Source organism: Bubalus bubalis, chromosome 4 (genome assembly GCF_019923935.1).
Source record: "Bubalus bubalis isolate 160015118507 breed Murrah chromosome 4, NDDB_SH_1, whole genome shotgun sequence".
NCBI lineage: Eukaryota > Metazoa > Chordata > Mammalia > Artiodactyla > Bovidae > Bubalus > Bubalus bubalis.
In genome coordinates, this window is record NC_059160.1 from 92903536 (window position 1) to 93037073 (window position 133538).

Sequence of the window (133538 nt, forward strand, 5' to 3'; positions counted from 1 at the left end):
CTCTTGTCTTGTGAAGACTTTTGAGTGTCTTAAGCAGGCGTTGGCCCACATTCTGTGAAGTACTCAGGGGAAAGACTGTGCAATATATGATCCTATCAGGTGATCACTCATTGGGTGGAAGAGCAATTACACTGTAGCATACTGAGACCACACACTTAAAGGAAAATAGTGTAAGAGAACCCTACAAAATGTCACTCAGTCATGTCCGACTCTTTGCAACCCCATGGACTGTAGCCTACCAGGCTCCTCTGTCCATGGGATTTTCCAGGCAATAGTCCTGGAGTGGATTGCCATTTCCTTCTCCAGGGGATCTTCCCAACCCAGGGATCGAATCCGGGTCTCCCACATTGTAGACAGACACTTTACCATCTGAGCCACCAGGGAAGTCTTAAATAGTGTACGAGAACCCTACAAAATGCTTTGCTGCTGCTGCTGCTGCCTATGCCTCTGTTGCCAAGAAAATCCTCTTCTTGTATTTGTATTTCCCCATATACAAAATTGTATTTTCCCAAGGAAAATACATTGGGCACGCTGGTGGCACAAGTAAGGGGTTAAACCAACTGTGGGAAAAGTCTCAAACCCTGATGATACTGATTTGAGGCCTTCTGAAGGAAGAAATGTATAGATATGAGCAGGGTAGCAAGAATTCCTCTCATAAGTAAATCTAGTAACCCTAGAAAAGAGAGGGGGCATGGCAAGGGAGGGAAGAGGGAAGCGGGAAGAGAGAGGGAGGAAGGAAAGAAGGAAGGAAGAGAATCAGAGTGAGGAAGCAAGGAAAGAAAGAAACCTGAAAACGGGGAGGAAACAAACAGACACACACACACACACACACACACAATTTGATCAATTGGAAATCTGAAATTTACAAAAATAATTTATACATCAAAAAGATCAAAAGGGATGTGTACTGGCTCTGCACTTCTACCACATAGGTTCTAAACTGACTTTAATGTCTGCGGAAATACACCAGTTGGCCAGTCTTCATGGCCTTAATCCATACTGGAGCTCAAATTATACTGGTAATCTCACTAAATTTAAACAAGGTTCCCCTGTAATCTTGAAGAAGTCATTGAACACCAAAGAGAGAGCAAACAAGTATGCCTCACCTTAATTATTAGAACTACTGACTTGCCTCAATTTCACATGATCTTACCACTCATTGCTCCCCACACCCAATATATCTCACAGTAGTTATGGACACTCTGATCCAATGAGCAACACACTAAAATTAAATTAAGTCCTGACACTTGAAAATTGGCTTGTAACAATAGGACTTCATGGACTTTTGGTTATAGTTAATGTGCTCTAGTGTAAATGAAAACAGGGCCTTCAAAATTGAAACCCATTATAGGGAATATATTTAGAGAAGGGGTGATTATGCTCACTGTTTCTCCATTCAACAACTCAGTTTGGCCTATTTTTAAACCTGGAAAGAATAAAGATGCCTCACAGTGGGTTACCAAAATCCTAATGCCATTGTCATACCTGTTAAGGTCCCTACCCAATATTTCTGAAATTGTTGGCTGTGTTCAAACAGCAAGTGGTAAATATTTCACTTTTGAGGATTTGGCTGATAAATGTTGTGTTCAGTGCCCATTGCAACAGCCTCTTTGTCACAGTGCTTTCATCTCTGAAGGGGCACAATCCATCTCCCTCCACATGCTGATGGCGTACCTCAGCCACCCTGCCATCACACACAGTCTTTGCAGGCAAGATCTTAAATGCATACCAGAAGCGCAGGCATGACATTGCACTGATGAATTCCTATTTGAAGAGATTCATTAAACACCCTCATTCAGGATCAGTAAAGACAAGCTAATGGAAAGAGGATGGCCTGTGAACCCACACATAGTGCAAATTCTGGCCACCTCCATTAAATTCCTGAAATTATTTGCTAATCCAAGGGCCCCTACATCCCTGACACTATTAAGGAACTATAAGCTACTGACCCTGTAAGCACCCACATTATTAGAACAGGACCAACATCTATAAAAGGACCTCTATGTGTTTTGGAGGCTTCAAGACAACAAATTCCTTATTTACAAATTTGACTTAGGCCAATTTGCAAAATCAGCCCATTTTGAATGGGCCCCCCTCCAACAAACAGCTGTACAATCTATACAAGCTACAAGTCAAGGAAGCTTCCCCTTCACGCCCTCCAGAGACTCCTTCATCGTAGAGGCTTTAGCATCCACCCCTCGTGCCTCCTGGAGTCTCTGCACCACCCACAATGGTCACTTTCTTTTCAAGGCCATTCTGTCCCCCTGTGAATCAAAGGAACCAACCGCATCTGGACAGATGGACCCTCAGTGAATCTCTAGGTTGGGTGTAGATCTTGAAAAAACAGTTCTTCCCAACAGCTTATATTATGAAAGCATTTTATTGAACACATTCTGGAGATAGACCAGATGGGATTGGGGTGAGGACTCTGTTTTGATGGTTTAGATACTGGAAAACATTGGATTCTTCTGTCACTGAGGACCAGGCTATAGAGACTCAAAGGCTGCTTGGGAGCAGAGCATAGAATCAGGACACACCAGGCTAGAGACTGGGGGTTGGGCCTTCCAGGAACCAAAGAATGTGGGTCTGCGATAGGCTTCATTGACTAGACTCCAGAAGAGGAGAAAACTTGGCTTGAGACACCACCTAGAAGAGGTGGATGCCACAGGTGGATGCCACAGCCGGCTGCTGGGCTTGGGAGGCAGTGACTTGCTGCAGGCTCTTAGCTCTTGAAGCTCTTCCGAGAGGAGGAGGTGGTGGAGACAAATTTGACGCTGGAGCTGCTGCCCCCACCACTGCCAAAGCCCAAGCTTCGGCCACTGCTTGCACTGAAGCCAGAGCCCCCGACACTGAGCCCACCGCCTAGGCCAACACCCCCACTGCTGCTGGAGTAGAAGCTGCTGCTGCCGCCTCCGCCAAGACCACCGCCCAGACCTCCGCCCAGGCCGCCGCCGAGGCCGCCGCCCAGGCCACCGCCCAGGCCACCGCCCAGGCCACCGCCCAAGCCACTGCCACCACCGTAGCCCGAGGAAACGGTGTTTGTGACGACAGCTGCAGAGAAAGGAGGGAAAATCTTGGTGAGACCAGTCTGGCAGATTGGTCCTATGCATCTAATTTATTTGATCCTGCTGCGTTAGCACTGTACGTGGCCCCTTTTAGACAGCTGCAGAGGAAGCCCAGAAGAACTAAGTCATTTAGTGAAGCTCCCTAATAGAAAGCCAGTGAACACAGTAGGCAAGGGATGGTGCTAAGTCCCCCAAGGGAATGGGGGTCAGGGAAATGGGGGACAGAGTCCAAGATGGGTAAGATACAGAGCTCACCCTTTAGGAGATAAGACATGAGCCCTGTTGCTTCCTGTCTCAACCTGTGTTTTTATCCCTGTACCACCTGCTTCTCACTAAGTATATTAAACAACCATTTGGGAGATGGGCATGTCTGGTAGCTAGAAACAGTGGGACTCTGAGTCACACCAAATACCCTGTATTGTCATCATTGTTAATGTCTGTTCAAAGTTACTTACAGATGTTGACTGGTCCAACTCCTTCTCCACTCAGTCTGAAAGGGAAAAATTGAAATGAGTTAAAATCCCCCCAAAAGACAGCAGTAATCTATGTGGATAACTCCAATAGTCATGTTTAGAGCTTGTTCTCTGAGCTAGGAGACTGCATGCCTGAAAAACTGCTTAAATTAGAGTAAGAGATAGCTCTCTGGAGAGACTTCCTAAAGGAATAGATCTCAACCTAGAAACAGGTTATCAAAGGAAGATTATAATTAACACTCTCCTCTACTCATTACATGGAAAATGTGAAGGAGAGGCTGTGGGAACTATACACATGTATGAAGCAGTTGTTGCCTTACAGGAGCTACATCCTGTGAGAAGACTTGGCTTAGACAGAAATACGTCAAGGAGGAAGTAGGCAATGGGCAGTGTCAGAAGACTGAAGAAAATGCAGTAGTTTGAGAATCCAAAGGCAGATGAGTTTAACTCAACTGGAGTAATCATGAAAGGCTTCCTGAAGGAAGAAGCACTTGAAGAATGAGAAAGACATGTGTGAGGTTGCTTAGTTGTTTGAAGGAGAGGCAGCATCAAAGAATACTGGTGGTGGGTCAGAAAAGTGAGTTGAGGTCTCATTGTATAGGTCAGCTGTATGTCTGAGGGGGGAAAAATTTGGTGAGACCAGTCTGGCAGATTGGTCCTATGCATCTAATTTATTTGATCCTGCTGCTGTTAGCACTGTACGTGACCCCTTTTAGACAGCTGCAGATGAAGCCCAGAAGAACTAAGTCATTTAGTGAAGCTCCCTAATAGAAGCGTGTCAGATTGGGCTGGATCGGATCATTGGATTCATGATGGATAATCATCAGGTACAAGGTAGTGGCCACCTATGTGTGTGTGTTTTGACACCCAGTAATGGAGTAGAAGCTCTACTTTATCAAACGTGAGGCCACTGTGATTCGTGATGTCAGCTGTGTCACCCACCTGCACTCCTCGCCCTCCAGCAGCTTCCTGTAGGTGGCGATCTCCACGTCCAGGGCCAGCTTGGTGTTCATCAGCTCCTGGTACTCCCTCAGCAGACGTGCCATGTCCTGCTTGGCCTTCTGCAGGGCGTCCTCCAGCTCCGCCAGCTTGCTCCTGGCATCCTTGAGGGCCAGCTCCCCACGCTGCTCAGCGTCAGCAATGGCATTCTGCAGATTGGCACACTAGAGGGGAAGGAAGGAAGGGTGGGGACACTTTAGAGGCTCACCTGGGCCTGAGGTGTCTCTTTCTGAGATTGCAGAGAGAAGCCAGCACATTTGCCCTGGTCATTGTGGATGGTGGAACACTGAAGTGCTGGTGCCTGCTCCAGCTCTGGGTGTATATGTTAAGAAAGCAAAACAAAGTCGGTTCTCCTTTAAGGACTCAAGCTCCTTCCCTGCATTCTTTCCCTACCTGTTTTTTAACGTTGTCGATCTCGGATCTCAGCCTCTGGATCATCCTATTCATCTCAGAGATCTCGTGCTTGGTGTTACGGAGATCGTCGCCATGGCGACCTGCAGTCTGCTGCAGCTCCTCATACTGATGCCAATGGAAAAGAAGAAAGAGTCCATTACACGAGCGTGGAAACACTCCCCCAAGTTCATAGGTAGGAGCTACCTCAAGGTGGTAAGTGGCATAGTTTTGGGGAGCCTGGAGCTGGTCTTAATTTCCTCTTTAGCCCCTTTGCTTTTCTGTAGACACTCATGTGAAACAGTGAGATTCTCTTTAAGATTCTTCAATTTATGTGGCAGATGTATGCATGTCTCATAACTCCTCCCAATAGGCCTCAGCAGGTCTCAGGAGCCCCATCCTTAGCCTTTGGTTAAGGCCTGGAATACTTGATGTGTGTCCTTCCCTCATTCAGGACACTTCGCCACAGCACCCACCTTGGTCTGGTACCAGGACTCAGCTTCTGTGCGGCTGCGGTTGGCAATGTCCTCGTACTGGGCCTTGACCTCAGCAATGATGCTGTCCAAGTCCAGGCTGCGGTTGTTGTCCATGGACAGGACCACGGATGTGTCTGAGACGTGCGTCTGCATCTGGGACAGCTCCTGCAGGGAGATTTGAAGTCAATCATGTGAGCCCATTTTATTTCATATCATTCCATTCAAATCTTCTATTCATTGTTCTATGTCAACTTGAGGAAAAAAATAATAACCTCCTACCTGTTAATGAAAAACTTATGTCAGTTAATAAATAATTCAAATCACTACTAAATCTATATTTTAAATTTAATAACTCTGAACATCAAGAAACCCCTACCATGTAACCTCTCAGACTTGACTCTTCTTAGGTCAAAATTGATCTGAAAAGAACCTGACGGTGTGGTTTGCCATGCTAAGAGTTAGCAGAGACAGGATGGTATTCCACAAAGGGGAGATGGCCAGGAAAAGTATACCTGGGCTTCTAATAGCTCACTGTAAATCTCACTCTGCAGACTGATTATTGTAGAGGTCTTTTGCTTTAAATTTGACTTAAAAAAGAGAGAGAGAATTAGCTTTATTCAGTAATAAAGTGTGAATAGTGCTGAAAGAGTAGAAAAGACAAATATGTGTCCATGCCATAGGAACCACTGAAAGTCACTTAATCCCAGAGACCCTAATCCCTGGTGATGTCTCGGTGACCATCTCTCTGGCTCCTGAACAGGGGACATTTCTTACCGCATCAAAGAACATCTTCATGAAGTTGATCTCGTCCATCAGTGCATCGACCCTGGCCTCTAGTTCCACTTTGTTCATGTAGGCAGCGTCCACATCCTAGAGAAACATGGTTGGTTGGCACTGTACCCCATTCCCACCCTGACTTAAATGAACAACACCTTAAATGAGCATAACCACAGGCGACAGTTTCTCTGCTACCCACATACCTTCTTCAGCATCACAAACTCATTCTCGGCAGTGGTACGCTTGTTGATTTCATCTTCATACCTGGTGGTAAAAAGGAATGGGAAGTGCTTATCAGAGGATGAGACCCAGGGCCTGTACTGCACATAGTCAACTGTGAGCCTACCTTCCCCCTGGAAGAGGCCTCTCATATCATATGGACAGAGAGGGAGGGACACCGGGAGCAAGAACCTCTGGGCAAGCTCCCTACCCATTAGGATACTGTTTTCTCTGTAATTGCCTAGCAGATAGCTATTCTATTAATGCTATAATTCGGTCGCTTCAGGAACATTCCTGTAGAAAAACTATACAGCTTCATTAAAATTCCACATCTAGTACATTTCTCTAGTGCTTTATTTTTCAGCTTTCATGGCCTTTGAAAAAAACAAAAAATTAGCAGCCCAGCTGCTGGTTCATAAGGACTAAAGAAATTGTTTAGTACTTAGACCAACCTAGGTTACATCATCAGTTCCTGCTTTGAGGGGAATCCATCAAAAAGTCCATGTTGTGTACTTTGAGTGTATTGGGGAGGAAGGTCCCCCAAAGCAAGGATTACATGACTACTTTTTTCACCAGGTCATGCCAAGGGCACTGAGCTTGTTACTGAAGGCTGAAGGCTAAGTATCTTGCAGAGGGACTGAGCTTGCAGCTAGAACTTTCTAAACATGGACCTGATGTTTTCCCAGCACTTTAGATGTCCATGAAAAATGTATCTGTTTTCAGTCCTTGGGCAAGGTATAATCAGTGGTCTGGTTATAAAGTATATCTGGTACAGAGACTCGCCCTGTCTCCATTCTACCCCAGCTCACTTGTTCTTGAAGTCCTCCACCAAGTCCTGCATGTTCCTGAGCTCCGAATCCAGGCGGCCTCTCTCCCCAACAATACCATCCAGCTGTCTCCTGAGGTTGTTGATGTACTGCTCTAACAAAGGCTCCAGGTTCTGCCTCACGGTCTTGGTGCCCTGCTCCTGCAGCAGGGCCCACTTGGTGTCCAGGACCTTGTTCTGCTGCTCCAGGAACCGCACCTGGAGGGGGCAGAGTTTGAAGATGGAGACATCTGAATCTTATGTTTCACTGATCAAATTTCCAGTTTTCCTCCCTTCTCATGCTGTCCCCCTAAATCTTCCCATGGGCAGTGCTTGGACCTGGGCCGAAGAGGACAGGTCCAGAGTGAAGCATCTAAACTCACTCTTCTAGGGGAGACAGGACACTTATTCAGGGCACAGAGAGCCTGGGCGGAGACTGGCCCAGGGCAGGGGTGGCTGTGAAGGCACTCAGGCTACTGTCCAGTGAACAGATCCACCTTTCTATGCAATCAGCCCCGTTACATGGAGCACAGAATGCATCTCTCTTCCCAACAGTCAGTAAAGAGCCTTCAGGGGGTCAACTCTGAAGGGGATGAATTAAGACCCTCTCTTCCAAGCTGCCAGTCTAATTAAGAAAGTGGGCCATGAATCCAGGACACGGAAACAAAGAGAAAAACATAGGAAGATATTTGTACAAGGTCAGGAAATCTCCCCTCTTCCCACTTCTTTAGCACATATCCCACACTCATGGTGGTTTTCCACCAAGAATCAGTTCTCACCTTGTCGATGAAGGAGGCAAACTTGTTGTTGAGGGTCTTGATCTGCTCCCGCTCCTCAGTCCTCACCCGCTGGATGGTGGGGTCGATTTGCAGGTTGAGGGGAGTCAGAAGACTCTGGTTGACAGTGACCTCTTGGATGCCTCCAGGGGGACAGACTGGAAAGCCAGGGCCACCGAAGCCACCTCCAAAGCCAGCTCCACCACCGAGCCCAAAGCCACCACCGCCAGCTCCACCGCCAAAACCAAATCCGCTCCCGGCTCCACCTCCAAAGCCATAGCCGCCTCCAGCACCAGCACCAAATCGGTTCCTGAAGCCACCGCTGCTGGCGCTAATGGAAATCCTCTTGGAGCCCCCCAGGTTGTAGAGGCTCCGGCTGCCAAAGCCACCGGCACCGTAAGCACCCCCGAGGCTGACCCTGCCGAAGCCGCCACCGCCGCCACCCCCGGACCGGGACACGGAGGTGAAACTGGTGCGGGAGACGGACGGGGTGATGGCAGAGGCAGTGCTGAAGCTGCGGCTGCCCCCGCTCCGGAAGGACACGGTTGACTGGCGAGACATGATGGCTGGTTCCTAGTGGAGTAAGAGTAGCGGGAACTAGCGGTTGCGAGGTGCTGGAGAGAAAGCAGCGCGGGACAGGACGCGGAAGGCGGCTCTGTTACCTGGGAGCCGCAAGCCCCGCTTTTATCCTCTAGACCTGGTTTGGGCGGGAGAGTTGTCGAGCTGTGAATGATTAAGTGGGCTGGGCATGCCTGGGGGGCAGCTGTGAGCTCACCGACACACCTGCGCAGCGGTGTGGGGTGCAAACACTGTCTTCCTGGCAGGCTCTGCTCAGCTAGGGATAAACTTGCCTTGCAGCCCTGATGTCTTGGCAGCGAATAGGCCATGCTGCCAGCAAATCTTTCTTTACAGCCGGGGCCTAGGGCTGTGAGTAGCCCAAAGAAGGGTGCTGGGAAGCAAGGGGGCATTTGGCCAAGGTCCTGAAAGATCCTTCCAGGACCAGGAATGTCATCAAACATCGCAGCACATTGCACACTATCCACGAACAGGGGGCAGAGCGAGTCCCCACTGGCAGCGGTCTGCTCTGCTTACTCCTTTAGGGAGAGCTTGCTTCAGGGACTTCAGCCCTTGGAAAGCCAGCTGTGGCCTGATCTCTCAACTCTGTGCCAGAGGAGAAAATAGATTTCCATCACATACTGCCAAACTCCGTTTCTTAGAGGAGGCACAGTTACACCAGAGCCTGCTGGGCAGATTCTCCTGCAAGATTTGGGCCAGAAAGTCTCCCCAAGAACCAAGTTCCAGAAACAGAGACTGTGGGACACCCTCAGCCCCCGGTCTATCCCACTTTGCTCTCTGGAGGGACAGACCCATCCCACCACAACGCCTCCTAATTTAGCCTTTTCTGCTGCATTGAATTTTTTCCTTGCCCTTTGGCCCAGGCAGGCCCCAGAGGGGGCTTAGCAAACCCAGGGCCCCCTTGCCATCAGTCCCTCCCCCAGAATCCTGTGACTCCACCTGGCAGTCACGTCTCTCTTCAGGGGGAGCTGCTCTGCCCGCTCCCCGGCCCCCCAGGTGTGTTCCAGCAAGCCCTTGGTGATTCCACTAAGGAAGAAATGAGTCATCATATCTGTTGATACAGGCTGAAGGCCGCCACAAACACATACCTGCAGGAGTTCCTAATCTCGTCAGGAACATGTCGAGAGCCGGCCAGCCTGTTATAACGGCAAACCACCCCGTTCCAACCAGCGGGAATTGCTGGGCTTTCTCTCAGCTTCAGCCTGAACCCTCCTTCAGGGCTGGGGGGATGGAAAAGCAGTTCTAAATCTATGGATCATCCCTCCAGAGAGACTAGAAGGGGCAGGTTTGGGTAACCAGGCAGCTGGCCTGACTATCTGCCAGTTGTTTTAGGAAGCACCCTCAGCCCAGCTCCCAGTTAGTCCTCTTGGCAAAGCTTGTCCGGGTGGGCTATGGTATTAGATGGAGGAAAAGGGGCCTGGCTGGGTTTTACAAATTTCTGTCTTAAATCACACCCCCTCTTTTTGGCTGCAGACCTGAGTGGGGCCTTGTATCTGCCTCATCAGAACAGAAATAGGAATCTCAGGCAGTGCTTGGGTCATTAAGAGTTGTTGGGGTAGGGGAGATCCCTAGGCTAGGGCTGGAGGCAGGGGTAGGGTGGGGATGGGTTTGAAGCCCCAGGACTGAGCGGTTATGTTCTCGAGAGTAAAGGAATAAGGACCCAGCCATGGCTTAGGAACCTCTAGTCAGGGCCTGCAGTCAGCCACAAGGCAGCCACGGCTGTGGGAAAATGACTCGGAGCCGCTGGGGATCAGCCAAGAGGTGATTGTTCACCTGAGGCTGTGATGAGAAAGCAGCAGTGGCCAGGTAAGTCCAGACAGACAGACAGACAGATCAATGGCCAGAGCTGGCCTTATAAGTCTTGGGCAATGAATGAGGTTTTGCTGCCTCCCTCCCTAGAGAATTCCTGAGGCACTCAAAGGTGACTTTTACAGAGCTTGCCAATTTCGCACTTGCCTCTCACAGAACAGATGACTATCTTGGGGTCCCTGAGACATAGGGGTGGACCCTCATTCCCCTACAGAACAGAAGCAGCTATCTGGGAACTCCTAGCATGAATCTTCTCTCTCCCCTGGAAGTCACCATCAGGGCATGGTCCCTCCTACCCACCCCCCACCACCTGACCTGAGTCTAATCTCCACTGCCCTTGGGGAAGCCCCACCCTCCTAAGACACTGGGATATTCTTTTCTCTCCACTCCTCCTTGTCCAGGAAGGAGAAGGACTCAGAGGAACAGGAATGCATTCTGGCCACTCTGAGAAGGGCTGCAGTGTGCCAAGCTCAGATTCAGATGCCAGGGACCAAAGGGGTGTAGGTGGCAAATCAATGTGGTCGGGCGTGTTTGGGTGCCTCACTGGGGGAAAAGCACCTCTCTCTGTGGGAATTCTCCCCTAAACAGATAGGGCCGCCCCCGCGCCACCCCTTCCCCTCCACCCCCACAATGCCACAGTGGAAATGCTCCCCCGGGGAACCAGGGACCAGCATCACTGCAATGCGGGAGAGTCCCACCCCAGCTTGGAATTTCAGCCTGGCAGGAAGAGAGAGATTACACAGAGCTCCCTGAGCCTCTCTGCAGGCACCTACAGAGAGAGTTATCAAGGCTTGGCAGGACATGGTAATTAGCTTCTCCAGGCATCATTTTCCAGCAAGAGACGAGTGCAGGACTGAGGGAACTGCAGTGGCTGGTCCTGCTTGTCTCCGTGTCAGAGGGGGACAGGGGTGACTGCCCTGTCCATCCTCACGAGGTATGAGAACACAGAATATGCGCAGCATTTCATCCACAGGGACACATCTGACACACCAGGCAGGGAGTAGGATTGGTCCAGGTGACAATGGAACAAGGACCAGGCAAATCCCATGATCCCAACCCAGGGCTCCCTCCAAGGGGCCCCCACCACTCTTTGGGTGCCTTTCATAGAAGACCATGCGATGGATAAATTCAATGAGAAATGGTTTTGCATATGACCAGCAGGTCTTCCCAGACAATAGACTCCCCCAGGTTTACGGAGCACGTCTGGCTTGCCTTGGCATTGCCACACACTCAGCCCAGCTGGGCACACCAGTACTGCTCAGCAAACAGTTTTGAATTGAATTGACAGATGTAAGGTCATCTCCCTTCCCTAGGTCATTGTGGAAGGCCTTCCCCTGCTCCATCCTGAGTCCCAGGGTCCTCTCCACCCACTTCTGTCCCTGGCTTCCCATCCAGAGAGTAGATCTCTTATCCCCTTTAGCCTGAGCATCCTCTGAGGACAGAGTTCATGACTCTCCATTCCTTGAACTTCCCTTCATTCCCCACCTCCCACCCTCAGCCCCAGCTCCCACATCCCCCTCCAGGAGGGAAAGAAAGAGGCAGTGTCCCCACTTTTGAGGACCTTCTATCCCATGTGTGTTCAGCACAAAGAGTGGGAAACAATGGTTGAGGCATGAGTCATCTATTCATTGGATGACGGTTGGCAGCCTCATCCGAGAGTGCATGGAGCCAGATCCAGCAAGATGGGGAAGGGCGGACAGAGCCCAGAGCCAGCCCGCGCAACTCCTTACAAAGCCCTAGCCTCAGGGAGGAACTGAGGGAAGAATTCTCCTGCCTCCACCCAAAGTCGGAGGGAACTCTGGGTCCCAGCTTTGATCTCAGATTCAGAATTTTCAGAACTGCAGGGGCAGAAAGGAGACGGCCCCTCTGTGGACAGTGGGATGAGGAGGATCTTCCATCCCTCCCCACGTGACCACCTCTGGTGGCGGCTGCCTTGTGATGCTGCGGGTGCCACCCTGCCTCTCTAGGACTCTCCAGAGCCCACGTCTGAGAAGAGGCCCGAGTAGAAATGCAAAAGTCTACTAGAAAAGGAACTGATCTCTCTTCACAGCTGTGGAGGCGTACTCTGTTGCCATTATTTGGGTCATGGTGACAAGGGGGACCTTTGGACGTGACACAAATTGTGGGTCTCAGCGTAGGTGCAAAAGCCCATGGCCTCACCCTGTGCTGTGCCTTGGGCTCAATCCAACCTTTGAATTGCTGGAACCCCGGACAGGAAACTCAACATCTCACCTCGGCTTCCCTCACTGGTGTTGGGAGAAGCAGCAGGAAAAGGGTCTTCGCTCACGGGAGGAGGAATGGTAATTTGAAGCTGGCCGGGATTGGCAGGAAGGGTGGGGCCCTCATGCAGGGGATTGTGGGGAGCAGCCTCAGCCCCCACCTCTCAGACTGATTGAGAGATTGGCTCTTGTGAGGTGAGAGCCACACAAGAGAACTCTCAGCCTCCCTCCGACAGGTCCCTGCAGGTCTGTGGAATGTTCTTCCCTCATTGGATGGGTGTTTTGCCAATGGCATACCAAAGTCTTTGAAAATCCCCCTTGGTTGATTGAAACTATGGGCTGGAAATCAACAAATGCTTTAATTAGTCAGAGGGACTAAAAAAGGGATAAGCAGGAAAAACCTCGGTTTTGCTTTCTCATGGAGGGAGGTTTTATTTTTCTTTTAATAAACACTGATAAAAATTACTGTACACCAGACACTGTCCTATGAACTCTGCATCAATGAATATAAAATTGCAAAGAAGGGCTTTTACCATTTTCTTGGCCTTTGCTTTGTTCCTTACACGTGGGTGTGGGTGTACTCAGTCCTCTGGGTGTCTATAGACTTTCTCTACAATGGAGAGATGGGGACATGATTCATTCACACCAGGCTTCTATCCTTATGGGGTCAGAGGCATGCCGGGAAACTTTTTCTCACCCTTAACCTCCCCCATGGCTTTTTTTCCCCCCCCTGCTTCTTTCCACCCCCAGCATACTGGCAAATTCACACCCAGGGATGGAAAGATGGAGGTGGAGATGAGAGCTGCTTGGTGGATGGCTTCCTCATCCTAAGGACGGAGGCCCAGGTGCAGGGACCGAGTCTTGTTTCCATCTCCAAGGTGTTGAGCTCCCATCACTGGGGCATGAGTGCAGGTGGCGATGATATGATGGGGAAGGAAAAAAAAAGGAAACAGTGCAGAGGCTGGAGATGTTACCCCTCCCAGGGCTGGTTTCAGAAACACGCCTGGAGACTGGACAGTCCCGGGGGCAAATGGACACCTTCCCAGCCCAGCTGCACTCTCTGCACGCATTCTCAGCTCCTTCACATCCCCTATGCACACAAACTGCTGGCCTTGCTCGCTGTCCACAGGACCAACAGCCCTGTTTTCAGGGCTCATGAAAACAGGTTAGTTTTCCCAAGAGAGACACCGTGTCAAGATACTTGAGGAAAGAAAGAGCGCAGGAACATGTGCACCAGTCATTTGATCATTTCTTCATCCAGCACATGTGTTTTGAGCAATTGTGGGGGCGCCGTGCACTTGGCTACAGAAGGGGGTACAGCCATGAACAGGACAGGCCCATGGAGGACACACAGGCTCTAAGGACAAGCCTGAGTCCTGCCAGGCCCAGGAAGGTTAACCCACACCACTTGCCTGATGACAGGAGTGCCCATGCCAAGGCAGGGTTAGGGAATCCTGCCTGACTTGGCTTCAGGAAAACTCAGTTCCCACAAGCCGTTGCAGGGAACCCTTGGCCAGACTTGCCTTCAGGCATCTTGTGACTGATTCCTACCCCAATCCCCCCCTGCCCAGCCATGCCCAGATGTCTACCAGTGATCCATTCCTAGATGAGAAAGCTGAGTGCAGAGCAGGGGGATCCTAATCCAGAACCTATCATCCTGCTATCGTCAGAGCCAGGGCCAAGCCAGGACATGCTCCACTGCCCTGCACTGCCTCGCCAGCACCCCAGAAAAAGCCCACACACGCCGCACTCAAAGCTGCATGTCTTGACCCCCTTCAAAGAGCCACTTCCTCCGGCCCGTGTGGAAGGAGGTGTGTGTGTGTATCAGGGGGTGCTGACCAAGGACTGCTTATGGTAATGCAGTTTACTGCTTTCCACCTCAGTCTCATCCAGAGCCCTGACAGCTTCTGACATCAACCCGCCTTTCCAGGGCGAGACCAGCCTCAGCCGAAGTCAGAACCAGAGCCCTTCCCCAGGGCCCTTGCCTGTGCCAGGCTGCCAGGTCCCACAGGCTGTGGTTGTGACCACAGATGAGAATAGGAGGAGTGGTTGATGGGAAGCCTTTTCTCTCCTGTCCCCTACTTCTGCCGAGTGAGAATTCACACGTCACTCCTGTGTGCCAGCATTCAGAGCCCCACCGTGCTCTCCGCTGCCTCTAGACAAATCGTATCCTCTGAAGCATATTCAAGGGCTCCCCACTCCAATCACCCACCCCTAGTCTCCCATGGCTGTTCAGTTTCAACTCTGTTCCCCAGCCAGGGGGATCCATCCCCACCCTCACTCCTGAGCTACCCACTCCCCTGCTTTCATGCTAAGAGGGGCAGCTATGCTGAGTGCTGGCTCTGTCTCTCTCTCTCTCTGTCCTGACTTCCCACAAAACATGAGGCAAAGACCCAGATGCTTTCTCAGACAGTCTCTTCCAAATGGGAGAGACATATCTGGTGATTGCTAGAGGGGCTGTCTCTCTGAAACTCTGAACTCTCCATGATCCTAAAGCAGCTCAATATATAGGTTGGATCAGTGCCCAGGATGTACTTTGTAGCATGATAAAAGACAGTAGCAACAGCCACACCTATAGAGCACTAACAGTGTGCCAGGCATGGTTCTGGAGATATCCATTTACTTAATCCTCATTCACCCCAGGAGATGGGACTATTATTCATTAACCCTATTTTTCAGATAAGGAAACCAAGGCTCACAGAAGTTAAGTAAATGGTAAGCAACAGAGCCTAGATAGGAACCTAGACAAGTGTGTGTCCCTACCATTGTGGACACTCAGGTTGGTGGCCATGACCCTGACTTGACCCTGAAGAGGAGGCCTTTCACTGAGGCTCTGGTCCCCAGCCAGCCTGTGAGGACAGCAATCACAGAGGGCCTTAGATGGTTGCTCGATGACTTGGCAGTCAGTTTTCTCAGCACCTTCCAGCAACCCTGAGGGAGAAGCTCTAGCCTTGAGTGGTGATAGGGGTGATAGGGTAGTGAATCCTTGGGGAGACCCTTGCCCTCTCTGAACTGTCAGAACCTGGGGTGAAGCAGCTGGGCCCCTGGGGCAAGGTTCCAGTGAATTGGGCTCACTCTACACAATGCTTCTAGGGATGACGCTTGGCACGCTGCCACACTTCTCACCTACTGCTGCTCCTCTGCCTGCTTCCCTGGCACCAGACACTAGACAAAGCCTCACAAGCCTCTAGCAGAGTTTCTTCCAGAGGGCCCAGACATGTCTGACAACCTCATGTGTGGACGGGTATCTTGATTCAACCTTCAGCTTTTCCTTTCCTTTCTCATCTTTCTCATCTCTCCCAGCCCTGAAGCTCCATAGCCAAGACTCCCAGACAGGGCCCCCCAGAAAAAAACATACCACCTAAATAAAAAACCATGTGCTCCCAGGCAAACCAGCCCCAAGACGGGTCTGCCATACCATTGCCTCTCTCTAACTAGATCATAGCTTCTAAACTTCAAGCCCTACCCATGAGAAAATTCTGGAGGAACCATTAGAGCCATCAACACCACAATGCCCCAGCGAGATGGAACTTCTCAACTGTCTGCATCTATAGGCCTCCGTGTTCTCCACTGATCTATCACCTCCCCAGGCATGGTATGTGCCAAGGAATAAACAAAAGCTCCTTTCACAATGACCCTCTCCCTGCCTCCATCATACCCTGCTTCCCTCCTCAGCAGCCCAGGAGTCCCAGCTGGTTCCTGAGACTGCCCTAAAGACTTGTCCTACCTGTTGGCCTCCTCACCCTCCAGGCCTGCCCAGTAGGAGCAGCCTCACCATTCAGAGCAGAGAAGACACTCAGCAGCTCTCCATGCCTCGCAGCTGGAATGTCATGATCTATCCAGCCTCTTGGGAAGCCTCCAGCTGCCAGCTGACCTGGGCATCCCCGAGGGCTGGGCCCCCTCACTCTGGCGCCAGCCATGGCATCCTTCAGGTTGGCACGCTGCCATAAGCAGAGAACAATAACACATTATGGTCTGCAAGCCATCAGCCGGAACATGACTCCATTGTTGTGAGTCTGAAAAATGATCTCAGCATAACCCTTTGACCAGAGGTTAGCCCTAGTCCCTTGCTGAAGAATGGCCTTCTTTTGCTTAAGAACATAAAGTAGCTTCCTGTTGGCCTTAAACTCACCTCCACATTCCTCTGGGTCTGCTTTCCTCATCATCCCTCCTACCATCTATGGTGGGCAGAACAACGGCACCCAGAGCTGTCCATGCCCTAATCCCCAGAACCTGTGAATATGGTGATCTACATGGAAAAGGTAAATTAAGGTGCAGAAGGAATTAAGGTTGTTGATCAGCTGACCCTAAAATTGGTGCCAAAGAATTGATGCTTTCGAGTTGTGGTGCTGGAGAAGACTCTTGAGAGTCTCTTGGAGAGCAAGGAGATCAAACCAGTCAATCCTAAAGGAAATCAACCCTGAATATTCACTGGAAGGACTGATGCTGAAGCTGAAGCTCCAATATTTGGCCACTTGATGTGAAGAGCTGACTCACTGGAAAAGACTCTGATGCTGGAAAGATTGAGGGCAGGAGGAGAAGGGGGTGACGGAGGATGAGATAGTCGGATGGCATCACTGACTCAATGGACATGTGTTTGAACAAACTGCAGAAGATAGTGAAGGACAGGGAAGCCTGGTGTTCTGGAGTTCGTGGTGTCATAAAGAGTTGGATACGACTTAGTGACTAAACAATGACAATACTAACTATCCTAAATTATCTAGGTGGGTCCAATGTAATCCCAAAGGCCCTGAAATGTGAAGAAAGGAGTCAGGAGAGGGAAGAGGTCACAGTGATGTCAAGTGAGAACTTGACTATTATTGCCAACTCTGAAGAAGGGAGTGGGGGCCATGAGCCAAGGACTGTGGCTGCCTTTGCAAAAAAGAAACAGAGTCTCTCCTCAAACCTCCAGGAGACATGCAGCCCTGCCAATACCCTGATTTTAGCCCAAGATAGACAGGTCATAGTGGAGACTTCTGACAAAACGTGGTCCCCTGGAGAAGGGAATGGCAAACCACTTCAGCATTCTTGCTTTGAGAACCTCATAAACAGTATGAAAATGGAAAAAGATATGACACTGAACGATGAATTCCCCAGGTCAGTAGGTGCCCAATATGCTACTGGAGAAGAGCAGAGAAATAGCTCCAGGAGGAATGAAGAGGCTGAGCCAAAGTGGAAACAACTCCCAGTTGTGGATGTGTCTCGTGGTGAAAGTAAAGTCCGATGCTGTAAAGAACAATATTGTATAGGAACCTGGAATGTTAGGTCCATGAATCAAGGTAAACTGGAAGTGGTCAAACAGAAAATGGCAAGACTGAACACTGACATTTTAGGAATCAGTGAACTAAAATGAACTGGAATGGGTGAATTTAACTCAGATTTTGGCCTGGTGATACTCATTTCAGATACCTTGATCTCTAGAACCGTGAAATAAAAAATCTGTGGTTTTGGCAATTTGTTACAGTTGCAACAGGAAACAGATATCCCATTGCTATCCAAATTCTGCTTTGACCAAGGGACTCTACCCTGTATCCTCCACATCCAGGTTACCCTCCCCCAACTTTAAGACCTCTTCCCTGCCTCCTCCACCCAGCCCTGCCTGCCCCTCCCTCTTCCTGAATTCTGCTCCTCACGGCTCCCCACCAAAATCTGCCCACTGCCCAGGCTCACTGGTCACCTCAGTTACTTGTCCATCCCACTAGTTGTGTTAATACACAACTGGCCCTGGACTAGGTTACATTCCCCACCTACAGACAGTCCTCTGCGGGTGCATTTTTCTGCCCCACGGTCTGTACACATTTCATCCACTGCTCTCAGCTTGGAGTTTAGTAGGGATTAGGTCCCTAAGTCCACCTTCCTCCAGACTGATCTTCCCTTCAACCTCTCCTTATCCCATTGCCCAGGGCTCAGCAGGGACCATGCCTGGTGTGGACTGACAGGTGCAGGAATCCACCCACTGGCTGAGGGCAGAGAAAACCAGGGCTGGAACAGGCCCAGTCTCGGCTTCCTATTTGATGCGAGTGAGCCATCAAGCCATGCCTGCTCCACCCTGGGGCCTGGCTTCTTGGTGTGGGCACAGGCTGCTTGGTGAAGATCACCCCTTCTTGCCAGGCTGTCTTCCTGTCTTTTTGAGAGGATTGGCTCCTCAGTAGCTCAGTTAACTTGGCCCGTTGTTCCCTTTGTCCACCTTGGGATCTCCCCTTATCACCTGCCAGCTCCAGGTCTTCATGCTGGTGAGGCCAAGAAAAGGAAGATGATGGTTGTTAGGGAAGAGGCTCTGCCAGCTGGTAAGAAATGTGTCTTCCCTAGTAGATGGGCTTGATCACTGCCTCCCTGAGGATGCTGACCTGGTGGACAGATGCTGACATTTCCCAGGGTTCAGCTGCTTGAGAAGGAGGCAGTCACTAGCTCCTTGAGAGGACACCAGCCTCATCCTTTCACCAGACAGTCCCCAGAGGGCTTTTCTCAAATAGCACGGGCTCCGTCCATCTGCCCAAAGCCCCATAGCCTTCCTGGTTGGTGAGAACAGAGAACACCTTTGTCACCTTTGTGTTAGAATTTGGACACAGGTCTAGTCCTGGAGGAGAACCGGGGCGTGACCAATAGGTCGATCTCATAATGACCTCAGCTGGGAGTGCAAGCTAACACAGCTCTGGGTGCTCCGGAGTCATGCCCTTCCCTTGACCTGCACCCTGGTGAGTATTCCCACGGCCTGTGTCCTCTACTCATCCCTACAGATAACTGAGCAGCTGGGCCATGGTTTCTCTGTGGATGGGGGCAGCCCTGAGAGCAGTGGACAGGAGAGTAGGTGTTGTCTTGGGTTTGCTCCCTGAAGAAGCCAACGCAGTATGCATATCCTAACTCCCATACATCGGGTTCATGGTACCATTGGGCCCCACCTGGTGAGTCAGCTCCATCAATTACCTGCCTTGCTCTGATACCCGATTCCAGCAGGGCCTCAGGCTGGCAGCAGGTTGGCCACGTGCTTCAAGTTGACACACTCAGATCCAGGCTGCGGTTGTTTTCCATGAACAGAAATCCTGATGAGTCTGATGCAGGATCTGCATCCAAAAATCTCCTGAGGGCTTGGGCAGGGGGGTTGGGGGAGAATGAATACATGTATATGTATGGCTGAGTCCCCTTGCTGTTCACCTGAAACTATCACCATGTGGTTAACCAGCTATACCCCAGTAGAAAATTAAAAGTAAAAAAAAATCTCCTGAGGGCTGAGGCAGAGAGCATCTTCTATTAGGCTGCAGAGTTTCTATCTTCCTGTCCTCCTTCATCTACTCCCAGCTACCAGAACTCGCCTTCAATCGGCCTGCCAAGCATCTCCCCTTGGGCACCAGGGAAGGGTGGCCAAGGAGCCACCCTGCCCACCGGGTCTTCAGCCTGCTTCTGAGAACCTTGGTGATCTTCCACCTCCCTTGTTGGAGGGTGGTCTTGAACTTGCTGGGAGGGACCAGAGAGGGCACCCTTCCCCAGCCCCACTGGAGGTCAGGGAGGGTGATATCCTCTCCCCAGATCCACCAGCCCATTTCTGACAGGTCTCACTAGAAGAGAGTTCTTGCTCACTGTGAGCTGAAATCAGTCTCCCTCCAACATCCTGTTCTGTTCTGTTCTATGGAGCTACACTGAAGATCAATTCTTCTCTCCCTTTGGCGAAATATTTTTGTATTAGAGGTCATTTCTCAGTCACCCTCTCTGTGACTCAGAGGACACCAACTCCCAGGAAGAATTACCTGGTTGCCTCCCAAGCTACCTGCACTGCGGCAGCCTGTGCAAGACTGCACTTCTTACCGCCTCAGGAGCTGGCCTCGGCGCCCTTGGCCAAGCCAGCCCTGGGCTGAGACTTCTGGCCTTTCTGCCTGTGCCTCTTTGCTCCTCTCTAATAAAGGAAATGGTAACCCACTCCAGTATTCTTGTCTGGAAAATTCCATGGACAGAGGAGTCTGGTGAGCTACAGTTCATGGGGTCAGATACACCTGAGTGCCTGAGCACAGTATGGATACAATTTCTTAAGAATTTCCCAAACTACAGTCATTCAAGTGCCACCTTCAGGATTTTGCCCACGTTTCCAAACTGCTTGTACTGTTATGTTCTTTAATATTTTTTTAATTAGCTTGCTTAATATATTTATATTATAAGGCAACTTTGTTGACTAATGAGTGACATCTTTTTTAATACACGTTAAAACAGCACCAGAACCACAAAAGGGCCTGAAATGACTCTGCCAGCAGCGCCAGCTGCCAGCCATCTCTGCTTTGGAACAGGAAGAGACCCCCGCCCCCTGTTTCCTGGCTGCCTACATCCATTCTCCAGCCATATAGCCAGGCCTTGCTCTCTGCTCCTGAGGCTCAACTCTTACCAAGTGAGGAGCTCCCTGGGGGGCAGTTAGGAGAAACAGGGCCAGAGCCATAACTGAGCTGCTTTACCTTCTCAGAACATCCAGCTGTGAACACTGGCCAACAGGTACACCTGACCCAGAGTCAATGAGGTGGAGAGTCCATTTCTGTAATTACACCACTGCGTGTCTGGAAACCACAAATGAGGGCTTAGAAAGCCAAATTACAGCCCTTAGAGGGTGAGTGTAGCGAGTGGCAGCTTCTGACCAGGCAGTCAAAACAACGGGCTGTGGGCAGGTCAGCCCAGGTGTTTTTCAGAGAAGATGGAAGTAGCTGAGGCTCCAAAGCCCATCCCCACCTGAGACAGGTAGCACCTATCTAGAGATGCTGAGAAGATGAGAAGATGCTGAGAAGCACTCTGCCTGGCCTCAGAAGAAATTCCTAAAAAGCTACTCATCTTAAGGCATCTGCCACCTCCCCAGGGCACCAGGCTCACAACCATGACCATGCTGGCCAGCCCTCAGGGCGGCCCTAATCACATGGGCATTATAAGCCTTGCATGACCTTGATTGTGTCTGGAGGCCCTGCCCAGTCCACAGGGCTGGCTGCCACCTCACCCTTTGCCCTCCCAGCCCTGTATCATTGGTCCCATATGGGGTCCTCCACTGCTCTGAAATGCCTCTCCAGTGCCACGGTCTCAGACCTGGCTCCTGAAGACAGACTCAGGCCCTGCAGCAGACTCAAGATGGGGACAGTGAATTTCTTGTCCCCACTTGAGCACTCTGTACCTCATCAGGGTACAAGAGAGTGTGGGGGTTGCTTCTAGCTGGTGGCCAAAAGCCATCTCTCCAGCCCTATGTTTCTTTATTTATATACAGTGGGGGTGATAATGGTGCTGCTGTTGAGGACTGAATAAGGAAACGTCCTTAAAAGATCCTAGCCATCATCTGGCACACAAGAAGCCCTCAATAGACAATAGTTCTTATTGTTGTGTGCTATGTGCTAAGTTGCCTCAGTCATATCCAACTGTTTGCAACCCTATGGACCGTAGCCCACCAGGCTGTTCTGTCCATGGGATTCTCCAGGCAAGAATACTGAAGTGGGTTGCCATGCCCTCCTCCAGGAGCTCTTGTCATTATTCCTACCTTCAATGTTCTCTCTGTACTTATTTCCCATCTCCTTGATGGGCTCAGCATCACCCCCTGGTCTGCTCCAGTCTCCTGGCCTTCAACATCCAGAGCTTGGCCCAGGTTCCTAGTTCTGCTCCAGTCAGTGTCACAAATGTGAGTCCTGTGTCCAGCACCTTACACTTGGACATGAAGGGCTCCTGCTCTAGACTCACTTTGGTGGGCCCTGCTCTGGCCCCTTCCAGCCACCCTGTCTGCACAGAGCAAGGAGTCTGCATGCCCACAGGGACAAGTTCATCTGAAGTCACACTCCCCTTCTAGATCAGCTTAAGTAACCAAGACCTTGGAATTCCCTGCCCCATAACCCCAGCCTGTGTGGGCCTCTTCCCAGCACCATCCTCAGAGCACAGACTGCCTTGCTGGTGGGCACTCCTCCAGGTTGCTTGCAGCTCCAACTGGAGCTTGGGAGTGTAGGCTGGGATTTACAGTAAGGATAGAGCCAGAGGTAGGAAGGGAAAGAGGCAGACTATAGACAGGAGCTGGAGTGCTGTCTGCAGCCTCATTCTGACCTGGGACTCTGAGGGGTCCAAGAATACTCCATTTGAGCCTGGCCTGCCATTTGTTGCAGACCAAAGCCTGGATATCTTTGCAGGAGCAAGGTGGTCTCTGCCAGCTCCTCGGTCACCAGCCTGGAGACGTTTTGGAAACCTAGTCTTTGGCTCAGTGATTGGTGCTACCTGGGTGCCTGGGGAGGCTGCCTGGAGCTCTCAAGAAATCTCCAGATGGTGGAACTTGTTGACTGTATTTGGCTTGATCCTTCAGGGTCTCTGGGCTATGGGCTAGGATATGAAGAGAAGTTTCTGGGATCTCCCTACCATGACAGTAGATGCAAAACTGATGTGTGCAAACACCTGGGCCCTCTCTCAGAGGCTAATGCAAGCTAGTAATTCTGTCAGGTGTTTTCACTGTTTCTTCATAAGCGTTTTATAGTATTATCTCCATTTTCCATGGCCTTTATTGAAGATGCCTTTTTGAGAATTCTGCACCCAAGCAATTTTGTACAAAGAGAAAGATTTTAGGTTTGTTTTCGTCAATGATTATCCTACACTCAAGCATCTGGAAATAAGTGCTAAGTGGGATAATTATACAAATGGGTGAGTATAGACATGAATGCATTAATTACATATATCCTTATCTATATCCTTTCACATGGATCTGATTTTCCCATCTGCTAGCTGTATGACCTCAGGCAAGTTATTTACCCACTCTAAGCCTTAGGTTCCTCATCTAGTAGCTCTCTGGATAAACCCTAAGAACCCTTCCACCCCAACACCCTGGTACTTACCCTCTTTGGTCTTCCTTCCTCAGTGTGCCGTCACACCAGGGCACTTGCTTCCTTCCAAAGGATTCTTCCTGTTCCTGCCCCTCTACTTTTGCCTTCACTGTTCCTGATACCTAGGATTTCCTTATTCCACATCTCTATGCACTGAGAAAGGCATTTTTCAAGGTAACACTTCATCCAGGGAGCCACCACTCCCACTCACCATGCAAGAAGACTCATTCTGGAAGCTGGAATGGAACCATTCACTCAGCCCAATCCTCTGATTTAACAGACAAGGCCAATGAGGGCAAAATGAGGCAGCGACCTAGAGAAAGAAGCAAATGTCCTTTTAACTCTCCACCTCTGGAGTCCACAACCCTTGGAGCCACCATTATAGCTTGACTTTTTATTGTTTCTGTAGGTCTCTGCGCAACCCTTAGATCACAAGACTTCTGAGGGCCAGAGTCCTATTGTGTTCATTCTATTCCTCACCACCATTCCCACCCTGAACCAGCTATCTGTATATGTGAATAGCATTAGCTCACATGAATACAGAGACTGACAAGTCCCAAAATCTGCAGTTGCCAAGCTGGAGATTGAGGAGAGCCAGTGGTATAGTTCCAGGTTCTGTTTGAAAGTCTAAGATCTAGCAAAACTCATGGCGTAAATTCCAGTCCTAGAAAGAAGATCAATGTTCCAGCTGATATAATCAAGTTTTTTCTTACTCAGCATTTTTTTTCTATTTGGGTCTTCAGCTGATTGGATGAGGCCCACCCACATTGGGCAGAACATCTGCTTTACTCTGTCTACCAAAGATTCATAGGTAAATCTCATCTAGAAACGCCCTCACAACAACCCAGCATTAATGTTTGACGAAATGTCTGGGGACTTTGTGACCCAGTCAGGGTGATTCATAAAAATAATCAATAAATGTCTGTTTTGTTTAACAAAGAAAAATCTCATTTTGATCCCTGCTAAAAACTCACATGTCCCATTTGAAAGCTCCCTTTGTTCTGATCTTTGACTAGTGTTATCTGGACCAAGTTCTACTGGCTCATAACAGCCAGCTGATAAATTTTCAAGAGCTTCGTGAGTTGGTTTTCAAACACAGCTGTAATTCAGATTAAATTACATATACTTAAAATTAAATAAATTAAATCAAAAGGAAAAGGAAAAAAGGCTTAAAACTGATAACTTCCTAACTATTTTACTACTCTCTAAGCTCTTGAGGTTATTTACATCTGTGGACTCTGTAGAGTGGAAATACTGGGTTAGCCAAAAATTTTGTTCGAATTTTTCCATAAAACGGCTCTAAGTAACACTTAATTGTCCTTAACTTCTTTCAAAATACTTGTGTTAGATTGGTTTGTGACAGCTGTCATATCAGGGTGCACTTAAAAGGATTATCAAACTTGGTGAATTTTTTTGTATAGCCATTTTAATTTTGAAGATGGAAGACCAAAGCAACATTTTTGGTGTATTATGCCTTATTATTTCAAGAAAGGTAAAAATGTAACCGAAACACAAAAAAACCCCACATTTGTACAGTGTATGAAGAAGGTGCTGTGACTGGGCATTTCAAAAGTATTTTGGGAAGTTTCATGCTGGAGATTTCTCACAGGATGATGCTCCACTGTCGAGTAGACCAGCTGAAGTTGACAGCAATCAAATCAAGACATTAACTGAGATCAATCAACATTATATCACTCGGGAGATAGCTGATATACTCAAAATATCCAAATCAAGTGTTGAAAATCATTTGCACCAGCTAAAGGCTACGGTTTTTCCTGGGTCATGTATGGATGTGAGTGTTGGACTGTGAATAAGGCTGAGTGCCGAAGAATTGATGCTTTTGAACTGTGGTATTGGAGAAGACTCTTGAGAGTCCCTTGGACTGCAAGGAGATCCAACCAGTCCATTCTGAAGGAGATCAGCCCTGGGATTTCTTTGGAAGGAATAATGCTAAAGCTGAAACTCCAGTACTTTGGCCACCTCATGCGAAGAGTTGACTCATTGGAAAAGACTATGATGCTGGGAGGGATTGGAGGCAAGAGGAGAAGGGGACGACAGAGGATGAGATGGCTGGATGGCATCCCTGACTCGATGCACGTGAGTCTGAGTGAACTCCGGGAGTTGGTGATAGACAGGGAGGCCTGGCGTGCTGCGATTCATGGGGTCGCAAAGAGTCAGACACGACTGAGCGACTGAACTGAACTGAAACTGAATGTTAATCTCTTTGATGTTTGGGTTCCACATACATAAGGTAAAAAAAAAAAAAAAAAAAACAACTTCTTGACCATATTTTCGCATGCAGTTATCTATTGAACCACCACCAACCACACCAACGGCCGGTCTTCATCCAATGAAGGTGATGTTGTGTATATGGTGTGATTGGAAGGGAATCCTCTATTATGAGCTCCTTCTGGAAAACCAAATGATTAATTCCAACAAGTACTGTTCCCAGTTAGACCAATTGAAGGCAGCACTCTACAGAAAACGTCAGAAATTAGCCAACAGAAAATGCATTATCTTCCATCAGGATAATGCAAGGCTGTATGTTTCTTTGATGGCCAGACATAAACTGTTACAGGTTGGCTGAGAAGTCCTGATTCATTCACTGTATTCACCAGACATCGCACCTTCAGATTTTCATTTATTTTTGTCTTTATGAAATTCTCTTAATGTAAAAAATTTTCAATTCCTTGGAAGATTGTAAAAGGCACAGAACCATTCTTCGCTCAAAAAGATAAAAAGTTTTGGGGAAATGGAATTATGAAGTTGACTGAAAAATGGTGGAAGGTAGTGGAACAAAATGATGAATATGTTGTTCAATAAAGTTCTTGGTGAAAATGAAAGATGTGTCCTTTATTTTTACTTAAAAACCAAAGGAATTTTTTGGCCAATCCTATACTGTACAATGATGAGCTGTTGCACATTTCTGCAGCTCTGAGATCACTGACATCATGTTGGCAGCTTGAAACCAACACTGTGGGAGGAGTCACACCAGAGGAATCATCAAACACTGCAAATCAGAGCTTAGTTTACTGTTTTTCATTTTTTATTTTTTGTATTTTAAGTTGAAATATATGTGACATATAACATTATATTTGTTTTAGGTGTACAAAAAATGATTATATATCTATATATACACACTACATATATGTGTGCATATATGCACATACCTATATGTATCAATACATGTGTGTACAAAATTGATTGTTTTGTTAATTGTCTAGAACTATACTGTCGGAGAAGGCAATGGCACCCCACTCCAGTACTCTTGCCTGGAGAATCCCATGGACGGAGGAGCCTGGTAGGCTGCAGTCCATGCGGTCGCTAAGAGTCGGACATGACTGAGCGACTTCACTTTCACTTTTCACTTTCATGCATTGGAGAAGGAAATGGCAACCCACTCCAGTGTTCTTGCCTGGAGAATCCCAGAGACAGAGGAGCCTGGTAGGAGGCCGTCTATGGGGTCGCACAGAGTCGGACACAACTGAAGCGACTTAGCAGCATACTGTCTACCACAGTTGCCTCTAGCCCCATGTGACTACTGAGCACTTGAAATGTGGGTGGTTCACAGTTCAAAATGTTGTATATGTAAAATGCACATTGGATTTTGAAGACTTAGTATGAAAAAAAGAATATCAAATATTCCATGAATCATTCTTATATTGGTTACATGTTGAAACAATAATATTTTTGCATATATTGGGTTAAGTAAATACATTATTAAAAAGAATTTCAGCTATTTTTCTAGTGTGGCTACCAGAAAGTTTTACAGTATGTACCTGGCTTGCATTGCACTTCTATTGGATGGCTCTGGTCTAGGTTTAATGAAGTGATGGTAAAAATGTCATGCAGATGAAACGTAAAACTGTGTCATGTTCATAACCATTACACTATGGATAGCAAAAAAACGACCAAATAATCTTCCAGTATTCAAAACCTTTTCCCTGATTCAGCCATTCACATCACTGGGTAGCAAGGAAAGCTCTAAAGCCATGTTCCTTGCTCCACTTCAATCTTAATCATTAGCATGAAAATATGAACCGACTAATATTCCTGTCGGAACTGTACTTGTTGGTAAGTTGTGGTTAACAGGCTGGCGGTTAGGCAAGAGCTTAGGCAAAATCAATTGAAGGTATTTCATGAGATTCAGGAGGTTTTATAGTTTATAATGAAGAGTATTGAATATTTTATTATTTATAAATTGCATGTTATACACCTCGTTGCTGTTGTTCAGTTGCTAAGTGGTGTCCGACTCTTTTGTGATCCCATGACCTGTAGGCTGTCAGTCTCCTCTGTCCAAGGGATTTTCCAGGCAAGGATACTGGAATGGGTTGCCATATCCTTCTCCAAGCAATCTTCCTGATCCATAGACGAGCATCTCCTGCACTGGCAGGCGGATTCTTTACCACTGAGCCACCCAGGAAGCCCCTTAAAAACACTTTATGTATCACTAAAACATAAAATTGTTTATGTACATGTATGTGTTATACATATGTACATATTTGCATTTGTGTGTATATATTCGTGTGTGTGTATTTACGTATACACACTTTTTCTCGAAGAGCTGATTAAGCTTTAACCAGCACACCACTGTCTCTGACCCTCCTGCACCCAGATCCTGCCCATTGTCCCTCCCTATCCTTCACTTTCCAAATCTGCAGACTTCAGCAATGTGACTGGTGGACCCTCCCCCTCCCATCTCCAAACACTCCTCCCTCTCTCCCACCAGGCTTTGTTCCTCTGAGGATGTCTTTTTTCAGCCTATTCTCCTCTTACCCATCCTGGCTCATAGCCCAGTTTCCAGACACCGGCCCTGAATAGTCAATCACGATGTCATGGAGTTTCCATTCCCAGGCTTGGTTCTTAGCCCAAGCCCTGCCTGCCTGCTCTTGCCCTGAGACCCTCGCCACTGGAAGTCAGCTTTGGCAGTGACTTCTGGCACACCTGGCCCTCAGGGATGAAAGGTGGCCATTCCCAGTCCAGTCAAAGACAGGTCTTCAGTGAGGCAGAGAGGTGGGCTGAGCTGCAGCAAGGTGTGTGGTGCGGGGGAGCAGCCTTCAGAGTTCTGCGGGCACGACTCTGCGGGTGTCTTCTTCCCACCATCATCAAAAACAGCAAGTTCACCTGAAGACAGTTCTGTCCTGATCACTGCACAGGGAGACATGGACCTCCCAGGCTCTGCCCACCAGGGACCCTGGAGAAGATATCTCCAGCACTGAGACTACTAATAAATAACCAGGAGGCCCTGGGGGAAATGTAGCAATCCTGTTTCAAGTAAGCCACAAACTTAGCAACATCTACATGATAGGAGAAAGACAAAGTTTTAGGAGGAAACTCCAGGGGTTTGGTTCAGGAAAAAGTCCAGGGGCAAAAGCTCCATTCTGGTGGGGTGAGACTGAGAAAGAAGCCATGGGCTCTGTAGACCTGGATTAGTTCCCTGGAGGAGGCAGTTTCAGAAACAGGCTCAAACATATCAGTCTGACGTGTGCATGGCTAAGTTGCTTCAGTTGTGTCCAACTCTTTGAGACCCTATGGACTGTAGCCCACCAGGCTCCTCAGTCTGTGGGATTCTCTAGGCAAGCATGCTGTGGGTTGCCATGCCCTCCTCCAGGGGATCTTCCTGACCCAGGGATCAAACCCGCATCTCTTACGTCTCCTGCATTGGCAAGTGGGTTCTTTACCACTAGCGTCACACCAATCTTGGGGAAATGCCAAAGAAGGGACTTGCTGCTGCGAAATCAAATTAGGATTGGGGTCCCAGTGAACCTCTAAAAGTTATCGGTGGTTTCCTAGCTATCATTGTTCCTAATAACAATAACAGTAATAGCTGACATTTATTATGGGCCTGGCATTTTTATGTCTCAGCCACTACAAAAACAGGAGGTGGTTATTATTTTCATTTTTGCAGAAGAGGAAGCAGGCATAGGGAACAAGGTTCTTGGTGTGGGCGCAGCCCTGCGGGGTGGACCAGCAGCCCACTCCTCCCTTTCCCTCTTGCCACATTCCTTGTGCAGGATCATCATTGTCATCACTCCTTTCATCCTGCAGCTCATGCTCTTTTTCTACAGACTTCCCCTTTATTATTGTTCCTTTTGATGATTTTCTCAATGTCGTGTCATTGACAGAGTGCTTTTACGTTCATCATTTGGATGAGGGGCTGAGATAGGAAGAGGTTGTACAATAAATGCTGAAGCAGTTTTCACTGGTCTGGAGCTAAGGGAGAAAGATAAGTATGGTGCAATAAGTTTCTTGTGTGGCTGACTTTGTTTAAACTCAAGGGCTGATCTTGTTCTGAGAGTGTGTGTCTCCTACTGTTAAATGGTCCTTTTCTTTTTTGAAATAATAAAGGCAGTCAATGGTCATTGATCCCATTTTGGCCCAATTAGAAGCTGGCAGCCTTAGCATCTTATTTGAAATCCTGCTGGATCGTGGACTCTGGACCGTTCACACTCTCATCACTTACCTCTTTCAAGCAGGGGACAATTAATCAAGTGCTCTTAGGGCCTCTGAGAAACTGCAAAGGATCCTCAAAGGGTGGTACCCAACCCCCATCACCTCTGACTGTGGAGGAAAGGGTGTCAGAGGGAACGCTGGGCCTGGGCTGACCTGCCAGCTGATGACGTGCAGAAAGAACACCCCAATCTTTCTGGCTCCAGAGGGTGCAGTGTCCCCACCAACCCTCCTTTGCAAACCTGCCTCAGCCTGCACGGGGCCCCTTGCCCTGAAGCTCTATTTGCTGACTTGAAATGTGGGGACTGGGGGTGAGGGGTGGGTGGGGAGTCAGAGAGGAATCTTCCCACAGTCTACCCTGTCCCATCCATCCTTTGGGTAGTCAAAGCCATGATTCATCCACCTCTTATTTGCTTCAAGGATTTTCTATGACAACCTGGAGGCCCCTCTTTCCTGATTTGGCTGGATTCCAAGGCTATCTATGAGCTATTCAAACAAACAAAAGAGTCAGGACCAAGTGAGAGGAGCTAGTTCATAGAGCATACATTTATTTTCTATTTCTCCTAAAGGAAAGACTCCTTGGCTCCTCTGTGCTTCTCAGTTACCTGCTCTGTGGCCTATTCTTCATTTTTGGATGGCTCTTTCTCCCTCTTCCACCAACACTGGCCGTACACAGTGATTGTATTCAGTCTAGAATGGTGGGACAGAAATAGCTGAGGCAGAGAGACTCTCAGACTTGAAAATGTCCCGTCTTCTCAAGTGGTGTTGATTAGCCCTCAGTTGATAAGATTTGGGCCAGTGGGGTTAGGCCATGGGCCCCAAAGATCTCCAGCCCTGAGAGGCAGCAGGTGAGTAAGCCAGAGGAGAAACAGTCTTCAGTGATGGGCAAGATAACACACACATGATAGGGAGCCAGGGTCCTGAATGGCGGGAGGGGCGGTGGTCAGAAAGGAAGCAGAACTTTTCCAAGGTCAAGTGGTGAGACATGAGGTCTCCCGAGTCTCCTCAGAAGACGCTCAGGAAAACTAAAGATACCCCTGTCATGGTGGTGGCAGAGGTGGCAGCCATCCTCAGCTGGCTGGACTGGCCACCATACCAATGTCTAGGCAAACGACAGGGACCAGAAGCACCAATTTGCATGGCCGGGCTGTCTCCTTCTCGTATCTCCAGATTCTTCTTGCTGATCTAGGATTTCATTTTGATGCTTTTGCTCCCAGAGCCCAGACAGCTTCTCAAGATAAACTGCCCACTCCAGTCTGCTTCAGCTCCATTCCTTCCAAAACCTCTTCCACCCCCATCCACTTAGCCCACCTCCACCACCTCCTCAGGGCTTCCCTGGTGGCTCAGATGGTAAAGAATCTAACTGCAATGCAGGAGACACAGATTTGATCCCCGGGTCAGGAAGATCCTCTGGAGAAGGAAATGGCTACCCATTTTCGTACTCTTGCCTGGAGAATTCCATGGACAGAGGAGCCTGTCAGGCTACGGTCCATGGGGTTGCACAGAGTCAGACAGGACTGAGCGACTAAGCACTCACCACCTCTTCATCATCCCCACCTGCTCCTGATCCAGGGCCGCCACCACCCCTGGCTGCCTCTAGCATGGGAGACCAGGATCAAGAGGAGCTTGATCAAGATACTGCCTTAAAGACCCCCAACATTGAGGGGATGGGCTACTGTGACTGACCAGTGACTGTGGGGCCACAGCTTCTGCAGGAAGCCAGCAATATGTAAAACTGAGGTGGCTTAATGGCAATCAGGAGGTGAAAAGGGAACCCAGCCCAGTGCCAAGGACTCAGAGATATCAGGCTTCCGATGACAGAACACTATGGAAGTTCCAACAGAGAATGGGCAGGGAGCCCGTGGGATGTCAGGGTAGGGTGAGAACATGCACAGCAGCTGGGTGGGCAGAGGCAGGCCGTTCCCACGCCAGGCAGGGTGGCGATGTGGAAAAAGTGTGGGCTCTGGGAGACAGAGCTCATGGAATCCTGGCTCCAGGTACTGCTCAGTGGCCTTGGATTTAGCATGTCAGTCTTAGGAACAGCACCACCTGCCTCAGAGAGGTGCCCAGCCCAGGGCTAGGGCTCCATAAACATCAGTTTCCAAATCCTGTCCTAGGACCCCTACCTGCTACTCCGGGCCTGAAGTATAGGAAAGGGGCTAAGGGCTGAGGCTCCACAGATGAAGAGAGGGAGCAGGGCAGAGGTCAGAGTCAAGAGGCTGCAGCCCCTTGGAAGGACCCCTGGATGCCATCTGGAACCCTCTTTGCTCTCCTTGCCCTCCAGAGATGTCCCAAGGGTGCCAATGTCCACATCTACAGCCAGCCTGACTCACACAGCCCCCAACAGTCCCCCAGCTGGGCCACTGATATGTCTGGCCTTCCTGCTGCAGGGCCTTCAGTGGGTTATACCAAGGACCAGCTCCTGTCAGGACCCACCATGGCAGCCTGGAGTCAGAGTGTGCTGGGGGTTGGGGGGCACTTAGTTCACCCACTTGTGCTGAGCGCAAACGGCGTGCCAGGCACAGGAGTACACAGGTGAAGACGATTCAGTCCCTGTCATTGGTCTGGGAGGAGGAAATGAGTTAGGTGGGTAGGGGAGCAGAGACAGGGTCTCAGAAAGCAAGGGGCACTTGCCAAGTATCAAAGGCCTTCACTATCTGCATCTGAGGAAAGGAATACATGATGGCTCCTCTCTCTCCTCTTCTCCCATTGATATGGCCAACCATAGCCTCTATACCCTCGGGATCCATCCAAGCCCGGCCCTTGCCCCTCAGCTCCACTCCAGGCTCCCTCTGACACAAGCCATCCTGTGCAGTGGAGCTGGCCAGTAGTCTCTAAGCTGTCTCTAAACCAGTCTCCAGCCAATGAGCTGCCCCAACGTCTCCATAACCCCCCAGTGATTAACCTCCTATCATTCCAGTTCCTGCCTGCAGCCTCAGAGACTGGCTGAGAGGTGTTAGGCAGGCCCCCTAGTCATCCCTTTCCCACTTTGGGTGCCCATTTAAAGTGTCCTGGGCCCTGGACCTGGCCCTTTAGTCAGGGGACCCAGCTAGAGAGCACTACAGGGCTCCTGGTCTTCCAGGACTTGGGCCTTCACTCCCTCCCCACAACCTAGTTGATAAAACAGCAGCATCTAGAGAAACAGTCTCTATCCCCACATTTGAGAATCTAGCATTTCTTCTAAACCTCTCAACCGGAAAGTTCTTTCTGCTGTCTCACCTCAGTCCTTACTGCTGCAAAGGGAGGAGAGTGGCAGAGATAGCAGGTGTGTGTGACTCCTTTACTGAGGAAATGGCAATGTCTCTACCCAGTTCTGGAAGCACACATACACACCAGCCTCACCTTGTCAACCAGGGAAGCAAAACTTGCTTGAGTCTTGATCTGCTTGCCCCTCCTCTACCCACACCTGCTGAAAGGTGGCATTGACTTCCTGGTTGAGGGCAGCCTGGAAGCCCTGGCCAATGGTCACTTCCTGGGTGGTAGGGGGTTCAAGCCTGGCCTTGTGGCCTTGCTCTAAGCCCTAGCCACTACTCTCAAGTTCTATCTGCCAACCTAGCCCATCCATCCTATTATCCAATCCCTCCTCCTCCATCTTTGGAAGCCCTTGTGAACTCCAGGGAATTCCTGGCTGAGGTTTGCCAGCTCTCTACGGTTGCTGTGGAATCCATCCATCTGCCTCCTTACAGTCCTTCCCACCACAGGGCAGGAATGGCCTCCACCAACCGCACAGTCACTAAATCTCACAGTCTGCCCCACGCCCAACTGACTCCGCCCTAGCCTGGGCTCAGGCTCTGAAAACCTGTTCGCTATCTTAGATTTTCTAAGAGGGGCCAGGGGGTTGGGTCCCTACCACCTCCACCCTCCTTGGGAGATCCACCGCCCTGCCCAGAGGCCAGGACTGTGAGTGAGGCACAGGTTGAACAAATGCAGATAACTGCCCGCCAAGCTCCCACCATCTAGGAAACTAAGCAGTTCTCAGAAAGAGACCAGAGTCTCTGCCAAGAGCAGGACCATTTCTGCCAGTGGACACAGGCAACACTTTTGTTGAAAGCTGCAAACCAGGCCACACACACACCCTGGCTATGCTTTCCCTTTCTTTCCCCCACGCCCTCTCCCTCTCTCTTCCCAACTTTTGTCCACACTTCATGTCCCTACAGCCCAACATGTGCTCCCAGCCCCTCTGCCATATGGGCTCAGAGAGCATCTTCTTTTCTGCTCTACAGAGAAGATTAACCTGGAAATACGGGCTGCCCAGGTGATATGCCATGGTGTAATGTGTGTGTCCGTGTGCCTGTGGGGCATCTGCTCACATGAGCATCTGAACGGAGGTCCGTGCGCGCACCTTGACCACTCAGAGACCAAGCCATCAGATCGTGCTGTTTATTGAGGATGCAGTGGGAGGGTCTTTAAGGAGAAAGGAGAAATGAAGGGGCCTCCTCTTCCCTGCTTGTGGGTGCAGGATAGAATGAGGAAGAGTCCCTGAGCTGTACTCGGTCCACTCAGAATGAGTCGTGAGCCAGACAGGGTGGGGTGGGGATGGTCTCGCTTGGTCGTCTGTTTTTCAGCCCTCCTTTTCCTGAACACAGAGCCCTCTCCTACCACAAGCAGGAGCTGGGACAAAGGCCCCAGTGTGAGAAGAGGGCCTGGGTCTGAGACCCACGGAGCCAGACAGAGTAATCAGCAACTGAGTCAAAGGCTGTGCAGAGGACGAAAGGCTGGGAGCCCATGGCATGGTTCAGGGACCACAGCCAAGGAGGCAAACTCCAGCATGTGCAAAGAGGAATTTCACCAAGCTTAGTTGTCCACACCTGTCCAGGTTCAGGAAGACACAGTCTGGAGAAGTGAGCGGCCAAGGCCAGCACCGGAGGTACAAGAGCAGGCTGGGAGGGGTGGGGATGGGGCTGACAATGGGCTGCGGAGAGCGCAAGTGTGCGAGCCAGAGCGGGGACGCAGGGATGGCGGGAGGGCAGCGGACTCTACCGACTGGCTTTCTTGGAGGGGGCACTCAGGCTGGAGCCCTTCCCCAAGGCATCCTTGTAGTCGGTGGTGCTGCTCCGGCTCCGGCTCTCCCCGCCACGGACACTGCACACTCCAGAGATGCAGCTGCCGCTATTGGCCACGTAGCCTCCGCTGACCGAGCTGGGCCGGAACCCATAGCCGCCGCTGCCGCTGGTGCTGCTGATGATGGCTGCGCGGGGAGAGCAGAGGGGAGAGCTGGGTCAGCAACCCGCAGGCACAGCTAGGGCCTGGGCCAGAGGAGGCCGCCTTTCCCCAGGACAGGTGCAGCTCTTCTTGGAACAGCAGGTTGGCTGGGGGACCCAGTCACAGTCAACTCCCTCCCCACTGGGGACAATATTGCAGAGACTGCTCCCCCCATGCCCTACCCTTGGTTTGCCCAGCTTATACTCAATCCAGCTGATTCTTAACTCTCAGAGGTCCACCTCTTTGGTCCAGGTACCCATTGACTCTCGTGTCATTCTGAACACCTCCTGCCTCTTCTGTTAGCCTTTTCTCTAAACTTCTCAATCTCCAGCCTCTTCCTCCTGCCTCCTTCCAGCTGTCCTCCAGGGGCATCTTTGGGAAGCTACGATTTAACTCTTAACCCTGGTGAGAAATCTAGAGATCTAACAACTATCAGCTTGACCTCCGAGGTCCATCAGTCCCCCAGCCCGGGTCTGATCATAACCTCACAACCTGGCTCTCCGGGCCTCTCACCCATACTCTGTCTTGCACCATGTCCTTTGTTTCCCCATTCCCATGGTGAGAGCCTTCCTAGCTGCCGTCCCCTGGGAACAGGGAGAAAGTGATAAGTGGGAAGGAGCCCTGAGCTGGGAGTCAGGAGGCCTGATTGCTTGGCCATGCCCCGCTATCTGGATGTGTGATTTCAGCCAAAGGTTTTCCCTCTCTGGTCCTTAGATTGCTCATCTCCACACGTGGGGTATAACTAAGGCCCTTTCAAGTCCACAGAGTGTACAGTTTTAGGTCCAAGCATACAGGTACTTACAGATGCTGACAGGGGAGGGAAATTCTCCTGACATCCTGTTAACAAGGGGAGAAATAAGAGCAAGCAGTCATTCAACCTGCAATCTATTAACCTCAAAGCTAGTGCCCCCACCAGACTAACGTGGGTTTCTGAACTCGGTATTACCGACACCTATGGAAATTCCAGGGCTCCTCTGGCACAGAGCCTGAGAAGTTATGGGGGACATCCTTGAATCTTTGGGGTAACCAGGCAACCATCCAAGTTAAACCTAATGAGGTTTAATATCTGAGAGACAGCATGACACCTCCCAAAGGTCAGACCCAGGCATTGATCTTTTCCTTCTCCCAAGAGCACTGGGGATGCTGGAGTGGCTGCCCATCTCTCACAAGCTCATCTTGGACCTGGGCAGTTAAGGAAGATGGAACAAGTAATGTGTTTTTCTTTTTCTTTTTGGCGGGAATGGGAGTGTGCCCAGGTACACACAGGGAAGTTGTGAGGATTGAATGAGCCAATTCACGTAGCACAGTGCCTGGTATGAAGTAAGCACTCATGTCTGGGTGGGTATTATCAATTCTATTATTTTCCCTAGTATCACCATCTCTTCACTCCCCAAGAAATCATCTTTTCTGGATTAGGATTTGTTGGGCTTTCTTCTTGGGTCCTTCCTGAACCTCTGGGGCCTTCCTGCCAGAGCGTCCCCTGTTACCTGCACTCCTCACTCTCCAGCAGCTTGCGGTAGGTGGCGATCTCCATGTCCAGGGCCAGCTTCAGGCTCATGAGTTCCTGGTACTCCCGCATCATCCTGGCCAGCTCCTCCTTGGACTGGTGCAGGGCGGCCTCCAGCTCGTCCAGCTTGGCCCTGGCATCCTTCAGGGCATTGTCACCCCTCTGTTCGGCATCAGCGATGGCAGTCTCCAAGTGGGAAGCCTAAACAGGGAATTGGAGAGTTGGAAACCAGAAGGGCTCCCCGGAATCATCCACATCCAAGTCCCACTCATTCTCTGAGATTCTGAAGCAGACACGCCCACCTCCACCTGTCAGACCTCCCTGTTCCTCTTCTAGTTGGAGCCCTTTCTGGCATTGGCAAGTCCTTCCTTAGCTTTAGCTTCACTGCCTTGTGTTTAGACATTGGTGGATGAAAAATAGTGCATTCTGCAGCCCTGATAGATTCAGCACCACTCAGTTCCTTGCAAAGTCATTTATTTGGCCAGCCTATGCTGAGAATACAAAGTGAGTGAGAGTAAAGCTCAGCCTTCTGCTCTTGACTTTAAAGTCTGGGAGAAGAGACCACTGGAACACTGTATTGAAGGTACAATGTCAGTGGCTGCCCAGGTGTGTGGGGTCAGAGATAAGAGCATGAGGAAGGAGATGCTCTCGGACCAACTATTATTTCCCAAGTGCTTACCATACCCCCAGCACTTGAGCCGCAATTGAGACACCCCAGGGATGCCTGCTCTAAGAGGTTGATGAGGTGACCTCTTTGGCCCCTTTCCCTTCCTGGGCAGAGATTTGGGAGGCTGACACCCTCAGCCCATTCATCACCTCCGCCCCCACCCCCCACCAATTGTGGCCATCTGCCCCAGGCAAAGGCAACCAGCCATCTCACCTGCTTCTTCACATTCTCAATCTCTGAGCGGATTCTCTGGATGAGTCGGGTGAGCTCCGAGATCTCATTCTTGGTGTTTTTGAGGTCGTCCCCATGCCGGCCGGCTGCCAGCTGCAACTCCTGGAACTGGGGACCCAAAGAATAGAGCCATGGTTAGGGGTGATGAGTGTGTTGTGGGAGTGCATGGTGGCTTGGGTTGGTGATGTCATGGGGACAGGCCATGCGGACACTTAACTGGATATTGTCTCCACTCTGAGAATGATCTGGCCTAGCCCTCCTGTCTAAGGGGGTCACCCTCCCCGGCCTAGCCTCAGCCCAGCTCACCTTGGTCTGGTACAGTGCCTCAGCCTCAGCCTTGCTCTTCAGGGCAATGTCCTCATACTGGGCACGGACCTCGTCAATAATACTGTCCAGGTTCAGGTCACGGTTGTTGTCCATGGACAGGATGACAGACATGTCACTGATGTGGGACTGGATCTGAGAAATCTCCTGCGGGGGAATCAGGGATGGTCTCAAGACGTGACTGATGGAGGTCGACAACCTCCCTCATAAGGTGAACAAATCCCAGTGATGCCATTTAGAGGCTCCAAACCAAGACTGCTGCTCACGGTGCATAGCGAGTTCCCTCCAGGTCCCAGACGGAGTCCCGCTGCCATGGAGGTAAGGCCAGAACCATTTCCCTCCCACCCAGAGAGTGGAGATGAGGAGCCTCTCAGGGCTGAAATGGAGATGAATAGATGAGACCAGGGGCCTGGGTGTCCCTCCTGGGTGTCTCAGAATAGAGTCTTACCCTAATGGTAGCATTCAGAGGGGTGGAATGGAGAGATAGACTTACAGCTTCATAGAGACACTTGAAGAACTTGATCTCCTGGTCCATGGAGTCCACCTTGGCCTGCAGCTCCACCTTATTGGCATAAGCGGCATCCACATCCTGAAAGATAGCCCAGCCATCCCCAGGTCACCACCACTGCAGCCAAGAGGGCAACGCACACCGCAGGCTGCTCCCTTGCACAGGGAACTAGCCACCTCTCTTCTTTGGGAGGCTCATGAGAAAGGGGAGGAAGGAGCAGAGGGCCCAGCCCTGCCCCATCCTGCTAGTGGGCTCTCTCGGCAGTAGGGATGGGGTGCCCCGCTAAGAAAAGGAGCCCCAGCCAGGCTGCTGTCAGTCATCCTGTGGCATCCAAGCCAGGCCTGCAGCTGCAGGGGACTTCTGTGTGCTGTCCTCTGCTGTTCTTCACTGTGGGAGAATTCTGCCCCCATTAAGCACTCAAGAATGCCCCCATCCTCTCTGTCTTTTTTTGCCTTCTCTGGATAGTCTTGCATCGTGGTTTTTCCCTCACCATTTCGGAATAAGCTCACTTTCTTTGAAAGCAGAGCACACTGGCAGGCTCAGCTCCACCAGATCCCAGGCCAGCCCCAGACCCCAGACCAGCCTACCACCTCACCTTCTTGAGCAGCACAAACTCATTCTCTGCCGCTGTCCGCCTGTTGATTTCTTCTTCATACCTGTGGGAATGCCAGGGCTTTTTTGGTTAATATGTCTCACCGAGAACCCTCGCTTGCCCAGGGAAGATCCTGAGCTGGGGGCAGTGTGCTTGACAGAGGGCACAGATGCTGGAGGGCCTGCAGAGTCCAGGGCCTGTGGGGCCAGCCAGGCAAGAAGGCTTCCTGGAGGAGGGGATGTGATCACCAATTTTGGAAGAAGGAGATTGTTGGAGATTCAGCTTCAAAAATGAGGAAGAGCATGTGGCATGAACATCCTGAAGGAAGCCACCCATCTGCCCCAAGTGCCAGGCCAGAGGAGCAGGGAACAAGTCCCAGAGCTTTCTTGGGGTGATTCTGCTTGGTATGACAAGGAACACTGCCCCCTGCCTCCAAAAACTTCAAGCTGGGTTAGCTGCCCACTCCTGCTCAAAAGGGACAGGGACAGTCATGTAGCTACAGGGAGTCCCCTCCCCACTCACCTCTTCTTGTAGTCCTCCACCACGTCCCGTACGCTCCTCAGCTCTGAGTCCAGCCTCACCCGGTCCCCGGAGAGTGTCTCCAGCTGCTTGCGCAGGTTGCTGATGTAGCCCTCGAGGATGGGCTCCAGGTTGTTCTTACAGTTGTTCAGGTCCAGCTGCTGCAGCAGCTCCCACTTGGTCTCCAGCACCTGGTTCTGCTGCTCCAGGAACCTCACCTGAAACCCGATGCCCAGAAATGTTGAGCTTCCATGGAAACCACCACACCCGTCACTTCTAGGGCACTGGGCAAAGCGGTCCCCCTGCATTTTCTCCTCTACTGTCAGAACAGCTATTTGAGTTGCATGCATCTTTAACCTTATTTTGTGGAAAGGAAACTGAGAAGTTGACCTCTCCCAAGGTCCAGTGGTTTAATAAATATCAGAGCCCAGAACTGAACCCAGATATATGTTCCAATAACCCGTGCATCTGATCACTCTGAACCCAGTATGGCCAAACCAGTCCAGGGCAGGGGTGAGCCTGAATTTACTGCAACAGAGTCAGGCTGAATCCATCTTTGGAAAGGCTGACCACTCAAAAGACAGGAATCTGCTCTTCATTTTCTAGTATTTCATGATCAAGAGGCTCAATAGACCAAGAACTCCTGGGTGTTCTAAGGAGTCCAACATCCAACATGCTCTAAGGAGTTGGACATCAGAGTCCAACTCCATCTTTCTCAAGGCCTCTTCCTACTCCCCTAGTCCTGCTCCTCAGAACCATCTTCCCTAGAGCAAACTTGGCTCATGGAGCAGATGGACAGACAGAACTCCCATGCCATTGTAGCCTCACTGGGCCAGGAAACTGACCAGAGCTGGTGGATCTGCAGCCACCGCTCTTGTTTGGTTTGGGTTGACTTATGGTTTTTCTGTTTTGAATGTGACTTCTCTTAATCATATGTGAGCGCAGCTACTTTAAACAAGGTTGTGTTCCTTAAAGTCAGAAACACAGGACATCAGAAAACTGTCTGGGCTTCAGTGTTGAGGTGGGATTGGTCAAACAGCTTGCTTCCAGCAGATCCTCCAGCATTTGGTCTGGTTTAAGCAATCCTGACTCTTTCAAGCCTATCCATAAGACTGAGTATTCACCACAGGGAAAACCCTACACCCAGGACACCACAATGCACATCTGGACTCCACATCTGGATGGCTGATAGCATGTACCCATTGTCCCTGGATTCCTGGGCTTATGGGATTGTACTCTTCTAGGGACTAAAATTATTTAGGAAACCTCCAGGCTTTTGAGCCCAGAGGCACCCCAGGCAGACCACCTTTTTCACAGAGGTGACTGTCTTCATGCTTGTCTTTCTTTCCGTGTCTCCAGACTTTCACTCCTTAATGAGGTTTGACCAACTCAACCCAAGGTCAGTCCACTCCCATCTCCGCAGACCCCAAACCTCAGAATACTTTGCTCTTCTAGATGTGAAAAGGCTTAGAGGGTAAGAAGCCACAGAGACAGTGCAGCCCCTGAAGTGAGCAGAGGCAGCAGGAACTGCTCCAAACTGGAGTCCAGAGCTGTGGTTTTGATGGCCGTTGACTGTCACAACATAGGCTTGTCCTGGGCTGACCCATCCTTGGTGCCTGACTGTCATGTAGCCAGCAGAGTCCTCCAGTGTCCAGTACTGGGTCTGGAGTCAGGAGGCTGAGCCTCCAACTGCACCTTCCCTTGCCCGGAGATGACCCTGGGAATGGTATTGCCCCATGCCTTTGCTGACTTGCAAAATGGGAGCAATCATTTCTTATCTACAAAAAGGCAGGACCTATCTGGACTGGATGATCCCTTGAGGCTTCTTCCAGACCTTTGATTTTTCTCCTTCTCAACACCCCTCCTTCAGCTTTCAGAGATAAAAGTGATAATAACAGTAACCGCCATCTGGGGAGTACTTAGCATGCATCAGGCATCATGCCAAGATCTTCACATGCATTTTCTTTCACAAATCTGATAGTGACCCCAAGAGGTAGGTTATTATCTCCATGGTGGAGATGAGGAAACAGAGGCATAAACAGGGTGGATGACTCTCCACCCGTCCACACAGCTGGCTACGTGACTGGCTTAGCCACACAAAGTCACACAGCTGGTCAGTGATAAGGCAAAGGTGGAAGTTACACAGCTGGTCAGTGTTGGGGCCAAGGTGGAAACCAGGTCTGACTTTAGAGCACGGTGGAGACCTCATCCCCACTGTGCTCTTCTGCCTCTCAAGAGAGTCCTCACCCACCTAAACTAATGCCCATGGCCAAGCCATCCATGAAGGACCATTCGCTGATGCTCCCAGTCCTTCTGTCAAAGGACTAGAGGATGAGATCAGCTTGCAATGATAGAGGAGGACAGCTTCCCTGGCCCCTTCCTGCATATAGCCTGCTTGGGCCCAGGCTTAGCAGTAGCCCCAAGCTGGCTCTCAAGAAGCAAGGGTCTGTCTTCTCTTTGGAGCTCCTTTCAGTAACCCTGACAAGCCTCTGCCAGTAGAGATTGACCTACCTGTCTTTTCTCAGGGAAAACTATACGGGAAACCTTAATTCGGTCACCCTGAATTCCGCGCCTTCTCATTTCTAACCTCAATCCCTCTTGCTGTAACAAAAGCACATGTTCCAAGAAGAAAAGACAAGAGCTGTTTGCAGGTCCCCAGGTCCTAGCAGACCCACCTTGTCGATGAAGGAGGCGAACTTGTTATTCAGAGCCTTGATCTGCTCCCGCTCCTGGGCACGCACTTTCTGGATCTCGGGGTCCAGCTCCACGTTGAGTGGGGCCAGGAGGCTCTCATTGACAGTGACCTGGTGGATGCCTCCAGGTGGGCACACAGTCGGGCACATGGGCCCCAGGGCCACGCTGCCAAACATGCTGCCGGCGAAACCACTGGCCCGGCCCCGGCCAAATCCATAACCTCCACTCTTCCCACTGCCGCTGGCCACGTTGAAGGAGATGCTCCGGATGCCACCCAGGTTGTAAAGGCTCCGACTTCCGAAGCCCCCGCTGAGCCCTTTGCCTCCTGCCCGGTAGGAGGACGTGCTGCCTCCGGAGAGCACAGCTGAGCAGCCGCTGAAGCCTCCCTTGGCAGCAGCTCCCGACTTGCAGGTGAATTGGCGGCTCATGCTTCTGGTGGAGATGGAGCTTGGATGCTGGAGGAACGAAGGCAAATTCCCACACGGTTCTGCAGGTTGCAGTGAGGACTGGCAGGTGCCCTCCTTTATATGCGCTTGGCACTGGGGCTCGTGGCTGGCCAGTCAAGAGCTTAATTCGTGGGTTTGGCTTGCCTGCGAGCAAGAAGTCATTTTCTCTGTGCTGAGCTAGAGATCAAGCCTCCCCACCTCTGAAACAACATGAAACCATCAAATTGCTGGGCTTGCAAGCCTTGCTCATGTAATTTGGGTCTTATCTAATTAACCCGCTGTTATAGGGTAATTTGCCCCAGGCCCCAGCCTCTCCAGGGGGGTGTCATTGGCTCTTCATCATCTCTATCCTGATGAATCTTCTCTTGGCTGTGGGCTTCCTGTTGGGGATCAGGGGGAGCAGATAGACTTCCCTGGACAGGGAAGGTTGCTGGGTAGAATATCTGGGAGCTCTAAGCATAGCTGCGTCCTCTTCTTTCATGGAAAGGGGCCATTCATTGAGCTGTTCACCCTTCCCCAGGCCCCCTGAGACACACCCCACCCATGGCCTCATCTCCTAACCCACAGAGGACAGTAGCTCTCTCTGGGGAGTATCAGGGGTGGAGTGACCCTCTCCCTGGCAAGTGACATGAACAGCCCAGGCCAGAGTCAACCCTGGACACAGCGGGTCCTTGAGCTTCTGTAAGTTCTCCAAGAAATGGGATTGCCACACTTCACCTCTCTCAAACTCTCAAAATAAGACAGGTTAGAGGCTGTGCAAGGGATGTCTAGGGCTTCCGAGGTGGCTCAGTGGTAAAGAATCCACCTGCCAATGCAGGAGCAGCAGGAGACACGAGTTCAATCCTTGGGTCCAGAAGATCTCTGGAGGAGAAAATGGCAACATGCTCCAGTATTCTTGCCAGGAAAATCCCATGGACAAAGGAGCTTGTCCGGCTATAGTCCATGGAGTCGCAAAGAGTCAGGCCTGACTGAGTGACTGAGCATGCCTGCACACAGGGATGTCTAGCCTTTCAAGCACCTGGGCAGAATGGAGAAGATGAGGAGGATGGTGTCAGGCAGGTGGGAGAGAAACTCCCAGAGTCCATTGGGAAGAGATATGGACACAGTGGACAGAGGCTCGTCCAGGGCCTGGAGGTTTCAGGGGAAGCCTCCTGAACATCCATTTTGTCATGTATGTCTCTCCTCCAATGTGTATTTGCTAATAAGATGTGGAGCAACTTGGTCAGGAACCATCTGTTAAAAATCGAAATGAAGAAGTTACTGTCAAGATGAGACTGGACTTCCGTCACATCCCTCAACACTCAGGCAAGCCAAGGATGAAGGTCTGGCCCAGAGCGGGGCCCAGGGAGCACTGTGCATCCTGCTTCAGACACTCCTGTGGTCCCTGCCCCAGACTCTGCCTGTTGTCCCCTCCCTCCTGCGTTCCGCAGTTTCTCTCCCACCTGGCTCCCGCAGTGGACCCCAGTGCTCCCCCATGATTGCCTCTGCAACTGCAGCCCCAGCTGTGCCCATGGCTGGCTCTGCCTCTGGAGATTGCCATTTCCCAAAGATACCTGCTGGGGCCCCATGGGTGGGCTGTAACTCTCAGCTGGGTGTGGACACAGAAGAGAAGAGAATCTGGGGTCAGGCTGGTCTGGGGCTCTCTGTCACTTTGTTTAGGGGGTTGACCTGAAATCCCTTACCCCACCAGCCATGCGCTCCTTCCCAGCCTCCCCCTGCCATTTTGTCTGAGTGGTTCACCAGGATTTCTCTTTCCCTCCTTCTCTCCTCCCATCTCCTGTCTCCGTCCTGCTTTATCCCTCCTCTCCATTTTCCATCCCTCCTTTCTTCTATCTCTCTCGCTCTGCTGCTCCCTCCTCTCAGTCTCTTCCTGCAGGTCTTCCTGGGCCAGCAGAGCCCACGTCTGACTCTCCCATCTCCCTCACCCCTTGGCATGTTCTTGCCATGTGCCAGAAGGACAGAGACTCTGCGGGCAGCTCCCATGAGCTTCCTCTGAAGCCTGCATTGCGTGTCATTGCATCTTCCTTCCTAAGGAGGATAGAAGTTTCCCAGACATCCGCTAGTAGGCACCTCCGCCCCCCCCTTCTCCCTCAGTGAATCTCCACTGTGCACCATGTGTCAGGCAGCGTGTCCCGGAGCTTGTGGTGCGGCACTCAAGGCCTTTCTCAGCTCTTGGAACCCAGTCCTCACACAAGGGTGGTCCCCTCGACGGTTCCACTGGCTGTGTGTTTCTCTGGTAGGCATGGTGGCTCCCTAGCACAGCCTTCAGGGTCCTTGCAGCTGCCACCCCGCCTCCACCCCATCCAGCAACCTCCTTCCTGGCTGCTCCTTTGCTCTGCCAAGGACACCCACAGGGCTCACCTTCAAATACCTTCAAATTTTTACCAAACTGTTCTTACCCAGCCTGAAACACCCTCTCCCCCCATCTCTTCTGGTCCAAATCCTTCCAGTCTTTCAAAATCCTGCTTAAACTCCTGGATTTAGCCCCAAATCCAGGACTCTTCTGTCCATTGACTGCTGCGCCGAGGCTGCCATGTTCCCTAGGGCCAGGGGCCTGGGAGAGGGTTCCATGGCCCCCAGTTGACTCCTCCCTCTGTATCTTCCCTCAGGGCACAGGACTAGCCTCTGGACATCCTTCCCAGGTGTGAGAGGATTGACAATGGTTTGAACAGCCACCAAACCGCTGGGATGGTGCACTTCAGGGAACCTCTGCGCTTGCATCCACCTCAATGGCACCAGGTAAGAGCCCAGGCTCCAGGAGCTGGCTCCCAAGGTCTCAGTCCCACGCTACCACCCAGCACGGCTTCACCTCATGAAGCCTCTGCTTCCCAGCTCTAAATGGGATCACAGTTCTTCATGGATGGTCCCTGGTAGTCCAGTGGTTAAGACACCATACTTCCATCACAGGGGGTATGGGTTCAATCCCCAGCCAAGGAACTAAGATCCCGCATGCTGCATGGTATAGCCAAAACAAATAGAAAAATAAATACATTTAAAAGGAAAAACCAAAAAAAAAAAATTTCTCATGAGGTAGTTGTGATGATTACATGTATTAATTCATGTAAATGCTTGGTAACTGCCTGGTGTATCTCAACGCTCAATACATATTAATCAATGACCAAAAGTAGAATTTAGGAATCAGCCTGTCCTCTCCTTTCCTCCTCTCTCCCCTTCCTTTCCTCAGCAAGAGGATGTCTGAATTAGCACATTCCCATACAGTGTTATCTGCTGTTGGGGGACCTGGAGTAGTTGGTGTTCCCAAAGGTCCCAGGCTCAGGGAATCTCTCTGTTCAGACCATCTCTGATAATGGAAAAATCTCTATTAGAAATAATAATAGCCACTGTCTAATAAGTGTTTCTAGCTACAAGACTTGATAGGAAGCATTTTTCAAATATTAAGTATATTGATGTGTGCATGCTAAGTCACTTCTGTCGTGTCCAATTGTTTGCGACCCTAGGGACCGTAGCCCTCCAGGCTCCTCTGTCCATGGGATTCTCCAGGCATGAATACTGAGCTGGGTAGCCATTCCTTTCTGCAGGGGATCTTCCCAACCCAGGGATCTAATCTGCATCTCCTGTGGGTCCTGCATTACAGGGGGATTCTTTACCACTGAACCACCAGGAGAAGCCCAACTATATTGATACTGATCCCTTTATCAAACACTCACTGAGCACCTACCAAGTGCTGAGGGAGGCAATAAAATGCATTCTGCCCTCAGAGAACTTAGTTTCTGAATTCCTGGAAAAAGCATCTCATCAAGCTATTAACAAGTCATTAACACCTTAGTATAAATTAGTTAATTAGATACTGGCCATTAGGAATGCAACACCCAATGTTGTTGATGCAGATGATAGAAGAGGAAGGAGGAACATTCTGGGCCACTCACAGGAAGGGTGGGCCCAGGTGGGGCTCCTGGGGTGCTTACTGGTGTTTTGGCCGCAGGGATAAAGGGAGGTACTAAAGAAAATCAACTCAGAGCTATAGTTCACCAAGGTTATAAAGGCCCTGCCCCAGACTCAACTGAGACCTGGGGAAACTTACGGGCAAGAGGAGACAGAGTGCCCTGCCTGGGGAGGCTGGTAAAGGAGACAGGATGGGATCTACCACGTCCCATGTCCCGTCTTCATCTTCCCCTCGCGCCCTTTGCAGTATTGGGGTGGCTGCTTTCTGTCTGTATGTGTGTGATCAGTCGCTCAGTCATGTCTGACTCTTTGCGACCCCATGGACTGTAGTCCGCCAGGCTCCTCTGTCCCTGGGATTTTCCAGGCAAGAATACTGAAGTGGGTTGCCATTTCCTTCTCCAGGAGATCTTCCCGACCCAGGGATGGAACCCATGTTTCCTGCATTGGCAGGCAGATTCTTTTTACCACTGATCCACCTGGGAAGCCCTGCCCAGTTTTCCAGGTGGGAATTAAATTCTGAGAGATGATGGGCCAGGCATGGAAGTCTCTGAGCTGCACTTTTACTCACCTGTGAATTGGTGGGGAAAGTGTGTTCAGAGACTCAAACCCCCAGATTACCAAGAACATCTAGCTTGAATGTTCAAGGAAATTTTAAATTGCTTGTTAAATGAATTACATTTATATGGCTCTTGGTTTTATAACCAAATGTTTTGTTCAATTTACACAAATAATCTGTAGCTTTCTTTATGTTTTTGTTTCTACATCTGTGAGAATGATCAGTTTTGCACATTCATGTGATTTCATGGCCTCTGCAGGATCCATTGGCTCCCTATTCTCAGCATTCTGGGGTCCTATAAGCCTCCAGAGAAGGTTTGAGAAAGAGAAGAGTTAGAAAATCTAGTACAATCCAAGAGGGTATTTGCTGGGTGAAAGGAAAAGGGAATGCACAGAGGAAAGGCAAGACCTGGGGACACTGGATCCACAAGGACTACCCGGAGGAAGGGGTTTGAATGTCAGTCTTTCAAGGAAAAAAGGCTTGGGTAGGCTCTTCCTGAGGAGTAGTAAAAGCAACCCAGGCTGGCAGAAGGAAGGGCATTTGTGAGGCAAAGACCCTTCAGGCCAGCGTGATTATGAGTGAAGGGAAACCGTGGGTTGAGGGACCCTGGATCCCACCCTGTGCATGGGACAGGGCGAATGATAGGGCCACTGAGGGCTCTTGAGCCAGACAGAGTTTGAGCCACACATGTTTGAGGAAGCAGAATCTAGCTGATATAGGAGTGGGGTGGGGGAGGCTGGAGGTGCTGAGAAAGGGGCAGGTGGTTCTTGGAGCAAATAATTGTCTCCAGAATTAAGGAGAATGAGCTGGGCTATTTTGGAGAAGGCAATGGCACTCCACTCAAGTACAATTGCCTGGAAAATCCCATGGACAGAGGAGCCCGGTAGGCTGCAGTCCATGGGGCTGCATAGAGTCGGATACGACTGAAGCAACTTAGCAGCAGCAGCAGAGCTGGGCTATTTGGATGACATCAGCTCCAGTCCTGCCAGCCCTGCTCAGCAGATGGACTCAGGAAAAGAGCATGTTGTCTGTGAATCCTGCACAAGTACCCCCTTTATCCCCCTACATCCTCCTATAGTTTCAGGCAGGCAGGACACTCAGTCCCAAGCCTGACAGTTGGAGCACAGTTCCTGGGGGACTTGGCCATGGTCAGAGCCATCCATCTGGGGGCAGGACAGCTGTTTAGCAGGTTTGCAGCTGGCAAGGCCGAAAGTGAGCTCATGCCAGAGGAGCCGGGGTATAAAAGCCAAGGAAGACTGTCCTCTCAAACACTTGGCTCTGCTCCCACCCTGCTGTTTGGTTGCCAGAGAGGTGCATTCCAGGGCTGCCCCGTCCCCCCTCATTTCCTCCCTGCTCAACTCCGTGGCCAAGACCATCTCCTTTGAGCTTTGCTGGTCATCTCCTTTCTCTAGCGCACCCCAAGCCTCTGGCAAGGTGTGTGGACTCAGGACTCTGTGCATCCAGGCCCTGGTCCTGCCATGTGACCATGGGTAGGTCTCCCAGCTTCCTAATCCTCTGTTTCTACATCTCTAAAACAGGGGGTACTAATACCTGCTCCGCCTGCTCCCCGAGGTGGATGGGAGGCATCTTGTAAATAATAATGATGATGGTAATGATCCTGACGAACACACAGTGCGGGCTCTGCAGGACACTGCTCTAAGCACTACATACATATTAACTCATTTAATTCTCACTTCAGTCCTGTGAGGCAGGTACTGTTATTATCCCCATTTTACAGATGAAGATACTGAGGCACAGGAAGTTAAGTAAATTATTGGAAGTTGCACAGCTAGTGAGTAGTTGAACCAGGATTTGAGGTAAGCTGCCTGGCTGCCATCTGTGCTCTTCGCCTCTGTGCTGTCCTGGCTTTCCTGTGTGCAAATGTCCAGTGTACATGACCGCCCTGAAGCGTGTGAGAAGCTGAGCTCAGCAGCACCAACTCCTCCTGCTCTCTTCTTCCTGTCCCTGACTCTCCAAGCAGATCTGACCCCTACTCTCCTTAGCCTGTTTTGCTCTTTTGAAGACAATATAATTTCAGGACTTGGGTGGGGTGCTTATGAGACGATTGCATGTTTCTCACACTCATCATGCTTTCCCCTGATGACATGCCCTGGGCTGTTCTCCCAGCCTCCTGCCCACCAAGGCAGACTGGTCCTATCCTTTAAGACAAACAAAAACACTCCTCCTCTAAGAAACCTCCCCTGAGCCCTCCCTAGGGCAGCCACAGCTTTCTGCACACAACCCTATTGCCCAGGTGCTCTGTGCATCCTTCCAGCCTAACAGGTCCCCCTGAGGCTGGACGATGCTCTCTGCTCCTTGGCCCCAGTCTCCGGGCTTATGGTGTGAATTGTAAGCACTGCTCACCAGCTCATAGACGTGTTCCCATAGGTGTCAGAGGCCGTGTGGGGGCCCACATCTTCATACGGGTGGTCGTGAATACAAACTTAAGCAGAATGGTGTCCAGCCAGTAGGACCAGCATGGCTGTCTCAGTTGCCTGTGGCTGAAACCTTCTGTGATGTGTTAGTGCCTAATTAAACCAGTGGTTAAATATTCCATAGGCTTGAGTCTGTGGGCTGATGAGCACGTGTCTACACCTGTGTACCCAGGTTTCTGATGACAGTCCACCTGACCACAGGCCCCATCTTAGATTAGCTATCACTGTCAGACCTCCAAGTGTCCGTTCCTCTCTGTTAGTGGCACACATGTGAGAGCCGATTGCCTTGTTCTTATTACATTCTTTTTTAAGAACGGAGGAAGTGGTGACTCCCAGCTTTTGAGTATAAGTAGATCCCATTTGTTCATTGTTTGTTTCTATTTCCATTATTCTGGAAGGTGGATCAAAGAAGATATTGCTGCAATTTATGCAATTTATGTCAGAAAGTGTTCTGCCTATGTTTTCCTTTAGGAGTTTTAGAGTGTTCGGTCTCACATACAGCTCATCAATGGTTTTCGTTTTCTATTATTTTTTATTCCAGCTATCCTAGTGAATGTGAAGTCGTACCACTTTGTGGTTTGGATTTGAATTTCCTGATGATTAATAATGTTGAGAATCTTTTCATGTGTTTGCTGGCCATTTGTGTATCTTCTCTGAAGAAAGGTCCATTGGATTCCTCTGCTCACTTTTAAATTGGGTCATCTTCTTGTTATTGAGATGTCAAAGTTCTTTATATGCTTTGGGTTCAGTTCAGTTCAGTTGCTCAGTCATGTCTGACTCTTTGTGACCCCATGGACTGCAGCACGCCAGGCCTCCCTGTCCATCACCAACTCCCGGAGTTTGCCCAAACTCATGTCCTTTGAGTCGGTGATGCCATCCAACCATCTCATCCTCTGTTGTCCCCTTTTCCTCCTGCCTTCAATCTTTCCCAGAATCAGGGTCTTTTCAAATAAGTCAGCTCTTCACATCAGGTGGCCAAAGTATTAGAGTTTCAGCTTCAACATCAGTCCTCCCAATAAACACCCAGGACTGGTCTCCTTTAGGATGGACTGGTTGGATCTCCTTGCAGTCCAAGGGATTCTCAAGAGCCTTCTCCAACATCACAGTTCAAAAGCAGACTCTAATCAGATACGTGATTTGCAAATATTTTCTCTCATTCTGTAGATTATCTTCTCACTTTCTTGATAATGCCTTTTGATGTGTAGAAATTTTTAATTTTGAGGAAGTCCATTTTCTGTATGTTCTGTTTGGTTGCCTGAGCTTTTGATGCCATGTCTAAGAATCTACTGCCAAATCTGTTCACCTCCCACCCGCCCCACCCACCAACCAACAAGACCAGCACACAAAACCTAAGCTGAAATTTACTGTGATGGTGTGATTTAAATTCTTTTTAAGAACCTATGTTCTCACTTCTCTAATTATTTGATTAAACTCTCCTCCTCCTCCAGGAAGCCTTCCTTGCTTAGCTTCCCTGTTCAGATCACTTCTCAGCATTGCTGCACTGGGCTGCCCTTCCCTGATTTGTACGAGTGTGTGGCTTTGTGTGTGTGTCTGTTTCTCCCATTGGTCTGAGTTCACCTCCAGAGCAGCCTCCAGGTTCCTGAAAGGCTTGTGCCCGTGAGTGAGATGGAATGTATCATCATCGGAGATGGGCAGTTTGGAAAAATTGAAACGTTGACAGACATGCACCTCGGACATTACTCAAGGACAGTTTATTGAACATGTGGCAGAAATTCAGAATCCTTCAGTCAAGGCAAGGAGGAACCGGGTGTCTCCATCCTTAGGAATATTTACAACAAGAACCAGGACTTCTGGGCTGGGTGGTACCACCAGAGACGAAGCAAGCTTCCCTCATTGAACACAGCGCCTGGCAGCAGGAATTGAGAATCAGAAGCTACTGCAGGACACAGCCCCAGAGAGAGGCCCAAAGATAAACACATACCCACTGACAGAAAGGCAACTTACGTCTGCTGCCTGCATCTAAATAATAGTGAGTTTGACATTCCCTTCATTAAAGAGACAGTGGTGTGTAAAAGCACATGGACCCTGGAGTCAACCAGGCCTGGGCTCAACTCCTGACCCTAGCACCCAGGGAGTGAAGGGGGCAAGTTCCACAGTCGCTCAGAGGATGGGGGTGGGGGTCTCTTCTGTCCCGAGGATGCTTATTGCATCTACTTTGCATACTTGGATGAGAATCAAAGGCAATAGATGTAGTCAGTGCTTAACATATAGGAGTTGCTACCGCCTCCAGGTTGCAAAGTAAGCCTTCGGACAACTGCTGACTCCACCAAAGCATAGAGAAAACTGTCCTGCCCTCCCTCGCCCTCTTCCTCTTTTTCTTCCCTCCTGTCCTCTCTCTAGGGATGTTCTTAGGGATGTTCCAGGGCCAAGAAGGTAATTATAGCTTGTGTCCATAAGTCTCCTAGCAGCCGAGGGCAGCAGGGAAAAAGGAAGTCACTAAGTCCAGATGGGACCTGAAAACGGGAGAGGATGAGGCCAACCAGAACTTGACAGTGAGACAGGCCACAGTGCATGTGGGTGGCTGCATGTACCACGGGTGGTCCTAGGGCTCTGGGGAAGTGGGGGCTGTGCCAGACATCTCCAAGTGAGGTGGCAAGGCAAGAGCATCTCTTCTCCCAGCAGCCGAGAGAACCCTTACAGCTGAGGGGCTTTACCGGGCAGCTTTCCTTGCCTGGCTGCTGACTGGGGTGCTCTTGTCTTGGGAGTCCTTGGGGTCTCCCACTCGTGCCCCTTTGGCCCTGGTCTGCCCGCTTTGGGTGCTGCTGGAGCTGCTGGTCCCTGTGCTGGCCATGGTGCTGGCCCCAAGGTCAGTGCTGGCCGAGGATCCAGGGTGGTAGCCGAAGCTGCTTGCACTGCTGCGGATGACGGCTGTGGTGGAAGGACCCAGAACAGGGGAAGAAGGATGACAGCATCAGTCAGCGAGCCACCCCCTTCATCCCACAGCGACCCTTGGCGGTCAAAAAACACTGCAGGGACGGGTCGAGATCCGGTTACACTGCAAGCTCTGTGCGAGGTGAGGACAACCTGGGATAGAATGGTCCCTGCCCTCCTAGACAGTCTAGAACCGTTTGTCTCACCGGTCCGTATTCTCAACCCCTTCTTGGGATGACGATGCCCAGGAGAGAGACACAGGAAGGAAATGGGGTTGGCATTACTCAGTCACTGATTCCCTGGGACAGAAGGCAAATAGGCTTCCTTTGAAGCCAGAGAACCCTTCCTGAGACAGTACTAGGAGCCCCCAGATGAGGGGTGACAATGATTGGAGGTGATATCACATTATCTTGTGGTCCCCAGCTTTCCCATCCAGGCAGAATCCCCAACTCGACCCGTCTCTTGGGGATACTCACAAATGCTCACAGAGGAGGGATTCTCCCCAGACATCCTGCAAGACAGAAAGTTAGAGAAGGATAAAACCTCAGGGAAATGTCTAGTTTGGCTGAGCCTTTTGATGGGTTCCTGCCTTTATATGCCTATCATTTGAATTCATCCTTAAAACAACCTCATTTTATGGAGGTTACAATCCTCCATAAAATGGAAGATTATTTATTTGCTCATTTACAGATGAGCAAATAAATAATAAAATTTACAGACACAGGACCACATAGCTGACATATGGCAAAGCGAGTGATTAAAGCCAGGTCTGTCTGACCCCACTGGCTCTTTTCATGCCACCACCCAACCACCTGTGCTTCACATCTGACCTCCTCTTGCAGGAAGCTGAGCTCAATCAACAAACAGCCCCCTTCTGTGCTCATGTCACGAGCACTGCTGTCTTTCCTCTTTTACCTCCCAAATGGTCCCTTGGCCCAGCAGGGAGCCACCCACAGTCCTCTGCCCTCACCGTGGCATCTCCCTTGCCCCGCTCACCGGCACTCCTCGCCCTCCAGCAGCTTGCGGTAGGTGGCGATCTCCATGTCCAAGGCCAGTTTCAGGCTCATGAGCTCCTGGTATTCACGCAGCATCCGGGCCAACTCCTCCTTGGCCTGGTGCATGGCAGCTTCCAACTCATCCAGCTTGGCCCGGGCATCCTTCAGGGCACTGTCTCCCCGCTGCTCGGCATCGGCGATGGCCGTCTCCAGATTGGCATACTGAAAAGCAAAGGATGGATGGGAAGACCATCAGAACCCAGAGTAATGTTTAGATCTTAACGGTTAGGTCCCAACCCCCCTCGCTTTACAGATGAGGTCCAAGGTGGTAGCAAGTAATTGCTGCAGAGCCAACACAGTATCTGAGTCGCTTCTATTTTCTTTTGTAGATGGATATTTAAAAGTCCATGAAAAGCTGTCAGAGCGGTTGGATTTCAGGACTGCAAGAAGAGATTTGGATGTTTGCAAGTTGTCTAGTGCCTGAGGTTGAAACCAGTGGCTGTCGGTTTCAAGTCCACCTTGTCCTGGAGAATCACACTGAGACCCCAACCTGGAGCCTCCAAGAATCCGACAGCATGCCAAGGCACCTCTGTGATCAGACTCCTACCTGCAGGGTGTCTCCCAGCAGGGGCCCTTCCTACCCGTTAGCACCCAACAGTGTACATCTCTGGACTATTCTAGCACTCTGCAGGGAGGGTCTATCTAAATGCTCCCCAAGTCTGGCCTGAATGGAAGAGGGGAACCTTCCCATATAACAAGAGGTTAAGGGCCTGAGGTTATATCCATGGCCTCAGACAGAGCATTTGGGCCCTGAAAAACATCCAGTGGCACTGTGATGGCAAATACTACCAGGCAGAGAAACGGTCCTCATAGAGTTCGTGAATCAGCCACGTGTTGAGTTGGAAAGCAGGCCCCGTGTTCCCCACATCACCTGGCTTGGAAGGCTGTGGGGGTGCAGGAAGGAGAGCCGGCTCAGCTCTTCCGGGTTTGGCAATTCTATCACTGGGCAGAGTTGACCTGCCAGGGTCAACTGGGGAAGGATTCCCTACCCCCTTAAAATCATCTCCCCAAAGATATGATGTTTTTCTGCTTTCAGACAAGACAGGGTCCCCCAGCTGGAAAGGCGATGGGTACAGGGCAGACAACCCAGAGCATCTTCATCTGCTATCATCCTCACTGGTCACCCAGAGAGAGAAGTGAGAGGAGGACCTTAACTGGCCACTGAGGGTCCCAAGGAGAGGGCCCCCCCAGCCCTACATGCGCTGAGTGTCCAGTGGGAGGAAGAGGTGTGGAGCCTGCCCTTGGAGGGGCATACCTGAAGGGGACATGGGGCAGGTTTACTGCACACAGAAAAGGCCTGCGAAAGATGGAAAAAAGAAAGGAAACCTAAATTCTAATCCTAATAACCAGCTGGACACCCTGGGAGAGCCCCTTGCTCTCTCCAGCCCAGTTTCCTTATCTGATCTGTGAGAGTCCGGTGCAATAAGGGCAAGGCCCCTCCAGTTCTGAGCAGGGTGCCAGCTCAGAGTGTACAGGTCCCAAGGTATGGCGAGGAAGAGGGACCATCAGTGGTCCAGAGAGTCCCAAGTAGGGCAGGGGACATCTGCTCTTCACTCAAGGATGGGCGCCAGTCTCTCCATTACGGAGGGTGAAGCCCGGCCTCTGGGCTCTCTGCGGGCTTGCTGCCCACCTGCTTCTTCACATTTACAATCTCACAGCGGATCCTCTGGATGAGCCGGTTCAGTTCCAACATCTCGTTCTTGGTGTGTTTCAGGTCGTCCCCCTGCCGGCCAGCTGCCAGCTGCAGCTCCTGGATCTGGTTTCCAGAGACAGGAAGTTGGTGATGAGACAGGACTCCCCGCATATCCCTCACCACCCCAGGCAAAGAAAGTGTCCTGAGCAAACCCTTCCACCACCGGAGCAACCCAGGGGAGATAGCTCTGCAGCAGGAGGTGATAGAGCCAGGACCTGGGTTTTCCTTCCAGCTGTTTGGAGCTGATTCTGACCAAGCAGTCCACCTGTTTCTCTAAGCATAAATCTATTTGCTGGGCCTATCCTCCTTTCTCATCTCCCTGACTATCTTTTCTGGGGGAGGATAAAGGGAAAATGCAGTTTGCATGTATTAAGCACTTCCAAAGTAAATAGGGCTTCCCTGGTGGCTCAGTTGGTAAAGAATCCACCTGCAATGCAGGAGACCAGGTTTGATCCCTGGGTGAGGAAAATCCCTTGGAGAAGGGAATGACTACCCAATCTCATATTCTTGCCTGAAAAATTCCATGGACAGAGGAGCCTGGAGGGCCACATACAGTCCATGGGGTATCAAAGAGTCGGACATGACTGAGTGACTAACACTTTCACTTTCCAAAATAGAAGAGTTCTGAACCTCTCCATTGATTTAGCACCTCTTTATAGAGGAATCTTTTAAAGGCCAGGTTCTGTTCTAGGTACTGGGGATATAGAGGTGAGCAATATAGGTGAGGTCCCTGGTCCCATGAAATTTACATTCTCCTACAATCCTTCCTTAATGACAGATGAAGGGCCAAGGCTAAGGACTGCATGCATGTACCCTGGAGGTGGTGGGATTGTTGGCTCAGAACTTGTAGCTCAGATCCTCCCCTCACCCTTGGCCAGTCCTTCAGAAAAGAGAGGATGACACAGCCCTGGACAGGGAACAAGGAACCTGTGGTCCTTGCTGTTGATGGGATTTAATGACCAAGAAAGCTGGGAGGTGTGAAGCCCCATAGGGCCCCCAGGTAAACGGTCTTCTCAGTGACAGCCTAGAAGGATTTTACTTCAAAGCATAAGTTCCATCCCCCAGAATGCTCCTAGAATCCCACCTCTTCTTCTTGGAAGTCCTTCCACACTGATCAGAGGGAAGCTCATGGCATCCTCTTCTTTACTCTGTCCCACTACAGGTCACCCATAGCTACTCTCCTCCATATTTATTACTCTCCTTCTTCCCCATGGTGACATGACCTAATCCCTGTTTTGTAGCAAGAGCACCTCACTTCATTCCTCCATCAGAGGATGGCCTGTCCCTCTCTGTTGGAAATGCCTACCCAGTTTTATGGCTTATCTTTGATAACGATTTTTGCCAAGAATTCTTTTTGAGTAGAATGTCTCTATGACATTGATTATAACCCTTCTTTCATTCAACACATCTCCTAAGGGATGTCTCACATCCATTGGTGGACGTGTCCCTTCCCAGGAAAGGAAGGCTGGTGGAGGAGGGAGACCCAATCAGTCCTCACCTTGCTCTGGTACAGCGCCTCGGCCTCAGCCTTGCTCTTCAGGGTGATGTCCTCATACTGGGCTCGGACCTCGGCAATGATGCTGTGCAAGTCCAGGTCACGGTTGTTGTCCATGGACAGGATGACAGAGGTCTCACTGGTGTGAGTCTGGATCTGGGCCACCTCCTGAGTTGAGAGGTGAGGACAGAGTCAGGGTCCTTCCCCCACCTCCTTTCCTCTGCCCATCAGACTTCTGGGCCTGTGGTGCCTGGCAGAATGGGCCAAAGTGGAGAGAAGAAATGCCTGCTGGAGCTGAGGAAAAGGCTCACACAGCAGGATACACCCCATGTGGGTAGCAGGCCATGGGAGGCATTTCTTGCAATTCACAGTATCAGGAATCTAGGACCTCATGGGGCCATTTTTACCTGCCTACTGCCAAGGTCATTATCACAGCCCCAGTGAGACTTTTTTTCCTGTGAATATGGCTTCCAGGGACCAGGATCCTATACCTCCATGGCCTCCCAGTGCAGGGTTTTGCACCTTCCCATCAAAACACCCTTAATTCTGTTTATCCTCAGTCCTTCTTATTAGCATCTCCCTGGAAGAGCCAGAGAATCTCTCAGCTGGAAAGAGGTGGGGGAGGGGAGGGGGGGTGTCCTCACCGCATCGTACAGACACTTAAGGAACTTGATATCTTTGTCCAGAGAGTCCACTTTGGCCTGGAGCTCCACCTTGACCGTGAAGGCTGCATCTGCATCCTGCCAAGAGGCACCCAGAGCCATTGGTCAATATCACCCACATCCCACCAGGTGCCCTGTCCTTGCCCTAAAAGTCAATTAACTTCCTATCTTTTGCCCACCAAGGGAAGCAGGTTGGTGAATAAAAACCCTCAATACTGGCTTTCTCTCTTATGCATCTTTGGGGATAAATAAAGAAGTGGGGGCTGCTCTTTTTTTGTTACACCTAGAGGAAATGAAGCCCAGAGAAGTAGAGTAGATTTCCTCAAGTCACACAGGAAGGCCAAGCTGAGCCAGAGGTTTCCAATTCCCAGACCATGATTCTCTCTTATCTGTCTCCACCCATATCCTAGGCGTGTGTCCTCTCCACCTTGCTAGAGGCCAGAATATGACTCCATCTCCACTCAGGTACCAGCCCCTTCCCAGAAGAAGACCAGGGCTGGAGTCCCGAGCAGGGCTGGTTAGGATGGGGATTCAAGGGAAAACAGAGTCCATAGGCTCTTCTCGCTCTTACCTTCTTGAGCACCACAAAATCGTTCTCGGCTGTTGTGCGCTGATTAATCTCCACCTCATACCTGTGGGCAAGGAGAGAAGATACAGAGGTCTCAGTTCCCTTGGCCAGGTGACCCCCTCTTCACACTGACCAGGCAAGTGCTGGGGATGCAGAGTCCCCACAGGATCTGCTGGAGCACTGCAGGGGCTGGTGATGGCAGTCCTGTGTCCCCTAATTGCCTCATTAACATTCTATTCTCTGGACCCTGGAAAATATCCGGGTGCCCCAAACCAGTCACTGAACCCATTGGTGGATCAATGAGCAAAGGAACTCCTTCCCATTAACCAGGTAAGAAGTTCTCATCAAATAGGGGTGGTCCTTCCTTCACAGTCAGAGGAGGGGCGTGAGCCCTTGACCCCGGTGCTTGCTCCCTCCCCTCCTAGAAAGTGGCCCAGAGACTGGATGATCCCAGGAGCCTCTGGGAGCATGACCCATGACCTTGGCTGGACCCACTCACCTCTTCTTGTAGTCCTCCACCAGGTCCCGCATGCCCTTCAGCTCCGAGTCCAGCCTCAACCGGTCCCCAGACAGCGTCTCCAGCTGCTTCCGCAGGTTGCCAATGTAGCCCTCGAGGATGGGCTCCAGGTTTTTCCTACAGTTGTTCAGGTCCAGTTGCTGCAGCAGCTCCCACTTGGTCCCCAGCACCTGGTTCTGCTGCTCCAGGAACCTCACCTGAAATCAGATGGATGCTACAAGTCCCGTGGAAAAACACCATGGACCCTACCAGGTTATACAGATTTTTCTAAAGACACTTGGCTCCAGTCCTGACTCCCCACTCATGGAATTCCATGCAAACAAGACCCTTTACAAGGGTTCATTCTGTAGCCTTCCAGGCAAAACCAGTCACTGAAAACTCATTGAAGAAGGAGATTCCACAGCTGGCTTCTGTTGCCTGACCCAGCCCCAGGAGATGCTCTTCCTCTGTCTCAGCTAAGTGTTTCTTCTGTACCATGAGCCCTTCCCTCTGAATAGTGATGGTTCTATCAGCCGTCCATCTGCCTTGAAGGGCTAGAGGTCTAGTTGACCTCCAGATTCCCATCAATTCTTCCTCAAGGTAGGGCTACCCTTTACCAAAATTTCCACCCTTCTCTGTAAAAGAAAGCAACACATTCATTTATTCCTTCGTGCTACCTAGCTCATAGGTCGTGCTATGATCACAGAGCCCTTCATGAGATCCAGCAGCAACCTTTCCATCCACAATGCCCTGTGCACTGCCAGGCGGAAAGGGATCACGCACATCTCACTGGACTGTCTTATCCACCTGGGAGACCCACCTTGTCGATGAAGGAGGCAAACTTGTTGTTCAGAGCCATGATCTGCTCCCGCTCCTGGGCGCGCACCTTCTGGATCTCCGGGTCCAGCTCCACGTTGAGGGGAGCCAGGAGGCTCTTGTTGATGGTGACCTGGTGGATGCCCCCAGGTGGGCACATGGATGGGCACACAGGCCCCAGGACCACACTGCCAAACATGCTGCTGGCGAAGCCGCTGGCCCGGCCCCCTCCATACCCAGAGCCAAGCCTGAAGTTGTAACCTCCAGTCCAAACACTGCTGCCAGCCACCTTGAGGGGAACACAGCGATCCCCTCTACAGAGACTGTAGAGGCTTCGGCTTCCGAAGGCAGCACCAGCTCCTTTGCTGGGTGCACGGTAAGAAGCCGCACTGCCCCCAACCTTCCTCAGCACCACTGCCGAGTGCCCACTGAAGCCCCCCTTGTCACCACCAGACTTGATATTCAGTTGCCAGCTCATAGTGGCAGAGATTGAGGTGGCAGAGCTGGAGTAAAGCAGTCACCAATGGAGAGAGAACTTTTGATGGGGCACCCAGAGCACCGCTCCCTTTTATTCTGTCCATCCCTGAACACCGGAAAAGGGTGTTGCTCCTCTATCTCCTTTCGCCCTGCTGAAGGTCCTGAGGCCATGGGCAATTTGTGGAACAGACATCTCCAAGCCCTTTGCAGCAACAAAGCACTTCTGATAGTGAGCAGAATACGCTGCCCTTGCAGACTGGAGTGGTCTAATCAGGCGTTTATCTGTGATCCTAATTAGGGACCTGGAGAGTTATCCCCTTCAGAGATCTCCTAGCTTAATTTTTTCCAGGGCTGCCTCTTTCTTGCCTATCTGTCATTAAGAAGCAGGGGAAATGCCCAGCTTTGTCCAGAGAAAGCTCATCAGAAAACCCCAGGTTTCCGCCCTAGAGAACCTACCCCTCTCTTTGTTGGTCCTGTTGAGGAGCTGTGGTGTTTGCACCAGAGAAGACGAAATTCAGAAAGGATGTGATGCATGTCTTCAAAGATCTAAGTCCCAGAAAGAATTTCCAGGGCTCATTCTCTGGGTCACTGTAAGGACCACAGCTGTCCAGTAATGGAACGGACCCCAGGAAGGTAGTGGAAATGACCATATCAAGTCTGCATGCCACCCAGCAGGGGACTGTCTGGACATTTCTGTACTGGGCAGGGACCAGGTGGTGATTACCTCGACGTTGCCTTCTCAACAGACAGAATCTTTTCAGGCAGCTGATAGTTCCTGCAGCTGAATTTTTTCTCCTGGACAAGGTTATCTGCCGCATCCTAGAAGATGAGCCATAAATCAGGCTTAGAGGTGGGCCGTTGACTCCCCTGGGGAGAGTGTCTCTCCTAGCGCTCCCTGGGGACATGTCCCAAGCCCAGTGACCAAGGCACTGAAGCCCATGGGTCTCACTCCTGGAGTCAAGGTAACTGTTCTGCTCCTTTCTTGATCACTTTAGGAAGCCATTCAATTTTAGGTCAGGTGAGACCAGCTTTTTGTATCTCAGGGAGCCCTAGTGGAGATAAATGTTTTAAAATTACTCCAAAAACTCTGATTCTGACCACTTTTTCAGTAATGAAATTCGGGAGCCTTGACTCATTTGAAGTTAGTAATAGCAGACTGCTTCTCCGCAGCTGGGAAGGGGGAGTGCATGAGCGGGACAGCGGGATGTGCAAAGCCCTGGACGGCTTCCTCTGAGGGTTTCCTCTCACGAAGTTCTCCGAACAGCCCCAGAGGCAGCGGTGGAAGTTTCTCCAAGGTCCCTGTCTCCTATCCTACTTGGCAGGGCCTAGCCCTAGGGCATGTGTGCTAAGTCATAATTGAAGTGGTTTCTTGTGGTTTTCTAAACCAGATTGCAAGTGCTATTGAATGAATGTCAACATATAGTGTAAACCCCTTGACCAGAGGTGGCTTTAGCCCCCAAGGAGCCTGCAGACCAGTGAGAGGAATCTATGCAAAGAACTTAACTTTGGACAAAGCTCTGGAATAAGAAAAGTTGGGAACAAAGGATTGGAGGTGTGCTGGGGAGTTAAGGACCTCTGGAAGGCTGGGCTTCGATAACTTGTGGCAGGGTGATGGACTAGGCGCTCCCAGGCAGCAGGGGGTTGAGATATTAATCACAATAATGGTAGCAATGGTGGCAGCAACAGTATCTGTTGTGGTAACAAAAAGAATCAATGTTGATTGGTCACATTACATGTGCCAGACATTGTGTGCGCACTACAAGGATTTTTAATTTAATCCTCATGTTACTGATTTCACCCTACAGTTGAAGACAGGATTATAAACGCTAAGGAACTTGCCCAAATTCACTCAGCTAGCAAGTCGAAGCTGGGTGTGGAATTCCAGTGTGTCTGGTTTCAAAGTCCATATTGCTAACCATCACCATCCTGTTATGTGATGGAGATGAAAGTTAGAGCCATAGATGCAAGACTTTTTGATGCATGAGGCATGCGCAGCAGCTATGGCTCTGAGTTCCGCATACTCATGTTTCTATATATTGTTGAGATGAGCAGATTACATGAGAAGAAGGGGAGGTTGTTCCTGAAATGGGGGCTTATGTAAGGTGGTTGCTCTAGATGAGACATCACTCTGAGGTTGAGAGAGAAAGTCAGCCAAAATGGGGGTGGGCAGAGGGAGGAAAAGACTTTCATGGGGGCTATTTTATTCTACAATGCCCAATAGCTGGGCCTTCACTGAGAGGCTCCAGCTGGGAAATCAGCATGCTTCTGGGGATCTGACTCTTCCTGGGCCAAGTGTGCCCATCCACTGCCTAGTGGAGTGTGAGCCCTAATCTGTTAGGGGAGCTGGACCTCAACAAAAGAGAATTTACAGGAAAGGCATGAGACTAGGTCTTCAAAGCTGGAGAAGATTTAGAATAGAGCAAAAGCAGAATTTCAGGTGCCCAGGAAAACGCTACAGAATGAACTGGGCCCATCCATGCTCAGAAGTACCAGGCTGGGGAGAGCCAGGAGCAGGGCTAGGGGTCCCCACACTCTCTGTATTCATTCCGCAAGCAATCAGTGAGTGCTGGCATGGGCCTGGCCCAGTGCTAGGGGCTGAGCAGTAAGAGTCTAGAGTAGTAAGAGCAGTAAGATGGTGATGATGGTGATGGTCGTGGCCGTGGTGGTTGCAACACAGAAGGAAGAGGAGGAGGCAGAGGGGAACTTCCTGACGACAGTGTGGCAATCATGGCCAAACACAGGGGCCCCTCCCAGGAAATTTAATTGCAGAGAATTGCCTTTGCTACACAGTAGGATCTCTGACAGTTCCAAACTTCACCATGCGGGCTACCCTCTAATTACTCATCATAGTCCACACCCCAGTCTTTGAGTTCACAGGACTAATGAGTGTCCCAAGGCTTGAATAGATTGGTCCATTCAATAAGTAGAAAATTAAGCGCTACTCGATGAATTGCTCTAAGCTAAGCTAGACATCGAAAGAGAAACAGGTAAGACCTTCTCCTTCCAAGAAATTGAAATTGAACAGGAGGAGACAGCATATAAGCATGTGAAAGTTGTTTTGTTGTTGTTATTGCTATAGTTTAATTCCTTGTGTTTAAATGAGTAATTCAGATAAGCTGTTACTGAAATTCTGCTTTTAAAAATAAATCAGAATAAAATATATTGGTCTTCCTGAGGTGGGGGTTGGGAATGGGAAGGTGGATAGATGCACAAGCATCCCAGAGGCAGTGAGTAGCCCAGGTGGACTGTAGGGGAAAGTTTGACTTGGGAAGCAGAGGTTGCTAGGAGAAAAATGACAAAACAGGCCAAGGTATTTCCCTTCTCCCTGAGGATAGTGTGGAATCATGTGAGGGTCCTCAAGGGAAGAAACCTCACAGCGTGTGCTTTAGATTAAAGAACATGCTCTGGGTTGCATGAGGAGAACTATGCGGGGGAGACAAGTACCCTAGGGAGACCGGAAGGAGCTGAGCCCATGTGCACCATAACCTCCTGCCATCTTGGTTAAAGCTGCTCCTGGAGGGGAGAGGTCTGCAGAGCACACCACACTGGAGGGGAGTAGAAAGCAGTGCCACAAATAATCCCAAATGGACATAACTGAGGTCACGTCAAATTGGTTTGAGAATGGATGTCAAAGGTCTTTTTTCTCTAATCCATTGTCCATTTGACTATTCCTAGACATAGTCAAGGAAGCCAGCATTCATAGAAGGTAATTAATGGAGAGAAGAAGAAGCTTGACAGATTCTTGAAGGAAGCTTGATGGGTAATAAGACTTGGGGGCAAACCGCAGCACCTCAGAATGGAGAGGACATGAAGCTGCTTTCCTTTCAAAAATGAACTCAGGGCAGAAACCAAATACTCACAGCCTGTCTGAACCAGTTTGAAAGGAGGCTGTTTTTCTATCCTCATCCAAAGTTAACTAGAACAAGCAAGAGAGTTCACTTGCTTTTCTCCCTCTCTCCCCATACCCTCTCCCAACACCCTTCACCTTCCTCACATGAAATTCCCTAGGTCTTAGGGTATCAAGTCCAACAGCAGATGGGACTGAAGCTTGGGTCAAGTTCACTGCTGCAGTCTAGAGGCCTGGGCACCTGGCAGGGGTACAGTGGGTGCAAGAGGATGTTCAGAGACTGAAGCCAAAAGTCCTGTGTTTGTAAGGTGGGAAAGCGGAAACTCTGGGCACAAAAGATGAGGGCCAGCACCCCAGGCCAGATGACTGAAGCAGCTAAAGACCATTTGGTAGGGTGACCAGCTACTCCAGTTTGCCCAGGACTGAGGGTTTTTCTAAGTGGGACATGGGACTTTCTATGTTACAACCTGGACTGTTCTGGAAAATCTGGACAGTTGGTTGCCTGACCATCACCCACCACACCACAGAGTAAAGAGTATCAAATTCTCTCGTAGTTTAGGGGGAGTCCCTGAAGTTAGAACATCTCTCCAAGTCTGAAACTTACATAGTCAAGCAATGAATTGGCCTCTCGCCATCCCCACTGTTCCCTTGCCTCCTGTCCCCAACACACACCTGTTAACATGAATTTCCCAGATTATTAAGAAAACAGATAGCTGGATGGCACCAATATAAATTCAGTTCCACTGTCATATATTCAAGTCCTGTTATAAGGCACTATATTGAGTGAAAACCCAGACAGGCAATCAACAGAGTCAAAATTTCTGCTTCTTGGTGCCACATTAGTATAAAGGACATTGTGTAGTAAGCTTCTGTTTATTAAAACTTAGCAGAGGCTGTTCAGTGACCTGAAATCTGGCAGCAGCTTCCTTATCACAGCTGGTCTCATAGAACTTTCTACCCATGTCTCCACACACCCCATCTCTGAGTCTGGGGCTTTCCCCACGTCTTCTTCTCAGCACCAGCATCTCCTTCTTTCTGTCTGTGGTCCAGCTCAGGAGACAAATGTTGGAGCAGTTTAGCCAAGTGGCTGCAGTGCCTTTAAATGCTTTTGTGCCAGTTAGAAAAATGTTCCCCTTCCTCTGGGCAGATGCAGCCCTTTGCCAGGGGGCACAGCTGGATTTCAGGCCCCCCACTCGCCCCCTCACCAGGCCCTATTGCTGGACACAACCCTCGCAGCCCTCAGGACATTCGTGGGTGCGTGCCCGAATCTCAGGGATAGGCTCGTGTTATACAGGTGAGTTGGAGCCTTTGATCAGCAAGGTCTCCTGGCCTCCCCCCACCACCCTTAAGCTGGAGCCTACTTCTCCAGATCTCCACTCTGACTTCCAGTCCCCTGGATCTTTCCTCTTTGAGCTCTCGAAAGAAAGTGATGGTCCCCCGCCTCCCACCTCTGCCCACTCTGACCTCTGTCCACTGGGAGTCCTGCCCAGCTCTGCTCCCCTCTGACTTAGGGGACTGCAGACTTGTTTTCACTGTTCCCAGCCTGAGTGTCCTTTGCATTCAGCACTTCCTGGATATGCCTCACTAAGCTCCCCATTCTTGACTCTCTTTCTCCTCCTGCTCTGGCTCTTAAGGCTTTCACGGCTGGAGAGACTCCTGGTCCTGAGGTGGACATCAAGCATGCTTTAGTTCTCTTTCTGTCCTCTTTTTAGAAAGAAAAGCTCTCTGGACTCTTTACAACTCTGCCCCCGCCCCTGCCCAGTCATCACCGGAGCTTTCCTCAGCGCGAAAGCACTGAGGTATGTGGAGACAAGCGCTGTCTTGCTCTGGGAAGGACATGCTGGCTTTCATTCGCTCTTTTCAAAATACCACCAGCCCCCGTACCTCCATTATTTCATCCATCTCCTTACCTCAGACCTCCCCCCACCGCCCCGCCCTGCCCCGCAACTCCCAGCCACTTCTGGAAGAAGTTTGTAAGGTACTTTTCTAACCCCCAAGCCCCATTATGGGGTGACTTTTTCTTTTTTTTTTTTTTTGAAAGAGAACAGGCAGGCTGGGGGCAAGGCCTTAATCTTTTTATCATGGCTGTGAAGTCTGATGCTTGATCCGCCTCTTCCTTTGCCCATTTCCAAAGCAAACAAACAGGCTGCAGGGCGGGCTGTAATTAAACCGGTTGTCCCAATGACAAGCCCTCTATCTCCCATCAGAGCCTCGAGCAGCCCACTCTCACCCCATCCAGTAGGGGGAAGTTGGAGTGGTGGGCTGGGGGCACCTGCCTCAGGTGTGGGGGAATAGCCATCCCCCCTTCCCTGTATCCATATTGTAACTAAGCCTGGGGGCAGGAGTTAGGAGAGGGGTGGGAGAAGGGGAGGAACACCCAGCAGGGCAGGAGCACCAAGGGGCTTGGATAACCACAGGCAAAGCGGGAACCGAAAGGGGAAAAAATCTGAAAGCAGGATGTCCAGAAAGAAGTGTAAGAAATAAGAAGTGTGTGTTTTCAGAAAATGAAGCTTGTCTAGCTCCCTGAGTGGTGCGGAGGGAAGAGTTGGTCTGGAGGGGAGGAGCCAAAGCCTAGAGAGGGAGGAAGATGAGGGAGTGGGGGAGGATCGGAGGGAGGCACGGGCATGGCCTGAGCCCCTATGGATCCATGACAGACTCCTCATTCTTGATTCTCTCTCTCCGCCTACTCTGACTCCTAAAGTGTTTATGGCTGCAGAGACCCCCTAGCCTCGCAGTAGAGATCAGCCTGGGTGGAAGGACGAATGACCTGCTGGCTACAGGGAACCCCCTCATTGCTGGGAGGAGGGGCCTAAGCTCCACCCACCAGGACGCAAGCCTGCCAAGGACTTAGAGGCTCAGGCAGGCTAGGCTGAGGCTGGAGTCAGCCTGTGAGCTCCTCCATCCAGAGCTGAGACCACAGCCGAGCCCCTTCAGAGAGTTGCGTCCACTTGCCCTTGTGGAGAAGGAGGCCTCAAGACCAAGCCCCCTCTCCCCAGTGTCATGGGACCCCCAACACTGAAGCAAGTGGGATATTATGTCTGGACATAATGGTGGTACCAGGATGTGAGTGGTCTGCAACGTGGGCCAGGGAACACAGAAGACTGGGCGCACTGGCTCCCACTTAAGGGAAAGGGAACAGAGGGGTAGCATGGAGCGGGAGTGGAGCTGCACATCATAACAGAGAGCCAAGGAGAGGGCTGAGAGGGACCGTCAGCTGTGGGAGAGAACCTTCTGGAAATGAACATCGGCTGGGAGAGCAAAGCAGAATGAGGGAAGAGCTGTCAGCCTGGGATTGGAATCAAGCTGGAAGCTACTCTGACAGTCATGCCAGGAGTGTAGACATGGAGGGATCACTGGCTGAGCGCTTGCTGAGGACATTTTAATTCATTTCATCTTCACACCAATCCTACTAAGTAAATACCCTTATTTTTTTCACTTCACACATGAGGAGAGGCCATCCTGATGGCTCAGTGGTAAAGAATCTGTCTTGCAATGCAGGAGATGCAGGAGACGCAGTTTTGATCCCTGGGTCTAGACAATCCTCTAAGAGGAGGAAATGGCAACCCGCTCCAGTATTCTTACCTGAAAAATCCCATGGACGGAGAAGCATGGTGGGCTGCAAGTCCATGGGGTCACAAAAAGATGGACATGACTGAGTGACTGAGCACTTTGCACATGAGGAAACAGGAGCAGGGTGACTGAGCTGCCCAAGTCGTAATGATGAGCACCAAAAGAAACAAACTCTTGACTGGCCGGCTGCCAGTGCGTGTCCTCTCAGACTGGGTGATCCCTCTCCAGCCTGCAGCCACCAAGCTGTGACTCTTTTGCGCCCAATGAGTTGGGAGTAGCTTTAATCTAGAACTTGGGGCTGCATCTGGAGTCTCAGCCAGAAGGATCTGGAATCCCTGAGAGAGGATGGATGGGTTGGAAGTAAGATGGAGGGATTCCAGTGATGAACCTCTAAGAGGACTGAATCCACATGGTGATGTGGATGTGCGCCAAGTGCGGAGGGAGAGGCAGGGTGGTGGAAATTAGTCTGCAGGAGAGGGGACCCTCCGCATCTCCGCTGGCCTGTGCAGCACTTGCTAAACATGAGTGTAAGGGCTGAGGGATGGTGCCTTAAGCAGGGGGCTTGTCCTACAAACAGGAGTGGTAGCGGCCCTGGAAGGGAAACAGGAGGCAGCTGGCAAAGCACAGCTCAAACCTCAGAGCAGCTGCCAACAGTGGCTTAAAAAATCTAAGTCACTCCCGGTCTCCAACAAGTCATGTCCCCTTCACCTCCTCCAGGAAGCCTTCCCAGACTGTGTTCAGCTCTGATCCCTTCCTTCCTCTGTAGCCCCTTGGCTGTGCCTCACCATGCCTCCAGGCCCAGACTGTCCTCCAAGCCCCTTTGCACTAGGGAGTGAGAGGTCTCAGAGGGTTCCCCTTGCAGCCGGGACAGGAGCCTGGACACAGTACAGGCGAGGCGAGGGCACAGTACTGCTGAGGGATGGGAGCTCTCCCTCCCAGGACTCCTGGATCAGCCCATCGAGGAAGAGCTGTCGGAAGGCCCCGAATCCTCTGACTAGATGTAAAGAGGTTCAGGCTGTGGCAATGCCAGCACTTACCACAGCCCGTACCCACCCCCTCAGTCGTGTGAAAGGAGGGATGGGAAAGAAGTGGGGGAGACAGAAGCCAGGGCCTGAACAACACAGAGGCTGGGGCCTGCCTGAGCATGCCAGGGAGCAAAACAGCATCTCCTCCAGCTGGCAGCTCCGCGGTGGGCACAGAGCCTGACCAAGGTTGTCTCACACTGTCTTGGTTTTAAGAGTCTTTCCTCCAGAGCCACAGCGTTGGAAGGTGCAGTACCTGGGGCTGATGGCAGAGGGCGGTGTAGGCACAAAATACCAGCACCAAGGAGTTACTCTTCTTGCTTGGAAATGAGCAGTTGGTGACTGAATGGGACATGTGTCAATGAATAGACCAGTGTTTGCCCTGGCCCCACACTTAGCCCCCCTGAGTCAGGTCTCTGGGCACAGTGCTGCTCTGGATTGACTACTCATGGACCAGTGCACAGCTGGTAAACACAAAGGCCCTGTCAACACGCATTAACAGTGATTATTATCATAACAGCTAACATCTGTTGGCTGCAAACTGTATTCCAGATGCTGTATTACTCGCATTATCCCCTTTCATATGCTCAACTCTCCTCTCCAGTGAGGACTTTTGCAGGTATGGAGGCATTGTGCATGGAAAACATGGACTGGACTCTAAGAGCTGGACCCCCAACTCTGCCATTTACTGTGTGACATTGGGTGGATTATTTTACCCTTTGAGCCTCAGCATATCATGAGTGAGATCCACATTATAGCAAAAATACCTGATGGGTTGTTGGGAGAATTCATTGTTGCCAGATATAAAGTGCTGAGAGTAGTACCTGGCGTATAGAAAGCACTCATCAAAAGCCAGCTTGTATCAACCCCATTTTACAAGGGCAGGATCTTGTACCCAGTTACAATCAGCCATTAGAAGAGCCAGGATTTGAAGCCAAAACATATGACGCTCACCCAGGACGCCAGACGTAAGATAGCATGTGTCTGACACAGTCCTGGCTTATGCCTGCTGTCTGCAGATTCAGTTTCGCATATGTCCAGAATAGAAGTGCCTCAATTTAGTTGATAAATTCTATAAATAGCATACACATGGATGAATGTAAGACACAAATCTCTTAACACAATTGTGTTGCATCACTTGCATGCCAAATCATCAGGACACACGTGTGTTACATGAGCTCTTTCTCCCCAGTGAAGGTGGGTAAGATGGAGCCGTGCATACCCGTGACAAATGTTACGCTGAGTGCTGACCAGGAGCCAGACTGAGGGCCCCAGAACAGAACACGAGGCTCTGAGGAGTGGGGGAGGGGACAGACATGGGGGCAGCTAACGTGACACCAGGAAAATAGAGCCTCAACTGTCATATGGGTTCAGGGACAGTGCTATGGATGTGCAGGGCCCCGGTCCCCACTCTTCGGCTCATCAGGGCTGTGAACGAGAGCAGAGTGCTTAGCCATCTGGGTCTCTGCTTGCTGGCCTATAATAGTGGGGGGGAGGGATTCAAGGAGTTATTGGCCACAAATCCTAATGTTCCGTCTCATTTATGCTTTTATGACTTGATGGAGTCCACATGGAGGGACCAGAAAATGCATGTCCATAGGAGGTGGCAATTCAGCTGGACCACCAAGCATGAGCAGGCTTTCAGGAAATGGGGCATGGGCACTCGAGATTGGAAGCTATATTTGCCAAGGTCCTGAGGTGTGAAAAGTCCTGGCCTCCAGGAAGAAAGACTGGAGTATGAGGCTGGGGAATGATGAGGGGGAGAAGGGGTCACAGGCACCCTGAAGGTCACCCTCAAACAAGGCTCATCGTTGGCAGGTGGCCTTGCCCTGGAGGACTCTGCTCTTCAGCACCTTGTTCAAGGCGACTGTGTCAACTGCTTCTGAGAAAGCAAACATTCTTACAGAAACACACACATGCGTCAAAGAACACTCTTCTTACTCCATTTAATTTTTCTTCAGAGAAATCATCACTGCCTGACATATCGTGTGTTTCTTTGTTAGCTGCTGACTTTTACTCTCCCTACCAGACTGTGAGCTCCCCAAGGACAGGCTCTACGTGCTGGTTTGCTGACTCCTGCATTCCCTGTGCCTGACGATGCCAGACTCACCAAAGCTCGTCAGCCACTGCTACATGGACACAGTAGACACAGAGGCATACACAGGCAGCTGGGCATGCTGGCCTCAGACTTGAGGATGGAAAAGAATCAGCCGGAAGAAGAGGAAAGCAAGGCTGGTGTGGAGAGCAAGATAGGAGGTGGGTTGGCAAGAGACTGAGGAGGAAAGGAAGAAGGAATGACTCTGTGACAACAAGAGACAGTTGTAGGGACACTGAGGGAGCTTTTGAGAGGTCAAGCAGGAAGCTGCACTGAAACTCGGATACCTGAGAGTCCTGGGGTGATTCAGCTCCTTGATCACAGCAGCCTGAGCGTCTTTGAATGGGGGGCAACTGTTTCCATCTCACAGGGCCACTGTGTGGCCTACCTGGAGTAAGTGCCCAGGTGCCCAGGAAGACCCAAGCCTGCCCAGAGGCAAATCTGTAACAAATCTCTGCTGTGTACAAAGAGCAGCTCTCAACCAATGCCCGCCTGGCCAGGACCAGATGGCAAAGATCCGTATCAGACCAGGGACCCAGAGGGAAGCAGGAGCTGGACCAAGGGGCAACTCAGATGTCAGTATGCCGGGCAACAGATTCAACACTGAGAATCAGATGCTATTGACCATTTATTGCAGAGAAGCAGAGAAGTGGGCGTGACCCCAATCAAAGGACAATGAGAACCCCTTGACTGTGAAGACCCAGAAAGGTACAAGGACAGAGGGGCTTGCCCCTGGTCACAGAGAAGCATCCTGGGGATGTGTGTAATCTCTGCATACAGGGCAGTGACCCAGAGAAAGGTGCCCAAGGAGGACACTGAGAGAGCCCATGGCTGGACGCCCTGCATCAGAGCATCACCCCACTGGGAACAAGGAGCAGGGATGGGACCAAGGCTGTGGTTATGGAGGAAGCACTTCCTGACCTGGGAAGGGGACCCAGAAGAGGAGATAAGGACATGGTGAGATGGGTGAGGCTTGCAGCTTTCTGCTCATGAGCCAGCCTTCATCCGCCCTTCATCTTGAGGCCTTTTTGGTTACACAGCTACTGCCTGAGGTTTTGGCAGGAGCATCCTTAAGCTCGCTGCCTCCACAGCTGCCTTTGGTTTTGACATCCACCGCTGAGGATTTATAGCTGTAGCTGCTCGAGGCACCGAAGCCCATGCTGAAGCCAGTGCCTCCTGCCCCGGTGCTGGTGTTGCTGATGACGGCTGCAATCAGCAAGAAAAGACCCAGTTCATTCAGCCTCCTGGGACATCCTGATCATTCCCTTAGTTCTCTCCCCTTGGGTGGCTTCACATGGAGACACATTCTCCATTGTCTATTTTTAGTTTACTAAGAGATTTTCATCAGCACTGGTCATTTTTCATGTACTTGACCCCATGTATTTGACCTTTTCCTAATTAGTCTATGTTGATCTATCAATGTCAGACTGTAAGCACTAGCAGAACTTATCAGTGAATTTCCGTCTGGATAGGACCAGATGAAGAAAGGCACTTCAAGGAGGCCTTCTAACGCCTCTGCTAAAGACAGTGGCTGCTGGGAGTACCCTACACTAGAACCCTGCGTTCTCTCTAGCTTTTAAATCTGCAGGAGGTTATTTCTGCTCTTTTCATCATTCAGCCAGTCAGGCTCCTCTCATTCCTTCTAACTTCAATCCAGTACCTCTCTTATGGACTGGCCTCAAAGAAATGGAATGTAGTCATTAAGCATCATTCTTACAGTAGACTTTGGGACTATATACTGTTGGATATCACTTGATCTCTCTACAAGTTATACTTCTGTATAACCTGTATTAAAATAGTATTTCACAATACTGTTTTTCTCCTTCATTACTAAATCCAGCTCCCTCTTTGTGCCCCTAAGTCTCCCCTTAACCCACTCTGTTATTGTTATTCTAACTTTTCTTTGGTGTCATGAAAATAGAGGGGCTTTGACTTCTGGTAGGTGACCAAGGGCTGAACTAGGTACTGCAGATACTCACAGATGCTCACGGAATTCGGATATTCACCAGACATCCTGCAGAGGGAGAGAAAAAATCAGATAAACCTCCCTAAACCTCTTTGATCCAGGGAGATCCCTCTGTGAATCAGCCTCTCCTCTCAGACGTGCCTTCCACTCCAGCCCAGCCTTCTTTCTTCCCAAACACCCAAGTGGGACCTCTCAAGAAACAGAGAACTAAGACAAAAAGTCTGCTGCAGGGAGTCAGCCTCCCCATAAAAGTGGCTTTGGGATTATCTAATGTGTGGGATAATTGTGCTCCTGCTTCCAACTAGTTATGCCTTTGGTCTGAGACAATTAAGAGGAGTGAGCTCACATCCTCACTGGGCCTCAGGCTTTGCCAGAGCAACCTTGAACTTGGGTGACTTTTGGAGACCGTCTTGCCCCTCCCACTAGCCTCAAGAATGAATCATGAAGGGCCAGGGATGCTCTATTTCTCAATGTCTTCGATTCCTCCCGTGCCACCTCTTTGGGATGTTTACAGTCCTGTCCTTCCTGCTGTCTAACTCTGGTCTTTCCTACCGCACCATGTCAAAACCATTTTAATAGAGTTTCACCTCAGTAGGACCTGAACAAAACCAAACTATTTGCCCTCAACCTTCCTACTAAAGCACAGAGATAATGCTCCAAACAAAAGACATCCTCCCCCTCACCTGCACTCCTCGCCCTCCAGCAGCTTGCGGTAGGTGGCGATCTCCATGTCCAGGGCCAGCTTGGTGCTCATCAGCTCCTGGTACTCACGCATCATCCTGGCCAGTTCCTCCTTGGCCTGGAGCAGAGCGGCCTCCAGCTCATCCAGCTTGGCCCGGGCGTCCTTCAGGGCACAGTCACCCCGCTGCTCAGCATCGGCAATGGCCATCTCCAGGTTGGAGCACTGAGGGACAAACGAATTCAGTGCTTTGGGTCAGAGCATAGCTCTGAGATCCTGCTCAGAAGACCTCCCTTCTTTTGATCCTGATTGATGATAAATGCTTTGAGGTCCTTCTGGTTTTCCCATTTTGTCAACATCACTAGAGGTGATGTCTAGAATCTGTCCATCCCCCCAACTCCAGGCACAGTTCAGTCCAGCTCATGCCATGGCATGTAAAGGTGGAGTGCCCTTATCTTGAGAGAGAGGAGGGGAAAGGTATTGATTGAGAAGGTGACCAGCTGGGCACATGGCTCCATCGTCTCCCTCCTAGTCTTTAACATCAGCTGTTCTGCCAACCTTAAAAAGTCTACCAACCCTAAAAAGTCTCTGGGTCACTGGCCTTAATTCTGCTCTATGGTGTAAAAGATATCTTGGGAGATACTGTACATAGTGGAAAAAAATAGGGACCAATCAATTTCCTATTAATAAAATGTCTATCCAATAAACCTATCCCACAGAGGATCTGGCCTCCCAAATTGCACAGAGACTCATGCTACAAGGCAACAGCTTCCAATAATACTTTTGCATAACTAACAGGTTTTACTAGTTTACAAACTTCACTTTTAGGTGTTACTTGCAGAAGCAAACTGCAGGTGGGCCTCAGCGCTGCATCCAGGGGAAGCTGGGCAGATGGAGGGGGTGTCTTGGGCCTTTCAGTCATGAGCGTGTTTGCCAGTCCCTGGGTTAGGCTTTGGTGGGATCTAAGGATCTGTCCCCTTCTTCTGGAGTCAAAGTTGCTTCACCCCAAGGACAGCAGCTGGTCCTGAGGCCAAATGGAATTTTTCACTGCTGTCCAGGTGGCGCTACCCTCCTCAGCCAGGCAGGCCCCCAGCCGTACAAGCATCCCCAGTGTTTCGGGTAAGGGTTCACAGCCTCAGCAGAAGAACCTAGGACCCAGCTACTGAGCCGGGGAAAAGCACCACCATCCTCAGGACTGTGGAGACCTGATTATTTGGGAGGATGCAATAAACTCTACAACTCGAATTCCACCAAACTGTCCTCTGTTCTTTCTCACTGACCGAGATCCTGCAGGTGAACCTGGGGGACTCCAGAAGCTTGGGTCTTGTGAATGTGGCATGAGTTGAAAGGAGGACCTGAAATGTTGGTTCCTTTGAAACAATCAGCAGCTGCATTGTGGAGCCACTGGATGCAGAGTCTGCATGTTTAAATGTGGGCTTCTTTGGTGGAGAGGTCAAAAGGCAGGAAAGCACCCTGGCTGAGAGCCCTCAAGAGGAGCCATCTTGGGGACCAAGCATCAACAGTGACCCCCACTGGCTCCCCGAGGAGGACATCTCCCCTGACCTCCAAAGCACGGTGGCTTTTTCATCACAAATGTCATTTTCTGGTAATAAGTTTGCCTAAACAGGTACACAGAGCATTTTATCAGATAAATAGAGTAATTGGGTACCAAAGGTAGCTTCAAACACCTTGTGTTTTTCTTTCATTTATGCGGAATTTGATTAAATACAAACACCATAGGTTCTTAATTAGTCTCTTTTCTTTCCACTGTTGGAGGAGGGGTGTGTGTGTGTGTGCGCACATGTACGTGCACAAGCAGGGCAGAGGAGGGAGGGAGATAGGGAACTTGACTTGCCCAGGAAGCTGAGACCTTAAATCCTTGCATCAAACTCCACAAACTTTGGGAGATTCATGAGTTTGCTTGCTTTGGAATCACAAGCGTGGCCCTGTATTGTGTTCCTATGGGCTGCATTCAGTGAAGTGCCCCCTACAGACAACCACAGGAAAGAGCAAACGCTGAGCAGAGCCCTGTGCCAAGACTCGTGTTGGGTGTGTGTGGTGGGGGTCAGGGTGCGGCGGCGGTCTTCCTTCTCCACTTCTAAAATGCACTGCTGACCCTCCTTCCTCTGCACGGACTCATCGTGGGAAATTTCCAAACCTTTTCGCCAATTGCACTGGGTCTAAGGTCCACTGCCCTCTTTGAAGACTGCCCATAATCCACCCATTCCTACCTAGGGGTGTCCTGGTCCCTGCCACCCACCCATCATGGACCTTCTGCTCGGGGTGGGCGTCTTTCCTTCTAGCACACATGCCCACCTCACATCCACTGCTCCTGTGGGTTCCTTCACCCGACCCCCTTTCCTCACCTTTCTGCCTTCCATCCCAAGGTAATCCACTTCCTACAGGAAGCCTCGCTCGGGTCCCCATTCATCCAGAGCCCCTTGGAAGCCCTGCAGCACTTAGGGAGTGTGATGCCCAACAAAGGATGCTACATCTTTCCATATGGATTCCTACTGTTCTCTCCTGAGAGACCGTGTTTTACCCTTTTTAATAATGAGCCTCATACAGATTGGTGCAAGATCCTCACCGTGCTGGGAAGGGCAGGATGCTCTTCTCATCTGTATAGTCTGGTACAACTGCTCTCATACTGTCTGTACCAAACCATAATTGCTCTCAAACCAATGAGTGCTGTCAGCTGACTCCTTTCATAGAACCCACCTGCTTCTTCACGTTCCCAATCTCTGAGCGGATCCTCTGGATCATCCGGTTGAGATCTGAGATCTCAGCCTTGGTGAGTTTGAGGTCATCCCCGTGCTGGCCCGCTGTGGCTTGCAGCTCCTGGATCTGAGATTGGGGAACAAGAGATGAAGAGCACAGGACAGTTGAGAATTCAGCCCTTAGGGTGTTGGAGGAGAGGGAGAGTGATGGGGCACCATTCTCCTTATCTAAGCAGCACAGGCACAAGAGGAGGAGGGAAGAGGGGAGAGGGAGGGGGAGAAAGACAACCCTTTCCTTCTGGTTAGGAAGGCCTGGCCCCAGCTCAACAGGATCCTCGGTTTCTGAAACATGAGAGCCCTGATGGAGTCTGAATTTCCTGTCCTCGTTTTGACAAAGTTGGAAACAGAAGGAAAGCTGAGATAGTGGATTGTCCACAGAAATGGCATCAGAATCTCATTGAAGCTGTGACTGATGTGGCCTCAGCTGTCAGCAAGGGCCTTGGCTGGGGAAGGGCTAAGCCCACACACGGCCCCCAACACCTGCCAAGACTGTGGTGGATCTCTCTGGACCACAGGAAGGCACTTCCACAAGGCCCAACTCCAAGAAGCAGGAAGTCTCTGCCCAGCCCCAACACACATGCACGCGCACACACAAGCACACACATGCATGCATGATGACAGGGTGGTAGCTGTGGTCTCTGGGCCTCAGCTCACCTTGGTCTGGTACAGCGCCTCGGCCTCGGCCTTGCTCTTCAGGGCGATCTCCTCGTACTGGGCGCGGACCTGGGCGATGATGCTGTCCAGGTCTAGGTCGCGGTTGTTGTCCATGGACAGGATGACGGATGTGTCACTGATGTGGGACTGGAGCTGAGCGATCTCCTGGAGGACAGTTAGGGGAGGGGACTCAGTTAAAGGTTTCCCAAGGTGGGGGGTCCCTTTTCTTGATCCTCTCCAGCAAATCCCCTGCTTCCCCTTCCTGCCCCTCCTCGGCACATGAGCTCTGCCTTCAGCAGAGGCCTGCAGTGCTCAGGCCTGTGGGTGTGAGATGAAAACATGGAGCTTTCCACCCAGCATGGGACTGCCCTCTCCATCACACACGCAGGACTCCTCCCACCCTACCCACTCTCTCTGCACCAACAGCCACCATGGATCAGTCTGAACTCCTTATGTGGCACTCGGTCCTCTAGAGTCACCAATGAACCCCCACTACTCTGGGCCCCTCATACTTTAGCACAACTCCAGCTCCAGGTCTCCCCTCATTCTGCTCCTTCAAGCTGGAGTCCATGCCCTTCCCTGAACCCACAGGAATCTTGCTCACCTTTCTCCTGGAACCTTCACCGACACCCCAGGCAGAATTCACCATTCCGCTGCTCTCCCAAAGCTCATTTACATGCTGTTTTCCCTACGGGACTATGGATTCCTAGAGGACAGGAATCATTTCTCCTCCATCAAGGTCTCCTCAAAGCCTACCCCCACTGCTCAGCACATAGTAGGGCCTCAGCAAATGGCAGCTGTACTGACAATGTGGGTCAGTACAGAGGTCAAAAGGCTTCTCTGCCAACCTTTGGTCATGTGACCATCCAGGCCAAGGGCCAGAAACCACTTGCAAGAGGAACAGACCACACCAGAGAGCTCAGCAGGGTCCTTACCCCTTCATAGAGGCACTTCAAGGACTTGATCTCATCTGTCAAGGAGTCCACCTTGGCCTGGAGCTCGACCTTGTTCATGTAGGCGGCATCCACGTCCTGGGGAACACAGAGAGGGACCTGCTTCTCCCCCTGCCCTCCCTCCTGCCACAAGGAGCCCCAGATTCCCTGCTCTGTCCCCTTCCGCCATGCTTCACAGGGAGGGCCTGATCCCTGTGCAAAGCCACAGCTGCACCTGGATCTACAGTTGAAAGCTTCTGGAAGCATCACACTGCCCAGGCAAGGGGCTTGAAGAGATGAGTGGGACATTAGAATCCTAGCCATCTCTGCTAGAGACTAAGTGACCCCTAAGGGCCTTTCCTCATCCTATAAACATCCTCATGCCAGGCGCCTAGGGAGCCCCCCGGCTTCTTCCCGCCCTCCCCACCTGCCTCTTACCTTCTTGAGCATCACAAACTCATTCTCAGCAGCTGTACGTCTGTTAATCTCCACCTCGTACCTGTGTGGGGCAAGAGAAAGGAGCGTCATCAGTGGGACAGTTCTGTTCTGCAAATGCTCACTGAGCAGTGAGCGATCGCCTCTGTGCCAAAAGCTGCAAGGCAGTGACCCACAACCTGCGCTGTACGTTCCCCCAGGGCACGGAGAGCCTTCTCAAAGAGGATGTGACAAGGACAGCTTTAAAGGAATCAATGTGCAGCTCCTTCGCTCACAGTCAGGCTACCATAGAATGTATCTACTTGGGAACACATCTGTGATGGAGATATCATGCATGTTCTGCTGTCCCACCTTCCTCGTGACAGCCGAAAGTCTCCCCACCTGCTGGCACCTTGGTACGAGCCCTAGCCGGGGGAGAAACCTCCCAGGCACCAAAAAAAAAATGCTATTCCCACCTTCACTCTGTAAGTTATGCCTGTTTTTTACACAGGTGAAGCAAGGTCTTGGAAATAGGGTGTTTGGATGAGGGTGAGATATTCTCATTACACATATTGTAGCTTGGAGGGTCAAGAGCACCGATCATTTCACTTAAAGATCTCACTATTCCATCCCTTACTATTATCAAAGAACATGTCATCTTCCCCCAGGGGCTTGTAGATAGAGTATAAATATATAAGCAGAAAAGGGGTAGGTGGGGAAGGGGTGTGGGGCTGGGGTCTCACATTCCCTCTTCCCCTCTTGCCTTGCCTCCTATCCATGCGGCCTTTTGTTTAAAAAGAATAAAAGGATTCTTTAAAGAACATAATACAGGATATTTGCAAGAGCAAACAAAACAGAGCATTGGAAAGAAATGATCTGTGCCCCCAAAAGGGCTATTTTTCATACACATTAACTTGAGCAGTTCTTTTCAGCTCTTTACTTCCTAAGTCATGTCACTGGCTGCCAAGAACATAAATTTGTGTTGGATGGCTGAAGTAGTACAGGTTAGTGAAGTGGGCTATTTAAAGCATTTAAACAGTGGGGCATTTTCTGAGACTGCCAGATTTTTCTAGTTGCACTGGGTAAAACACAGGAAATAGCTTATAGGATTTATCTCAGATTCTGTGTGTTTTATTCAAAAGATAATTGAAAACTCCTTTCTATCAAGTTACACTATGAAATAGTTGTTTCCATCGCAATTTTATCTCATATTATCTTACATGTTATCACATTATATCCATCCTATTAACAAAAATAAAAGTATATGCTAATTGAGACCAATTAGCTTTTAGCACCTTATATCTTTCTACGTCATAAAATACATTGGAAGAGTTTGATCATGAGGGCTACCAAAATTGATGACATTCCTGTATTATAAATAACTTCTCATCATTTACTTCTAAAAATTGAATATCAGAGTTCAATATACACATACAACATTTATAAAGAAAAACTGCATTTTACATTACTATGGACTTAATAAATAACATATAATTTTTAAAAACAGATTAAAATGTATAATTAAAAGTTAAACCATGACAAAGTACCCATGGATTTATCTTGTTTTAGAATGTAGATGTTTTAATTATGTTAAATCTGCATCCTTTTAATCTTTAATGTTTTCAATAACCTACTGTACAAGACGTAACCCTTAGTTTATTGCTGAGTGGATTTTAAAATAGTCCTCAGTGCGTGTTTATATTTTGACTTGAATTTAGATATGAAGCCACACTTCTGATAGAAAGCAACTCTTATTTCTCTGGTTTGACAACGAAAGCTAGATTTCCAATTAAGCTAGATGATAGATGCCCTCTATAAATTAAATGAACCAAAATTTTGGAAACTGTATTTGAGCGTGTACACATATTTTTTTTTTTTTTAAATGAGCGTGTACACATATTTAAAGAGGGGGCTCTCTGGAGGTGTTCTTTAAGCCTGTCCCCACAATCTGTGTGCTTTCAGAAGTCCAGGACTACGTCACGGCCACCTTCAGGGGCTCCATACAGAGCTCAGGCCAGAGTTCCACTTCAGGGGGACTTCAGTAGAGATGGATGGGCAGATCAAAAGTGAACCAAGAAAAAAAGCTGAGTTCCAACCATCTTCACCACCTTGTGGAAGAAGTCACCTATCCCCCAAAATCCTAATACCTGGAAGCAAAACACCAAAATATCAGATCACACCAGGCATGGGGCATCACTCTCTCTCCTCATAGGTTCAACTTAAAAGGAGAAACCATCTCCCATCCAAGCACACTCTCAACTGTTCTCTTTAATAGTGGAATTCAGCAGCATGGAGATGCCTCACCATGAAAAAAAAAAAAAACAACAACTTTTAAAAACTCGTTTTTGCTTACCTTTAAGATGTGTTCTGAGATTGGAAGGATGTCTCCTTTTATAGGAGTCCTGGCAACTCCTATAGAAAACCTCACTCAGGAGGAGCTACAAAGCCATTTGGGTTGTTCATCTGGTTTTGAGACAATTCTCTCCCCCCCACCCCACATTCTTCCATTTCCAATGTTTAAAATGAGCACATCATCTCCTGGGAAATTTGGAGCACCATTTTGGGTAGATCTTTTCTCTTCCTACATTTCATCCTGTCTAGATCTCTCTCCCTCCCTTACAAGAAAGAGTAGTAATGATATCAGCAAAGGATTCAAGAAAACAAAATTGCTGGCTCCAAATCACAACCTCATCTATAATCAAGACCTTCCAGTGGTGTTTCTCCACCTCTCCACTCACCTCTTCTTATAGTCCTCCACCACATCACGCATGCTCCTCAGCTCCGAGTCCAGCCTCACCCGGTCCCCCGACAGCGTCTCCAGCTGCTTGCGCAGGTTGCTAGTGTAGCCCTCGAGGATGGGCTTCAGGTTGTTCTTACAGTTGTTCAGGTCCAGCTGCTGCAGCAGCTCCCACTTGGTCCCCAGCACCTGGTTCTGCTGCTCCAGGAACCTCACCTGGAAACCAAAGGTGGTCATAGCCCCCAAATCCCCCCAAGTGCTCTTGCCTCTCAAGAGTGAGGACAGGGCCCCAGAAATCAGAAGGTGTCATCCTGCAGTGGGAGTCAGGAAAGAGAAAGTTTCCTCAGAGAGTGGATTCAGCCAGAGGGACACACCCACCTTGTCTCTAAGACAAGAAACAGGATCCAGTTTTAAATGAAATCAGGAAGTGGGTGTAAGCAATGCTGTCTATCATCTGCCACCATGACTTACATGTGGTTAAGGCAGCATCTTTTACTATAAATGCTGGTGTTTTTGGAGTGAAGGGAAATGAGAAGCAGGAAGAAATAGTGACTGGGGAATGGCACTGGAAAGTCACTCTGGTAATTTGCATGTTATTTCTTATATGCAGTCTAAATTGCTCCTGGTTTGTTTCTTTCATTGGTTTTGGAAGCAGATTGTCACATCTTTAAACTCAACATTCAAAAAAGTAAGATCATAGCATCCGGTTCCATCACTTCATGGCAAATAGATGGGGTGGGGGGGGGAATGCAAGCAGTGACAGATTTTATTTTCTTGGACTCCAAAACCACTGCAGTGACTGCAGCCACAAAATTAAAAGACGCTTGCTCTTTGGAAGAAAAGCTATGACAAACCTAGACAGCATATTAAAAAGCAGAGACATCACTTTGCCAACAAAGGTACATATAGTCAAAGCTATGCTTCTTCCAATAGCCATGTACAGATGTGAGAGCTGGACCATAAAGAAGACTGAATGCCAAAGAATTGATGCTTTCAAATTGTGGTGTTGGAAAAGACTCTTTTTTTTTTTTTTTTTTTTGGAAAAGACTCTTGAGAGTCCCTTGGACAGCAAGGAAATCAAATCAGCCAGTCCTAAAGGAAATCAACCCTGAAGATTCATTGGAAGAACTGATGCTGAAGTTCAAATACTTTGGCCACCTGTTGCAAAGAACCAACTTATTGGAAAAGATCCTGATGCTGGGAAAGATTGAGGATAGGAGAAGGGGATGACACAGGATGAGATGGTTAGATAGCATCACTGACTCAATGGACATGAGTCTGAGCAAACTCTGGGAGACAGTGAAGGACAGGGAAGCCTGGTGTGCTGCAGTCCATGGGGTCGCAAAGAGTCGGACACGACTGAGCAACTGAACAACAATCACATCTTTACAAATGTATTCATACTTGATGGAAGGTTTCTCATTTTTGTACTGAATAACGTCAGGCCTCTGCTATGCCAACATTCCTCTTCTTACCAATCTTTTTAGTTATTTCTTCCACTGCCCTCTGTCCTCCAGTACTTCACTTCCTCTTCCCAAGTACAGTTGGGAGGGACACAGGCTACTGTCGCTGCCTCTTCTATTACCCTGGCACATTGCTTAGCTTTCCTCTATCTTAATTTGCGCTTCTGCAAGATAGAGTGATGACTAAATCATGGGCTGATAAATGAGAAGCACTTGGGTCAGCGCCAGGCACTGAGGAGTGTCAGCTATTATTAGTATCATATCCCTCATGGTCTAGATCTTTCCAGGTGGAGACGAGAGAAGCCCATTCTTTGTCTCCTCCCATTCAGCGGGGTCACTGCCTATGACTCCAGAGCCATCTTCTCTGTTGCCCCAATTTCTGGACATACACACACCTACACAACATACACACACATAATTTGACATGCCCTCCTTCCAAATCTTCTCCCCTCAGCACCTTCACTGTTCTAACCCTTTCCTCTCACCTCCTCCAAAAACCTTCCTAGTTTACATCCTTATCCCACTTCCCACCTTCCAGGTCTTTCTCACCCACCAGGCATCCTGAACTGGGACACCCCCTGTCCTGGAACTGAAACCCATCTCTCTGTTTGGTAGTGAGAGCCCTCAGGGGGCCCATTATGCATCTCCTGCCCCTGACACCACCCTCCCTTTCCTGAGTCTTTTCCTGCAAGGAAGGAAATGAAGCTCCCCTTTAAGGGGGAGGCGGGTGAAGGTATGGCAGACACTGTTTTAAGCACCTCAGAAACATCCAATTCACCTTCATTATAACCTTATGGGGTTAGAGCTACTCTTGTGCCCATTTTACACAAGAGGCAAGGGAAGTTCAGAGAGCATAACTAACTTGCCCAAGTTCCCACGCCACTGGCAGGGGCAGAGTGAGACCCGCATGTACACTGGTCACCAAGGCACGGACCGGTAGACGCTCCAGCACCAACCTTGTCAATGAAGGAGGCGAACTTGTTGTTCAGAGCCTTGATCTGCTCCCGCTCCTGGGTGCGCACTTTCTGGATCTCTGGGTCCAGCTCCACGTTGAGAGGGGACAGGAGGCTTTTGTTGACGGTGACCTGAGGGATGCCGCCCGGAGGGCACACGGACGGACACGCGGGCCCCAGCCCCGCGCTGCCGAAGACGGTGCCCACAAAGCCTCCCCGGCGGCCACCACCCGTGGCCACACAGGAACCCAGCGCAGAGCCACCTCGCCCGGCCGCGGAGCTCAGGGCCAGGCGCCTGCCGCCCCCGCAGTTGAAGAGGCTTCTGCTGCCGAAGGTGGCCGTGCCCTTGATGCCGCTGGCCCGGAATGAGGCGGTGCTGCTGCTGACCCGACTGGAGATGATGGCAGAGCAGCCACTGAAGGCCAGGCGCTCCCCACCGGAGTAGAGGTTCAATTGGCGGCTCATGGCTGAGAGGTGGAGGTCAGGGGTTTCTGGGTGGACAGGCGAGGAGCACAGAGCAGCTGGGCTTTCTGTCCCTGCTCAGTCCTTAAATAGTCAGAAGGCTGGGCCAGCTGGAGTCAGCCTAATATGTAGTTCGTGAATATCTTTCAGGCCACCTAGGGCCTCTTGGTTCTCCATTTATGAAATTACCATCTCTCTTCTGAGATTTTTGTCTCTTCCACCCTGAACTCCCTATGAATTCCCTATAAAATGGTCCGGAACCCTGCATTTGCTCTGCTTATCTCCTGCATTATAGTAATTTGGCTGCCTTATCTCCCCTCACTGCCCTGCAATCACTGGGGTTATCCCTGCCCAGATCTCCAGTGGAAGTTCTCAGTGGGTCTGGCCTCTTTGAGTAGAGGAGGGGCAGGGTAATAGGGTAACAGATGTCCAGGCTGGCTCTGCTTCAGAAGGACATGAACAAGGTCAAGAATATTCCAGAGAGTCCTCCTTAGTCTGTCCCCTGCTCTCTGCCCAGAAGGAAGTTCCAAGGGTAGAAACTTCTGATCCGTCTGCAGGGACTTCTCAATCTGGGAGACCAGACACGGTGACAAACAAGGCTAGTGAGAGCTCTGGTCACAAGTGCTGGCAGATGGTTTTGGGCCAGAGCTAAAAGCTTTCTCCAGAAAAGCATTTCTGGAACAAGAGTTGGGGAGATGTTATCTAGGATGGAGGGAAGAAGGCGGCCTGGGGAGATGGCACAGGAGAACTTTAGGAAGACGGCCTTTCTTGAGGTTTAGGGGTTGTTTCATTGTTGTTTGGTTTACTTTGGAGGTTTTTGATTTGTTTTGTCTTTGGTTTGTTTGTTTGGGTTTTATGTTTTGTTTTTAATAGTAGAAGAGGATCATTCCTCCAATCAAGGAAACTTTGGTCAGGACATTTGCTGCCCTGACATCTCTGATTCTGGATCAACACGTGATGGACTCTCAGGAACAGGTCAGAAAAGGCCAAGGACAACTCCCCCAGTCTGAAATTAAGACTTCAATTCTAGAACCTGATTCCATGTAAGCTCAGGAGCATCTTTCTTCGATCTAACTCAACTTCCTTTTTTCCAACTGGAGTTGCCTTCAATTCTTCTCTTCTATGAGAAACAGTTCCTTCCTGCTCCTCTGGCATCCACGGGGTTCTGTTTCATCGCTCTTATAGCTCAGTCTGTCTGAGTCCTAGAACTCTATCCCATTCCTCCATCAGATTGACAGGTCCCTCTGGATTAAGGTCCTTCCGTCCCTGCTCCCCCGAGTTCAGCCAAGGCCTTGGCATCAGAGACACTCAGGACAAATGTGAAACAGACTGGATGTCAGGACAAAGCTCATGTTGTGTCTTCTACTCTTCGGTGGAGCCTCAGCTTCCCTTGGGACCCTAATGGGCCAGCCAGATAGTGCCTGGGGGTAGATGACTGACACAGCCTCCACTGAACCAATCACAGAACATAATAACAGCCAAGGTGTTTACCCCACAGGGAACAAGGCTCTGGGGACAGTGTTGAGTGCTGGAAGGTGGCGCCAGCCACAGATAAACAGATAGAGGAGTCTGGGGTGTTCTGGGGGGCAAGGGGTGGGCTCTCTTTGCTACCTAAGAGGAGATGCTGTAGTCCATTCTCTCTGGAAAGGGGAGGACATCAGTGTGACTGGGTGATCATTAGGCCGTTCAAGAAACTCAGGATTGTGCTTTCCACAATCTTATGAAAATGAGATTTCTCCCTCTGCGCTATGATTTTAGCCAGTGTTTGTTTTTTGTTTTTTTTTCCCCCTATGAACACAAAAATTAGTTTATAAGTTCTGGTCACTGAGTTTAAAAAAAGGTTTTAAATTGAAGCAGGAAAAACTTACATAGAATTGGCTTTCAAAAGGAGCCTTTGAAGTCTCCCTTTTCCTGGACACCTTCTAAGAAGCTGAGACACTTAGCCATCTGAGACCAAGCCATTTCTGCCCAGAGTTAGGTGTTGGCCACCCCTAGGCAGGAACAGGTAAGGGAACAGGTAAATGACCTTTTCATATCCTCCAGTGAAGGGTCAACTGGCTGGATGAATCAAGAACTCCTCAACCCTCAGGCTCACCTTAGAGATTATGAAAAGGCAAAAGTGACACATCCAGGCTTCAGAGACATCAGATATGTGAGGATATGGGCAGGTCAAAATGTGGCTGAAGCCTGACAAGCAGGGTTCTCACTGCACCTGCCCCTGACGGCAGCTCGCTGTGTCACCTCAGGCCCTGTGACTAACTCTGCCACTAGTTCTGGGAGACAGCAACCCCTGGATTGCTAGATGGGGCCAGAAAACACCCTTTGAGACTAGAGGTCAGCAGTCTAACATGGACGAAACTCTTTAAGCATGGATTTGCCAGTGGGTCTCTTTTGCCCCAGAACACTAATTCTAAGGAAATTAATAGATATCATGTAGAAAAAAACTGTAGGGGTGGATTCCATGCTGGGTTAAAAAAAAAAAAAAAGAGTTAAGGAAGCATCTTATTGCAGGATCCATTAATACACTTAGTGCTACTGCTACACCAGAGTGAGCAACACTCAGTGCTTTCTCGCATGGTGACTGGGAAGTGAAATTCTAATTCTTTTTCTTATACTTTTTAATATTTTTGAATTTTCTAATATAAGCATATAATTTTTAATATATTTATTTTTTTAATTGGAAGCTAATTACAATATTGTATTGGTTTTGTCATACATTGACATGAATCCTCTATGGGTGTACACGTGTTCCCCATTCTGAAGCCCCCTCCCACCTCCCTCCCCATACAGTCCCTCTGGGTCATCCCAATGCACCAGCCCCGAGCACCCTGTATCCTGCATTGAACCTGGACTGGCGATTCGTTTCACATATGATATATACATGTTTCAATGCCATTCTCCCAAATCATCCCACCCTCGACCTCTCCGACAGAGTCCAAAAGACCGTTCTATATATCTGTGTCTCTTATGCTGTTTCGCATACAGGGTTATCATTACCATCTTTATAAATTCCATACACATGCGTTATTATACTGTATTAGTGTTTTTCTTTCTGGCTTACTTCACTCTGTATAATAGGCTCCAGTTTCATCCACCTCATTAGAACTGATTCAAATGTATTCTTTTTAATGGCTGAGTAATACTCCATTGTGTATATGTACCACAGCTTTCTTATCCATTCGTCTGCTGATGGACATCTAGGTTGCTTCCATGTCCTGGCTATTATAAACAGTGCTGCGATGAACATTGGGGTACACATGCCTCTTTCAATTCTGGTTTCCTCAGTGTGTATGCCCAGCAGTGGGATTGCTGGGTCATATGGCAGTTCTATTTCCAGTTTTTTTAAGGAATCTCCACACTGTTCTCCATAGTGGTTGTACTAGTTTGCATTCCCACCAACTGTGTAAGAGGGTTCCCTTTTCTCCACACCCTCTCCAGCATTTATTGCTTGTAGATTTTTGGATCGCAGCCATCCTGACTGGCGTGAAATGGTACCTCATAGTGGTTTTGATTTGCATTTCTCTGATAATGAGTGATGTTGAGCATCTTTTCATGTGTTTGTTAGCCATCTGAATGTCTTCTTTGGAGAAATGTCTGTTTAGTTCTTTGGCCCATTTTTTGATTGGGTCGTTTATTTTTCTGGAATTGAGCTGCAGGAGTTGCTTGTATATTTTTGAGATTAGTTGTGTGTCAGTTGCTTTGTTTGCTATTGTTTTCTCCCATTCTGAAGGCTGTCTTTTCACCTTGCTTATAGTTTCCTTTGTTGTGCAGAAGCTTTTAATTTTAACTAGGTCTCATTTGTTTATTTTTGCTTTTATTTCCAATATTCTTGGAGGTGGGTCATAGAGGATCCTGCTGTGATTTATGTCGAAGAGTGTTTTGCCTATGTTCTCCTCTAGGAGTTTTATAGCTTCTAGTCTTACGTTTAGATCTTTAATCCATTTTGAGTTTATTTTTGTGTATGGTGTTAGAAAGTGTTGTAGTTTCATTCTTTTACAAGTGGTTGACCAGTTTTCCCAGCACCACTTGTTAAAGAGATTGTCTTTTCCACATTGTATATTCTTGCCTCCTTTGTCAAAGATAAGGTGTCCATAGGTGTGTGGATTTATCTCTGGGCTTTCTATTTTGCTCCATTGATCAGATCACAACAGACAACACAGAAATACAAAGGATCATAAGAGACTACTATCAGCAACTATATGACAATAAAATGGACAACTTGGAAGAAATGGACAAATTCTTAGAAAAGTGCAACTTTCCAAAACTGAACCAGGAAGAACTAGAAAATCTTAACAGACCCATCACAAGCACGGAAATTGAAACTGTAATCAGAAATCTTCCAGCAAATAAAAGCCCAGGTCCAGATGGCTTCACAGCTGAATTCTACCAAAAATTTAGAGAAGAGCTAACACCTATCCTACTCAAACTCTTCCAGAAAATTGCAGAAGAAGGTAAACTTCCAAACTCATTCTATGAGGCCACCATCACCCTAATACCAAAATCTGACAAAGACGCCACAAAAAAAGAAAACTACAGGCCAATATCACTGATGAACATAGATGGAAATTCCTTTAAAATTCTAGCAAACAGAAGCCAACAACATATTAAAAAGATCATACATCATGACCAAATGGGCTTTATCCCAGGGATGCAAGGATTCTTCAATATCTGCAAATCAATCAGTGTAATATACCACATTAACAAATTGAAAAATAAAAACCATATGATTATCTCAATAGATGCAGAGAAAGCCTTTGACAAAATTCAACATCTATTTATGATAAAAAAAAAAAACCCTCCAGAAAGCAGGAATAGAATGAACATACCTCAACATAATAAAAGCTATATATAATTTTTATAAGTGAGTTTTTAAAAAATTTTACTTAACATTTTCAATTATTACTGAACACTGGCTATCTTCCCCCATTATACAATATATCCTTGAGTCTACCCTACACCTGAAAGTTTGTACCTCCCACCCCAATATTTCCCCTCCCCCTTCCCACTGTTAGTATAAGTGTTGTTTTTTTTCCCAAAAAAATTTGGAGAAGAAAGTAGAATGCTGATTCCAGTATCAGAAATAAAGTACTGTTATAATAAAAAATTCAAGGCTTTCCAAACCTTTTTTTAGGTCACAGAGCCCCTCTCCTTGACCAAATATAGGAATCAGGGTTTTAAGGAATATACTTTAAGAAATATTGAACAAGTTTTCTCTAGTCCACTATTAAGTAGACAAATTTCCAAGTCCAAACAAATTTACAGTATCTCCTTAAAAACCTGAAGGAGATCTAAGTATAATAAATATAATATGCAGACTGATCTGGTTTATAGCAACATGTCTCCGGCTACACTGTCAAAACCAAAGGGAAGTTGTTTATGTGGATGGAGGGCAGATGCCAGCATCACCCCAACACCACTCAATGGAGTTACCTTGGTGGTAACTGATGTCTGTCCCTACATTGAGGAAGGTTGTACCAGAGACTGCCAGTGCTTACCAAGTGCCCTTGGCTCCTCCCCATTTCCCAGCCTCCTTTGGGGTTTGGCTGGAGATTGGGGCCATGGTGGCCAGTTAAGTGTGAGTGGCGTTAAAGTGTGTCATTCCTGGAGTGAGGCAGTCAGCAGCCTGCATACTTCTCGAATCTCTCTTTTCTCCTATCCTAGTAACTCTGGAAACCGGGTGTTCCAAGTGACAGGGCTAGAAAACACAAGAGCCTCGGCTCCTGAGACATCCACTCTCACAACCATATAGATGAGATGCCTTAGACTGGGAATGAGAAATGAGCCCTTTTCATGTTAAGTGAAACCACTGAGACTTCAAGGTTTTCCCATGGGGGCAGTCAGTGTTAATTACCTGAATCCAAGCATAGAAGTTAAGTGATAGAAATCTCTCTTAATAGACAATACTCTTGATCCTTAGTTCCTGTTAGTAAAATGTCTTATCGTTATTAGACCTTCTCTACTTTTCCTCTCACTTAAGCTTCTTGAAAGCAGAGTGTATCCTAGTAATACTAAGAGCTATAATAGTAACAGTGATTTATTAACAACCATTTATGGAACACATACTATGTGGCAGTCACTAAATTAAAGAATTCTCCTACGTTCTCTCATTAAGTGTAATTCTCATGACAGCTTTAGGAGGGAACTACTATTATTAACCCCTTTTTACACCTGAGGAAACGGAGACTCATGGGACAGAAGTAGCTTGTCTAAGTCACACAGTGAGTGGTGGAGGAGGCCCTCAGTTGGGTCTATCTGGCATCCAAGATCTAGGCTTCTCCCATGAGCTATACAGCATGAAATCCCAGCTCCTTAGCAGACATAGAGCCTCTCTGATGTGGCTGCTGCCCGCTTCCTCAGCTTCAGGTGCCACTGTCCCCTCCCTCTCCACCTTCAGAACCTCTTCAGCCTTCCTCCTCACACTCAGGCAACCGTGACCTGCTTATACCATCTAGTGCCCCTGGGTACAATGCCCACTTCTTCTTGTTGTCTGCCTAGTAAGCTCCATCCTCTCAAAACTCCATAGGTGATGCCTCCTCTGCCTCTCCTGACCTCCCTGAAGTTCCCACTCTCCTCTGTGCTGCCTCTGATTTCTTATGTTGCCCATATCCCACCTGGGTTACATTTTTTTTGTGGTTACATCTTCATTAAAAGTTCATGCTAAATCGCTTCAGTCGTGCCCAACTATTTGTGACCCTATGGACTGTAGCCTGCCAGGTTCCTCTGTCCATGGGGTTTCTCCAGGCAAGAATACTAGAGTGGTTTGCCATTTCCTCCTCCAGGGGATCTTCCCAACCCAGGGATTGAATCTGCGTCTCTTATGTCTCCTGCATTGGCAGATGGTTTCTTTACCACTAACACCACTAGGAAGACCCTCGGACCCTTTTCTTTTTCTTTTCCCCAAATAATTTTTTGTTGACTTTATTCCCATCTTTTATGATAAAGTGATTTTCTTTTTCACATTAGAAATGAAAAAAGTTGTATATATTTCATTTAAATGAAAACTTTTTTTTCCTATTTGAGAATATGTAGTGATAATATTTAGACATATACCTAGAGATCAAGTCATAGCCTGGAAATGCCATTGCCTCGCTTCTTTGACAGTACAAGAGGATACATTCACATATGCACTCCAAGCTTTTTGAAAGAAGACATAATCATTTTGTTTGAGACCTAGTTATAATCTTCCAACCCTTTCGTTTTGTCGGATTAATCAACAACTAGAATGATAGATGCAAAGAACTGACTCATTGGGAAATACACTGATGCTGGGAAAGATTGAAGGCAGGAGGAGAGGATGAGATGGTTGGATGGCATCACCGACTCAATGGTCATGAATTTGAGCAAGCTCCAGGAGTTGGTGATGGACAGGGAAGCCTGGTGTGCTCAGTCCATGGTGTCTCAAAGAGTTGGACACAACTGAGCAACTGAACTGAACTGAGGATGATAGATAGATGGAAACGGATATATATATTTATATATATATATGTTTTGCTGACATTATCTGTTCTTCACATAGACCTTTTTGCTGTATATGTATATTCATTTTGTTTCTCTTGACATGAGGAGAGGGAAAACCTATTTAGCTGCCAAGCACAGCCCCCATTTCTAACAAAGTGCTTTATATATAATGGGCAACCAGGACTTATTTGATGGAGCATGGACCTTTTTCTATATCACTATATCCCCAACACTAACTCATGCCAAGCATGTGATAGCTACTTCCTAAATATTCCTTGACTTGACCACCTTTCTTTACTGGCCCCAAGAGTGTCTTCCCTGTGACTAGTTATTCAGCCAGTCAGTTCTCCTTTGGGCAATCAATAAACTGCATATAGTTTATAAGATGGTTTCTTTAAAGTTTATATTTTGTTAATTGCTTTACCAGCAGCATGGGAAATAGATGGGGAAACAGTGGAAACAGTGTCAGACTTTATTTTGGGGGGCTCCAAAATCACTGCAGATGGTGACTGCAGCCATGAAATTAAAAGACGCTTACTCCTCGGAAGAAAAGTTATAACCAACCTAGATAGCATATACAAAAGCAGAGACATTACTTTGCCAACAAAGGTCAGTTTAGTCAAGGCTATGGTTTTTCCTGTGGTCATGTATGGATGTGAGAGTTGGACTGTGAAGAAGGCTGAGCACTGAAGAATTGATGCTTTTGAACGGTGGTGTTGGAGAAGACTCTTGAGAGTCCCTTGGACTGCAAGGAGATCCAACCAGTCCATTCTGAAGGAGATCAGCCCTGGGTGTTCTTTGGAAGGAATGATGCTAAAGCTGAAACTCCAGTACTTTGGCCACCTCATGTGAAGAGTTGACTCACTGGAAAACTCTGGTAACTCCCTCCATCTGATGCTGGGAGAGGTTTGGGGGCAGGAGGGAAAGGAGACAACAGAGGATGAGATGGCTGAATGGCATCACTGACTTGATGGACGTGAGTTTGAGTGAACTCTGGGAGATGGTGATGGACAGGGAGGCCTGGCGTGCTGCGATTCATGGGGTCGCAGAGAGTCGGACACGACTGAGCAACTGAACTGAACTGAACTGAATTGAAACACCTTTCAGTGAGCTCATTATGTTTTGAACCACAAAGATCAATAACAAGATTCTGTTTTCACTTAACATTTATTAAGCATGAACTTTGTACCAGGAATTGCACAGAACATCTTCATATTGCCTCATTTTAGCCTAACTACAATCTGGTGGTTAATTCTGCTTATTTTATAGCTAAAGAAATGAGGCTCAAAGGAGTTGAAAGCTTTGCCCATGATCACCACTTAGTTGCAGGGATTGAATCTGAATCCAAGGCTATCGACCTGAACCCTAGGACTCTCTCTGGACCCATAGTGGCCCTGTTCAGATGCACCTGTGAGCCCTGGTCTCAGTGTGTGCTGGCCTCTCGCTTACTTTTCGCTTCCTGTCACATGCTGCCAGCATGATTTTGGCCTGGGAGCCTATGAGAAAGCTCTGAGCACAGGAGTGTTTTGGAAGTTGAGTGACATACAACAGAGATGGCCCCCACGCTTAAACACAACTCATACATACATACATGTACATTCACGTCCACCTCAACCCAGTAAAACTTCCCCGAGGATCAAGAGAACACAGGTCATTAATTAAAACAGAATCTACCTTTGATCTTTGTCCAGAGAACAATGAGCAGTCAAAACTTGAGACCCAGGCTTTCTTGAACTGGCCTTCTGCTGCCTCTTGGCCAATTTTTTTTAATTGGAGTATAGTTGCTTTACAATGTTGGTGTTCATTTCTGCTGTACAGCAAAGTGAATCCACTATGCATATACATATATCCTCTCTTTTTTGGATTGCCTTTCCATCTAGGTCATTTGTTCTCTATGACTATATCTCTATTTCTGCTTTGCAAATAGGGTCATCTGTACCATTTTTCTAGATTCCATATATGTGTTAATATACAATATTTGTTGTTCTGTTTGGCCAGTTTTAAATTTTGCCACGAGACAAATGTTGGCTCCCTGTCTGTCCCAACAATCTGGATGTTCTCAAAGATTTTCCATTCACCCGTGCATTGACCTGAGAAAAGTGTGACTTCAAAGATTCATCTGCTGGAGATGGGGGACAGAGATGAATCCTCAGTATCACAAAATCCAATGAAGGTGACCGTGGGTCCTGCCATCCATGCAAGGATGTCTTTCACTCAGCTCAAAGGTTACTTTGGGGTTCTTTGAAAGACACCGGGCCTCGGGTTCCAGGACATTGACCTCTATTTACAGAAGAGATTTTGCCTAAGAGGTAGATTCCCTTAGGAGAGAAAAACAGCATGAGTTGTACAAATTTATTGGTAAGATGAGGAAGCACGGAAGAAAGGCCTGAACGAGGACAAGAACGCAAATGCTGAGAGCACAAATCCCTTCACCAAAGGGCTTCTCCTGGCTGTAGTCTGCAGGAACCATGCAAGGTAAATACAGCTAATGCCCAAGGGTTTCCCCAGAGCTGATGCTGATCTAAGAAGAGACAGTCCTTGCAGGTCTGTCAGGGGGCCTGTAATCATCTGTACCCATGGAGCACATGGCCAAATAACTACCTAAACCAGGGCACAGAAGGGGAAGCAGGAGGACTGCCCTTGAGACAAAAGCTTCATCTGCGAGGGGCTTACAGCCAGGAAAGGGTCAAGTCTTTATCCCTGGCAATTCTGCAGGAAGGGGAGGCTGCACTAAGAAGCCTCTAAGTATGGAGGCAGAAGGATGGGCTAGCATCCTGGCGTCTCATTAAGAAAGACTAAGGCAGAGAATTGCGAGAGAGATGACAGTGATGAAGAAAAGCAAGGAGGAGGTGATGATAAGTGTGATGGAGGAATATCCCTGAAGAAGGGAGTCCAGGAGAAACCAAAGCAAGCTGTCTGGACAGCTGTCTTTCACTTTATCTTGGGGTCTTCTTGGTGGGTGAGCTCAGAGCTGGGGTCTTTCCCGGCAGGTCCTTGATTTCACTTGTACTCCCCATCCTGGTTTTGGCCTCCCCGCGGGGGCTGCAGTTCCCACTGCCAGTGACACAGCCCCCCAGCAGGAAGCCATAGCCGCCGCCGACAGAGCTGGGCCGATAGCCATAGGTGCCACTGCCGCTGTACCCAAAGCCGGCTCCTGCGCCTGCCGTCCCGGCCATGGAACTGCTGATGACGGCTGTGGAAGACAGAGGGAGGACTAATAAGTGCGTGTCCCGGGACGGGGCTGACCCAAAGTCTTCTCCGGCCTCCCAGCTCTAACTAGATTAAGTGTGTCCCTCCTAAGTAATACTCCACATCAACTGGGCACTTGGCTTTAGTGACATATGCTCAATTCCTGAGCAGCTTGAGCACCAGGAGAATCAGCCCAGATCCCACAGGACCCCCAAGCCCAGTACCTTCTCATTCTTTGAACAAACAGGAGGAGCAGGGGCTTCCCCCCAAAAGCAGATGACGCCTAAGCATCATGTAAGCCAGCAAATCTTGCGTTTAACTTAAGAAGACATTCTTAATTTTTTCCAAAGAATTTCCGGAGTGCTTGATACAGGAGAGTTTTTTCTGGCTTCTCTCAGGAGACCAGGCTGAATCCTTTGGGGCAGCATCTCAACTGCTTGTGCACGATGTTTCTGTGCACACCTGGGTCTCACTCCGGGTGAGGAGGTGCCCTTCTTTCTACTCACAGCTTCCGGCATGCGGCAAAGCCAGGATGGGGGGGTGGCAGAAGAGTGTGGGGCTGAGAGTCTTATGAGTGAGGTTTCTGGAGAAGGGGCCAGAAATGGAGAAGTGTGAAATGTCAGAATGTGATGGGAAGCTGACCCCATCAAGGAAGAGGCTGCAGGTCTCAGCACAGGAGGTGATTAGGACAATGTTGCTCTAGCAGGCAGAACCCAGGCTGTTCCATGGGGGTCCTGGTAGTAGGGGACCACTTCCTTTGTGTTCATTAATGGACTAAAAATACTCTTTCAGGGGTGTGAAATACTCACATATGCTCACAGAATTGGTGTATTCTCCAGACATCCTGCAAGGGGACAAAGGCACAGGTGAATCTCCATCACATGAAATCTGAGTTACCCTCAGCCCAGCCTGCAACCATCAGCCAGGCTAGCGCGGCCTCCGCAAGTCCTCCAGCTGGCCAGGTGGCATGAACTGCCTTGGGTGACTCTAAGCACCTCTCTCTGGTCTCTCCCCTTAGGAGATGTGTGAACTTGCAACCCTGGATCCCCTGTGGTAACACCACCTGCCAGGGGCCCTCCTGCTGTGCTTCCTGTCAGCCTACTTCTTCATCCCTGTGGGGCTACTGTCTGAATAAATACAAGTGTAGAAATACTGGCATCAGGAGTTGCCACTAAGGAACTAACTTCATGACTTTAGGACCAATAAGTTCTCTTCTCTGGGTCTCATTCATAAAATAATGCTAGGTTAGAATGGGGATTTTCAAGTGTCAACACTTCATGTACTACCCTTTCAACTGTTGCTATGATCACATATAACTCATACTGTTATATGTTTAGTATTTTTCATTGACTGTCTTCTATGACAAAAAAATGTATTTCTCTTAAAAGGAAGTTTTATATCAACAGGGTACATAGAAAAAGAGCATCACTGGACCAAAAAAAGACAAAAACAGTAGCAGTGAAAATAAATAAAACAAAAAAATTTTGGCTAGATATTGTCTGCTCAGAGACTTTGAACCTAGGATCTACCATCTCTTTACTAATAGAGATATTTGCAAGTGTCAGGTCAGTGTCAAATATACAAGAGCACCATGCTGAAGCTTTCTCCTTGTTGTAGTCTGAAGATTGGAAAGAAAACCATAAAGGAAATCACCTCTTATTATCTGATAGGATGCTGTTTAAGGCTATGTTTGTAAGTGATCTAAAAAGTATCTCCAACCCCTCCAACAGCCTGCCACTCATACCTGGGAAATTAAGTCGGAGGATTCCAAAAGTCCTTCCAGCCCTAACATTCTAAGAACTATCCCATCACCTACCTGCACTCCTCGCCCTCCAGCAGCTTGTGGTAGGTGGCAATCTCGATGTCCAGAGCCAGCTTGGTGCTCATCAGCTCCTGGTACTCACACATCATTCTGGCCAGCTCCTCCTTGGCCTGGAGCAGGGCGGCCTCCAGCTCATCCAGCTTGGCCTGAGCATCCTTCAGGGCACAGTGGCCCCGCTGCTCAGCGTCAGTGATGGCCGTCTCCAGGTTGGAGCACTGAGGACCAGGAGGTGGCATTGCCCCCTGAGTTCTAAGGTACCTTGAGCCTCCCTTCACTGCCCCCCTCCAAGGGCTCGCTGTGGTTGGACCATGCTCTATCCTGCCCACTTCCTAGAGCAAAGCCACATCCATGGAGTTAGTGTCCTGTCAACCTGGAACTGAGAGGCTTTTATTCTCAGCCCCTTGGCTTTCTTAAAAGGCCTTTCCAATTATTCCAGGATTCAGGTGAGAGCTAAGTGTGGAAGGATGAGAACAGAGACTCCATCTGAGGAAAGGAGTTCTGAGATGGAAGACCCTGAGAAGAAGGGACCTGGGGGGAGCGTGTGTGACTGACAGTTTACCCCTCCCTTGGGAGTGAGCCAGGAAACCCCAAAGCCCCTTCACCTGCTTCTTCACACTCTCAATCTCTGAGCGCAGCCTTTGGATGAGCCGGGTCAGCTCTGAGATCTCATTCTTGGTGTGTTTGAGGTCATCCCCATGCCGACCGGCCGCCAGCTGCAACTCCTGGAACTAGGGTGAGAGGGGCCAACGCAGGAACCTAAGCTCAGCCTAGCAGGCTGTGCCTTTGCCTGGGGAGTGTGGCAGAAATGGGTAGGGGTCCCCAGCTTCACCAGGCTTATCAACAGCCTCCCGCTCAGACTTCTGTTCTTCGGCTTGATTTATCTGCCTTCAGCAGAGATGATCTCACTGAAGGTTTTGGCCATAAGGACAGTCGAAAGTCTCACACCCTCTACACTGCAGCTTTGCAACACACAACTTTGATTATGATACTCCTCTGCGGATAGTGCCACAAAGTCAAGGTAAGATTCAAACAACTCCTAGCCTGGCATCAAGGTGCCTTGAGATCTGACTCTATTAGGCTCTTCAGGCTCAGTTCTTACTGCCCTCATCTATCACCTACCTGATTCCGCACCTCTGCCAAACAGTTTCAGGTTCCATAAGGAGCCCATGTGCTCTTAAATCTCTGAGTCTGTGCACGAGCCCCTCCCTCCTGCTAAAAAACCCTCCCCCATTCATCCTCTCTTTTCCCCTAATCAGGTCCAGCTCAGCCAGGGCAGACTCACTTTCTCCAGGAGGCCTTCACTGGTCCCTGCTTGGGTGCCCATCTGTGCCCATAGTCCCTGGCATGTCAGTCTGTAGATCTTACCACTCTGTACTGTGACCACACATTTCAATGTCTTTCCCATCAGACTCAGAATGACTGGGTGGCAGGGACCTTTAGTTTTATTTCTGAATTCCCAGTATCTAGCACAGAGTCTGGCTAGAAAAGGGGTCTGGTGAATGAATGAATAAGTGAACCAAAGAGGGAACTGATAAGCCACCAATCTATTTTTTCTGGGACTTCCTCCCCTTCATAGTTCAACTGAGTTCCAGGCTACTGGCAGTCTTGCTGGACATGGAGGCACATTTTGTGTGTATGGGAGTGCGGGGGTAGATTAGGTTATATCCTATCACCATGGGTCATGAATTTGGAGTCATCTATTAGTTTGGGATTATTCCTGCATTTGATGTCATCCATTGAATAATCAACAGAGAGTACTCCATTTTTACCCCAGAATATGGTAATCTCCATCACTTACCAGCTAAATGACCTTGAAAAGTGACATAAGGGGAACACAAAGAACATGTGACATTCAGAACTCCAGCGACTATGCACTGCCTGTCTGTCTCTGAGGGGTTGGGCTTGCCAGTTGTCTAATATCTGGCTCCAGCATGGTCCTAGAGTCAGGGTTCTTCTTAAAGATGCCAAGTTCCCTGGAAGGTACAGGGCACTTCTCACTGTGCTCCTGTGTTTTATCTTTGGTGCCGGGTCAGGTGGCCTTCTGCATCTCTGCACAGTAGCCCTCCTCATCAGGGCACTAAGTCCCTGATTCTGACACCAAGTCATCTCCTCCTGAGACAGGAGATTAAACTCCTACCATTCAGCTCCCAAGTGACCCCAAGCCCTTCTCATAAATCCTCCTCAACCAGAGTCACCTCCTGACTTTCTGTCTAAGTGCTATGGAACATCAGACATGTAGATTCAGACCCAGCTCCATCACTTATCAGCTAAATGACCTTGGAAAGTTATTTAAACTCCTTGAACCCCACTTCTTCACCTTCAAGAGGGGAGTAATAATAAGCATTCACAGTACTGATTCTGGGATGACACTCATGCCATTCTGCTCAGTGAGTGCTTGCCCTGAGCTGGAGAAATCCTGGTGTGGGGAACCTCAAGAAAAAAATGAATCCACATTATGTTTATGCCTAATTCTTCTAGAAGGAATCTGGGATTAAGCACTGGTCACTGACAATCCAGAATGATTGGGCCACATAGCCATCCCTGATCCTGGCTGGAAGCTGGAATATAGAAGGATTTGGGGACTGGGGACTTGAGTTTGCACCTTTATCAAGAAGCCTTGGCCTGAGTTGTCTTCTAGGCCATGAAAGCCTCCCTTCTTCACACCCTTGCAGGTCAAATCTTTCTGCCCCTGAGGTAGCAAGGGGGCAGGGGGAGGGGCAAGATAAGGTCTCAAGAGTGTGGGTTTCCCTTGAGAAGGAACCTGATAAACCTCAAGGACAATTAGGAAGTCACGACTTTGATCTGAGAAACTAAATTATCTGAAGACTCATTTCCCCACCCACAACCCATGAGAGGAGTCAAGATCTAAGGGACTCAAACCTCCCCCTTTCTCCTCGGAGTTGGACTTGAATGAAAAGATAGGAGTGACCTGATCTCAGATGAGACTCCATAATTTATTGTCATTAACAAGGGAGTTGAGATGCTAACTACTCACGTTTTCCTTCTTCCCAGAATTAGTTCAAAACTCTCTGCCTCTAAGGACATGGCTCCCTACTTGCCCCAGCCAGACCTAGTTCCCTAACCTCTGTCTCCCCAAGGTTCGTGTTTCTGTGACACACTCATTTGCACTCAGCTGTGTGTTTTCTCTGATGGCTTCATGGTTCCTAAGGACAGAGCTGCCATCTCTTCCTTCTCTGGGGCTTCCCCAGCACCCTGGACAATGCTGTGCTCCTAGCGAGCATGTAGGCCATGGTGGGTCATGGGATGGACCAGAGGCCCCGGAACACATGACCTTGGAGAGGTGTGCAGCTCACCTTGGTCTGGTACAGCGCCTCAGCCTCCGCCTTGCTCTTGAGAGCAATGTCCTCGTACTGGGCCCTGACCTCAGCAATGATGCTGTTCAGGTCCAGGTTCCGGTTGTTGTCCATGGACAGGATGACAGATGTGTCACTGATGTGGGACTGCATCTGAGCAATCTCCTGCAGGGGCAACAAGGAAGTTGGAAATGCCTTTTTTGAGCAGAAGAATGTGCCAAGGTGATGGGCCTGCCCCAGCAGGGAGCTCCCCAGACCCTCCCAAATAGACTCAAGTTGTGGTCCCCAAAACCTCCAAGAATGGAGTTCACTGGTCCAGAGGTTCCAACACCACATCTAAAACTGCTGCATGGTTTTGAAGTAGCCCAAGAAGAAGCCAGCCCCCATGACTGTCACCTGAGATCAGTCAGGAGTGCAGAAGGTGGAGGGGAGACAGCCTGGCCACCACACAAGGGACAGTAAGGACATTTGAGAACCCATGAATGGGACAACAGGCTGAGGCTTGAAACCAGATGGTCACAGACGTGGTAGAAAGGATGTGAGACTTTCACCTCCATCCCTGGAGACTCCTGCTTAGACCCGAGGAAATTCCCAAGCCACAAAGAGAAGACAAGCAGAAGTGAGAATATGCTTGGCTGAGGGTCAGTGGGGACCCCTTAGGGCCCCATGGCTTCCTGAAGGATGTGAGAGGGGACAGCTGGTAGCCAGGCTGGAGTGGATGGCACACATCATCGGATGTACCAAGATTGATGTCACTCGCTTTGCTCTACAAAGCTCCCAGCATCCCAACACTGAAGATTCCCTGGGCTCTTAAAGTTCCTGATGAGTTAGTAACCACTCATTCACACATCTGTCCTTCCAGACGACGGAGCCAGGATGGGGACAGGAGCTGGGGGAGACTTACCCCCTCGTACAGGCACGTAAAGAACTTGATTTCTCTCTCCAGGGCATCCACCTTGGCCTGCAGCTCCACCTTGCTCATGTACGCTGCATCCACATCCTAGGGGAATCCAGAGAGCCCCTGACATCGTCCTTCTTCAAGCCCAGACAGGGGTCTCCAAGGCACTGGCCCCCCACACCCAGTTCAGTGACTAGCTGCCCCAGAAAATGGAGTCAAGACACAGGGGTCAAGAAGTGACCCCCACCCGAACTCACTGCAAGACCCTGAGCAGGTTCCTTATGCCTCCAGAACTCCTCTTGCCCCATCCAAGAATGGAATCTTTTTACTGCCTACTTTGTCTCAAAGAGAGTATGGGAGAGAGCCCTACCTCCCTATGGTCAGTCACACGATGGTCAGAGCTGAAGGTGGCCAGAGACAGAGTTGGAAGGTGAACCTGCAGCCCTTCTCAAAGCATATGCTGTTTCCCCAAGCCACCGTGGGCGTGGCCTGGGAGTGACTGTCCACGTCTGCACTCCTGCCCATTTACACAAGACATAGGCCTGAACAAAGTGAAGTGCACTGGATAAACATCAAGGTGTCCCCAGGCCGCAAATCCCTCCACCTTCTCCTGTGGCCCTTCAGCTCCAGGCCCTTCTGCAGTGGGTAGAGACTCCAGTCTTTCCTCTGGTTCACCTCCCTCACCCGCTACACTCCTCACCTCCTACACTCCTCACCCTGCTGGACTAAGGGACACGCATCCTGTCCTCACCTTCTTAAGCACCACAAATTCATTCTCAGCAGTTGTGCGCTTGTTTATTTCCTCCTCATACCTGCAGGAGAAGCATCACGATGAGAAGGGTGTGTGTGGGTGTGGGTGTGGGTGGGTGTGTTCTCATCATGAAAGAAGAGATGCGATGCCCATGTTATGTACCTTTTAATAGATATTATTTTACATTTTTGCAAATCTGCCCAACTCATTAGGACTATGTGGCCAGTGTCGTGGGCAGGGTTTGAAGCAACCTCCTCCTGGACCTGGGGACTGGATGGCTTGGGTCTAGATTTCCTCTGAAGCCTGGAGAGTGAAAAGATTCTTCCTCCTCCCTCTCTGTCCAAATCACAGGAACACACCACTGCCCCTCTCTCAGTCATGATTCTTGTGTCACCCCAGCTGCCTGATACCCCTATCAATAACTTCACCCCATTGCCAAGTGTGAGTCCCAGGGCAGTCAGACTGTCCCCTGGGACAGGAGGAAGGAACGTGGCCTAAATGTCTAGGATCTGAGGGAAGTGAGAGGAAGCCCGATGGAAAGTCCAGCTCCCTGCCCAGCTGGTAGGTTCCTGGGAACTTGGGGGCAACTTGAACAAGCTTAGGACCTGAGAGGCTATGGTATGTACACCTGGGCTCTTGTGAATGGGGAGCAAGAGAGCCGCCAACTAGGACAGCCTCCCCACTGCCCGAAATGCTGGCTGTCCCCTCTCTAACCCACCTGGCCACGCAGAGAAGGCCCTGATCCTGTCTGGGCAGAGGATCTCAGGATGGGTCACTCTCACCTGAGCTCAGTGCCCCTGAGGCCAGAGGCATACATCTCAGTGCCTATGGGGAGAGCCCGGGCCCAGGAGGCGGTCAGCCCGGGCGCAGGGTTCCACTCACCTCTTCTTGTAGTCCTCCACCACATCACGCATGCTCCTCAGCTCCGAGTCCAGCCTCACCCGGTCCCCTGACAGCATCTCCAGCTGCTTGCGCAGGTTGCTAGTGTAGCCCTCGAGGATGGGCTCCAGGTTGTTCTTACAGTTGTCCAGATCCTGCTGCTGCAGCAGCTCCCACTTGGTCCCCAGCACCTGGTTCTGCTGCTCCAGGAATCTCACCTGGAATCCAGCCAACCAATAGTCAATGGCAAGAAGCCAGGGAATTTTCTTTCCTGGACAGTAGCTGTGTTCCCTTACGTTACGTAGCCTCATCCCTCAGAAAATGACTCTCTTACCCCTTCCCACCCAGGTCCTTTGTCTGACTGCAGTTCTCTTTTGGGGATCAGCCACTGACATCAGGAGGGGCCTCATTATCCTCGCTTGCCCCTCATCAAGATCTATCTCCTATGCACCTGTCCTTACCTGCCCAGACCAGTGTCGATGGTTAGCCTGATACACCTTTCTTGGGTGAGTCCTTAGGCGTGTAACCTGGCCACACTGGCCTTCACGCTCTTAGGGACCCCTTCTCTGGGTTTCTGGTGGCCTGGCCTGTGCTCTGCCTACTCTGTCTCCTCCCTCACCGCCTGTCCCAGCCCAGCCAGAGGCCGGTATCCAATTGATCTGGGGTCTCGAGCCCTCCCATGTTGCCTTCATTTCTGGCTGCCTATGACCTCAGAGGATTTCCCCAGGGGGAGAACCAGCCTTTTCAATTTGCAATCTACGAACATTCCACCATTCCCTTGCACAAAACCCTCCAGTGGTTCCACATCACCTACAGGGTCAAGCCCAAATTCCCTTCTTGTGCTTTTGCAATGTGCCAGTGCCTCTCCCACCATTCATCCAACACACACAAACCCCAGTTCTCCCCACTCTTCAGACAAGTCCCATCAGCCTGCATGTGACTCTTCCCTCTCCTTAGGTTGCCTTTCTCCACCTCTGTCTGGCAAACTCCTACTCATGCATCACTGCCCTACCTCACTGTCACCCGTGGTGAGCTTCCCCTGCTCCCCTAAGCTTGGGAAATGCTTACTTCCCCAAACCCTCCTACCCCTTTGCTCTTCAGTGGTTCTCAAACGTAAGAGTGTCTTGACATCACCAGGGGGCTTCTTAAAACACAGATTTCTGGGCCCCACTCCCAGAATTTGTAGTTCAGTAGGTATGAGGTGGAGCCTGAGAATGTGCATTTCCAACAAGTGCCAAGGTGATGCTGACTGATAGCGGTTCATGGGCTCCTTTTGAGAACTGCTGTTCTCGTGTACCACTGATCCCCATCTGCCTTGCCTTATAGTTTAGGGTGTATTATAGGTTATGAGTCTGTCTTTCAACCAGAGTCTGAGCTGGTCTGGGTCCCATGAGAGGAGGAACTGGGCCTTACAATTTCTAGATATCCTAAGCTGCCACAGACCTTGTCTTTCTCCAGGAATTCCCACCTTGTCGATGAAGGAGGCGAACTTGTTGTTCAGAGCCTTGATCTGCTCCCGCTCCTGGGCACACACTTTCTGGATCTCGGGGTCCAGCTCCACATTGAGGGGAGCCAAGAGGCTCTTGTTGACGATGACCTGGTGGATGCCCCCAGGTGGGCACAGGGATGGGCACATGGGCCCCAGGGCCACACTGCCAAACATGCTGCTGGCAAAGCCGCTGGCTCGGCCTCTGCTAAACCCATAGCCCCCTGCCCGCCCACTGCCACTGGCCATGTTGAAAGAGATGCTCCGGGCACACCCCAGGCTGTACAGGCTCCGGCTTCCGAAGCCCCCGCTGAGCCCTTTGCTCCCTGCCCTGTAGGAGGGTGAGCTGCTCCCAGAGAGGACAACTGAGCATCCGCTGAAGGCCCCCTTGGCAGCAGCTCCCGACTTGTAGGTGAATTGGCGGCTCATGCTGGGGAGGCCAGCGAGCTGGAAAGAGATGCCAACCCTTAGGTGAGATGTAGCTTACCAGCCTACGGTCTCAGATGCCTCCTTTATAGGGCTCAGGAGGGAGCCACTGCCCTAATTTGTGGGCTTAGTTTGCCTGGAGCAAATCATTTTTTCCCAGCAAAATCAGAGAACTGGGCAAATAACTTAAACCTCCCAGAGTGCTAGGCTTGCAAGCCTTGCTCCTGTTATTTGAGTCTTATCTAATTAACATGGGATAATTAGGCTGACTGAATTATCCCTAGAAAGGTCTTGGGAAGTTTGTCACAGCCTCAAAATTGCCCTTCCCCAGTGCGTGGGAGTGAGAGGACCAGACTGCGGGGGCGCAGAGGGGAGACCTTTAACTGACAGCAGCATCTGTGAGAGATTTCACGACTGTACCAGAATCAGATGGGCTGCACCCAGGACCCTGGCTAAGCTGCTTTTATGTAGTTAGAAAGAGGCTCCGTGGCCTGGCTTCCCAGGGCTCCCGGAGGCAGTCTCATGGCTGGCCTGGGCCATGGAAGATGAGCCCACCAGGAATCCAGGCCCAGTCCTCTGGTTGCAGGGCCCTCTGTGCCCTCCCAGGCTAGTCTCCTGCTCCTCTGTGCCAACCAGGCTGCCCTGCACACCTTTCGCTACACACACTGACTTCGTTCTGGACCCTCCCATCACCGCCACCCTTAACCTTGAAGTCTGGTGATATTGTCACCATTCACAGTGGCTCACACTGGTGCAGCGCTTTCCAGCACAAAACTAATACAATTTTGTAAAGTTTAAAATTAAAAAAAATAAAAATAAAAATTATCTAAGTTTCAATAAACTCCTAAGGGAATTCAGCCATAAATAAATAAGCTGCCTGAGAAAATAAATAAATAAATAAATAAAATAGCTCCTCATATACAGAAGCTCATTTAATTCACTAGACCTGGAGAGGAGCTGTGAGTGTCCACCTTCCACAAATGGAAAAACAGGAACTCATACGTTTGCTGTTATAGTTGAGGATCACATTTCATGAGCCTTTCTTTGTATGAGTCCCAGAAGAAACAAACACCAGGCCCTGGTCTTGAACTCCTTTGGCTAGTTTTCTGACCCCACATTTGAAGCTCTGCAGGCCTTATTTGTTTGTCTAGCCAGCCAGCCATTCATGTGTTTGTTCATCCATCTGTCTGTTCATTTAACACACTTCTGTTGAGAGTTGACTCTGTCCCAGGTCTTAAACTAGGCTCTGGGGTCATAAGTTAATAAGACAGAAACCTGGTTCACAATTCTAAGGGAGAGGGTAGATGTTTGAATTTTATTAGATCCTTGATATTACCAAAGTATATGACCCAAGAGTTTCTCAATTCCCAATTCCAAATACATTCACAGTACATACTTTCCTCCGTAAAAATGCAAATTGTTTCACTAGGCAAGTGCTCAAATGAACAGTTTGCCAATCCCTCTTCCATTTCTGTGCAGAGATTTTGGCCTTACTCTGTATTATAACATAACAGTATGATGCTTCTACAACTATTGTACCAAGCAATTGCCAAATTCAACCTCCTCTTCTTTTTTATACAAAAAAAGCTATTTTCTAGTTAAGAATGATCATTTCTTGGACAGTCTCAATTTCACTATCAGCAATAGTCCTTAGCAATCTTTTCAGGCTTCTTTCCCTAGACATAAAGGTTTTTTCCTCTGCACTTCACAGCCGTGAAACAAGGCTGTGCTGTGATGAGGACATAGAGTGTCCTAGCCAGGAGCACTCCTTAATTGACTCCTTTCCATATGTCAGTGATTCAGACCCGTAGTGTCTCAGCAAAACTGTTCAATACAGACTGCTGTCGTGGGCCTTGAGCTCGTTCCCTAAGGGCTGAAAGCAAGTATTCGCACCTAGAAGGCAGTGCAGTGTGTGAGTGCCCTCCCCCTACATGCCTTGACTTCCCCTCTCCCCCACTGGCCTTCTCTCCTTGGGAACCTGCCACAGAGATACCCTGGAAAACCTTCTCTGATCACATCCCAGTCTAGCCACTCCTCTCTGGCCAGCTTCCCCAAACTGTACCGATTATCTATGCTAACTCCCTGTCTCTACCTGTGTTCCAGGTGTGTGCCAATCCTCCCAAACAGCCAGAAAGTTTCCTGAGGACAAGATCCAAATCCCATCTTCCCTCTACTCCTCTTTAGTTACCTCGCAGAACTGGGGTGGAGGAAGGGTTCCCAGGAAGCCATGGAGGAGACAAAGAGATGCTTCAGTGACCCTTGAAAGAATTTCTCCTAAGGACAGGATCCTCAGCACCTACCTTTAAATCTCTCCTAAGTGGCTTTTCAAATAGTGGGTCCCTTGCATTTCATATCCTGGCCCTGCCCTCATCTGGGGAATCAATGTCCACTGAACACTTATCTAATTTTCATGCAGTTATTAAGTCAGTCCCATTTCCCACAGAGGGGCAGTGCTACCATGAGCCTTTGCTCAAGCCTCTGGGGCAGGTATCTCTGAGGAATCAGCCCAAAGAAAGCAGAAAGCCAATCCCCATCACCCTCATGAGCATTAAAATCATGTTGTAAAAGAATATTTAAGTATTTCTTATCCAGAAAGATGAAGCAGACAGACTTTCTTCTGACACTGCTCTAGCAGGAGAAATGGTGTGAACTCACTCCACTTACCACAACTAGAAACCTGGACATGACAGATATAATAAATATAGGAAGATCTTAAAGGCGGAGAGAAGAAAGTACAGCAACTAGGGGCTTCAGGAGCTACGGACGATGGGATTAATGTATCAGTTCAGTTCAGTTCAGTCACTCAGTCATGTCTGACTCTTTGCGACCCCATGAATCGCAGCACGCCAAGCCTCCCTGTCCATCACCAACTCCCGGAGTTCACTCAGACTCACCTCCATTGAGTCGGTGATGCCATCCAGCCATCTCATCCTCTGTCATCCCCTTTTCCTCCTGCCCCCAATCCCTCCCAGCATCAGAGTCTTTTCCAATGTGTAAACACTACTATATATAAAATAGATAACCTACAAGGACCTATTCCTGTTGTGTAGCACAGGAAACTATACCCAATATTCTGTAATAACCTATGGGATCAGAGAACCTGAAAAGATGCATGTGCATGTGTAACTGCATCTGTGTGCTGTGCACCTGAAACTAACACGACATGCAAATCAGCTATACTTCAGTTTAAAAAAGAAAACAAACTCAGAGAACTAAAAGAAGAAATTCAAGTCATATGGAGTGTATTCTCTGATCACAAGGAATAAAACCGGAAATAAAACATTTTTTTAATTTTTAAAAAACAAGATTTCAGGAATTCCCTGGCGGTCCCGTGGTTAAGCCTGTGTGCTCTCACAACCGAGAGCCCAGGTTCAATACCTGGTTGGGGAACTAGGATCCTACAAGCTGCACACTGTGGCCAAAAAAAAAAAAATTGTAAAAAAACAAAATTTTTTCCAAACACTTGGAAACTAAACAATTTACGTCTAAATAACTCATGGGTCAAAAAAGAAGTCTCAAGGGAAATTTTTTAAAAACTTATTTCCAAATGAGGTCATATTCAGAAGTACTGAGTGTTAAGACTTCAATGTAACTTTTTTGAGGACACAATTCAACCCATAACAGAGATCAAAAGCACAATCTATCAAACAAAACCCTCAAGTTAAGTTTCACACTTTAGACAAAAATTGACTCATGAGACAATAGACTTAAAACGTAAACCTAAAAACCTTTTGGAGAAAATCTTCAGTATGCAGAACTATGTATATCTGGAGAAAACTATAATTTGAAAAGATACATGCACCCCAGTGCTCACTGGAGCACTGTTTACAACAGCCAAGTCATGGAAGCAGCCTCAATGTCCATCAACAGAAGATGTGCAATGGAATATTACTCAGCCACAAAAAGGAATGAAATAATGCCATTTGCAGCAACATGATGGACCTAAAGATTGTCATGCTGAGCGAAGTAAGTCAGACAAAGACAGACATATATATATGATATCACTATATGTGGAATCTTAAAAAGTGATACAAATGAGCTTATCTACAAAACAGAAATAGTCACAGATGTAGAAAACAAACTTACAGTTACCTGGGGGAGAAGTGGGGAGGGATAAATTGGGAGACTGGGATTGACATATACAGACTACTATATACAAAATAGATCACTAACAAGGACCTATTGTATAGCACAGGAAACTCTGCTCAATACTCTGTGATGACCTGTATGAGAAAAGAATCTTGAAAAGAGTGGATATATGTATACACATAACTGATTCACTTTGTTGTACACCTAAAGTTAACACAAAATTGTAAATCAACAATATTCCAACTTAAAAAAAACCTTTTTAAAGACTTTTAAGAAGAGAATTAGCAATGCAAAAGGAAAAATATGCATATGAAAAGGTTTCTTCAGTAAGAAATAAATGCTAATTCAAACAAGGGGATATTGCTTCACCACCAAATTAAAAAATATTGATTATTTGGTACTGGCCAGGATAAAGTGACAAGACTTTCTTGTAGAATGTCACTACTTTTTGGAGGACAGTTGAGCATTATAAATTAGGAATTTTAGAAAGATGTTGTGTTTGAGCAAATATTCTTTTCCTACTTTGAGAAATTTATTATTCATTTTTGAAAAAAAAGGAAGTATGGCAAAAGATGTTTGGTGGTGGTTTAGTAGCTAAGTCGTGTTGGGCTCTTTGCAACCTCATGGACTGTAGCCCATGGACAGAGGAGCCTGGTGGGCTACAGTCCATGGGATCACAAAGACTCGGACAGGACAGAGTGACTGAGCATGGATACACACCAGTGAACCACAGTCATGATTCAACTGTACTCAATAAACCTCACAATACCTCCAGAACTGAAAATTCCTAAAACTCGCCTGTGTCCTGGTTCATTATTTTACTTTCAGAAAAGAACTCTCCAAAGTACAAATTCCTTCCACCATTGGCTTTTCCTAGTTAAGGAAAAGAACATCTAATCCTTGCCCTAATTCTCATTCTTTTTCCAGTCGAGGCTCATCCTACTCAGTGTGTGTGTGTGTGTGTGTGTGTGTGTCCAATTGCTAAGTTTTGTCTGACCCTTTGCAACCCCATGGAGCCCACCAGGCTCCTCTGTCCAGAGGATTCTCCAAGCAAGAATACTGGAGTAGGTTGCCATTTCCTTCTCCAGGGGATCTTCCTGACCAGATAGCAATGACTAATAGCTCCTGGCTACTCACTTCTGCCAAGGCTTGGCATTAAACACACATCACATGCTATGAGTTGCAGATGAAGTTTATTGTGCAGACACCAAGACCACAACACTTTAGCTGCAGAGCCAACAAGAGAGTTATGTACACAGAAGCATGTTTCCCTGGGTGCACCACCAGGGAAAAGGCACAGGCACAGATGGGGTGATACCCTTTGAGAGAAGGACCACCGAAAGGGCAACTGCAAGAAGGGGCAGGGAATGGGGGCAGGGCTGGAAGCACAAACCTAAACAATGCAGACTCTTCCCCTTGGGACAGAGGGTGTTACTGGCTCCAGTTGATTGGTTATGGGCATCTCTTTGCCCCACAATGCTGTGAGAGGTGGATCACAAGATCTGACTTGCTGTCAGTTAGATGTACAGAGACAGGCATTCTGGAGGGGGAGGGTCAAGGGCGGACTCCATCCTTATCTGAATGAGAAGGTCACACTGGAACTGCCACCTTCACATGAGCCAGAACCACCCCTCTCAGAGCCATAACCGCCCCCTCCAGAGCTGGACCCTCCTCTGGCGCTGCCTCCAGAGCTCTGTTTTCCTCCAGAACTGTATCCTCCTCCTGAACTAGAGCCTCCTCGAGAGCCACCTCCAGAGCCATAGCTTCCTCCACCGCCACTTCTGGAACCAGATCGTCTGCCTCCAGAGCTGTAACTGCTACTTCCAGAGCTGAATCCTCCTCCATAACTGGACCCTCTACCTCCAGAACCATAACTTCCAAAGCCAGCCCTGGAGGCCACGCTTGAAGAAATGCTGCTGCTCGTCACAGCTGCAGAGAGACAGACAGCATTACACCTCAGTGCCAACTGCCTCGGCGCCTCTGCCCCACTCCACCCCCAGGACAGGACCACTCCCCCGCCCCCTGCACTTACACACAGTCACGTTGCTGCTGAGGTCTCCAGACATCCTGCCAGAGAGAAAGAAAAGATAACTCTGGGCAGAGCACTTAGGTACTCTGCAAACGTGGTTTTACAACTTCCACCTATAACCACCCATGTCAGCCTCAAAACTCAGCCACCACGGCCTCACACAGCCCACTTTCTTTGGTGCTGAGGATCACAGAGATGGGGACGGGCCCCATGTTTCCACACAGTCTGGCATCCCAAGTCATCTCAATTTCTTGCTCTGATAAAACTGATCGAAAGCAAATTCACTTCTGAACTGGGAACCCATTGTTTTATTTAAATCCATCTTAGGGAGTCTGATATGCAGAATCCAAGCCACACCAGAAATTCTCAAATGAAGACTGTTCTGTGAACAATCAAATCAGAGAGAAGTGCGACTCTGTACAGCCTCCCTGCCCTGCACCCACCCCGCCCTCCCCTGCTTCATCTGAATTCTTTCCCACATCATCTTGCAAGCTGGGGAGAGGAGGCCCAGCCTCCAGACAGGTACCCAGCAGCAACCTGAGCAAAGCCAAAGCCACTCCTTCTCTGTGATACTGGCTCTCTGGTGGACTGAGGAGCTTTTGCCGTCTAATTGCTTCAGCCAGACTGAATCACCATGGGTACTGAGGACACTGACAAAGGTCTTAGACCACAGAGGAAGGAAAGGCTCCCTTCGGGAGGTTAACACATGGCTCTGTAGTTCACTCAAGAAACCTGCAAAGAGCTAGATCTGGTGCCTGCTCCTTGGGCATGCCCCAGCCAGGCAGCACCTTCCAACCCACGACATCCCACGCTGTGTCACAAGGTGGAAGGAGAAGATGCCACACACCCTGCAGACCCAGAGACGATGTTTCAGATCGTCGAGAACTAATCTTTGTTCACACCATCAGTTTTCCCTTTCAGAAAAGAGAAAGATTAATTTACTGCTTCATTTAATTTAAAATTTAACCTGCCTTCTTAGTCGTTCCACACTGATAAGCCTACAGCTCCACACTGCTGCTCTATGTCCTGAATCTCTCCAGTGATGTCAGCTCTCAGCTGTCAGAAGGCCCTGCCCCTCCCCCTGCTTTCTCTGCCTCCACCTCCAGCCCTGGCTCCAGGAGAGGAGAAGGTGGATCAGGGTACCCTCTGGCCTCCCGCGGGGCTCCTCACCTGCACTCTTCGCCCTCCAGCAGCTTGCGGTAGGTGGCAATCTCCACATCCAGGGACAGCTTGGTGTTCATCAGGTCCTGGTAGTCACGCAGCAGTCGGGCCAGGTCCTCACGGGCTTTTTGCAGAGCCTCTTCCAGATCATTCAGCTTTCTCTGGGCGTCTTTGAGGGCATTCTCTCCCCGCTGCTCAGCATCTGCAATGGAGTCCTGTACATTCTTACACTAGGAGAGAAGGAGAAAAGGTTTCTGTTGGGACAGGAAGTGCAATCTGTCTTGGCAGAGGAGGAGAGGGAGGGAGCAAGGATGTGCAGGGTGTGAGAAGCCAGAATCACTGGCCCTGGAAGTGTGTCACCAGAGAGTTAATGCAAGTTACAAGCAACTTGCTAAGACTTGCTGCTGTCTCTGAGCCTCTGTCTTCCCAAGTCCCCTTTAACTGGACCCTTAACCCTTTCCCCATCATGACCTTTGATGCTCACAATCTAGGACCAGAGTCGTTACCCTATTTTACAGTTGCAGCTGCAAACACTGGTGTGAATGGCTTCATAGAACTTCTGTTGCTTGTGGAGTCAGTTCTCTGCCCCACATTACCTCTTCCAGAGCTAATGTCCAAACCTGGCCAACCCCCTGCAGCACTCCCTGCCCCTGTATCAAAGAGGTACAAATAGGAGGTGACGCCTGTGATCTTTGGTGAGCCATGACCTCTAGCTTCGTAAGGCACTGTTTCATTTCACCCATGAAAGCAATCAAAAAGTTAACACAATTCTTTCCCTGCACTTAATCCCTACTTAAGAATGAGCCTTGAAAGTGAAAGCAAAAGTCGCTCAGTCCTGTCCGATTCTTTGTGACTCCATGGACTATACAGTCCATAGAGTTCTCCAGCAGATCTTCCCAACCCAGGGATTGAACCCAGGTCTCCCACATTGCAGGCAGATTCTTTACCTGCTGAGCCACAAGGGAAGACCAAGAATACTGGAGTGGGTAGCCTATCCCTTCTCCAGCAGATCTTCCCAACCCAGGAATCGAACTGGGGTCTCCTGCATTGCAGGTGGATTCTCTACCTACTGAGCTATCAGGGAAGCCCCAAGAATGTCTCTTGATCATTCTAAAATCGTTCTAAGTCTTAATTATGTCAAGCCCAAGGTTTTTGTGATCAACATACACTATATTAGAATTTCTCTCTCTCTCTCTCTCTCTCACACACACACACACACACACCCCTGCACACCTGCACACCACCTCCCACCCCATCCTGAGCTGCACTCAGCCAGGAGAACTGCAGCCATCCTAGGGCATACACCCCACCTGCTTCTTCACTTGTGCGATCTCGCCTTGCAGCCTCTGGATCATGCGGTTCAGCTCGCTGATCTCCATCTTGACCTCCTTCAGGCTGTCTCCATGCTTTCCAGCAGTTATCCTGAGCTCCTCATACTGCATGGGAAGAGGAGGAGAGTTATCTGATCAGGGAGGGTCAACCAAGCTGAATGTCATGTCTGCATTTGTGGGAGATGGGGGACCAGTGCCATACTTGACTGAGGGCATTTGGGGTACTATAGACATTCTTTCCTGGGAATGATGCCCAATTTTCACTAGACAAAACCACCAGTAACCTTACTGTACACTTACTGGCTGGGCTGGAATGCAGCTCATTAGAAAGAGCTGCGGCTCTCCCTGCCCACCCAGAACTTGCCTTGCTGTGGTACACTGCCTCAGCCTCGGCCTTGCTCCTCTGGGCAATCTCCTCGTACTGGGCCCGGACCTCAGAGATAATGCTGTCCAAGTCCAGGCTGCGGTTGTTGTCCATGGACAGGATGACGGTGGTGTCGGTGACACTCTGTTGCATCTGGGACAGCTCCTGCAACACAGGGAAGGTCTGGCCACGACGTCCCTGCCCACAGCCACGGGCAGTGAGGAGGGATTCCCCTCCCCCGGTGTCAGGGAAATGCAGAATCTCAGACTAACTATGTACTGGGTGAGATGTAAAGTGATATAGCCACCATTCCCAGTCAGGTAGTACTGAGAATTAAGGGGGGGGGGTCTGCATTTCTGAGCCTCCTAGTTTATGCAGCTTAATAAATGCCCCCAGAAAGAAGCCAGTTGATGGCAAATGCCTTAAATTGTACTTCCTGTTGCAGAAGTCATGTGTGTGCACTTGGGCAGGGAAGCGGGGAGTACATTATATTTTGACCTCTGAAATATATTGGATATAAGAAGAGAAGCAGGGTGAGGCTTTTCCTAAGGGGAGCTGGAGTGAGGGAATTTGTCCTAATAGAGCATTACTTCCTGTAACATCAGAGGAGAAAGTTCTTCTCCTCCAAGACCTACACCAAAGAAGCTCCCAGTGGCCTAGACATTGATCAGTTGAAGTCAGCCACCCATGAACCCCACCCACAGCCCCCTTTCCCAGTGAGAGAGGACTTCCTTTGAGGGGAAGGGTAGGTAGCAAGGGTCCATTTAAGAGCAGCCTACTTACTGCATCAAAAAGCATTTTTGTGAACTCCACGTCCTGTCTCAGCAAGTCCACCTTGGCCTGGAGCTCCACCTTGTTCGTGTAGGCATGGTCCACATCCTACAGGGAAGGTCAGGGTCTCTGGTGAAGCTCACAGCACCCCCATTCCCACCTTGCAGTGCTTTGTGTATGGGCCCTGCCCTGCGGTCTCTCTGCCACTCCTCCACCCAGTCCCTGTCAGCTGCTCTCCAAAATCCCAGGCACCGCAGACAATCCACAACAGGACCTCATCTGGCATGAAGTCCACAGTGCATCTCTGCAGGGGGCTATATGCCCACGTCACTGCTCACACTCCCCCAGGACCATCAGAGCTCTGATGGGACCGAGCTTTGTCAACCATTCTCTCCTTCCTGCTTGATATGCTCTATGTTTCCACCAAAGAGCATAACAGCCTCTGTGGCTTTTAACAGTCAGTCCCCAACTCTCCCATCCTATCTATCCATCCCACCTCTTCTGGATTTCACACCAAAGCCTCTGCAGAAACCAGGCTGAGAACCCACGCGTCTGCCTTCAGGCTCAAACCTTTGTCAGCCCAACCGACTACACCTTTAAGCAGGCAATCTAAGGAAGTCCCATGCCTTCCTCGGCCCTTTAGAAAAAAAATCAAGTGCTTTCTGTGGTCAAGCTTTCAAGACCCAATACAGTCTTTGAGTACGTAATTATGGGAAATGCCCTAGCAAAAGCGCAGAAATTGCCTGAAGCTTGAACTACAGAGACACCTTTATTTCCGTGAGAACCAGCCATGGACATGCTTCACCCTTTCCCGGCTGGTGCTTTTTTCACTCAGAGGTGTGCTCCAGCTTGTCCATCTGGGCACAATGGGCTCCGATGCATCCTCACTCCCACCCCAACTCTGACATTCTCTCACTCACCTTTTTAAGTGTCACAAACTCGTTCTCAGCAGCCGTGCGCTTGTTGACTTCATCCTCATACCTGTTGGTACCCAAGGACACTGCAGTTAGATTAGTACCAGTTTGTTTCCCTTTTTCTTTTCCTTTTCCTACTGGATTCGCCCAAAATACTCCATTTCCTGGGACTATTAAAAAACACTTTTGTCTAAATTGAAATGATGATAACCCAGATGAGGATGCTTTTCTATAAATTAACCATCAAACTTGTCAAAAACATGATCTCTAAAGCCCTAAATGTCTTCCTCCCAAACAATCAGCAAAGATACAGAAGGCTCCCCCCTTTATCCCCACAAATGCAGCTGGGAGATGAGTGGTTTTCTGGGGCAATGACTGGATGGGCTTAAATCAAGGTTTATCTCCACCCAGTTTTTACTCTGCCACTTACTTCTTCTTAAAATCTTCAACAAGATCCTGCATGTTGTTCAGCTCTGACTCTTGTAACATTCTTTCTGAATAAAGCTTGTCCAAATGACTCTGCAGTTGGCTGATGTACCCCTGGAAGAGGGGTTCCAGGTTGGTGGTACGGGTGCCCACATTGATTTGTTGTAGCAGTTCCCATTTGGTCTGCAGCACCTGATTCTGCTGCTCTAGGAATCGCACCTGTGGGGACCAGAAGGAAAGCACATGAGCTGTGGGTTGTCCTTCCGACCGACAGGCCAGGGTCAGCTCTGATTCTCCTTCGGGAGATAGGGAAAACCATGTGGCTTCATCCTCCCCAGCTGCATGCCAGATCATGCTGGGCAGAGCTTCTGAGCTCTCTGTCTCCACACTTGGAAAGTTCTGTAGGCTCCTAAATGTTACATCCGGCACTCTCCACACAGAGAACTCTTTTTCCTACTTTCCCATCCACTATTTCGTTTGCAGGTGCTTTCAAAACTCCAGGCCATCTCCCTCCCTGATCCTACTTGAATTTCCAATAAAGGTCCCATAAATTCTGGGGAAAACCAAAAGCAAGCTTTCACTGGCACTGCTCCTAAGGGCTATGAGTATAAGGGCAGGGTTCCTCCATCTGATTTTTAAGAGCCTTGTAAATGTCTTAGACAGGTTCCTCTGCCTTGAAATGGGAGAGAACCCTATCACACTCCAAAGTGACATCAATTAAAAACTTTGTGGTTTATGAAACTAAGAAAGCTTCTCCTGAAGGCAGAAATTTCATTCATTCCTAAATAGATATTTCAGGCTTAGCTTCCCAGAATTTAATACAGCAATAACTTCTAGGGAAGGAAGAACAGTCTCAGAAGACGTTTTAAACCCCCTCTAAAACACTTGGCTTGAAATAGTCCATTTCTTGTCTGTGTCAGTTTTTTAATGATTTTCAGAATTTTCCATTAGTATTGTTTGTTTAGGCTGAGACAATAAAGCCAAAGTCACAATTAATTCCCAACCACAGACTCTTATGGGATGGCACCCATGAAGCCTGCGTCTTTCCCCTGTGGATACCGCCAATTACCCAGGACAGCGTGACTGCTGCTGCTGCTGCTGCTAAGTCGCTTCAGTCGTGTCCGACTCTGCGACCCCAGAGACGGCAGCCCACCAGGCTCCCCCGTCCCTGGGACTCTCCAGGCAAGAACACTGGAGTGGGTTGCCATTTCCTTCTCCAGTGCATGACAGTGAAAAGTGAAAGTGAAGTCGCTCAGTCATGTCCAACTGTTAGTGACCCGGTGGACTACAGCCCACCAGGCTCCTCCGTCCATGGGATTTTCCAGGCAAGAGTACTGGAGTGGAGTGCCATTGCCTTCTCCGGACTGCACCTATGGCTTATTAAAAAATGAATCTTTATCATTTGCTTTTCAGTTAGCACTGAAAGAAGCAGGGCATCCTGAGCCTTAGATGAAGCCAGCTTTTCATGACTCACCTTGTCGATGAAGGTGGCAAATTTGTTGTTGAGAGCTTTGATCTGCTCCCGCTCGTGAGACTTCACGTTCTGTATCTCCGGGTCAACTTTCACATTGAGAGGCTGCAGGAGGCTCTGGTTGATAGACACTTCGTGGATACCTCCACCAGGGAATCCTCCAGGGCCGAACCCACCAGGACCCCCAAAGCCACCAGGACCCCCAAAACCTCCAAAGCCACCACCACCTCCAAAGCGGCCTCCACCAAAACTGCCTCCTCCAACGCCGAGGCCACCTCCAAAGCCACCTCCTCTGCCACCAAATCCTCCATAGGAGCCAAAGCTTCCACCTCCTCCAGCCACACTAATGGAGGTGCTCCTGGACCCTCCAAGGTTAACGAGACTCCGACTGCTGAAGCCACCTCCGCCGAATCCACCTCCGCCAAAGCCCCCGCCGCCACCGCCATGGCGGCTCAAGCAGGAGAAGCTGGTTCCTGATAGCCTGCTTCGACCGGGGACCACGGCCGAGCCACTACTAAAACCCCGGAATCCTCCTCCACCTCCTCCTCTTCCTCGAGACTGGTAGGAGATCTGACAGCTCATGATGCCTTTGCCTGGAGAGGGAAGTTGCAGGTTCCGGAGAGGATTTCCGATGGGATACTCAGTGCTGCTGTTGGAAGACTGTCATGGTCCCCTTTTATACCCGACAACTAGGTGGTGGTGTGCATGGGTGTGGGCCCACGTATGCAAGGGTTTGGTCTGCCTGGAAGCTACTCCTGGTGAGTGATTATCAAGCTAATAGCCATTAAAAAATCTATTAATCAGCTCCCTCCCAGAACTTGCTTTGATTGCAAACTTGTTTATCTGAGCATCTGTCACACCATTTGATTTTTGTAAAATCATCAAAAGAGGAGGTCAGGATGAGTTTCTCAATCTGGAAAAAAAAAAAAAAAAAGGAGCATTCTGCAGAATGCTGCTCCCTGCTCTGGACCAATCCAAGGGAGGCCAGCTGCCCCTAGGGCCTCTGGAGGCTCGCCACCCAGTTCCGCTGATGGAAGAGATGACGGACTTAGAGACTTCGGAGGCTCGTCAATACTAGCCTCAGTGTTCCCCCTTGCTTTTTCTTCTGTGCCAGGAAGAGTCTCAACAAGGGATTTTTCAGAGCATGAATGTGATGTGGGGCAACACACAACCTGTCACAGAAAGAAGGTGACCAAGGATGCTTCAAAAGAGTTGTCAGTTTTCGGGCTTCCCTGGTGGTCCAGTGGTTGAGATTTCACCTTCTAATGCAGGGAGTGAGGGTTCGATCCCCTCTTGAGGAGCTGAGATACCACATGCCTCATGGCCAAAAAGCCAGAACATAAACAACAGAAGCAATACTGTAACGAATTCAATAAAGACTTTGAAATTTTAAAAAAAGAAGAGAATAAAGAAAAAAAAAGTTGCCAGTTTGCAAAATATCTTAACTGTTCCCTTCCCATGCCACACCAGGACTCCACAGTAGCCAGTCTCTGAGAAGAGGAGAATTTTCCTTCCTGTAACCAGGTCTTTATAACTATCAACTCCATGATTTTTCTACATGAATACCCAGAGAATGAAGGGCTTTAGGGAAGTTCCTCTGTCCCTGGGTCTGTCTAACTCTAGGTACACAACAAAAGATTGCAATCATAGGCTTTATGCAACTCCAAGATCCAAGTGTACATTGATTCAGCCATTTAGTAATCGTGTATGACTTGGTGATCATGCTAAGCAGTTTGGAAGCTGGACTCTTCAATGATACCCAGAGGTGAATGAACATCAGAAGACCCATCAAGTCACCAAGTACACAGAGTCTCCATGCTTAAACTCAACCAAGGTCTTTCCTTGGTCTATGTGGCCATATACATGGGAGATGCAGTATGCAGTACTAGAATGGAACTTAATGTCCAACATTCTGGATTTGAGTCCCCAGTTTTCCCATTTACTGGCTCTGTGACTTTGAATTAAATGCTAAGGTTCTGTATTCTTAACTATAAAGTGGGAAGTTCATTCGAACTATTTTGAAAACCATGACACACGATACAAGTGTTAGGTCTCATTACTATTTTGGGTGACGCATAGATACCTTCTTTTCCTTTCACCCTTAGCATCTTATTCTCCCTTCTGATGGCTATGACTGTGCACCTCCACAACCATGCCACAAGTTACAGATTTCCCTAGGATTTCTCAAATCCTAGGGCAGGATTAGCATTAAAAAAAAGTAAAAAACATACACTTTGAGACTAAGTCCCAGTTTCGTTGTATTTGAGTTAAATGACCTTGGATAATTCATAATACTCTTGAAGTCTTGGTTTCCTCATCTATAAAAGTGAGTAAGAAGAAGAACATGGCTATTGTAAAAGCATAACAAGATAAGCTCATGTGCTATGCATAGTTCCTAGTTAATAGCAGAAACTCAGTAAGTGTTATTTATCTTCTCACACCCCCTCCCCCAAGTCTCCAATCCTATGTCTCAACTAAGTGGCCAAAGTAGGGAAGAGATGGATGACACTGAGCTATTCAGGATATTTGGTTTGCAGTAATACAACACTAAAATGAGTAAGTGAATGTGTCTGCTTGACTTTCCCCTCCCCCACAGTCTGGCTTATATAATCATACAGATAAACCATAGGCTAAAAGCTTGAGAGTGAACCCCAGTCCGATGTCAAATGTTATCTGCAGGTATCTGAACAATGCCCTAATGGTCCATTACACCACTGTGACTGTGCCAAGGCCATGCCAGACTTGGTGGGCTTGGGGGAGGAGAGTTCTTAATCCTCCAAGAAGGAAAGGAACAAACATCTGTGGAGCCTCTACCATGCTCTAGGCTTGTGCCAAGCACACAGCCTGGCCTCCATGCTGTACTGCTCTGTAAGTCACCCCGACTGACTCTCCTTCCCATGCTCACTTCAGGGTACCTTCCCTTTCTAGATCTATTTGCAAGGTTTTCAAAGTCAGGTTTAAGAAGGAAGCGCCCTCCTCTTTTCTTGAAACATGAAGGGTAGAATTAATGCAGATTGTATGTTTTAGAACATATTTTATTTCCATTTAAAATTTTACCTTTTATATAATCTGCATATGCTTTTCTAGATAACCTGTTTTGCATTCTTTAAGGCAGTGAAATCCAAGTTCAGACTCTTGGTTCTGGTTATGATTTTGTGACTGACTTCCATACAGCCCTCAATTTCTTCATATATAAAATGAGAACATTTATCCTAGATGCCTAATGGACCAGAACAACACTAACCTCTTGGTACATAGGGTTTTAAGCTTTGCTATCTCTGAGAACAGAACAGAGATCCTGTAGGATAAAGTCCTTCGTCCAGCTCCTCAATTCTTTCAACGAGTTGCCGGCAAGCCCAAGCCTCTACGTGTTTAGTTTTTCAAAAGCACATTCTTTGGCCAATGGAGCAGAAAAGCAAACTCAGTGTTAAGCAAAAAAGAGGTGAACTGTTTAGCCAGTGGGAAATTGGTATGGATGCTAACCTCAGATTCTCCCACTGGAACTTAATTTCTCCCTCCCTAAACTCCCGTACCTGCCTGTGTATCTCTCTTACAGTCACATCGCCGTCTTCCTTGGGTTACATTGAGCTGCATCCTTGGGCTTCCACAGGGAAGAATATCACTTCCTTTCCTGCTATTGTGGCCTCAGATGTCCCATGCAGTTCTAGTATTCTAGCTGGGAATTTTCTCATTTCCAGCAGATCTGACCAGGCAGTGCAAGGTTACACATTCCAGCTTTGTTTTCCATAGACTCAACCAATAGTTGAATGAACTCAGCTCCTGTTCATTCATGCTACCTACAGGTCACTGGACGTGTGCCTTGCGGGCTAAAATGCTATCTAGGTAATACTATCACTCCAAAGTGTGTGCCTGTATGTTCTCACCCATAATATGTCTTAATGCACACAGAAAGAGCCAAAAAAGGGTCTTCATGAAAAATTCATGTTGTCCCCACCCCTTGTTCCAGCTAAGCTATTTTCTAAACTAAGTTCTCCCCCTTCTCTGGCATCAATATTCTTGCGTACCCACTATCCATATAACCACCCTGATATGGAAGGATGACAGCCACCAAACTCCCCCTCCCATACTGGTTAAGATTTCACAAAAATAGAGTCATCTTCATTATACTACTCACTGCTTCCCCACAGTTCAAGAGATTTCCCTGGGTTTCCCCAGATTAAATCTGTCCCCTCTTCTTACTCAACCCCTCACTTTTGGGGAGCCTTCCTACTAATCCTAGATTGCACTGCTGCCGTTCACAGCTACAACTCGCCTGCTGTGCCTCTACCTGGGAACCTGCCATTTCTTCAGCAGTTCTCTGTGCCATGTGCCCACTGGAAGATGCTTCCATTCGGATGCTGTCAGCCCACACTTTTCCTCCTACCCCCAGCTTCCATCTCAATCCTTCCCCATCATTTTAAGCTGCCCCCGTCTTTTATCTCTTTCAAGGCTTCTGTGTTGGGTTGGCTCAGAATAATACTGGGAGGAAACAAGTGAAGAAATACTGTCCCCTTTTTAAAAAGGGAGAGAGAGAAAGAGAAAAGAATGGTGGGGAAAAAGTGGAATTGTAGAAGCCCAAATTCAAGAGACTCTTGCTCTTCAGTCTAGCAACAAAGTTCTTAGAGATCCCTTCAGAACTGTATGCACTGGGATGCCTTGTCTTGGAAGAAATGCCCAAAGGTCTTGATTCTAGTTGGTACCTTTGCTACAAGGATTTTTATCCAGGGGGGGAAAAAAAGAGGATAACTGTTCAAAGCTCTCTGGACAGCTTTTTACTTTCCCCATCAAAAACCATGGGTCTTCGAAAATCTTTTTTCTTTTTCCAACACTTTATTTGGAAAACCTATCAAGCCCACCTAACATCCACTAGAGGAGCAAATTAACATCCATATTCCATTGTAACATTTGCCATAGCTCTTTATTTATATAAGTATTAATTTTTTTAACTCTTGAAACTTTTGAGAGTAACCTACTCTCAGATTATGAAATTTTACCTTCAAATATTTCCTCATGCAACCTGAAGAATAACACAGTTTTGCTATATAAGCATGACACCATGATTGAATTCAGGACATTTAACAGTGGTATGTAATTTTCTGATATATGGTCCATATTCAAAAATTCTCCCCTTATTCCAATTCAGTCCTTTATAGCTTTTTTTCCTTTTTAAATCAGGATCCAGTCCAAGACCTCACATTCTATCAATTTGTCTAGAGACAAACTCTTCTTTAAAAGCATTTTAAATTCTGAAAATGCAAGTCATTGCTAAAGAAGTGGTGACTACTGGAGCTGGTACAGTCACTCGTGTGAGATGTATTAAATTAATGACACGAATTATATTTTTATGAGACTTAGACACACTTAAATTCATGAAGCAAATAATGTTTTTATGAGCTATAGCTCACATACTGAACCCATCAGGCATTCAAAACAGCCTATTTGTCCCTATTTAGCAGTACTTTTATAAAGGAAGCAGTTTAATGAACTAGGAAGACTGTCTAGTTGTAAAGGTCAGGTCTCTCTGCCAGAAACTAGCCATGTGACTTTGACATGTCACCTCTCTTACCAGACTTCCCTCCTCTCACCTGTGGACTGAGGGGTCTAGGAACCAACAGGAATGGGAAGAACATCAGGTGTGGGGTCAGAGAAGCTGCAGGCAACTGACTCCAGAACTTCGGGGCAGCCCTTCGCCTTTCTGAGTCCTGGTTTTCTTGTCTGTAAAATCAGCGGTCCCCAACATTTTTGGCACCGAGGAGTGGTTTTGTGGAAGACAGTTGTTCCATGGATTTGATTCAAGCACATTACATTTATTTTGCATTTATTTCTATTGTTATTTACTTATATTTATTTATATTATTACATCAGCTCCACCTCAAATCATCAGGCATTAGATCCCATAGGTCGGGGATCCCTGTGTAAAATGGAGTCACTGGATTACAGACCTCTAAGTGTCCCTCCCATTCAGAAATCAGTTTGTGCTTCAAACCAACATTAACAGGAGGTAAAGCCCTGACTGCTGAAGCCAACTCTGGGGGAACTTGGAAATCAAAGTCCACACTCTGCTTTCAACAATTTTTCTCACAGAGGAACAGGGAGGCAATAGCAGCAGCAAAGCAGATAAAAGACAGCCAGAGAGGAGGAAGAAGGGCAAGTATCTGTGACCTCAGCTAACAAAGGGAAGCTTTAGCATCAGGAACACCTGCCCGGTTGAGCAACTAGGATCTGAATAGCACAATTTTCTTATGTCTTGATTCTCCACTGTGAGTTCCTTCAGAGTTTATATTCTGTTTTTCAAAGGTTCCTAGAAACAAAATTGATTGAAAAAGTAATTATCTTTTTGGGCTTCCCCGGCAGCTCAGTGGTAAAGAATCGGCTGCAATGCAGGAGCCACAGGAGACCCGAGTTTGATTTCTGGGTTGGGAAGATCCCCTGGAGGAGGGCGTGGCAACCCACTCCACTATTCTTGTTGGGAAAAATCCCATGGACGGAGGAGCCTGGGGGGCTATAGTCCATGAGGTCACCAAGAGTCGGACACAACTAAAGCGACAGAACAAGCGTATCTCTTTGAAATAACATTTCACTAAGGCATAATCTATTATGTATAAAGTAAGCTACAGGGATGTGGGGAATATAGCCAATATTTTACCATAACTATAAATTCAATATAACCTTTAAAAGTTGTGAATCACCGTATTATACACCTATAACATATAATATTGCACAGCAACTATGCTTCAATAAGAAATAAAAACACTACTGATAGTTCATTTTAAAAGAAGGCAACAAATAGCATTTCACCACCTCCAAATTCTGACTCTAGCAGCTAAAATTCCAGTCTACTGCTTCTCCTTTTATCCTTTCTCTCTCCTTGATGTCAGAGCTCACCAGCAGACCCGGGAGCAGGTGGAGAATTTGACCTCTTCTTCTAGGACTCCACATTAGCCATAAAACTTCTTCTCAAAGATTTTCAGAAAAATATAATTAATTAATTTAAAAATGTTTTAGATTCTGAGACGAGTCTGTCTGAAATTTGGAGTCCCCAAGATGTAAAATCTCCAGAATCTTTCTCTTTTGGGGGACGTAAGTACGTTATGAGAAGCACTGGGCTGGGAGAAGCACAAGCTGGAATCAAGATTGCCAGGAGAAATATCAATAACCTCAGATATGCAGATGACACCACCCTTATGGCAGAAAGTGAAGAGGAACCAAAAAGCCTCTTGATGCAAGTGAAAGAGGAGAGTGAAAAAGTTGGCTTAAAGCTCAACATTCAGAAAACTAAGATCATGGAATCTGGTCCCATCACTTCATGGCAAATAGACAGGTAAACAGTGGAAACAGTGTCAGACTTTATTTTTCTGGGCTCCAAAATCACTGCAGATGGTGATTGCAGCCATGAAATTAAAAGATGCTTACTCCTTGGAAGGAAAGTTATGACCAACCTAGATAGCATATTCAAAAGCAGAGACATTACTTTGCCAACAAAGCTCTGTCTAGTCAAGGCTATGGTTTTTCCTGTGGTCATGTATGGATGTGAGAGTTGGACTGTGAAGAAAGCTGAGCGCCGAAGAATTGATGCTTTTGAACTGTGGTGTTGGAGAAAACTCTTGAGAGTCCCTTGGACTGCAAGGAGAGCCAACCAGTCCATTCTAAAGGAGATCAGCCCTGGGTGTTCTTTGGAAGGAATGATGCTAAAGCTGAAACTCCAGTACTTTGGCCACCTCATGCGAAGAGATGACTCATTGGAAAAGACTCTGATGCTGGGAGGGATTGGGGGCAGGAGGAGAAGGGGATGACAGAGGATGAGATGGCTGGATGGCATCACCGACTCGATGGACGTGAGTCTGAATGAACTCCGGGAGTTGGTGATGGACAGGGAGGCCTGGCGTGCTGTGATTCATGGGGTCGCAAAGAGTCGGACACGACTGAGCGACTGAACTGAACTGAACTGAACTGAAGAATATCTTTGCTCTTTCTGGCACTTCCCTGACACCCTGATTGTTTAGGTTTGCATCTTTGGAGTGAGGGTGGATTGGGGGAGCGTCTGTATGGAACCCAACTTCCCCACCAGTCCTCCACATCAGCACCTCAACTGACTCTTAAACACTAAAGTGTAAGATGCTGAGGGTTTCCTGGGCTCCATTTTCCAGGGTGGGCCCCACACAGCCACACCCTCAGTTCGGGGCCCATCCTCTGAGACCTGTTACTATAGCCATGGCATGGGTTCACTGTCCATACATTGGGTGCCCCTAGAGGGCCAGGACAGTGTCTGTACTTCGCTCTGTAGGTTTAACTCAATGCCATTCACTCTGAAACAGAAATACATTTCTCTGGTTAAAAAAAAAGAATGTGTAGATACTAAGTTGCTTTAGTCGTATCCAACTCGGTGTGACCTCACGGACTGTACCCCACCAGGCTCCTCTGTCCATGGGATTCTCCAAGCAAGAGTACTGGAGTGAGTTGCCATGCCCTCCTCCAGGGGATTTTCCCAACTCAGAGACAGAATCCATGCCATTCACTCTGAAACAGAAATAACATTTCTCTGGTAAGAAAAAGAGATGACAGTGTCAGACTTTTGTGCTGGGATATTGAGGAAGTGTTGTCTAGGCAAGTCCCTGGAGGCGCATCATTGCCAACGTTTTCCCTTGCCCTGTTCTGTGCAGATACTGAGCAATCACAAGTCCTCTTGTCCGTGAGCAGCAGAGAGGAGTGTCAAGTGTGGCCAAGTGCATCTACCTGGAGGCCCCCTCCGTCTTGGGCAGCAGATGCAGCATCTGGAGTTACTGGCCCTTGGAGGGGACAGGAGTAGTTTGTCACTTCGTTTAGCCTCCTTGGCAGGATCTTAAATATCTCCCATCCCACAGCACTTTGTCCTTCGTGGGATGTTGTTTACGTTCCTGGTCTCCAATCTGCTAACAGTTCTATGTGATGAGAATTATTACAGAGGGGGAAACAGAGGCATGGGAGGGTCTGCTGTAATGACACACGGCTTGTGCCCAGGACACATTTTGTTTTGTTCATCACTGGGATCGCAGCATCTCTCAAGATACCAGAGGATCCAGGTCAGTGCCCCTCCTCCTGCTCACGTCAGATTCCCCTTTGCTGGAAAGCTTTTGCTGATCCATCCCAGGGGTGCTACTCCCCCTAACACCGTGCCCCTTCACTCTGTGACACCTGTGCCCTTGTTTCCCCACATCCATCTGGTTTCTTAGATCACCGTCTCAAGTGCTCAAGCCATGTTTGTGGGTCTTCAGCCCACAAAGTCCCAAGCTGGGATATTAAACCAGAGCCCATGGAGCTGTCCATGGCTGGGCTCTGGGCAGTTCTGACAAAACTGGCTGCTTGCCTGGGACTGTGAAGTTTCACTGAGGAGACAGAGCACAGACATAGAGAGCTCTCCCAGATTCTCATCAGAGCCCATGACCCAAATATCTCATGCATCAATATCCTGAACTGATCTCGCCTCCTTGTATCATGAACCAGCCCCAGGCCTGACTCCTAGAACCGGCTTCGGCACACTGTTGCCTCAAATGTGCCAGCTGACTCATCTCTCTCAGGCCACTGCTTCCCAACTGTGCATGGAGGCCACAGGAAGAGGACTTTGCTGCGTCGGGATGCTCAGGGCTTCTGCTCACACCCAAGAGGGTGGAGATGCTGGGCAGGGAGCACAGAGGAGGGGAGGGCTGCTATGGGTGTAGGCAGTCAGGGGGAGAGGGAGTATGATAGATTATCAGACAGAGTGTGAGAAACAGGGGTGGTCCCCTGCCCCCTTTCATGTTCCAGGAAGGCTATATGTCACCAGCTAGAAAGGACAGAATAGCTTGGCATCCTTCCCCTCTACACAAAGTGTGGATTCAGCTCCCAGCCCCCTTCACACATCACTGCAGGAGACAGCAGGGAGCTGCCAAGGTCTCTGTAAGAACACGTTTCAGGGGCCCTCCTGTTTCTCTCTTTGAGTGCAGAGGCTCAGGGGGCTCAGGATTGAGCCCAGATGTGCCTTGACAAAAAGGGCTAGTGAGAGGCCCGTTCACTCCTGCCTGCTCCCTGGGAGCCCTGCTCTTGGGGCCGTGGGAAGTGAGGAGTGAATCAAAGATGCCATTTGGGAAGTTGTCACCAGCACTGTACTGGAGTCACCAGACTCCCTAGTGTTGGTCTTAGCAGTGGTGGGAAAGCTGGGAGCTAGAGAGGGCTGGAGGGTCATCCTCCAGGGCTGGGTCTGAAGCCCCTGGGAGGAGCAGCACAGAGCAGTAGAGAAGTGGTGGGTTGGGGGGTGGGGGGGGTGGTAAGTAGCCTGTCCTGCTTTTGATCTGTGTTGTTGAAGCAACGCCAGGCTGTCTGCAGAGTATTTTAACAGTTTCCACACCGTTGGGGGTTGATCTCTTCCTCACCAGTCATCATCCTCCTGTATTTCCCACCTCCACTTCCCTTCTGCCCAGATCAGCAGCTGGGAGATGGAGCTTAGCTGGATCCCAGGATTATTCTGTACCTTCCTGATCCTTGTTCCTGTAGGAGGTTCCTTCAGTCCCTCCCCTCCACAAGACCCTGGTGCATCTCTGGTGTCCTAACCTTTGTGGAGCAATGGCTTCCCCAGCAACAAATTGAAGACCATCGTATTCCAATGGGCTTGTTGCTGAGATGATCCTAGAAAAGCAAACGCTGCCTTTGCCCTAAAGCTCAGACAACCATCTGCCCAGGGATTGAGCAAGACTCCACCAGAGAGCCAGAGGAAGGAATAACACCGGGCAGCGGAAGGGAGAAGGTCTAGGTTATCCTGATGATAAGGCTGGTGGGAAATGCCAGGTGAGGTTTCCTCACTGGTGTTTTAGCAGCAGCACTCAGCTCTCTATCTGGCATTGAGAGGAGCACTTCCCCAGTGCCGGGCAGACCAGGGCCCTCAAAGGAGAGACGAGGGCTCCTCATTATCTTCTGTGCAGATCCTGGTGGGAAAGTGTGAAAAGGGAGCTCCTGAGGCTGGGCCAAGGCTGGACCAAGCCTGAGCCACCTTGTTCTCACCAGGTGGTCAAAACACAGGCTTCCAGACACTGGGTCTGTGGGGTCCCTTCTTGTCTCTCAGATCTTCTCCTTGACTTCTGTCTCGGCATGAAAGTGACCACGTTATCCCAAGAGAAAAGAATCCCCCTCCATTGAGGGGGAGGAAAGCTCGAATGCTAAAGCACCCTTGAAGGTGACTCTGTGTGCTGGGTGAGGAAACGGATTTGTGTCCCACACACCTGGGTTGAATCCCAAACCCAACACCTATTAGCTTCTTGACCTTAGAAGGATTACTTATCAGTTCATGGCCTCTAGTTCCTCATCTGTACAGTGGGCATAATAGTATTATTTACTTCAGAGAGTTTATATAAAAGTAAATAAAATAACTGGGATGAAATATTAAAATAAATAACACATGTAGCACTTAGCACAATTTCCAGCGGAAAGCAAATGTTTCTACTTTCTTATTGTCTATAGGAGTGACTAAAAATAGCTAGAAATTCCAACACCATGGTAATAAAATAGAAATGTTACTTTGTAGGCTGCATCTTGCCACCTGACCGTGCAGGCCTATCTGAGTCTCACAAGCCCACCTCCCAAGCCCTACTCCCTGGAGGTCCCAGTTGGCGGTCAGCTCAGTCCTGCCTGGGTGTTAACCTGGCACTCACTGCAGAGCTAGTGGTAATGGTGCTAAGACATAATCCTTCCCTCCAATAGATGAGTGTTTCTTTTATATAATCCTGTTGGGGGATTTTTTTTTTTGCTTCACCATGTGATATGTGGAACTTCCCTGACCAGGGATCAAACCCCTGCCCCCTGCAGTGGAAATGCAGAGTCTTAACCACTAGACCACTAGGGAAGTCTGAATGAGTATTTCTTTTAAAAGGAGGACTCTTGAATGCATCAAGACCTAAAGAATGAAGCTATAGAGAAGAATGAGAGGCAGGACTCCCCTTGTCCCCAGGGAAGCTGCCCCTCCCAGGTCCCCCAGCTGCACTGCTGCTCATGCCCTACCCCCACTCCAGCCCTTTCTCCAGAAAGAACAACAGTGGAAGGGATATCAGAGCACCCTCGCAGATATCACTTCATCTCGACCATTTCCAGCCACCCGTTTCACACATGAGCAAAGTGAGCCTCTGAGATATTGCTGAGGTCTGCCTGTGGTCACAAGACGAGTCACATGGCAGACCCAGGACTTGCACCAGCGTCTTCAGGTTCCACAGCCTTCTGTGAGCCCCACTTCTGCCCACCCCACCCTCTTCTCCCTGATCTCTGCTCCCCACACGGAGCTTTCCTGGCACTGCTCTGCCCTTCTGCAAGGCGCTCCAGCCCATTCTAGTGTCTATACTACTAACAGCTAGAAGCATGTCAGAGACCACCTGATGGTAACTTCCTTCCCTTTTAAGATGAAGAAACTGAGTTCAGTGACTCGTCCAGCCCATGTGACTAAGGAGCGCCAGAGCCATCTCTGCCACCCAGCCACCCCACCCCTGACAGCATGGGAGTTCAGAGCCAGAAATGTGCCCAGAAAGACCAACAGCAGGGGCTTAATAAATAGCCCCACCCCAAAAGCTGTTACCCACAATGACAAAAAATATGAAATAAATAGCAGCAGTGTCCTTCCCAAGCTGCTAAATCTTCCACTGCAAAGATTCCCCCAGGCTGTTAAGGACTCAGACTGACTGCTCCTTCTACTCATTTGTCTGTGGGAAGGGGCTAATGGTTTGCGTCCAGAGTCAAGATAATCCAGCCCTTGCTCCATCAGACCCTCAATAACCGCAGGCTGGTAATTGTCCCACCGTGGTGTGGACTGGCTTCTTCCCCTGGTCCTGCCAGGTGCACACCTCTCCACGGTGGCATGTGGCAAGTCACAAGTGACAATGAGGTAGCAGAGGCTCCTGCCACACCCCCTTGTCTCAAAGCCTCACCATGGCAACGTGTTTATGCACCATAAGGCCAAGAGAGATCACTGAAGAGAAGGCAGCCAAAAACAGGGCACTCCCCTGGAGCCCAGAGGGGTTTCTCTAATCCCAAACACACCTTTGCTGTTAGCAGAGTGTGAGTTGGAGACACTCAAATGTTAACCTGTTGATCGGAGTGATTTCAACTACAGGACCATCTCCTGCTTCCCTCAGGGACATAGAGTTGGTGCACTATATGTCCTTTCCACGTGCCCAGAATGTTCTTCCAGCTCCACTAGGTGTAGAACAAAAGGAAATCAACTGTGCTGACAACAGGAGAAATTAAAGCTGACACCAAAAGGGACTAATCAACAGCCTCATTGCACACAGAGCAGAGAGGAGGAGAGTAGGAATGTATAGGTTGTTGGATCCAGAAAGCTAAACCAGGGAACTGCCCCCGCCCTTGACACACCCCTCTCACCTTCCAAATAGTTGAGGTTAATTAAGGACCTATAACTAAGAGGATGGGGCAAGAACAGCCTCACCTCAATCCTTGTCTCGTGCACACCCTGCCATGAACCATCCAGGGTCAAGGACTGAACTTCAGTGTCTTCTTAACTGAACAAAGATGTTCTCCAGATCACCTGTCAGATCAGCTCAGACCAAGACCAAACTTTTATACTTTTTAAACAGTTGGTCAAAATATTTTGGAAGTTGACTCTGAAACTTGGGGAAGAAAAAGAAAGGAAAATGAATATGGAGTCTTGGGAAGGTGATGGGGAGACAAGGAATGAGTCTCAAGGTTGGAAGTGGTTCCAACCAGGGTTTGACTCTTCTGAAGCACGCCTGCCTGGAGAAAGGCCAGTCTACTCAAGTATGTCCAGTGGAGGTTAACTCATCATCACAGGACAGCCCCTACCACCATCAGACAACTGGACCTCAGTGAATGTCCTTCAGAGTGACTTTTATTACTTCCAAGCAAGAACAGCCCTGACTTTCTACTCTGCAACAGTGGTGTGGTCCATCTTCAGTGAGAGTGACCTTCACACACACACCTTCAGTCACCTTTGGTTAAGTCTCTTCTCTGCCCGTCTTCTTGCCCCTGAGCTCACACTAGCTCTTCAGTGGGTCATTTGGACTTTCCAAATGCTCATGACTGAACTCAACACCCAAGTTCAGTCACTCAGAAGTGTCCAACTCTTTGTGACCCCATGAACTGCAGCACACCAGGCTTCCCTGTCCATCATCAACACCCAGAGCTTGCTCAAACTCATGCCCATCTAGTTGGTGATGCCATCCAACCACCTCACCATCTGTTGTCCCCTTCTCCTCCTGCTTTCAATCTTTCCCAGCATCAGGGTCTTTTCTAAAGGGAGAGAACTTCCTCCCACCAGAGATCTCTGTACCAAAAAGGGTTTAGCTACTTCTTTATGTCTTTACAACCAACAAAATAGAACCAAGAAAAAAAACTTTCTATTATTTTTATTCTGTTATTATTCCCAAGAAGCTTTCTGAAACACTCCAATTACATATTCTTCACTCCCACTGCCCCTGGGAGCTGCTGCTTTGGGGTAAGCAGCACAGGTTCCAGCACTGTGTGTAAAGGAGCCTTCGTGCCAGCAGAGGACACTCCAGGCTGTCAGGACAGAACTAACAGAGCCTATTGACAAATTGGAAACAGGGTGTGAGCACCAGGGAGGGGTGGGATAAGTCTAGGTGAACCTGGGAAGGTCACAAGTTAACTGAGATGGCGCCATTTCTCTGATAATGGGCTGGCAGGGAGTGCTGCATTCCCTGCAGCAGGTATGGGAGAGGCAAGCACAGTGACACACAGCATCCCGGGGCAGCTTCTGCATCCATCCTTCCAAGGAATGACCACAAACGGCTAGCACCACCCAGATGTCTCTCGGGCATCTTTACTTTCCCTCAAGGAAGCAACTTTATAGACCTCTTCTCTGACCTCCAACTGTAGTCAGCCTGTCAGCCATGCCCTCTTCACAAGGAGAGGGGCTTGGAGTGTCCCCTTCATCCTTTGGTGGTGGTGGTGTGATCACTAAGTCATGTCCAACTCTTGTGACCCCATAGACTGTAGCCCGCCAGGCTCCTCTGTCCATGGGATTCTCCAGGCAAGAATACTGGAGTGGGTTGCCATTTCCTTCTCCAGGGCATCTTCTTGACCCAGGGATCGAACCCAGGTCTCCTGCACTGCAGGCAGATTCTTTACCAACTGAGCTACAAGGGAAGCCCTGCCCAAATCCCATCCATATTTCTAAGGTCCTTTCAACTTGTAGCTTCCTCAGGAACCTTCCACTCACACTTGACTCTTCTTCCTAAAATGTGCTTGTCATGGTTTCCATGACACCATGCTCTCTTGCTTCTTCCATACACAATGACTGCTCCTTTAGGCTCTTTTCTGATTTCTCCTTCTTACTATGGTCCTTAAGCAGAGTGGTCTTGGGATTCTATTCTTGAATCTTCTCTCTCACTCTCAAGAGAATAAATTTCTTTAATATCAAATGAAATAGAAATTAATAAAAAAAACAGTTACACAATTCAGGGGTCCATATAAGATATTCTGAGATGGAGATAAGGCCTTTCCACAATCCCTCCTCCTCAACACACAGAGAGAGAAAGAGAGGGGGGAGTGAGAGAGTACAGTTGAAAATATGTGCCTCATATTCTCCCCTGGATGCTCTAAAAACATCCCCATTCCCAAAATGCCCTAAAGTAGCAGTATTAGCTTAGGGATCTTTTGGAAATCTGTGGAGACAGTTTTTTGCTTGTCACTGTGGTATGGGGCGGGGGGTGGGGGGGCATTTAGTGATTTAATAAGTATGACCCAGCATGATCCTATGCTGGACCTCCTGAATAGCTTCTGAATGCTCCACCTTTTATAATGGTTCAGTTCAGAACCCAACCCATGTCACATATACAGACACAGTGGCTATGCTCAGTTTGCAGATACACTGAGTTGTTGAGGAATGCTGCTGCTGTGTAAATCAAGAGAAGTCTGTATTTCCCCCTCATTAGGAAACTTATGGGAGTTTTCACCTTTTTTGGAATACTGTGTCATCAAAGGTATTTCGATTGTACATGCAGCACACCTGCATTTGTAGCTGGTTGAACACATGGTGATTCTAACAGAGGCCTGCCTGAGAATATACAAAGTGAAGTATATAGGGTATTACTACCAGGTTTTTTTTTTTTTCAATTTGTGTCTCCTTTATATTGCAGTTAAAACGTTGTGTTGATTTGTTTTAATTGTGTACAATTGTAAGACATACTGTCTAAGTTTTTCTTAGCACAGTAAAAGGGTGATATTTTATTTTTGTTATAAAAACAGAGGGCAATGGGACTGAAACCCTTAGAATAGCTAGTCTAAACAAAGAATATTCTTTTTCAAAATAAACTTTCAGCAATGTCACAAAGTTCCTATTAAGATTTCCACGCATGTTTTTGATAGAACAGAGCATAGAACTATGAGACTTCCCCTTAGTTCCTCCAAGGGACCAACAGAAGATCCCTATTTCAGTTAAGACTGTTCTGTTATGGTTTCTAAAATTTAATGCAAAACCATGGGCTCTGGTTCAAGGCCACCTTTTGGAATTCTTTCTTCCAAGGCCTAATGAACAGTCCCTTGTGAAGGCTAGTGGAGACCCTACCCCATGGAAGGAGTAAGGGTGGCAGAATTGAGCTAAGCTGAACTAGGATCTGAGAGGCAAAGGCTGTAGGAGTTGTTGCTGGATTCTATTGTTTTACCAGAGGTGTTAGACAGTTGTCTTAGGCCTAGGAGTGTGGGAAAGGAAGGAGTTACTGTGTGAGGAGGAAGGAAGGAGGAAAGTCCTTTCTTCTCTAGAGTTAGATGACCCTCCGAACTCTATTGGAGAGGTGGCTGTATAACAGAAACTTGGATCAGTTATGGAAGGAAGTCTCCATCCACTGACCTAAAGCCTGCAACATTGCGACTGTTCAAGGAAGAATAACAGCCCAAGGGAAGCCCCAAGGCTCCATCAGCCAATGGGCAGAGGGAAGGACTCTGTTCTTCCAGCTGAAACACTAGGAGCCAAGATACATGTATCCAGACCAAGGGAGAGGAGATGTGGGCAGATATCTCTGCTGCTAAGTCACTTCAGTCGTGTCCAACTCTGTGCGACCCCATAGACGGCAGCCCACCAGGCTCCCCCATCTCTGGGATTCTCCAGGCAAGAACACTGGAGTGGGTTGCCATTTCCTTCTCCAATGCATGAAAGTGAAAAGGGAAAGTGAAGTCGCTCAGTTGTGTCTGACTCTTAGCGACCCCATGGACTGCAGCCCATCAGCCTCCTCAGTCCATGGGATTTTCCAGGCAAGAGTACTGGAGTGGGGTGCCATTGCCTTCTCCGGCAGATATATCTAGGTAAGGGCAAAATGCTGAAACTGGGTCATAAGATGTGGCATATGAACAGATTCCGCAGAACATATGAGAAAGGAGGATAAACACATATGTACATTTTTGCTTGTGTGTGCATGGATACCCAAGGCACTATGGTTGCCACATAGAAAAGGATCTTGGTGATGGAAGATAGAAGACTTTTTATCACACAGTTGTATTAGTGGGTTTCCCTCCTGGATATTATTACTTGAATTAGCTGCAAGCATCAAATCCACACTGGACCTACCCAGGGATGAAATAAGGAGTCTAAGATTTTGAGACGTTATCACTAAGACCAGGGGACCTCAGT

General features: G+C 48.9%; 6 protein-coding genes across 6 annotated transcripts; all 6 read right to left on the bottom strand.

Moving 5' to 3' along the window:
- Positions 1-2361: 2361 nt before the first annotated feature.
- KRT5 (keratin 5) lies at positions 2362-8654 on the bottom strand. The gene is made up of 9 exons (XM_006046589.4): positions 7984-8654; positions 7209-7423; positions 6384-6444; positions 6178-6273; positions 5404-5568; positions 4931-5056; positions 4481-4701; positions 3521-3555; positions 2362-3051 (listed from the first exon to the last, which is right to left on the bottom strand). Exons 1-9 carry the CDS (start codon positions 8539-8541, stop codon positions 2723-2725), a joined length of 1806 nt encoding a protein of 601 aa, XP_006046651.3. The 5' UTR covers positions 8542-8654; the 3' UTR covers positions 2362-2722.
- Positions 8655-34205: 25551 nt separating this feature from the next.
- On the bottom strand, positions 34206-42596 carry KRT71 (keratin 71). Its single transcript, XM_006046591.4, has 9 exons — positions 42065-42596; positions 39393-39607; positions 38874-38934; positions 38264-38359; positions 37753-37917; positions 37429-37554; positions 36529-36749; positions 35844-35878; positions 34206-35027 (listed from the first exon to the last, which is right to left on the bottom strand). Exons 1-9 carry the CDS (start codon positions 42509-42511, stop codon positions 34816-34818), a joined length of 1578 nt encoding a protein of 525 aa, XP_006046653.1. The 5' UTR covers positions 42512-42596; the 3' UTR covers positions 34206-34815.
- Positions 42597-51120: 8524 nt separating this feature from the next.
- On the bottom strand, positions 51121-59651 carry KRT74 (keratin 74). Its single transcript, XM_025282458.3, has 9 exons — positions 59105-59651; positions 58288-58502; positions 57792-57852; positions 57203-57298; positions 56562-56726; positions 55001-55126; positions 53312-53532; positions 52792-52826; positions 51121-52312 (listed from the first exon to the last, which is right to left on the bottom strand). The coding sequence occupies exons 1-9, from the start codon at positions 59576-59578 to the stop codon at positions 52095-52097; spliced, it is 1611 nt and encodes a 536-aa protein (XP_025138243.3). The 5' UTR covers positions 59579-59651; the 3' UTR covers positions 51121-52094.
- An 11075-nt stretch (positions 59652-70726) lies between these two features.
- On the bottom strand, positions 70727-83336 carry KRT72 (keratin 72). Its single transcript, XM_006046593.4, has 9 exons — positions 82690-83336; positions 80272-80486; positions 77558-77618; positions 77123-77218; positions 76188-76352; positions 75475-75600; positions 72761-72981; positions 72091-72125; positions 70727-71317 (listed from the first exon to the last, which is right to left on the bottom strand). Exons 1-9 carry the CDS (start codon positions 83149-83151, stop codon positions 71124-71126), a joined length of 1575 nt encoding a protein of 524 aa, XP_006046655.4. The 5' UTR covers positions 83152-83336; the 3' UTR covers positions 70727-71123.
- An 8440-nt stretch (positions 83337-91776) lies between these two features.
- LOC102390140 (keratin, type II cytoskeletal 73) lies at positions 91777-104076 on the bottom strand. Its single transcript, XM_006046595.4, has 9 exons — positions 102928-104076; positions 101463-101677; positions 100581-100641; positions 99836-99931; positions 98932-99096; positions 96220-96345; positions 95612-95832; positions 94605-94639; positions 91777-93799 (listed from the first exon to the last, which is right to left on the bottom strand). Exons 1-9 carry the CDS (start codon positions 103372-103374, stop codon positions 93543-93545), a joined length of 1623 nt encoding a protein of 540 aa, XP_006046657.3. The 5' UTR covers positions 103375-104076; the 3' UTR covers positions 91777-93542.
- Positions 104077-108636: 4560 nt separating this feature from the next.
- KRT2 (keratin 2) lies at positions 108637-116570 on the bottom strand. The gene is made up of 9 exons (XM_006046596.4): positions 115931-116570; positions 114461-114675; positions 114037-114097; positions 113129-113224; positions 112346-112510; positions 111961-112086; positions 110660-110880; positions 109493-109527; positions 108637-109389 (listed from the first exon to the last, which is right to left on the bottom strand). Exons 1-9 carry the CDS (start codon positions 116507-116509, stop codon positions 109034-109036), a joined length of 1854 nt encoding a protein of 617 aa, XP_006046658.3. The 5' UTR covers positions 116510-116570; the 3' UTR covers positions 108637-109033.
- Positions 116571-133538: the final 16968 nt, after the last annotated feature.

Excerpts from the sequence above, each read along its gene's own strand:
- KRT5 (XM_006046589.4), bottom strand. The coding sequence starts at position 8,541 with ATGTCTCGCCAGTCAACCGTGTCCTTCCGGAGCGGGGGCAGCCGCAGC. Across the intron at positions 4,702-4,930 it reads TCGACAACGTTAAAAAACAG|TGTGCCAATCTGCAGAATGC; the intron begins GTAGGGAAAGAA and ends CTTCCCCTCTAG. Across the intron at positions 3,556-4,480 it reads CTGGAGGGCGAGGAGTGCAG|ACTGAGTGGAGAAGGAGTTG; the intron begins GTGGGTGACACA and ends TTTCCCTTTCAG.
- KRT71 (XM_006046591.4), bottom strand. The coding sequence starts at position 42,511 with ATGAGCCGCCAATTCACCTGCAAGTCGGGAGCTGCTGCCAAGGGAGGC. Across the intron at positions 38,935-39,392 it reads GTGGAGGACTACAAGAAGAG|GTATGAAGAAGAAATCAACA; the intron begins GTGAGTGGGGAG and ends GCATTCCCACAG. Across the intron at positions 36,750-37,428 it reads TTGAGAATGTGAAGAAGCAG|GCTTCCCACTTGGAGACTGC; the intron begins GTGAGATGGCTG and ends TTCCCTGTTTAG.
- KRT74 (XM_025282458.3), bottom strand. The coding sequence starts at position 59,578 with ATGAGCTGGCAACTGAATATCAAGTCTGGTGGTGACAAGGGGGGCTTC. Across the intron at positions 57,299-57,791 it reads ATTTTGTGGTGCTCAAGAAG|GATGCAGATGCAGCCTTCAC; the intron begins GTAAGAGCGAGA and ends GCCTCTTGGCAG. Across the intron at positions 53,533-55,000 it reads TTGTAAATGTGAAGAAGCAG|TATGCCAATCTGGAGACGGC; the intron begins GTGGGCAGCAAG and ends TTTGCTTTTCAG.
- KRT72 (XM_006046593.4), bottom strand. The coding sequence starts at position 83,151 with ATGAGCCGCCAATTGAACCTCTACTCCGGTGGGGAGCGCCTGGCCTTC. Across the intron at positions 77,619-80,271 it reads GTGGAGGACTATAAGAAGAG|GTACGAGGTGGAGATTAACA; the intron begins GTGAGTGGAGAG and ends TGCCCCACACAG. Across the intron at positions 77,219-77,557 it reads AGTTTGTGATGCTCAAGAAG|GACGTGGATGCCGCCTACAT; the intron begins GTAAGAGGCAGG and ends TGTGTTCCCCAG.
- LOC102390140 (XM_006046595.4), bottom strand. The coding sequence starts at position 103,374 with ATGAGCCGCCAATTCACCTACAAGTCGGGAGCTGCTGCCAAGGGGGCC. Across the intron at positions 101,678-102,927 it reads TCGCCTCCTTCATCGACAAG|GTGAGATTCCTGGAGCAGCA; the intron begins GTGGGAATTCCT and ends GCTGGATTCCAG. Across the intron at positions 100,642-101,462 it reads GTGGAGGACTACAAGAAGAG|GTATGAGGAGGAAATAAACA; the intron begins GTGAGTGGAACC and ends CTTCTCCTGCAG.
- KRT2 (XM_006046596.4), bottom strand. The coding sequence starts at position 116,509 with ATGAGCTGTCAGATCTCCTACCAGTCTCGAGGAAGAGGAGGAGGTGGA. Across the intron at positions 109,528-110,659 it reads CTGGAGGGCGAAGAGTGCAG|GATGTCTGGAGACCTCAGCA; the intron begins GTGAGGAGCCCC and ends TCTCTCTGGCAG. Across the intron at positions 109,390-109,492 it reads CAGCAGCAACGTGACTGTGT|CTGTGACGAGCAGCAGCATT; the intron begins GTAAGTGCAGGG and ends GTCTCTCTGCAG.